Raw genomic sequence first — 113,225 nt, 5'->3', positions numbered from 1 at the left:
AAGTTTCACATTTTTTTTTGCAACAATAGATACTTATTTGTCTTTGTAACCAATCAACCAAGTATACCTTCTTCAACATTCTCGTTTTGTAAAACAAATATCAAATTAGTTTTAGAAACAGCCTAATTTCCATACACATTACGCACTCTTTTGTAAAATAGTTAGTAATACCTCGAAAAGTTTACATCTTTTTTTGAAACGCCAAAACTTGTATTGATATAAGTATGGTTTCACTATATGATTACTTGAGATTGAATCACACAATATCCTTTGTTTGATTTAGTATTCTTTTATGTTTTGATACTCCATAAAAGTTCTATTACATGTCCTTCCGTTTGTGTCGCTTCATATTAGCTAAACCCTAGAAAGGCTACCTTATCACCTTATGGGAAAGAATATATCCTAGTAAGAAACAAGCGGGAGCACAAAACAAGAGAAACCTTAACGCTCCATGCTGGCTAAAACAAGCTACCAAACATATTTCATTGGGACCCAAATTCACAATTTAGTCTATAAGTATTTGAATAAAATCCTAATAGTCACAAATGAAGAAAATTAAAGATAATCATAATTAAAATTTAACTTATGAAGTTATATGTTAACATGATTCATGAGGGACAAAGGATACAAAACACTCTAAACTTTGAAGTTGAATCACCCATATTATGCGCGCATTTTTTTTGAGGAAGAGATAAAATGATGCGCATATGATTTGCATGGGTTAGAAGATCATTAGATAACAACTCAACGACAATCTTTCATGATAGACAAACCTCGAATAGATATCGAAATGTTATATTCTTTGGTAGAATTCCCCTTTATAGAGCTAAATGGTAAGCTTCAAAAGCGATGTATTTATATACCAAGAAAACGAATTAAAACATATACCTACCACACAAAATATGATTCCATTCAAAAGATATCCTTATGAAACACAAGTTCATGCAATAGACAACATGAAATATATAGTAAAGTTTTATTACGATAAGAGTTCCTCCAAATTAAGATATAACTCTTAATTTTCTACATATATATAATCAAACATAATAACCATTTAATCAAACAGGAGGTGGGAAATTCAAATCAAATGGCAAAGGAACTTTCTTCTTTTCCTCACTCATATTTTCCATTTTTTTTTCCTTCACAATATTACTACCACTTTCAATTTCAGTTTCACTAGAAACATATTTGAAAGTGTTGTTTAAGGCTTCCTCAACAGTGTCAAAATATCCCAGCAATTTCATTTTTTTTTAATGGGTTTTTGGTAATAGCTGAGTATCTGTCCCATGGTCGCCTCGTAACGCCTTCAGAAACCCCGACAGGTTCTTTTCCTCCACCACCACCACCATTGTTGTTGCCGCCTTCAGAAATTCCTTTCATAAGTGAATTTCTCTTTGGAGGTGCCATGAGATGAATTGGAGTATTATGGTACTTGATAGCCATAATACTCAAGTTACATGTATAAATAGACTTGTTTTTTTAATATCTTCCTTGTGGTTAACAATCTTTGGGATTTAGGTTATTTATTAGATTACAAAAAGTTAATTATATCTACGTTGTTATCTTTATATAAGATTATGGTGCTTTTTTTTGCCTCTGAGTCTGAATTTTTGAATAATTTTACAAGTGTTTTTCAATCTGAATTATTAGATCTGAAATTGATTTTTTGACTGTTATACCCTTATTACATGTATTTGAAATAAAAAACCAAATCCTAATTCTTCTCTCTCAACGCCCTAATTTTTCTCACCCTTCTGGTTATAAAAACAAAGACAACCCTAAAACAGTTATATCCTATCTTTGTCGTCTCTCTCTAACAGATCCTATTTCTCTCTCTAAAACCACCACCACCAAAGAAGGCCCAAAAAAAACAACCGGCGGCAATGGAGGTCCGACAAAGACGACAAGACTCAGACTCTCTCTCTAACATACCCTCTTTCTCTCTCTAACGGACCCGAGATGTTAAACTCTCGCCATATCCGGCGAAGGTTCGTCTGAAATCAAACATCAAGTCGGTTCTTCCACTACTTGGCTGGTTATTTCTCGCACTAAACCGATCTCAACACCCAATCAAAATCCAAAATTTTTATTTTTCATAGTCGTAACGAGGATTTGGATTCAATCTTCTTCATAGTTCTATTTTCTTTGAGATATTCAACTAGTATAGTCGAATAAGAGAAGATTCTTGCAAGTTTTCATCACTATTTCTTGAAGTTCCTTATTATTTGGTTCACAAATTGAAAGCCATGCTTGTTTATTGAAGAGAAATATGACTATTATGTGATATGTCCTACCTAAATTAACATGGTATAGTCGGATATGTATCCACTAAAAAAATGACTATTATGTCCTACCTAACATTTGTTTTTTCGAGAATTCGATCTACAAAAGTCTTTACAAGGCATTGATACATCGATACGATGTGATAAACACAATAACTGCTGAAATACTATTTGGCCAAAAGCCCGACGAATTAAATGGCATATAGCCTGACGAATTAAATGGCCAAAAGCCTACATAAACTACTTTATTTATACTCAAGTTCAATATTTCCTGGATTTGCACTTCCATGGAGATCGAATCTGAGACCTCTACATTGCAGAGTATATGCACTGATCAACTGGGCTACCAATTGTTGGCATGTCCTACCTAACATTGTCCTTATTTTTATAACAAAATAAGAAGAAATATAAGGGTTAATTTGGTAATAAAATCTCGACACTGTCCCAAGAAAAAGAAAAAAATAAAGAGAAAACCTAACTATTTTATTCCATAACCACCAAACATGTTCCTCGACTGGCAGCACCTCATAAATGGAATTATCTCCTTCCATATTAGTATATAATTATATATACACATGTATATATTTCTTACACTCGACTTCCACTATGTCTGCTCTCATAGACTTGCATGACTCATTCGAATGAATGCAACATTAGTCTCAAGTCGCTTAATCAGTCGAAGTCTTTCAGCAAACCAGTCAAAATTTCCTGCATCTACGTGTCTTTCTCTTGACTTACTTGAAATCAAAGAAAGCAAGAGGGTTTTGAGAGACTAGTTGAAAAATTCCAAGACAAGTAGACAATAGTTTATTTTTTCGTAAATATGTGGAGAGAGGAGATGTCTACGTTTGAGAAGATGTCTTTTTCAAATACTGAGACGCTATTTTCCAAAGACTATTTCCATTTTCTTTACCCTATGAACTTCAGTACTTTCATAACTATAAGAAGTATTTATTCCATTCTAGCCGTTATTCTGTTATAACAATTATTTTTGTTGTTACTATTTATGAAAAAGGCATTATCACATATTAGCTAGTTTGAAGATTGTCGAAGTCTCCAATAAATAATGCTAGTTATTAGGTTTCGAGTTGCAGAGCAAAATTACGTAAACACTGATTTTTCCATTTTGGCTATAAATGGATTGAAAAATTTATTATTCTTGATTCATTTATTTGATAGAAGCCATATATTCGGTGGGTTCTAAGTTGCTGGTGCACACATAATCACACTTTGAGCAAAATACAGAATATCGTTGGATGAATCTCATTCGTTTCTAATACCTTTGGCGGATACACATTATATATATTTGCTGCTATAGCTACTTATATATCATTGTAAACAATCAACCCCTCATATCTCAGCCTTCTAGTTTTGTAAGTGAAATCTCAAAGTAGGCTTTAAACAAATATTTTTAATTTATTAAGCATTACCCACTATTTTTTGCTAAAATTGTAAGCAATATCTCCAAAGGAGTTCAATGTTGAGATCGATAAAATTTTGCAAATATATTCTTTTGATACCAAACATCAAGGAGCATTTGGATAATTGATTAGTTCTAACGATATTTGCTTGAGAGTCCATTAGGCACGACTCTCTCCAAAAACTAGCCAAACAAATGATTGTCCAAGATTCACCTACTTTGCGGTTAAGTTCTTAATAATGCTCATGCGATGTGGGTTAATATTGATGCATCCTCTGAATGTATACGGTTGGAGTCACTCAACGCTCCACCACAGTGTAGAACTAAGGTTACGAAATTATGATACATTGTTCCTACACTAGCTCTGATACCATGTTAGTCTTCAGGCCTAACTCTCTTGGGAAACCACCAACTTGGAAGATATTAAAAATTGCTCGACTTATCTAACTCACAAATTCTAATGTCTGGGTGATGCGGAACAATGCTAATAGTGGTATATCATGTTTGAAATATATAGTTGGGGCGAGCTTACAATACATGTCATGGAATACCAAGAGAGGCAGAGAGCCATTTTCCTTATTAAACACATTTCATTATTGAAAGGAAGAAACAAGAATTTGGATGGAGAGGCAACCAAGTTGGTCGCGAGCTTCTTCATTAAAACATCTATATATATCTATCTATTTATGAAAAAGAGTACGATATCACGATTAAAACATCTATGTACGTATTTACTAAGAAAACGAATTAAAACATCTACATATCCATCTATCTATCAAACAAAACATGATTTCATTCAAAACATCTCCTTATCCAACACAAGTTCATGCAAATTAAGTTTTATTAAACTTTTATTAAATTAAGATGTTCCTCTAAACTAAGAAACATCTCTTTATTGTCCATATACAATCAAAACAACCATATATCTAATATCAAAGGAGGATTAAGAAGGAGGTGGTGGTAAATTCAAATCAAATGGCAAGGGAACTTTTTCCTTTTCCTTGCCCACAATTTCCACTTTCCTTTTCTTTGTAACGAGACTTTGAATTTGATCATCTTCCCTACTAAGGTTGATGGTTTCCTCATGGAATGCTCTAGAAGCTTCCACATCAGAATCATAGTAACCCAACCATTTCATTTCATTTGTACATGGATTCTTGATAACAGCTGAGTATTTTCCCCAAGGTAGTTTCTTTATTCCTTCGCAAGTCTTACCAGACTCCTTTCCACCACCGCCATTACTGCTTCCACCACCGAAGACTCCTTCAAATGGAAAATTTGTCTTTTGGGCCGCCATGACATGAATTGACAAAGTAAAATTGGGGTATTTCGATCTTAAGGTATTTGATAGATAAAACTAACAAATAATATAACAATATGAGAAGTGCTACATGTATAAATAAACTTTTTTGGTTAGTCTCTTCATGTATGTTAAAAATCTTTGGGATTGAGTTTGTTTAGATTACAATTAATGACATTTATGTTGATATCTTCATGTAAGAATTAAGATCATGTAAAATCTTTAGTAATAAAGCAACAAAGCTATTAGATGGCACACCACTTTCACTTAGTTGCATAATATAGTTCGATAAACCAACAAATAAAAATCAGTACTACATGTTTTAAATTGTTTATTAACGGCCAATGTGTTAAATGTCAATAAGAACTAAAGGCCATTTTTTATCTTTTCTTTCTATTTCTTGTAATATCATTTTTTTTTTCCGAAATTTTATTCTTGAAAAAATCTGCGCACTTTTGTTATACTAAGCATTTCTTGTGTTATAACTCTTTGTCATTCACAAATGATAGTTTAGTAATTTATAAAGAAACGTAGTATCATACTTTAAGGATTGTCAGGGACGGCCCAGGCCCAAAGCAGCTGCTTTGGGCCTCATTTGGAGAAGGGCCCAGAATCAAGTACTTTTATAAGCACCCACTGAAAAAATGAATTAAAAAACCAATTGTTGCTTTGAATTGACCCGGGAATTCTAATAAGAGTCCCGCGTAGCTACCTAAGAGATCCCGCATGACTACCTAAGACTAAAACAGATTGGAAAGGAAACCTAGTGCCGTAGTGCCTAGGCCTAATGATTTAATTGCAATTGGAAAAGGGCACCTACTGAACTAGAGGTTACCTAGTAACCTAATTGTAATTTTTTGTTGTTCTAAAGATAACCAAATGGCTAATTGTAATCATGTACATAAGCACATAATTTCTTATTTTTGTCATCCTAAAATCTAAAACTAAAAGGCTAAACCTCATCATATTTGAGAGGTCTCTCTCTCCTTCCGTCTTTCACTCTAATTTCTCCATCTTCTTTCTATGTTGAATCCTTTTTATGTTAATTTTCTCTCTCAGCCCCTCTCCCTTTTACTTACACTTTTTTCTCTTTTGAACTTTTTTTGTGAGAGTTAATTTTAAAATTGAATTTTATTGTTCAAACAGATTTCTACAATGTATCAAGTGAGTTTATTGAGGGACATAAGGAATTTTATTTTATTAGTTTTAATTTAAAGAATTAAGATTTTATTAACTATATCAGTTACAGTAGCTTCTGTCGAGAAAAGTTTTTCTAAGATAAAATTGATCAAGTGTCACCTTTGCTCCACCGTGTCACATGAAAGATTGAATAGATTAGCTATTAATCAATTAAACAAAGTACGAAGGAAGAATTGGACTATGAACAAATCATTAGTAATTTTGCATCTCAAAGAGCGAGAAAAATGTTTACGAAACATATTTTAGTTCATTTCTATATGTAGATTGGATATTCTTAGAAAGTATATAGTTCACGTTTATGTTTTTAAATTATACGTTTTGCATGAATTTAAAATTATTACGGCTGACAATTTTTTTAATGTAATCAGTGTATAGAATTAAGGCCCCAAATTTTACTTCGCTTTAGGCCCCCAAACTACTTGGGCCGGCCCTGAAGATTGTCGAACTAGTTATTAGGGTTATTAGGGTTTGTGTTGCAGAATGAAATTTATGCAATCACTTATATTATGCCATAAATGGATAAAATTTACCATGTGCATGACCGCGATTCATTGTTTTTTCTTCTTTTGGTATTAATGGTATATAGTTGGTGCTTACTTACAACACACGTACGGAACGGTACGTGGGAATATTCATTTTTAACTTTCTAGCACTTTTGACTAATACGTCTGCTAACAAGTTTCACATTATTTTGGCAACAATAGATAATTATTTGTCATTGTAACCAATCAACCCAGTATACCTTCAACATTCTCGTTTTGTAAAACAAATATCAAATTAGTTTTAGAAACAGCCCAATTTCCATACACATTACGCACTTTTTTGTAAAATAGTTAGTAATACCTCGAAAAGTTTACATCGTTTTTTGAAACGGCAAAACTTGTATTGATATAAGTATGGTTTCACTATATGATTACTTGAGATTGAATCACACAATATCCTTTGTTTGATTTAGTATTCTTTTATGTTTTGATACTCCATAAAAGTTCTATTACATGTCCTTCAGTTTGTTTTGCTTCATGTTAGCTAAACCCTAGAAAGGCTACCTTATCACCTTATGGGAAAGAATATATCCTAGTAAGAAACAAGCGGGAGCACAAAAAAAGAGAAACCTTAACGCTCGATGCTGGCTGAAACAAGCTACCAAACATATTTCATTGGGACCCAAATTCACAATTTAGTCTATAAGTATTTGAATAAAATCCTAATAGTCACAAATGAAGAAAATTAAAGATAATCATAATTAAAATTTAACTTATGAAGTTATATGTTAACATGATTCATGAGGGACAAAGGATACAAAAACACTCTAAACTTTGAAGTTGAATCACCCATATTATGCGCGCATTTTTTTGAGGAAGAGATAAAATGATGCGCATATGATTTGCATGGGTTAGAAGATCATTAGATAACAACTCAACGACAATCTTTCATGATAGACAAACCTCGAATAGATATCGAAATGTTATATTCTTGGGTAGAATTCCCCTTTATAGAGCTAAATGGTAAGCTTCAAAAGCGATGTATTTGTATACCAAGAAAACGAATTAAAACATATGCCTACCACACAAAATATGATTTCATTCAAAAGATATCCTTATGAAACACAAGTTCATGCAATAGACAACATGAAATATATAAAGTTTTATTACGATAAGAGTTCCTCCAAATTAAGATATAACTCTTAATTTTCTACATATAATCAAACATAATAACCATTTAATCAAACAGGAGGTGGGAAATTCAAATCAAATGGCAAAGGAACTTTCTTCTTTTCCTCACTCATATTTTCCAATTTTTTTTCCTTCACAATATTACTACCACTTTCAATTTCAGTTTCACTAGAAACATATTTGAAAGTGTTGTTTGAGGCTTCCTCAACAGTGTCAAAATATCCCAGCAATTTCATTTTTTTTGTGAATGGGTTTTTGGTAATAGCTGAGTATATGTCCCATGGTCGCCTCGTAACACCTTCAGAAACCACGACAGGTTCTTTTCCTCCACCACCACCACCATTTTTGTTGCCGCCTTCAGAAATTCCTTTCATAAGTGAATTTCTCTTTGGAGGTGCCATGAGATGAATTTGAGTATTATGGTACTTGATAGCCATAATACTCAAATTACATGTATAAATAGACTTGTTTTTTAATATCTTCCTTGTGGTTAACAATCTTTGGGATTTAGGTTATTTATTAGATTACAAAAAGTTAACTATATCTACGTTGATATCTTTATATAAGATTATGGTGCTTTTTTTTTTTGCGTCTGAGTCTGAATTTCTGAATAATTTTACAAGTTAACATGTTTGTTTTTCAATCTGAATTATTAGATCTGAAATTGATTTTTTGACTGTTATACCCTTATTACATGTATTTGAAATAAAAAACCAAATCCTAATTTTTCTCTCTCAACGCCCTAATTTTTCTCACCCTTCTGGTTGTAAAAACAAAGACAGCCCTAAAACAGTTATATCCTATCTTTGTCGTCTCTCTCTAACAGACCCTATTTCTCTCTCTAAAACCACCACCACCACCACCAAAGACGGCCCAAAAAAACAACCGGCGGCAATGGAGGTCCGACAAAGACGACAAGACTCAGACTCTCTCTCTCTAACATACCCTCTTTCTCTCTCTAACAGACCCGAGATGTTAAACTCTCGCCATATCCGGCGAAGGTTCGTCTGAAATCAAACATCAAGTCGGTTCTTCCACTACTTGGCTGGTTATTTCTCGCACTAAATCGATCTCAACACCCAATCAAAATCCAAAATTTTTATTTTTCATAGTCGTAACGAGGATTTGGATTCAATCTTCTTCATAGTTCTATTTTCTTTGAGATATTCAACTAGTATAGTCGAATAAGAGAAGATTCTTGCAAGTTTTCATCACTATTTCTTGAAGTTCCTTATTATTTGGTTCACAAATTGAAAGCCATGCTTGTTTATTGAAGAGAAATATGACTATTATGTGATATGTCCTACCTAAATTAACATGGTATAGTCGGATATGTATCCACTAAAAAAATGACTATTATGTCCTACCTAACATTTGTTTTTTCGAGAATTCGATCTACAAAAGTCTTTACAAGGCATTGATACATCGATACGATGTGATAAACACAATAACTGCTGAAATACTATTTGGCCAAAAGCCCGACGAATTAAATGGCATATAGCCTGACGAATTAAATGGCCAAAAGCCTACATAAACTACTTTATTTATACTCAAGTTCAATATTTCCTGGATTTGCACTTCCATGGAGATCGAATCTGAGACCTCTACATTGCAGAGTATATGCACTGATCAACTGGGCTACCAATTGTGGGCATGTCCTACCTAACATTGTCCTTATTTTTATAACAAAATAAGAAGAAATATAAGGGTTAATTTGGTAATAAAATCTCGGACACTGTCCCAAGAAAAAGAAAAAAATAAAGAGAAAACCTAACTATTTTATTCCATAACCACCAAACATGTTCCTCGACTGGCAGCACCTCATAAATGGAATTATCTCCTTCCATATTAGTATATTATATATACACATGTATATATTTCTTACACTCGACTTCCACTATGTCTGCTCTCATAGACTTGCATGACTCATTCGAATGAATGCAACATTAGTCTCAAGTCGCTTAATCAGTCGAAGTCTTTCAGCAAACCAGTCAAAATTTCCTGCATCTACGTGTCTTTCTCTTGAATTACTTGAAATCAAAGAAAGCAAGAGGGCTTTGAGAGACTAGTTAAAAAATTCCAAGACAAGTAGACAATAGTTTATTTTTTCGTAAATATGTGGAGAGAGGAGATGTCTAAGTTTGAGAAGATGTCTTTTTCAAATACTGAGACGCTATTTTCCAAAGACTATTTCCATTTTCTTTACCCTATGAACTTCAGTACTTTCATAACTATAAGAAGTATTTATTCCATTCTAACCGTTATTCTGTTATAACAATTATTTTTGTTGTAACTATTTATGAAAAAGACATTATCACATATTAGCTAGTTTGAAGATTGTCGAAGTCTCCAATAAATAATGCTAGTTATTAGGTTTCGAGTTGCAGAGCAAAATTACGTAAACACTGATTTTTCCATTTTGGGCTATAAATGGATTGAAAAATTTATTATTCTTGATTCATTTATTTGATAGAAGCCATATATTCGGTGGGTTCTAAGTTGCTGGTGCACACATAATCATACTTTGAGCAAAATACAGAATATCGTTGGACGAATCTCATTCGTTTCTAATACCTTTGGCGGATACACATTATATATATTTGCTGCTATAGCTACTTATGTATCAGTGTAAACAATCAACCCCTCATATCTCAGCCTTCTAGTTTTGTAAGTGAAATCTCAAAGTAGGCTTTAAACAAATATTTTTAATTTATTAAGCATTACCCACTATTTTTTGCTAAACTTGTAAGCAATATCTCCAAATGAGTTCAATGTTGAGATCGATAAAATTTTGCAAATATATTCTTTTGATACCAAACATCAAGGAGCATTTGGATAATTGATTATTTCTAACGATATTTGCTTGAGAGTCCATTAGGCACGACTCTCTCCAAAAACTAGCCAAACAAATGATTGTCCAAGATTCACCTACTTTGCGGTTAAGTTCTTAATAATGCTCATGCGATGTGGGTTAATATTGATGCATCCTCTGAATGTAAACGGTTGGAGTCACTCAATGCTCCACCTCAGTGTAGAACTAAGGTTACGAAATTATGATACATTATTCCTACACTAGCTCTGACACCATGTTAGTCTTCATGCCTAACTCTCTTGGGAAACCACCAACTTGGAAGATATTAAGAATTGCTACGACTTGTCTAATTCACAAATTCTAATGTCTGGGTGATGTGGAACAATGCTAATAGTGGTATATCATGTTTGAAATATATAATTGGGGCGAGCTTACAATACATGTCATGGAATACCAAGAGAGGCAGAGAGCCAAGTTGGTTGCGAGCTTCTTCATTAAAACATCTATATATCTATATATATATATATATATATATATATATATATTTATGAAAAAGAGTACGATATCACGATTAAAACATCTATGTACGTGTTTACTAAGAAAACGAATTAAAACATCTACATATCCATCTATCTATCAAACAAAACATGATTTCATTCAAAACATCTCCTTATCCAACACAAGTTCATGCAAATTAAGTTTTATTAAACTTTTATTAAATTAAGATGTTCCTCTAAACTAAGAAACATCTCTTTATTGTCTATATACAATCAAAACAACCATATATCTAATATCAAAGGAGGATTAAGAAGGAGGTGGTGGTAAATTCAAATCAAATGGCAAGGGAACTTTTTCCTTTTCCTTGCCCACAATTTCCACTTTCCTTTTCTTTGTAACGAGACTTTGAATTTGATCATCTTCCCTAATAAGGTTGATGGTTTCCTCATGGAATGCTCTAGAAGCTTCCACATCAGAATCATAGTAACCCAACCATTTCATTTTATTTGTATATGGATTCTTGATAACAGCTGAGTATTTTCCCCAAGGTAGTTTCCTTATTCCTTCGCAAGTCTTACCAGACTCCTTTCCACCACCACCATTACTGCTTCCACCACCGAAGACTCCTTCAAATGGAAAATTAGTCTTTTGGGCCGCCATGACATGAATTGACAAAGTAAAATTGGGGTATTTCGATCTTAAGGTATTTGATAGATAAAACTAACAAATAATATAACAATATGAGAAGTGCTACATGTATAAATAAACTTTTTTGGTTAGTCTCTTCATGTATGTTAAAAATCTTTGGGATTGAGTTTGTTTAGATTACAATTAATGACATTTATGTTGATATCTTCATGTAAGAATTAAGATCATGTAAAATCTTTAGTAATAAAACAACAAAGCTATTAGATGGCACACCACTTTCACTTAGTTGCATAATATAGTTCGATAAACCAACAAATAAAAATCAGTACTACATGTTTTAAATTGTTTATTAACGGCCAATGTGTTAAATGTCAATAAGAACTAAAGGCCATTTTTTATTTTTTCTTTCTATTTCTTGTAATATCATTTTTTTTTCCGAAATTTTATTCTTGAAAAAATCTGCGCACTTTTGTTATACTAAGCATTTCTTGTGTTATAACTCTTTGTCATTCACAAATGATAGTTTAGTAATTTATAAAGAAACGTAGTATCATACTTTAAGGATTGACAGATTGTCGAACTAGTTATTAGGGTTATTAGGGTTTGTGTTGCAGAATGAAATTTATGCAATCACTTATATTATGCCATAAATGGATAAAATTTACCGTGTGCATGACCGCGATTCATTGTTTTTTCTTCTTTTGGTATTAATGGTATATAGTTGGTGCTTACTTACAACACACGTACGGAACGGTATGTGGGAATATTCATTTTTAACTTTCTAGCACTTTTGACTAATACGTTTGCTAACAAGTTTCACATTATTTTGGCAACAATAGATAATTATTTGTCATTGTAACCAGTCAACCTTGTATACCTTCAACATTCTTGTTTGGTAAAACAAATATCAAATTAGTTTTAGAAACAGCCTAATTTCCATACACATTACGCACTCTTTTGTAAAATAGTTAGTAATACCTCGAAAAGTTTACATCTTTTTTTGAAACGGCAAAACTTGTATTGATATATGTATGGTTTCACTATATGATTAGTTGAGATTGAATCACACAATATCCTTTGTTTGATTTAGTATTCTTTTATGTTTTGATACTCCATAAAAGTTCTATTACATGTCCTTCAGTTTGTTTCGCTTCATGTTAGCTAAACCCTAGAAAGGCTACCTTATCACCTTATGGGAAAGAATATATCCTAGTAAGAAACAAGCCGGAGCACGAAAAAATAGAAACCTTAACGCTCGATGCTGGCTAAAACAAGCTACAAAACATATTTTATTGGGAGCCAAATTCACAATTTAGTCTACAAGTATTTGAATAAAATCCTAATAGTCACAAATGAAGAAAATTAAAGATAATTACAATTAAAATTATTTTATGAAGTTATATGTTAACATAATTCATGAGGGACAAAGGATACAAAAACTCCCTAAACTTTGAAGTTGAATCACCCATATTATGCGCGCATTTTTTTTTTGAGGAAGAGATAAAATGATGCGCATATAATTTGCATGGGTTAGAAGATCATTAGATAACAAGGGTTAGAAGATCATTAGATAACAACTCAACGAAAATCTTTCATGATAGACAAACCTCAAATAGATATCTGAATGTTATATTCTTGGGTAGAGACTAGAATTCCCCTTTATAGAGCAAAATGGTAAGCTTCAAGAGCAATGTATTTGTCTACCAAGAAAACGAATTATAACATATACCTACCGCACAAAATATGATTCCACTCAAAACATATCCTTATGAAACACAAGTTCATGCAATACAGCAATAGACAACATGAAATATATAAAGTTTTATTACGATAAGAGTTCCTCCAAATTAAGATATAACTCTTAATTTTCTACATATTATCAAACTTAATAGCCATTTTAATCAAACAGGAGGTGGGAAATTCAAATCAAATGGCAAAGGAACTTTCTTCTTTTCCTCACTCACATTTTCCAAATTTTTTTCCTTCACAATATTACTACCACTTTCAATTTCAGGTTCACTAGAAACATATTTGAATGTGTTGTTTTTTCTTGGGGCACCAGAGTTAGTCAACCCGACCTTGGCCTTGTCGTAAGCTGTAGAGGCTTCCTCGGCAGTGTCAAAATATCCCAGCCATTTCATTTTTTTTTGTGAATGGGCTTTTGATAAGAACTGAGTATTTGCCCCATGGTCGTCTCGTAACGCCTTCAGAAACCACGACAGGTTCTTTTCCACCACCACTACCACCACCACCATTGTTGTTGCCGCCTTCAGAAATTCCTTTCATAAGTGAATTTCTCTTTGGAGGTGCCATGAGATGAATTGGAGTATTATGGTACTTGATAGCCATAATACTCAAATTACATGTATAAATAGACTTTTTTTTTAGAGTTAATTCCTATTTGGCCCCCTACTTTATGACTAGCTTCCTTTATGGCCCTTTTTTTTCGTAAATTCAAATATGACCCCCTTTTGTTAACACCGTCAGTTAACTTTAGTGGTTAACTCTTTTGTTTCCATTATTGCCCTTGTTATAAAAGAGATTTGAAAATTCAAATTTGGCCCCCTTTTGATATGGGCCAATTCCAAAAAAAAATCAATTATTTTGGACAAAGTTAAGGGGCCAAAATGAAATTCAAAATAAAAAACACTTTAGATACCATATCTTTCCCTCTCTCTCATCCACCTCATCAAAACCAGACACCTCATCATCTTCTCCGTTGAAGGTCGCCGGCCGGACAAATTTTCCGGCGACCTTCAAAGTTAAAAAAAAATGTCTTCGCCGGAGGTCTGGAGAGAGAAAAAGGGAGAATGGAGGGAAAGAGAGAGAGAGAAAGAAAGAGAGAGAGGGAAAGAAGAAGAGAGAGAGAAATATGAAGGAGAGAGAGAGATGGAAGAACAAGAGAGATAAAGTTCAATTTTTTTTTTTTTTTAACTTTGAAGGTTGCCGGAAAATTTGGCCGGCCGGCGACCTTCAACGGAGAAGATGATGAGGTGTCTGATTTTGATGAGGTGGATGAGAGAGAGCGAAAGATATGGTATAAAGTGTTTTTTATTTTGAATTTCATTTTGGCCCCTTAATTTTGTCCAAAATAATTGATTTTTTTTTTGGAATTGGCCCATATCAAAAGGGGGCCAAATTTGAATTTTCAAATCTCTTTTATAACAAGGGCAATAATGGAAACAAAAGAGTTAACCACTAAAGTTAACTGACGGTGTTAACAAAAGGGGGGCATATTTGAATTTACGAAAAAAAAGGGGCCATAAAGGAAGTTGGTCACAAAGTAGGGGGCCAAATAGGAATTAACTCTTTTTTTTAAATATCTTTCTTGTGGTTAACAATCTTTGGGATTGAGGTTATTTATTAGAATACAAAAAGATAATTATATCTACCTTGATATCTTTATATAAGATTATGGTGTTTGTTTTTCTTTTTCTTTTTTATTTTTTTTATTATTATTTTTTTGCTTCTGAGTCTGAATTTGCTAAATAATTTTTCAAGTTAGCATGTTTGTTATTCCATCTGGATTATTAGATCTGAAATTGATTTTTTGACAGTTATACCCTTGTTACATGTATTTGAAAAACAAAACCCAAATCTTAATTTTTCTCTCTCAAGCCTCAACAAAAAAAACCCTAATTATTCTCACCCTTGTGGTTATAAAAACAAAGACAACCCTCAAACAGTTATACCCTATCTACCCTATCTTTGTCGTCTCGCTCTAACATACCTTATTTCTCTCTCTAAAACCACCACCACCACCGCCAAAGACGACCCTAAAAAACAATCGGCGGTAATGGAGGTCCGACAAAGACGACAAGACTCAGACTCTCCCTCTCTAACAGACCATCTTTCTCTCTCTAACATACCTGAGATGTTAAACTCTCGCCAGATCTGGGGTTCGTCTGAAATCAAGCATCAAATCGGTTATTCCACTACTTGGTTGGTTATATCTCGCACTAAACCGATCTCATCACCCAATCAAAATCCAATTTTTTTAGTTTTCATAGCCGTAACCAGGATTTGGATTCAATCTTCTTCATATTTCTAATTTCTTTGAGATATTCAACTGGTATAGTCGAATAAGAGAAGATTCTTGCAAGTTTTCATCACTATTTCTTGAATTTCCTTATTATTTGGTTCAGAAATTGAAAGCCATGCTTGTTTATTGAAGAGAAAGATGACTATTATGTGATTATGTCCTACCTAAATTAACTTGGTATAGTGGAATATGTATCTACTATCAAGAAAAAGATGACTATTTCAACAACAAAAAAATGACTTTTATGTCCTACCTAACATTATCCTATATTTTTTTGAGAATTCGACCACGATCTACGTTAGTCGTTACAAGACATTGATACATCATAAAGATGGAATAAGCACGATAACTGCCTAATTTAAACCAAGAATGAAAGAGGCCTAAAGTCCAACAACAAAGAGGCCTAAAGCCCGACAAATTATTACATTATTTATAGCCTTAATTATATTTTATGAGATGAATATTGATGGCAAACTGCTTCCACTGACACTCGATCCCACGACCTCAAAGACTTAGGAGGGGTGTCAAACCCTGCACCAAAGGCTGGTAAACCCTATGTTGTTATAACAAAATAAGAAGAAATATACGGGTTAATTTGGTAATAAAATCTTGACACTGTCCGAAGAGAAAGAAAAAACCTAACTATTTTATTACATAACCACCAAACATGTTCCTCGACTGGACTGGCAGCACCTCATAAATGGAATTATCTCCTTCCGTATTAGTGTATATATATATATATATATATATATATATATATATATATATATATACACATGTATATATTTCTCACACTCTACTTCCACTATGACTGCTCTCATAGACTTGCATGACTCATTCCAATGAATGCAACATTAGTCTCAAGTCGCTTAATCAGTCAAAGTCTTTCAGCAAACCAGTCAAAATTTCTTGCATCTACGTCCCTTTCTCTTGAATTACTTGAAATAAAATAAAAAAGAGGATTTTGAGAGACTAGTTGAAAAATTCCAAGACAAATAGACAATAGTTTACTTTTTCGTAAATATGTGGAGAGAGGAGATGTCTACGTTTGAGAAGATGTCTTTTTCAAATACTGAGACGATATTTTCCAAAGACTATTGCCATTTTCTTTACCCTATGTACTTCAGTACTTTCATAGTTATAAGAAGTATTTATTCCATTCTAACTGTTATTCTATTATAACAATTATTTTTGTTGTAACTATTTATGAAAAAGACATTATCACATATTAGCTAGTTTGAAGATTGTCGAAGTCTCCAATAAATAATGGTAGTCTTTAGGTTTCGAGTTGCAGAGCAAAATTATGTAAACACTGATTTTGCCATTTTGGGCTATAAATGGATCGAAAAATTTATGATTCTTGATTCATTTATTTGATAGAAGCCATATATTCTATGGGTTCTAAGTTGTCGGTGCACACGTAATCGTACTTTGAGCAAAATACAGAATATCGTTGGACGAATCTCATTCGTTTCTAATACCTTGGGCCGATACACATTATATATATTTGCTGCAATAGCTACTTATATATCATTGTAAACAATCAACCTCATATCTCAGCCTTCTAGTTTTGTATGTGAAATCTCAAAGTAGGCTTTAAACAAATATTTTTAATTTATTAGGCATTACCCACTATTTTTTGCTAAAATGGTAAGCAATACCTCCAAATGAGTTCAATGTTGAGATCGATAAAACTTTGCAAATATATTCTTTTGATATCAAACATAAAGGAGCATTTGGATATCTGATTAGTTCTAACGAGATTTGTTTGAGAGTCCATTAGGCACAACTCTCTCCGAAAACTAGCCAAACAAATGATTGTCCAAGATTCACCTACTTTGCGGTTAAGTTCTTACTAATGCTCATGCGATGTGGGTTCATATTGATGCATCCTCTGAACGTAAACGGTTGGAGTCACTCAACGCTCCACCTTAGTGTAGAACTAAGGTTACGAAATTATGATACATTGTTCCTACACTAGCTCTGATACCATGTTAGAGTCTTCAGGCCTAACTCTCTTCGGAAACCACCAACTTGGAAGATGTTAAAAATTGCTACGACTTATCTAATTCACAAATTCTAATGTCTGGGTGATGTGGAACAATGCTAATAGTGGTATATCATGTTTGAAATATATAATTGGGGCGAGCTTACAATACATGTCATGGACTTCCAAAAAAAAAGGAAAAAGGAAAAACTTCCAAAAAAAATACATGTCATGGAATACCAAGAGAGGCAGAGAGCCATTTTCCTTAATAAAGACACATTTCATTATTGAAAGGAAGAAACAAGAGATTGGATGGAGAGCCAACCAAGGTGGTTGCGAGCTTCTTTATTAAAACATCTATATATATCTATCTATCTATTGTGTTATAACAATAGAAAACGAATCACGATTAAAACATCTATGTACGTATTTAGTAAGAAAACGAATTAAACATCTACATATCCATCTATCTATCAAACAAAACATGATTTCATTCAAAACATCTCCTTATCCAACACAAGTTCATGCAAATTAAGTTTTATTAAGCTTTTATTAAATTAAGATGTTCCTCTAAATTAAGAAACATCTCTTTATTGTCTATATACAATCAAAACTACCATATATCTAATATCAAAGGGGGATTAAGAAGGAGGTGGTGGTAAATTCAAATCAAATGGCAAGGGAATTTTTTCATTTTCCTTGCCCACATTTTCCACTTTCCTTTTCTTTATTGTAACAGGACTTTGAATTTCATCTTGGGTAAAAAAATATTTAGATTTGGGTTTTTGTCTTGGAGCATTAGATCTAAGAAGGTTGATAGTTGCCTCATGGAATGCTCTAGAAGCTTCCACATCAGAATCAAAGTAACCCAACCATTTCATTTTATTTGTATATGGATTCTTTATAACAGCTGAGTATCTTCCCCAAGGTAGTTTCCTTACTCCTTCACAAGTCTTATCGGACTCGTTTTCACCACCGCTACTACTGCTTCCGCCACCAGAGACTCCTTTAACCGGTGAATTTGTCTTTCGGGCCGCCATGACTTGAGTTGACAAAGTAAAATTGGAGTATATCGATCTTAAGGTATTTGGTAGATAAAACTCAAAAAATAATATAACAATATGAGAAGTGCTACATGTATAAATAGACTTTTTTTAGGTTAAAAATCTCTGGGATTGAGTTTGTTTAGATTACAAAACATTAATGACATTTATGTTGATATCTATATGTAAGATCATGTCAAATCTCAAGTAATAAAACAACAAATTAAGCTATTAGATGTCACACCACTTTTACTTAGTTGCATAATATAGTTCGATAAACCAACAAATAAAAATCAGTACTACATATTTGAAATTGTTTATTGACGGCCAATGTGTTAAATGTCAATAAGAACAAACGACCATTTTTCATCTTTTATTTTTAGTTCGTTAAATATCATATTTTCGGAAATTTTATTCTTGAAAAAATCTGTGTACTTTTGTTATAATAAGCATTTCTTGTGTTATAAATCTTTATCGTTCACAAGTGATTAGTTTAGTAATTTATTAAGAAACGTTATAACATGAAATTTATGCAATCCCTTATATTATGCCATAAATGGATAAAAATAACGGTGTGCATGACCCCGATTGATTGAGTTTCTTCTTTTGGTATTGATGGTAGATAGTTGGTGCATACGTACGTACGGAATGTGGGAATATTACTTTTTGCACTTTTGGCTAATACGTTTGCTAACAAGTTTCACATTATTTTTTGCAACAATAGATACTTGTCATTGTAACCAATCAATAACCTAGTATACCTTCAGCATTCTGGTTTTGTAAAACAAAAATATCTTTGTTTTAGAAACAGCCTAATTTCCATACACATTACGCACTCTTTTATGCTAAAATAGTTAGTAATACCTCGAAAAGTGTACATTTTTTTTTTTGAAACGACAAAACTTGTATTGATATAAGTATGGTGTCACAACGACAAGTTATTACATATCTGCATCAGAAAAAATAAATGCCATCCAAGAATTTGAAGCTTCAAATTTCTTCTGTACCCCATCCAAAAATTAATAAGTTTCATCACTATATGATTAGTTGAGATTGAATCACACAATATCCTTTTGTTTGATCTAGCATTCTTTTATGTTTTGATACTCCATAAAAGTTCCATTACATGTCCTTCAATTGGTTTCACTTCCTGTTAGCTAAACCCTAAAAAGGCTACCTTATGAGAAGGAATGTATCCTAGTAAGAAAGAAGGCGGTGCGGCAAAAGACAGAAACCTTAACGCTGGATGCTGACTAAAACAAGCTACAAAACATATTGCATTCTGAGCCAAATTCACAATTTAGTCGTGAAGTAAATGAATAAAATCGTAATAGTCACAAATGAAGAAAATCATCAGAGATAACCGCAATTAAAATTTAACTCATTAAGTTATATGTTATCACTTTCAACAAAAAAAAAGTTATATGTTAACATGATTCATGAGGATAAAGGATAAAAAAACACCCTAAACTTGAATCACTCGTATTATATATGCGCGCATTTTTTTTTTTGAGGAAGAGATAAAATGATGCGCATATGATTTGCATGGGTTAGAAGATCATTAGATAACAACTCAACGACAATCTTTCACGATAGACAAACCTTGAATTGATATCGAAATGTTATATACTTGGGTAGAGTTCCCCTTTATAGAGAAAAATGTCTTTGTATACCAAGAAACTGATTTAAAACATCTATCTATCATACAAAATATGATTCCATTCAAAACATGTCCTTATGAAACACAAAGTCATGGAAAAGACATGGTAGACAACATGAAAAATATAAACTTTTATTACGATAAGACTTCATCCAAACTAAGACATAACTCTTGATTGTCTACATACAATCAAAATTAACAACCATTTAATCAAACAGGAGGTGGGAAATTCAAATCAAATGGCAAAGGAACTTTCTTCTTTTCCTCACTCACATTTTTTTCCTTCACAATATTACTACCACTTGCAATTTCAGATTCACTAGAAGCATACTTAAATGTGTTTTTTTTTCTTGGGGCACCAGAGTTACTGAACCCGACCTTGGCCTTATCGTAAGCTGTAGAAGCTTCCTCAGCAGTGTCAAAATATCCCAACCATTTCATCTTTTTTGTGAATGGGTTTTTTATAACAGCTGAGTATCTGCCCCATGGTCGTAATGTGACGCCTTCAGAAACCACCACAGGTTCATTTCCTCCTCCACCACCACCACCACTGTTACTGTTGCCGCCTTCAGAAGTTCCTTTCATAAGTGAATTTCTCTTTGGTGGTGCCATGAGCTGAATTTACAAAATAAAAATGAGGTCTATAAGAAGGTACTTGATAGCCATAATACTCAAATTACATATATATAGACTTTTTTTTAAATATCTCCTTGTGGTTAGCAATCTTCGGGATTGGGGTTATTTAGATTACAAGAAGTTAACTATATCTGTGTTGATATCTTTATGTAAGATTATGTCAAATATTATGATTTGGTTTTCAATAAAGGACAATGATACTAAGAGAGTGTTTGATTTTTGCACTTATTAAGTGATTTTCACTTAATAAGTGCGGGCCGGTAATTTTAGGCCGTTTGTTTTTTCACTTAATAAGTGAATATCACTTGTAAGTGGGGTCAAAGTAAGTGCAAAAAAGTAAGCTCTAACTTGGAGCTTATTTTTTTGCACTTACTTTCTAAGTGTTAAAAAAGACATTTATATCCCTACCGAATATAATAATTACCAATATAATTATAACTAAAAAGAAAATCTTAAACAATTGATAAGTAAAAAATCTTTTTATGACTTTATCAATGACCCCTTTTCCTTCTTCACCCATCCTTCACCTAAGCTTTTCTCTTACATTTTTTTCACATCTCTTCCCTCATTAATCACGGAACCACCCAAACTCCATGATGCGACGTAAGTTCTTTCTCCTTCATAATTTTTAATTACGGGAGGTTAATATTTTCAACATAAAGTATTCATAAACCGTAATTCTCTTGTGTCCGAACTCGCGAGCATAATGAATTACAAGTGATAGAAAACAAACGTCATATCACTTACAAGTGATATCACTTAGTATATCACTTAGTAAGTGGTAGCACTTATAAGTGCTAAAAAATCAAACACCCTCTAAGTGGCACTACCATTTTACTTGGTTACACTATATGGTTCAATCAACTTACAAATCAATCATTACATGTTTTAAATTGTTTATTTGGAGCTTGTTTAAAACAAGTCGATTATAATAACTTTTATAATTTTTGTTTCTTTACAAGGTCATCTGATTCCATAGTTAATTTTTAAAAGGTCCATAATTTTATGAAAGTTTTCACGTTTATGATTGTTGTTTCTTTCTTTTTTTGTGATAAATAACCAATTTAAACTATTTACGAAGAAAATGTCATATCGTTACTTAAATTAATTGGATTACGGCTAGTGATGAGTTGTTATGTTAGAGTACCGAAATGTCATATCATTTATTACGCAAAACCCCAATTTTGAGGCCTAAATAGATAGAAGATTTATGACTGTTGATTCATATATTTGATCTTACAAGGAGGCTTCTCTGATTTTTCTAAATAGCGGCAGCGGTGTCCAGGTGTCCAGTGGGTGGAATTAATGACCTCTTCTAATAAAAAAAAATGATAGTGTTCAGTGTTAGAAAAATAGTACTACCCATGCATATAGACAAATACTAATTCTCCATACAATATGTCGTGTATAACCTAAACTAGACATGTTCTCTAAAAGATTTAAAGAGATGAATATAACCACGGAAGCGTACCGAGATCCACAGTTTGAAGTTGATTGATTGATTGGGTTAATCTTCCACTTGGTTCTTCTTCTCTTTGGAATCTCTCTTGTGATGAAAGGGAGTCACACTAGCAAAAATTGGAGAGATTGAGAAAAAAGCCCAAATAGGGACATACCCCTATTCATAAGTTTTTATTTCTAATTTGGTCCCTCATCAAACCAAAAATCACTTAATGATCTCGACACGTTTATTCCATGACATTTTGGTAACTACTGGTCAAGTCAATCCTTGTTGGACCACGTTACGACTTAACTATGTAGCAAGGTAACCATACACATGTCTTTGCAAATGTGAGCTCACATACGTTGAAATTTCTTCCAACATCCAGTGCAATCTCCTTCCAACAACATTTTGTTCTGAAGATGATAAAATAGATTTCATTAATTGCTAACGTTGCAACATCAAAGATAACATAAATAAAAATAAAACGTAAATTACGTACGAATTAGTGCATCCCAACTGAACACCAAGTCCGAAAAGGTGGTGGATATCTTCCGACAATAATTTTGTTACTCTATAATTCTTAGCCCACAAAATGGCATGATTTTTTGCAATTATGAAGTGATTTTCGTTTATTAAGTGTGAGTCAAGCCGACAATTTTAGGTCGTCTATTTTTTCACTTAATTAATAAAAATCATGTCTAAGTTGTGGCAAAGTCAGTGCAAGATAATAAGCTCCAACTTGGAGTTTATTCTTTTGGAGCTTACTGTTTTGCACTTACTTCACACGTGTTAAAAATGACATTTTCATCCCTCACCTGATATAACGATGACCAATATAATCATAACAAAAAGCAAAACGTTAAATAATTGATAAATACAAATTTTTTTATAGCTTTAACAAAGACTCTTCATCAACCCTCCTTCACTTCAACCTTTCCCCGATGTTCTTCTCCTCCCGCCTTCTTCACTAATCATGTAACCACGAACTCCATGATGCAACGTGGTCCATATCTCTTCATGATTCGTGGTTGTTTGCAGTTTATGTTTTCGACAAAAAATATTCATGAATCTTAGTTTTTTCTAACTAAATCCCGACCTCAGTGGGTTAGTATAAAATGCTAACATTTAAATACTTTAAGGTCAAACTAGACAGTTACTCATTTTTATAGTACTCAAAATTAATATAGAAAACAAAATGATGCACTTAAATTTGATGAAAGACAAATGATGTAGCACTTAGAATTGATAACACTTTTTATCACTTAGTGAGTAATTATCACTCAATGAGTGGTATCACTTCTAAGTGCTAAAATATCAGATACCCTCAGAGTGTTGTTAGCCGTTCTCTTTCGTCTATTGAATGGACGAAGAAAAATTTAGATTTTATTTTAATTTTGCTTCTTGCATCAGGGGCGTAGGGAGTACAACAAATGTCATTGCAAACAATCTGTTTTAATTTGGCGAAGTAAGAGTAGGGGATTATCCTGGTAAAGGATAATCTAATATGGTATAATGGACAAAAGGAGGAACGAGGGATGAAGTGAGCTCAAGTATTCCTCACATGCATGTTGTTATGAGCCCATTTAATTAGAAAGAGAGATTTGTTGTTTAGACCCCCCCTTTCGTATAATTGACTTGTTGTTTGGACTCTCTTTTTCCAATGTTGCACTTTAGATTCCCTTTTGACGGAATCTCATGAGAATATTCCGTCTCTGAAGTTATGCCTAAAAAAATTCCCACTTTACCCGTATTTGACTAATCTTTCCTTATTAGACGTGTTAATCAACTCTTACCGATCTCTATCTAAAACTCTCTCTTGCTCTGAAATTCTCTCTCTAGTTGATTGAAGGGGATAAGTATCTTTTTTTTTTGTAATCTTAGCGTAGGATATGATCTTCGAGTTGCTGCTCACGGCAATTGAATCTGTGCATGCTTTCCCTTTTATCTGGTTCCATGAAATTAACGTGCCAGGCATGCTAGGAGATGGATATATAAATAGAAAATCTACCTTCTGTTCATCAAAACTGCATCGTGGTGCTTGCTGCCTCATTTCCAAATCTTTATCCCCTTCAATCAACTAAAGAGAGAGAAAGAATTTTAGAGAGAGAGAGAGTTAGAAGGTAAGAGGTGATTAACATCTATTATATTAAAACAGCTCAGTTGGTTATCCAGGGGATAAGTCTGACCGTCAATTTTATTTTAGAGATTTGGATGGGAACACATCCAACGGATGATATAAAATTTTTTTATGTAAATAGACTAAAAAAAAGAAGGGTATCTATGTAAATCAGTCATTGGTTAGAAACTACCAATTTTCTCCACTTTACAGTAGAAAATCGTGAGAGAAAATAACTAACCCCCTCTCCCATATCTCCCTCCCACTGAAATTCTCTCATTTCCTCTCCAAATTCTCTCTCTACACCATGCTTTCTCTCTCTCAACAACATAAATTTTATTAAAAAAAAAAACAAGAAAAGACATCTCCCTAAACAAATCGATCTCCAAATTCTTTTTATCAAATCTTTCATGTTGGTGATTTTTTATGTGTTCTTCCTTCACATAAAATTGGATTTACCGGCGAAGCCAAGAGTGATCTGTTGCGTCCGTAGGACGCGACGGAAACCTAATGTCTAATAAGGTAACATCAGTGTATGAGAGATCTTAGAGTGCGAGGAAATTTTTTTAAGTACAACTTTAGGTATTTGGATATGAGGAGTGTCTAATAAGGGCAAAGTGGGACATTTTTTAAGCATAACTTCAAAGACGGAATATTCTCATGAGATTCCGTCAAAAGGGAGTCCAAGGTGCAACGTTGGAAAAAAAGAGTCCAAACAACAAGTCAATCATGCGAAAGGGGTCCAAATAACAAATCTTCCAATTAGAAATACCTTAGATTCTAGGAGTTTCTTTCAGTTTCTACGAAAAAATAATACACCTTTTAATATACAACTTAAAATACATAATGTCTTACGATTGTTGTTCTTTATTTTATTTAGTTCTCAGTTGTGCTCATTTCGCCTTGAACATTCTCGGGTTATTCTGTTCGTTTGTGTGTTTTAGAGAAGTGGACCATACGACCTTCTCAAATATACGACCCAGTTCACACACATACAGGTTATTCTTGTAAAGGCATAATGTTATACCTTATTTTAGGACCAAAACTAAATTTAAGAATTAATAAAAGTCCAATTTTTATATGTTCGATCCGTAGGCAACACAAATTCATCATGGTAATGGTAACAAATAATTCCCTTCCAATGTTACTATCAAGTCAATATATAACTCCAGATTCTCCTTGAACCTATATCTTAGGATCTTCAATCAGCTAGAGTGGGTTTTTGTTATGACTTATCTTATTTTTATTAGGTAGTAGCCCAATTTCCCTCGATGATGCGACTACAAACCCTCTAGATTACTTTTTGTAAATGGACCCACTAGGTTATCTTCGGACTTGATACAATCTACAGTTATAACTTGATACAATCAGCTAGAGTGGGTTTTTGTTATGACTTAATTGTTTTACGATATTACGTTGACATTGTACATGTTGAGACTTACCATAATACATTTTACTATACGTCTTTACAAATGTTGTTTGATTATCGCAATTGCAAGCACAGACTTAAGCCACATCAGAATATTTTCCGCAAAGTGCCATAACCATTTTGTATCTTACCTTTCTTTATCCAGAGAAATGAACTCAAGTTCCAGTGCATATCGAGCTATGCATCTCTCTTTTGAAGATTTCCATGACATGACAGTTCCACTCAGTTTGGATATATCCACTAGTTGACTTAGTATCATCTATATCTGAGACTCAATTTGCATCGAAGTACCCTCCTATTACGTTAGGATATTTGGTGTAATTCAGTCGATATTCATTAGTTCAATACACTTCGGTGTATATTTATTGAACGCCACTCTTTGTAAGATGCCCTTTCTTGCCACAAGTATAGTAGTCACCTTCAAATTTTCGCTTAATAGCCTTACATGTGGTTGAATAAAACTTAGAAAGGGAAACCCAAACTAAGTAATTAACGAACTAGAAATCGTTTGGTAGTTGGCAGTTTCGAGTGGTTGTAAGGAAAGGACCCTCGATAGAGAGAAGAAAATACATGAAAATTTTAAGTTTTTTAACTGTATTGGTTGATATGAACCCTAATTTTGAAAATTGCAGAAGCTAATTAGATAGGGCAAATTTTCGTTTTGGGCCTTCCGTCAAGTAAAGATCATCCATGGATGGAAGACCCATTTACACAAGGGATGAATATTTCTCTAGTTTGATATATAAATGTTTGTTCAGTTTGACAAAATTTTCTGATACGATGAAATAATAACAAAGACCCAAATGATTAAGTAAGAACTCTCAATCAAATCAATCAACTTCATCAAAAAAAAAAAGAACTCTCAATCAAATAACGTGCATATACAAGAACACTAACATTAGAACAATTTCATCAAATACTTATAAGTTGTGACATGTTTCCTTGTAGCGGAAGCTAATAGGATGGTACTTATGTTAAACGACGAAATCAATTAGTTGCACTTCGTGTTGAAGGAAGTGTCAGTTATAGAGTTCATAGGTATCACCGCAAAATAGTGAACTATGGTGTAATGGTTTTGGTAATCATCCTTAAGAAAGCACATGCAAATCCTAGTTGAGAAAGGATAATTTAGGTTAAAGGAAGTAACTAAGTAGAATAATCATTGTGATGTCATCAATGTGAAGAAGAAGACCAGTGGTCGTAGTATTACAAGACTTGACATATATGAAATTGAGAACTCAAAATGTTCACAGAGGCGAAGTAAAATAAAAAAGAATATTGGGTTTGCGATGAGTTGAATATAACATCGCACATACGAAAGATCACATTCTAACAGGATTTGTTCATCTTCTGTCGTGTTCTAGCTAAGAGTTTCATATTCATTTCTCATCGGATTTTCGTGATTCTTGAACTATTAGGTTCCTTTACTAGTGCACAATCGAATAAGATCAAGAAACTCGAAATCCGATAGAAATATTATAGAAAAAATCGATTAATCATCAACACACATTCGTAAAACCCTAGTTTTGACAACTTCATCTTTAGGAGAGGATTTCTCCTAGATGCCTAATAATTAAGAAACGAGTAAATACTCATTGGAAAGCTTAGGTCCTAAGCTTCCAAACCATCCAAATTTCACATTAATCCATCAAGTAAAACTCGAGTAAAGCCCTAAGAAAGTAAGATGAAAAGCACACTCTCAACCCACCAAATTCTCCCATTTTTGAGAACCTCATCCAAACCCCTTCAAAATGACCTTATAAATGCCGTTGATAACCGTTAATCCGAAGGTCCCCATTTAAAATTACAAACTTTAATAATCCGCGTGACTCATAAATCAACCAATCAGCGTTCAGCTTTTCCTCTATTCTTTTCGCCGGTTCATATTTAAATGATTTTAATTCTCTCATCGTTTCTCAAACTATACCCACAAGAATCATCTAAAGATCTCTTAACCCCATCGTCTTTCTTACCCTAACCCTAACCCTAATTTCTCAAAATGTCAACTGTCGATGAAGCAAACACTGCTACTGCTGAACCAGTGATCGATACAACACCTGCTGAACCATCAACTGAGGAGAAACCAGATCCAGCACCAAAGGCCAAAGCTACTAAAGAACCAAAAGCTAAGAAACCAGCAGCACCAAGAAAACCTAGAGCTCCTGCTCTTCATCCTACTTACTCTGAGGTATACTTTAATTTCGATTCTTATTCTACTTTAAGATTATCATTGTCATTTGTTTATATCAATTTAGGGTTTCTTTATAGTTCATTTTGAATCTTAAATGTTGGTAAAGTATTGATCTGGAAATGTTTGATTGAATTGTTTTGTTAGATGGTGAAAGAGGCGATTGTTTCACTGAAAGAGAGAAATGGTTCAAGTCAGTACGCCATTACTAAGTTCATTGAAGAGAAGTACAGTCAACATCTTCCTCCCAATTTCAAGAAGCTTGTTCTTAATCAAATCAAGAAGTTAGTTACTGAAGGTTCTGTTGTCAAATTGAAAGGATCTTACAAAATACCTAGTGCTCGATCGGCGGCACCGAAATCGGCATCTTCACCTTCCGCCGCCGCAGCTGCACCAGCGAAGAAGGCTGCTCCGGCGAAAGCAAAGGTTGCTCCTGCTAAAGCTAAGGCTGTTCCGGCTAAGGCTAAGGCTGCTCCAGCTAAGGCTAAGGCAGCGCCGGCTAAAGGAAAGGCTGCTCCTACTAAATCGAAGCCGGCTGCTAAGCCTAAAGCTGCTCCAGCTAAGGCTAAACCAGCTGCTAAGCCAAAGGCTGCTCCACCGGCTAAGGCTAAGCCAGCTGCTAAGCCGAAAGCAGCTCCTGCTACTAAATCTAAAGCAGCGGCTCCTTCCAAGGCGAAAGCACCAGCTGCTGCTCCAGCTGCCAAGGCAAAGCCAGCTACAAAAGCAAAGCCAGCTGCAAAGCCAAAGGCAAGACCAGCTAAGGCAGCAAGAACATCAACAAGAACTTCTCCGGCGAGGAAGGCAGCGGCTCCAAAACCGGCACCGGCAGCAACGAAGAAAGTGGCGGCGAAACCAGTGAAGAAGACAAAGACAGTGAAGTCACCGGTAAAGAAAGGTCCAGCAAGGAAAGCAAAGAAGTAGAGAGAGAGAGAGAAGGGTAGTATCTGTAAATTTTCTTAATACTTGGGGTTATAATTTACCGTGACTTTCCCTGGAAAACAAACGAATGTATTAGACGTGTGGATCCTGAAAACCTTTTATTGTTTTCTCTTTTTTTTTGTTATATCTTTTATTCTTCTTGTTAATTTTGTTTCTCTTTAGGGGGGGAATTTTAGAGTGAGAGAAAGAGACAGATAGAGGATGATGGTTACTTGATTCATCCTTCTTTTGCCCTAGTTTGTAACTGATGAAGTCTGAGTAAAGATGGAATTTGCTCTTACAATTTGTTTCTAAATCCTTTTCTTTGTGTGTGTTTCAAGTAATTTTGTTTTCTTCTAAAGAATGTCAATGCATTTATGAACACGTGCCCATTAGGTTGATATTTTGATAGTATTGTTGCTTGCTTTGGTACCTTAGGGTTTTATAAGTCTTCACAAATGTGCAGCCTAGCTGCCATTAGATGATAGTTGTACATAGATATTAGAATTTGGACCTCATTATAGACAAGGAAAATGAGAATATGCCCTAACATTTGGAAGCCCATTCTTAACCCTATGATTTCCTTCTACTTCTTCAACTATGTTGCCTTCTAGGCCACTCTCTCTCTCTCTAAATGGGGAATGCTAGTTCATAAGGAAGGTATACATCATATCTCCATCCTTTTTTTAGGGTTTTATTTGCTTGTAAATTTGTCTCCTATGATGTTATACTACGAAAGAACATCCAATATTACTTGTAATCCGAAGCTTATAGTGAAATTTTACTTATCATTTCAACAATTAGATCACATAGATATTGAATTTAAGTAATAATTCCTGCTGCTTGATTGTTATTCTTTCTTTAAATTTTGAATTGGTCAAGTGATCTTTGTCAATATGATAGTCTTTGGTCAGTTTTGATCTTAGAGTTTTGGGTGAACCTTCTGTGAGTGAGAAATCCCTAGTTAATATAAGAAATTTTGGTGAACTTTTATGGTATTCACTCACTGCAAGTCTTCATTTAGGCTTCATCACTAAAACCAACACTTACCAGTCCTTTGTGTACATACCGATTATCATGTTAGAACACAATAAAATCGTTCGACTAGATGTTTTCTGTGTATTGCGAAGCAAGGTTTGATACACAAACAGATAAAGTACATGATAGGTGTGATCATGATATGTATGTCTTCAAATGTGTTGTCGGTGTTTCTACCCTTTTCAGCTCATCACGACCCACACTTTGTAGCAATGTCGTCCGTCGACAAAAATACCTAAACATGTTACCGAATTGCATCGTCTATCTTGTGAATTCTGAATTTTGAAATCTTTCTTTTGTTGTTGATAAGTTACCCAATTGCATCGTCTTTCATGCTTCAATTATAACGTAGAGGCACTATATAAATAAAGCACTAAGCCAGTTGTTTCTTTTATCGAAACCGAAGTTATGCTAGTTAACGGTATTTGAGTTTCTTTCTTGGGAGGTAAACATTAATGATCGAGTATATCTGGTCCTCCAATTAAATTGATCAAACTGTTAACTCTTATTAAAACATACCTATTTTCTTCCCTGTCGAAAATCTCTAGGCATGTACAAAGAATCTAGACAGTTGCTCGATGTTTTAAGTAGTAACCGACAATCAAACTAACACTAGGATATTTTTGGATGCTGTCACATTTACGTTACCGAAGCTTGTTCATAATACATCCATATTTTTTGAAACTATAATACATGCCTTTTAAACGTGTAACTGCGCTACTCCTGGCAAATGTATGAGATATAAAGCAGCAGAGTTGCAGCCTTTAAGTACTGAGAGTGGGTTAGATATAGATTTTCTAATCCCACAATCGACAAGGTCTAAAAGAACATTAACGATCACCGAAAGGGTTCCTGTTATATTTCCATAGCTTGTGTATACTATCAATCATGTGTGTCTTTCGATAATAGTATTGCTTGTTAAGGTGCTAAAAAAAAGAAGCATTGGATTCTACTCTACCCGAATCCCGATACTTATGGGATGTCAGATACATAATTAGGAATTTTGATAAACTTATGAGAACAAGTAAGAGGAAGTGCAATTATTATGCCATGGATTTAAATGAGTTTGAAATGGCATTAGTCCTCCCATACTAACTTGCTAATATCTTCTTTTCGATATTTTCAATGACAGCCTTTAAGTCTTGTTGGAGGAATTTCCTTGATGAAGATATCAACTACATCCTGCCAAACAGATCCAGGTTGGCGGGTAGGGTAGGGTTGCTGGTACATTTCATGTATGCTGTTTGCTTCTTCACTCAACTTGCTTACATTCCTTAAACATTTAATTTCTTATTCATCTACCAGCAATTTATTGGTTCCATCTTTCCATCCTATCAGCTTTAGACACAATTATCACATAGCGATACCATATCATCACACACGAAAGTTAAAAATGCATAACTAAAATCTTTAGCTATTCCTATAATGAAGTGTCTATTGATTTAACTCATAATCTAGCCGATGGAGATGATAGATGGTTTACCTTAGGTGGAGTTCCCATTAAATTTGTGCAATATAGCCTGGCAATATCAACTAGTGGGCAGTATTTGGGAAATGCATTTGCGAACTTTTTGTTTGATCTCAACTGTGACTTTACCCTCACAGCTCTTTTCTTTATGATAGCTCTCCTGTCTAGACTCTTCAGAATAGCTCATGAGTATCGTATAAATTCAATTAGGTTATATTCGAAGATTAATTTGAGATACATTTGTTCCAAGAAAACCAAATACCAAACTGGAAAAATGTCGACTTTGGTGTTTTCTTTGAAATTGAACCCCTAACTGTCATCTTAATACCGAATGCAGTTTTGGATGTTAAAAGTACAAAATAGACGGAAGAGTTCAAAGTGCGTCTTGCTTTTGTAGTTCAATTTCCTAGTTCACATGGAATGATGGGTCGAGTAGTCAATGAGAGCCTTTTGAAAGAACTTAATCCTCATATGGTAATCTCTAGAGTCTAGAGTAATTATCTTCATTGCATTTTTCTATAACAATTCCCCCTAATCAATCCTGGTCCCATAACAAGTTTATTGAAGATTACTGGCTTATAAGTTGTAACATACCTGATGGCTCTAGCAACTGCTAGATGTGGGTCATGTACGATTCCAACCAACTCTATTCGGTATGGTTTCTTATTAGTGAATTCTTTCTCTGTTTTCTCCCAATAGTTCTGCAATTGTCCCATCCTCCCCAACTTTTTATCCTACGCCCATTCCATACTTAGATAGATGAACTTTCCTCGCCATGGCAATGGTTTGCTCAACAAAGGGCTCCATGATAGTGTACCATCCATTATTAGCAAGCAAGAAAGTATCTACAAAGACATGCACGGTAAAGTTTTACTTGTTTCTTGTCGTAATTTATGCAGGTGCATCAGTCGTGACGTGATACTTATAGACTCTAGCTTAAGAGCTGGCAACTGTAATTAGAGAAATAAAGATAGTTATATAGAGAGTGGGCCCTGTAAATGACATCAGTTTCTTTGAAAGCATCTGCCTCTACTACCACTGCTTTCTCTGCTGCTTCTGACCAAAATGATCTGCATAACCTCAACGTTTAAGGAACATGCATAGTGTATGTGTATGTGGAGTGGACGCGCAAGTGTATGTATTCTGCACATAAGTGGGTTATTAACTGCTTTTCCTAAGCGCCACACGTCGATTTTCCTTTTATGACATTGCTTGTTGGTTTTTATTGAAACGTTCATGCGTGAGCACATTATCAAAAGGCAGAAGCAAGTACGAATTCATCATTTTGATAGGACTAGTTTATGTAAACAGTGAACCATGTGTAACCCTCACCCCTTCTTACCAAACATTACTGCTAACTCTATGTCTCAATTTCTCATTCCTCTTTCCTGCCACAGTTCAGCCCTTCCAAGGTTTCTCCACCTAGCTCGAATATGTTGCCTTAAAGGGCAAGCTAACAATGCCCTCTCTAATTGGGTTGTGGAGAATGCTTCTTTAGTAAGACAATGTACTTTTACCTCCTTATGTTTGAGAAGTTTTTGTACAATTACCTTCAAAAACTGCAAAAGCATCGAAGTTTCAGTTCTTCCTAGCTTTGAGTTAATCTGACATATTAGACCATTTCATTTTACATGCTTCAATAAGAGTCTGTACTCTATGGACGTTACAAATGAAGCACTATACCGACAGTGGTTTCTCTGAGTCTCTTACCAAAGAAGATATAAAGTTGGCCGAGGCATCTGGTTTCTTGTCTTGGGTGCTGAAGTTCTTATATTTCATGGTCCTGAACCTACTCACAGACTGATGAATTCAGAACAGATTCTGGGCTGTCGAAGTAGCGGAATGAGCTCTATATGTTAGCATCTTCCTTGTGCCTCCAGTCAGTTGTAAATTTTTCTGAGGGAACTAATAGGAGTAGCAATTGTAACAAATAACTAGAAATTGTTTTTTTTTTCTTGGAAGACTTGATATCACCAATCTCAACCATTTAACCAACTACAGACAATCAGACTAATTTTTAAGATCACTTGTTTGACATGATCTTGGTCCAGCTAGTTGAGCCTTTTTGTACTCAACAAAAATTGACATTGTCAATGGTTGGATTAAGTTTAGTTTTCTGAGTGTGAAATAGATTTTCTTTTTTTTTTTTTGTTGAAAGTGAAATAGATTTTCTTACTTCATGTGGTATGGTGATAGGTTTCTTAAACATATTTCCAAAGAACTTTTTGAGCTAAGTCAAGGAATCAAAGATTTGTAGCTTAACAGGATTACAATTGTTTCTTATGGGTTTGTGATTCTCATTTACAAGAATGACTTGTTTTAATATTTATAGACACAGTTATTCTTAATAAAATATTGGAGTGACTAACATTAAAATATTTCTTCACATAATATCACAACTAAAAAAAATTAAGAACCCTAGGTTTCATCCACCACCCAAACAGCTCTTGCTCAAATTTAACCCTCTCTCTATTTTTTTTTTTTTTCTTATCTCTCGTTCTTTATTCATTTCAATCTATTTTACTATGTTAAAAAAAATGTACAAAGATTTTTTTTAATTGAGACCTTTATTTATTTTAATTACAACTTAATCACGTTACTATTTCCACTACCATTAACTCCGACGACCATAATTCCGACCGACATCCCTCCCTCTTTCTGTCTCCCCTTCTTTCTACCGTTGTATGTTCTGAACTTCTGATGAAGGGGAGACCTATTCACCGGAACCCTCATCTGATTCTGGACTCCAGATCTTGGCAAAACTCGTCTGGAAAATCAGACGATGGAATCTCGGCGAAGGAACCATTTCCTTTGTCTGAACTTACAAAGAGAAGGGGGAGAAAGGGACACAAAAAGAAGAGAGTAAGAAGAGGAGAGAAAGAAGAGAGAGAAGGTGAAGTCGCCGACCAATTAGGACCGACGACTTTAAGGGTGTGTTTTGAGAATGTCTTTTTGACATTTCCACCTTTTTTTTCCTGATTTTTTTTTAATTTCTTCAAAATAACGACCAATAATAATATTTTCATATTCATAGAGAGAGAGTTTTTGTAAAAGGGCAATTTGGTCAATAAGGAAACTTCTATTTTCTTTTTGTTCCCCAGGAAACTTCTATTTTCTTTTTGTTCCCCAGGAAACTTCTATATTATCTGTGTCAAAAAAAGAACTGCTATATTACAACTTGGTGCAGTTAGTTCTTTTCTCTATTCTCAGACGGAGATCAAACTTTTCCATCTTTACCATATTCTTCTGATTCATCTTCATTCCGAAATCAACGACAACATCGTGGACTCGTGGAGTATTAGGGTTTCCATCGTCTAGGTATGCTAATCTCTCTCTCTTCTCCGCTGAATGAAATTTTACTTCACTAGAACTCTATCTATGAATTCACGAAACAGAAATCTTTTAGGATTAGATTGATGCTCGTCTTTTGTGGAACCGGGGAAACAGAAATCTTTTAGGGTTTTATTTTAGACACTTGGTTGGCTTTAATAGTTTCTGACTTGGTCCTATTATTGATTGGATCTTCTTCTTCTTAAACTTGAGCTTAAGAGTAGTTGCATTCAAACTGTTTGAAGATATGCCTGACTCAATCTTATTGTAGTCTCGTTCTTAAAATGTCGTTACTATTAGTTTTGGTAGGGAAATTTGTACTTGAAAATTAATGAATTGTAAAACACAATGATTTTATTGTATTTTTATCATATACCAGTGATGTTATTAATCGTGCTAACAATATTAAAGACCTTAGGTTTGTAAATAAAAGTTGGTAATTGAGCAGTTTATAGCTTTGTTATGGCTTATCTTGTTCAAAGTGTTATATTATGAACATAAATGTAGAAGATCCAGATTGTTCTAATGTTTATTATAGTTACCTGTCCAATTAAATTCTGGAATACATCATATGTTTTAACATATCAATTTAAGGGCTCTGTAATTCATTAACTACTTCGTATTTGTTGGCTTCCTTAATGGGTCTAACCATGATATGGCATCATGGCATAAAATTAAACAAATTATGGGTAGATATGTTTTATGAATTCCTAAAAAGTTGGATTAAGTTTGGAAGCAATGATACTTGAAAATTATAATATGATACCTTGTGGCTCGACATCATTTGAAACCAATGGATCTCCATGAGCCCCATCAGGGTTATTATAGGTAGATATACTTTAACCAAGATAACTGCTGTAATGTTTTATGAGCCCCATCAAGGTTACTACCCCAACAAGGACTCAACCCATAACCCCCACTCATCTTAACTTTCATGGCACGATACGACCACATTCACCGTTCCGATTATCTCCTATCTATTCATTCTTTGTAGGAATTCTTGAATCATGAGAAAACTAGATATTAATGTCACTAGGAAATTTCTTCTCACTCGAAAAGTGATCTTTTTATTTTCCTAAAAGATTCAAGATCTATTTTTTTATTTTCTATTTAGCTATTTTTATTTTAAGTTTCTCATGTTGTTCACTGAATACGTTCCCAAAGATAGTTCTTTTATTTTGTTACTTGTAATTCAGTCGCAATTTGTCATTTTGACCCAATTTGGGAACCTTACCTTTTGATACTTTTTATCGTTGATTTTGCAGATATAGTTGCCTTGGTATACCTGAAATTTTGTTAGTCCTAACAGTTCTTCTCCTATGGAGACTGTACCAATGAAATTGAGCGCGAATCAATTAGCAGCCAGGGCAATGCAACTCCAAATGAAAGGGAAGCAAGAAGAAGCAGAAAAACTTATGGTGAGAAAATGGAATGCCGTTGCTTTCCCTAGCGTACAGTTCAACCAAGAAGCCATGTGTGAAATATTAGTTAGTAGCTCCATATATAGTATAATATAAGACGAGTTAAATAGGTATTAGAGAGCTTATGCATATTTGAAGGTAGAAGCTTTTGTGGGGGCTTACGTAAGTCACTCGCGAAATAACCTTCTAGTTATTTTGCAAATCTAAAGTATCTAAACAAACAATAAAAGAGATTGGAAAATAAACAATAACTAGAATAGCAAAAAGATGGGAGTATCGAGAATATAACAATAATAAATAGAAAGTCGGTTGGCATGAGTTTTAATCTTCTGTAAGTTTTGTTTCCTGGTCATTAGGTTAAATGTACTGGGTAAAATATTATGTTCTGTTACTATTGAAAACTAATCACTCTGTTTGAGTGACACATGTGAATTATGCTTGTAAAGTAATCTTTTGCTGTAGTTTAATGTTTAAGTCCCAAACGAAATTTAAAATGTTTGTATTTTGCCAGAAAGAAATAGAGATCATTAAGCAGAAGCAGGACAGCGACTCAAAAATCAGCACCCATGAAGCTAGGAGAAGTGCTAGAAGGTTAGCTTTTTTCTGCGCATTATCTATCATATACGCAGTTGCTAGTAGTTAAGATACTCAGTCTTGGTGGATGTGGTGACAAATGTTATTTCTTTTCTAGTTTGTCCTTTAACCTTCTCGGTTGAATTGTTTAGCATTTGGTTTTTTGCATGCAGGCACGTAAGGGATGAGTTATCTCTTCGAGAAAAGGGAAAAGAGGAGGATGCGGATATGAATCTGGCTCGAAATATAATGCAGAATCAGAATTATAGCATGTCCACACGGGCGGACAATGAATATGATTATGATGATGGTCCAAGTAGAAAGAGAAACAAGAAGAACACTGTGGTTCCTGAGCAGTCAACCAAGAATTACAGTATTGCAGGTCGCATCTTGACTCAGCAAGAACGCTGCCAGTTTTGTTTAGAGAACCCGACGAGGCCAAGACATCTTGTTGTTTCAATTGCTAATTTTACGTATTTGATGCTACCACAATGGCAGCCTGTTGTGCAGGGTCATTGCTGTATTTTACCGATGCAGGTAAGTTTCATGAGACTCCCTTGTTTGTTGTTTTTGTTTGGCTTCCTTTCTAGATGTTTATGTAGAACCTTGTCCATTTACAGCATGAACCATCCACGAGAAATGCTGACAACCATGTGTTGGATGAAATTCGCAACTTCAAGAAATGCCTTATTAAGATGTTCGCTCAGCAAAATAGAGATGTTGTATTTCTTGAAACCGTGACGGGCCTCGCAAAGCAACAGCGACATTGCTTGATCGAGTGCATCCCTTTGCCACACGAAATTGCTAGGCAGGCACCTTTATATTTTAAGAAGGTTAGTCTTAAATCTACATCATTTCATATTTTCTGAACTTTTTTCACTCTTTTGCATTGGTCATCTTTCTAGCATGGAGATCTTTACAGTAAAGTTCTTTAGTACGGTTTAATATGATATTACCTTATGTAAATATGTTGAATGGAAATCTTCTGGTGTTCTTTTGAAATTATTAGGTTAATTTTTATCTATTGAACCCATATAACTTTAAGTGGAAGAATTGATGTAGATAGAAATCATGAAAATTTAGAAAGTTGCCTAAATAAATTTAGCGAAGTAGGAGTTTGGAATAATTGTTGAATGGAGGAAGTTGCATCTCTGCATGCTAGTGTTGTTTTAGTTATCATTTGTTAAGTTAAAAAATGGAAGAGATTGATCTGTTAGAACTAAACTAGGTTACCGAATCAGATGGGAAAACTAATTTCCTAGATTCTCTTATGCATGAAGTTTTCCTCTTGTGCGGGGAGCTAATCCTTCACATTGGTTGGTTCTGTTTTCAGATCTTCTTATCATATTAAACACCAGGATCCAAAATGACAAATTTACTCTTGCATAATGACGACATTGTTATGTTACTCCAACTCAAAACTCTCTTTCTACTTTCATTTGAGCATAATTTGTATTTTGTTGTCAGATTGTTAGTTATTTTCTTTAGTCACAGCATATTAAAATCTCTGTGCTTGTTGTGCTTGGAGTTCCTGAAAAAGCCGTGCTCTTGGTTCTCCGAGTCTAAAAGATGGTAATGTTTTGCAGGCTATTGATGAAGCTGAAGACGAATGGAGCCAGCACAACGCAAAGAAGCTAATAGACACAAGCGAAAAGGGCCTACTTGGCTCAATTCCTAAGGACTTCCCGTACTTCCACGTAGAATTTGGTCTAAATAAGGGCTTTGTTCATGTAATAGACGATGAAAGTCAGTTCAAGACCAACTTTGGTCTGAATGTCATCAGAGGGATGCTTCTTTTGCCCGACGAAGATATGTATAGACGAAGACAAAAGCAAGAGACGATGGAAACTCAAAAGCAAGCTGTGTCTGTCTTCGCCAAAGAATGGGAGCCTTTTGATTGGACAAAGGAGCTTCCTTGAGCCTGTTCTTTTCTTCTTTTCATGTGTACAGATGCAGTTTGTATATGATATTTAGAGTCTGAAAAAGAATTCCAGAAATTTTTTGCTGGCGACATCAGAAGAAGAGTATGTTTGGGAAAAAATCCGATTTTTTCTTTCCTATGAAATTTTGTACCTCAGAAACTTTTTAGTTTCTGTGAAACATTAACCTGTACAGTCTACATGTGACTCATTTTGACGCCAAGTTAATTTCAGAATATGTTCTTTTTTTCCCTACTCCATTTGAATTAGTCTCATATCAACTTTGAGTCCACATGAGTATTTGTGATCAGAACAAATATGAATTGTTGGGAGTCCGATCATGGCTTTAGTCATATTGAGACAACTAGACAAGGAAGCTCTAGAGTGAGAAACAAAAAAACCAACTCCATCTAAGAGTTGAGGATTCCACTCAAAACAACTTGAAGAATGTTGGAATTCCTATGGAAGAAGATGATGATGAGGCAATGAGCCTTTACAAAAATGTAGTAGCACTTTTTTTTTGTTGAAGAAATGTAGTAGCACTTTGCCCCTATTTCAATCCTTAAGCAAGTAAACTCTCAATCCTAAAGCAAGTAAACTCACCTTAGTTCAACAACAAAAAAAAAAAAAAGTAAACTCACCTTAGTTCAACAAAAAAAAAAAAAAAAAAGTAAACTCACCTCGAAACTATATTATTTCAATCATTCATACTCTGGTTCAACAGTTTAACAATAGAATTGGGCCACTTAAGCAAGCAAACTTACTGAGAAACTATTTTATTTCAGCCATTCGTACTCGGTTTAAAAGTCGCAAGATAGAATTTGACCACTTAAGGAAGCAAACTAAGAAAGTATTTTATTTCAACCATTCATACTCGGTTTAAAAGTCGAACGATAGAATTTGTCCACTTAAGCAAGCAAACTTACTAGAGACTATTTTATTTCAAATTCATACTCGGTTCAAAAGTCGAACAATAGAATTTGACCACTTAAGCAAACTTAGTGAGAACCTATTTTATTTCAACCATTCATACTCGGTTCAAATGTCGAACAATAGAATTTGACCACTTCAAGCAAACTAAGAAAGTATTTTATTTCAACCATTCATACTCGGTTTAAAAGTCGAAAGATAGAATTTGACCACTTAAGCAAGCAAACTTACTGAGAAACTATTTTATTTCAACCATTCATACTCGGTACAAAAGTCGAACGATAGAATTTGACCCACTTAAGCAAGCAAACTTACTGAGAAACTATTTTATTTCAACCATTCATACTCGGTTTAAAAGTCGAAAGATAGAATTTGACCACTTAAGCAAGCAAACTTACTGAGAAACTATTTTATTTCAACCATTCATATTCGGTTAAAAAATCGAACGATAGAAAAAATTGTTAATATTGGTCAAGTTAGATTTAAAAATGCCTAAAATCTTATGCGGCTCCCAAAATCTACGAATTCGCCCATTAAAAACTCACTTCCCCACTGCTTAAAATTTTGTTGTCAATGAAAACATTATTTTTTTTGAACAATTTGGATTAACATTGAAAGATTAAAAGTAATTACAAATATCAAGCAAAAAAAGGGGGACGGATCGGTCGCCCCCCCGAAAAGGACCCAAGCCAGAAGGCATCCCGCCCATACACAACCAACCTCTACCGTCCGAGGATGACGACATCAGGCAAACCTGCACTGGTACCAACCGCAGCTCACAAAAGGAAAGACGACTACTAACTACTACCTACAGGCTACATCCGCCTCCCTCTGACTCGAGGGAAAAGATGTAGGGGGTAGATGCCTCCCCCCACTCCCTCCGCCCCACTTTAAGAGCCCCCCACAGAAAATACTCCCAAAAAACAAAGGTACAGACTCCTAGAAACACCTAAAAAATCCCAATAAACTTCCTGAGAAAACAACCCCTCCCGCAACTCTCCCCACGAGCCCACCACCACCCACAACTCCTCCCTGATTAAGTCTGGGGCACTTGTTTTTGTTTTCCATCCTGTCATTTGCAGCTATCAAACTACATCCCAAAGTACCACATCATAACTATTCATTGCTGACTCAAACACAAGTACCAGGCCGACCCTACCACTGTCCCCCTTTATTGCTGACGCGTACTTTGCTGCCTTTATGTCAACATCCATCTTGACTTTACTCTTAGACTTTTGGTAGATACTCAAACCATCAATGCTAGACAGGCTATCATCACCTGCTACTTCCACCGCTATAATGGCTGACTACCAAACCGTGTTGTAGCCAACTTTATTGAAAAAAAGAATAAAAGAATCCGGCGAAGGGAAGATCCTTCGCTGGAGAAGCACAAACTCCCTGTAAGAGGGTCTAGGAGAAAGTTTTTTTTTTTAGGAGAATGAAAACATTGTGAAATCAAATAATTATATTCTTCTAAAATTATATTCAAATTACAGAAAATTTTTAGTGGCGATTAAATGGTGAAAATCGTAAAAGGAGAGAAACTTCATTTTCTTATTTTTGTCCAAATAAAACTACAAAAACCAAAGAGTCACTTACTAAAAAGGCACAAAGGCACAAAAACATCCCATAAATCTGCGTTTTAAGTTATCTTTCAATGAAAGTGGTGTTATTCTTGAAAATAAAAAAAACTTCATAAAGGTAACCCATTAGAGGTATCAGTCCTATAGATTGCATTATAGGTGGACATGAAACTACCGATATGCAATCACACGTATCAATTTTTTCTTATCGATGGAAAAACTTATCAAAATTCTTTTCAAATGTTGCTCTTTGTTATCTATCGGTAGGACTGCACCGACGACTTATGTTACACATTGATTTCATCTTTCTGACAATTCGAGCGTGGTTGCATCTTACAGATAGAAACTTATCACAATTCTCTTCGAATATTCCTCTCTATCTCTAGGTAGGGGTGGGAATCGGTCCGGATGGCCGGGAAACAGAAACTAACTTAACCGATCCGGGCACAAGTCCTAAGTGTCCACTCGGGCATCCAGACAAAACGAACGGACATTTCAGCTTTTTCTTCAACAAAGTGCCCGCCCGTGACCGTTTTGATAGTCGGGCAAACCGGGTATAGGTCGGTCGAACGCCGGTCACTAATGAACAAATAAAGAAAATTTTATTCGAAATTAAAAATGTTTAATAGCTAAATATGACTTTCTAAACCCCCACTTTACGATTCCAAAAAGTAAATGAATTTGAAATCACAAGATAAACATTGAGATTTCTCATGAATAATGATCGGTTTTATGCTTCTTCACATGGATTACGATCGGTTTATTGTGGATTCTAGGATTACGGAAGATATATTGAGATTTTGGAGGAGAGAGAGATTAGAGAAGTAGAATGGCGAAGACAAGATTAAGAAAAGTGATTTTTAGGGTTATTTATTTTCACTCTTGAAATCTAATGGTTGTAGCAAAATCTACAAATCTAAAGGCTTAAAATCAATCATATAGGGAGGGCAGGTGTAAGATAAACAAATGGGTTCGGTCGGGCGGACTATATAAGAGGCGGACTCGGTCGGACCATCGGGTAAGGACCTATGCCCGCGTCCGTCCGCTTAAACTATTTCGGTCGGGCGGGTACAGTCCGATTCAGGCATCGGACGATCACGAACTTTTTGGTCTCGTACGGTCGTGGGCGGGTTTCGGATTTTCGGACCAAAATCCCACCCCTATCTCTAGGTATAATTGTCCCGACACCATATGTTACACATTGGGGTGTCATCTTTTGGAGAGTTCAAAGTACAGAATCAACTTCATCTGGGGAAACTAGTCAAAATATTAGACCAACAAATGTGAGTACAGGAAAAGTGATAGGGTGAAATATGTTTTAAGTGAGGGTGAATTCATCAAAATAACCGAATCTATGTGATTTTTTCAGCCAATTCCACTCCATCAGGTAAAGGCCCACTAAACGACTTAAGATAATTTTGGTAGGAAGTGGCTAAACGAGACAAATTTGGTGAACAGTTTCTGATTCAAGAAGAAAATGGAAGTCGTCTACCAAAGACCAGTTGTAGTTTCTTCCTTCAATCGTTCTCTCACTTCCATTCTCAGAAGTTATTATCATTCCTCTTCAGCTAAAAAGACTTCTACTCAATTCACAAGTTTTGTTATAGATCAATGTAAGTATGGGAATATTAAGAATCTTGATAATGCTCTTGTTTACTTTGATAAATTGGTTTCCATCAAACCATTTCCATCTACCTCTACCTTTAATCAACTATTGAGTTCACTTGCCAAAACTAGATCCTACTCAGATGTGTTTACCCTCTATGGAAAGATGATTTTGGTTGGAATCCAAATGGATTTGTTCACATTTAATATTTTGATTAACTGTTGCTGTCAATTAGGTCAGGTAAACTATGCATTTTGTGTAATGGGAAAATGTCTAAAGAGTGGGTATGAGCCTGATTTGATCACTTGTAATACACTTATTAAAGGACTGTGTCTGCAGAAAAATATTACTGCTGCCCTTGAAGTGTTTGATAAAATGACTGACTCTGGGATTCAACCCGATATTGTTACATGTGGAACACTTATAACTGGCCTATGTAGAGTTGGTGAAGTGGGTCTTGCTATTGAGTTCCAAACCAAGATGGTAAAAGTATGGAATTTGTCTCCTGATGTTGTTACATACGGTGTGATAATAGATGCTCTTTGCAAATTAAGCCAAATCAGCAAGGCAGTTAAACTTTTTGATGAGATGTCTAGTCGAGGAATTAAAGCGGATGTGGTGTCTTATAATTCTCTAATCAATGGTATTTGCAAATGCGGACAGTTAGGTGAAGCAGTTAGTCTCTTTGACCAGATGTATAGTCAAGGAATTATGGCGAATGTGGTGACTTATACTTCACTAATCCATGGTCTTTGCCAATGTGGACAGTTAAGTGAAGCAGTTAAACTCTTTGAAAAAATGTCTACTCAGGGCATTACAGCGGATGTGGTGACTTATAGTTCTCTACTCCATGGTCTTTGCCAATGTGGAGAGTGGAAGAAAACAAGAATATATTTCGATCAAATGGTGGAACATGGCATTTTACCTGACGTAGTGACGTTCAATATCTTAGTAGATTCCATCTGCAAGGAAGGGATGATGAAAGATGCTTGGGAGTTGTTTAACTTAATGGCTAAATTGGGAGTAGAACCTAATTTAGTTACATACAACGCGATGATTTACGGGTTGTGTTTGACAGGTCAACTGGAGGAGGCAGTGAAATTGTTCGACTCAATGGTAGATAAAGGATTGGAGCCCGATGAGATCACCTACAGTACTTTGATAGATGGACATTGTAAAAGTTTCAAGTTGGATGAAGCTATGCAACTTTTAGAGAAAATGAAACAGAAGGGATGTAAACCCAATGAATACACATACAATATACTAATATCTGGACATGGCCAGGGTGGAAGATTTGGAACTGCAAAAAAGTTGTTTATTGAGATGCAAACATGCGGGCTAACTCCAGATCTAGTTACAATTGGCTCATTGCTTAATGGCCTCTGTAAGACTAAAGATTTAGACACGGCAATAGAAATCTTTCAGGTAATGGAGGGTAGTGGCTCTAAAGTTAGTATTGAAATTTATACTATGCTAATTGATGGGTTGGTCAAGGCGAGACAATACGAAAATGCAGAGAAATTATTTGATAAAATCTCAAACAAAGGATTAGTGCCTGACATTGTAACATATAATACAATGGTTAATTGCCATTGCAAGAACGGGATGTTGTCCGAGGCTTACAAATTGATCAGTGAAATGGAAAGCAAGGGTTGCTTACCCGATTGCATCACGTATGATACCATGATTCTGTGTTTGCTAAAGAAACATAAGGTTGATGAGGCAATGCAATTGCTTTCGAAGATGCGTGAGAGAGAATTTTCCCCAAACGATGCCGTTATTTCCTTGATTGTAAATTTGCTTTCTGTGGAGCAGCTCAAAAACCTAAAATTGTCTGCTACTCCGAATTGATGGAGTCAAGGAATGATCATAAGTCGAGGTCCTCCGTGTACTTTTTAAGTGAAAGTTGTTCACATTTAGTATTTTGATTAACTGTTGCTGTCAATTAGGTCAGGCAAACTATAATAGATGCGCTTTGCAAATTAAGCCAATTCAATGAGGCAGTTAAACTCTTTGACGAGATGTCTGTCGAGGAATTATCGTAAATGTGGTGAGTTATAGTTCTCTAATCTATGCTCTTTGATAAATGGTTACTGTAAAAGTTGCAGGTTGAATGAAGTTATGCAACTTATTAGAGAAAATGAAACAGAAGGGATGTAAACTTAATGAATACACATATAATATACTAATAGCTGGAAATAGCAAGGGTGGAATATTTGGAACTGCAAAAAAGCTGTTTATTGAGATGCAAACATGTGGGCTAACACCAAATCTTAAATGTCATTTGTGGATATCAGTTTAGGGTTTCTTTTTGTAGTGCATTTTGATCTTAAATGTTGGTATAGTATTAATCTGGAAATGTTCGATTGAACTGTTTTTAGATTGTGAAAGAGGCGATTGTTTCATTGAAAGAGAGAAATGGTTGAAGTTAGTACGCCATTACCGAGTTCATTGAAGAGAAGGACAGTCAGCATCTTCCTCCCAATTTCAAGAAACTTGTTCTTAATCAACTCAAGAAATTAGTGTCAGAAGGTTTGCTTGTCAAGTTCAAAGGATCCTACAAAATTCCTAATGCTCTATCGGCGGCACCTAATCGCCATCTTCACCTTCCGCCGCGGCTGCACCAGCAAAGAAGGCTGCTCCAGCTAAAACAACTGCTCTTGCTAAGGCTAAGGCAAGCTCCGGCCATAGCGAATGCTGCTCCAGCTAAGGCTAAGGCAGCACTGGCCAAAGGAAAGACTGCTCCCACTAAATCAAAGCCGGTTGCTAAGCCTAAAGCTGCTCCGGCTAAACCAGCTGCTAAGCCTAAGGCTGCTCCACCGGCTAAGGCTAAGCCAGCTGCTAAGCCAAAAGCAGCTCCTGCTTTTTTCGACATTTTACTCCTTGGTTTTAATTGCGTGGTACCAATTTAATTCTGGATTAGTGAAGTCCTTACCTTAAGGTGTTAAGGTCAATTTAATCAGGAAGTACATCACATGGCGAAGAAACCGCTTGGGAAAGCAAGGATGTTATGGTGCCAGTAGCCCACAGCAAGAGGAGTCCTGTTCTCCTCTTCATGGGTGGGGGAATGGGAGCTGGCAAGAGTACCGTGCTCAAGGACATACTCAAGGAGTACGTAACATCTTTTATAGTTCATAGTTTTCTTATTTAGATTCACACATCTGTTTGGTGAAGGCAACTGAACTCTTTATGGGTTTCACTCACTTCAAGTCTATCACTAAAACCAACACTAACGAGTCTTTTGTGTACATACGAATATTCATGTTAGAACACAGTAAATCATTTGACTAGATGTTTTTTGTGTATTGTGGAGATACACAAATAGATAAAGTACATCATAGGTGTGAGCATTATATGTATGTCCTCAAATGTGTCGTAGATGTTTCTTCCCTTTTCAGCTAAGCATGACTTGCACTTCGTATCAATGTCGTCCATGGACAAAATACCCAAGTTTAGTTAAATCAGTGTTTTTTTTAAGTATCTTCACGTCATTTTGTTTCTATCTTCTGAATTTAGAAATCTTTCTTTTGTTCTTGACAGGTTACCGAATTGCATTGTCTTTCGCTTCAATTATAATATAGAGGTGCTATATAAATAAAGCACTTAGTCAGTTGAAATCAAAATTATGCTGGTTAAGGGTATTTGAGTTTCTTTCTTGGGGGGTAACATTAATGATCGAGCATATCTGGTCCTCCAACTAAGATGATCAAACTGTTAACTGTTATTAAAACACACCTATTTTGTTCCCTGTCGAAAATCTGTAGGAGAGTCAAGAATCTAGACGGTTGCTGGATCATTTAAGGAGTCACCAACAATCAGACTAACATTTAGGATATTTTTGGATACTGTCACATTTACGTCACCAAAGCGTGTTCATAATAGTCCTGGCAAATGTATGGGATATAAAACAGCAGAGTTGCAGCCTTTAAGTAGTGAGAGTGAGTTAGATATAGATGTTCTAGTCCTACAATCAACAAGGTCTAAAAGAACTTCAACGATCACCATAAGGGTTACTCTTATAAATCCATAGTTTGTGTATACTGATAACAAAAGAAGCATCGGATTTCTATTCTACCCGAATCCCGATACTTATGGGATGTCAGATACATAATTAAGAATTTTGATAAACTTATGGGAACAGTTGTCAACAGAGTAGCGCGATAAGCAAGTTCATTCAGTTCATTCTGTAAACAATGTTTTATAGAGATGAAATATAGAACAAGAGGTAGTGCAATTGATTATTATGCCATGGATTAACTGAGTTTAAAATGGCATTAGTCCTCCCATACTAATTTGCTAATATATTCTTTTCGATATTTTCAATGACAGCCTTTAAGTCATGTTGGAGAAGTTTCCTTGATGAAGATATCACTACATCCTGCCAAACAGATCCAGGTTGGCTGGTAGGGTCGGGTTGCTGGTACATTTCATGTATGCTGTTTGCTTCTTCATTCAACTTGCTTACATTCCTTAAACATTTAATTTCTTCTTCATCTACCAGCAAATTATTTGTTCCATCTTTCCATCCTATCAGCTTTAGACACAATTATCATGTCAATCACATATCAATACCATATCTCCAAACTTGAAAGTTATAGTAAGAGTATATATTAGCGAGATTCAGAATAAAATGCTTTACTAAAATCCTTAGCTTTTCCTGTAACGAAGTATTATTGATTTAACTCATAATCTAGCCAATTGAGATGATAGATGGTTTACCTTAGGTGGAGTTCCCATTGAATTTGTGCAATATAGCCTGGCATTATCAACTAGCGGGCAGTATTTGGGAAATGCATTTGCAAACTTTTTGTGTGATCTCAACTGTGACTTTACCCTCACAGCTCTTCCCATTATTATAGCTCTCCTGTTTCAACTCTCCAGAATAGCTCATCAGTATCATATTCATTCAATTAGGTTCAAAGATTAATTTGAGATACAATTATTCCAAAAAAAACCTAACACCCAAACTGGAAAAATGTTGACTTTGGTGTTTTCATTGAGATTGAGTTCCTAACTGTCATCTTCATACCAAATGCAGTTTTGGATGCTAAAAGTACAAAATTTTCAACCGAAGATTTCAAGTGCATCTTGTTTTTGTAATCCGATTTCCTAGTTTACATGATGAATTGATGGGTCGAGTAGTCAATGAGAGCCTTTTTTGAAAGAACTTTATCCCTATATGGTAATCTCTAGAGTCTAGACTAATTATGGTCATTGTATTTTTCTATAACGATTCCCCCTTAATCAATTCTGGCCCCATAGCTAGTTAATTGAAGATTACTCGCTTATAAGTTGTAAGTTGTAACATACCTGATGCCTCTAACAACAGCTAGATACGGATCACAAACGACTCCAACCAACTCTATTCGGTATGGTTTCTTGTTAGTGAATTCTTGCTCTGTTTTTTCCCAATAGTTTTCTGTAATTGTCCCATCCTCCCCAACTCTGTATCCTACTCCCATTCGATACTTAGATAGATGGACGTTCCTCGCCATGGCAATGGTTTGCTCAACAAAGGGCTCCCATGAGAGTGTACCATCCATTATCACGTCACGACCTTCGTTTAATGCTGTTACAAGTAAGGATGATGCTGCATCTGTGGACGACTGATGCACCTGCATGTATTACGACAAGAAACCAGTAAAAACCTTATCGTGCATGTCTTTGTAGATAGTTTCTTGCTTGTTAGTAAAAAGTTAAGCTGAAATATTTGTTTTCCCCTATAATAATGCTTATAGACGTTAGCTTAAGAGCTGGCAACTGTAACCAGAAAAAATAAATGATAACTATATAGAGAGTGGGCAAACCAATTCTGCAGTCTGGAGCATATCGTGGTGGTGACCTGTAGAGCTAAGGGCCCTGTAAATAACATCAGTTTCTTTGAAAGCATCTGCCTCTACTACCACTGCTTTCTCTGCTGCTTCTGACCAAAATGATCTGCATAACCTCAACGTTTCAGGAACGTGCATAGTGTATGTCTACGAGGAGTGAACATGTAAGTGTATGTATTGTGCACATAAGTGGGCTATTAACTGCTTTTGCTAAACGCCACACATATCGATTTTCCTTTTATGCCATTGTTTGTTAGTTTTACTCAAATGTGCATGCGTGACCACATTATCAAAAGGCGGAAACAAGTACCAATTCATCATTTTGATAGGATCGGTTTATGTACATAGTGTACCATGTGTAACCCTTACCCCCTTCTTACCAAACATGACTGCTGACTATTTCTCATCTCCTCTTTCCTGCCCCAGTTCAGCCCGTCTATGATTTCTTCACCTAGCTCGAATATATTGCCTTAAAGGGCAAGCTAACATGTCCTCTCTAATTGGGTTGTGGTAATGCTTCTTTAGCAAGACACCGTAGTTTTATCTACTTATGTTTGAGAAGTTTTTGTACTGCAAAAGCACCCAAATTTCTGTTCTTCCTAGTTTTGAGTTAATCAGACATATTAGACAGTTTCATCTTACATGCTTCAATAAGAGTCTGTACTCTATCGGCGTTACAAATGAAGCACAATACAGACAGTGGTTTCTCCGAGTCTCTGACCAAAGAAGATATAAAGTTGGCCGAGGCATCTGGTTTCTTGTCTTGGGTGCTGAAGTTCTTACGTTTCATGGTCCTGAACCTACTCACAGACTGATGAATTGAGAACTGATTCTGGACTGTGAAAGTAGTAGAATGAGCTCTATATGTTAGCACCTACCTTGTGCCTCCAGTCACTTGTAAATTGTAGGGAATTAATAGGAGTAGCAATTGTAACTACTAACTAGAAAATGTAACCGTTAAGTGTTGTTAAGCCTCCATTTGCTTCTCATTAGATGATTTTTTTTTCTTGGAAAACTTGATATCACCAATCTCTTAACACACAATCAGACTAATTTTTGATATCACTTGTTTGACATTATCATGGTCCAGCTAGTTGAACCTTATTTATCACTCAACAAATTTCAATCGTGGATTAGTTTTAGTTTTCTCAGTGTGTAATAGATTTTTTTTTACTTAATGTGGTCTGGTGATAGGTTTCATGGACATATTTCTTATACTAGAAATAGCTTTTCGAGCCAAGTCAAGGAATCAATAGATTTGTTTCTTACAAGATTATAATTGTTTCTTAAAATGGTTTTTTATGCTTCTTCATCAGGTTATCATAAATGTGATCACTCCAAATAGAAAGGAAGGCAGGTACGTTGCTTTATATATCTATATCTATATAATCATTAGTTTGCATATTAAAAGTCTAAAATAGAAAAATGGAGGTCTAAAAATCCAGTAACTAGGCATTCTTTACTAAGATAAAAAAAGCTAACTTATATTTTACGAACTTCTAGTAATTAAACTTAAAGCGTGCTTGAAAGATATATAAAAGATTTCATCGAAAATTACTTTATCACGTTGTTTAAGAAATAGCGAAAGATTAGGAGTAAGTAAATCATAAATTACATGATTTATACAGAAGAAAAGGCGTATATGTAAATCTAAATAAGAAAACTATGAACTGTAATAAAATGAGATTGTAAATAAAATATAAAAGATGTTACGTACTCCTTGAGTATGTCCTTGAGCACGGTACTCTTGCCAGCTCCCATTCCCCCACCCATGAAGAGGAGGACAGGACTCCTCTTGCTGTGGGCTACTGGCACCATAACATCCTTGTTTTCTGCAGCTGTTTCTTCGGCGGATGTACTTCCAATGGCCTTGATTTCCACCAGCAAAGTGTTGAATACTCGGGTCACTTTCAAATCCTTTGTCACCTTATCGAATCTCTGTTTCCTAGAAGATCCAAAACACAATTGATCAACATAGAAGTTGTTAATTACCCAACTTATGTATATATGTTTCATTATAAACAAAATGAGAATAAAAACTAATCACGTCAATTTAAAACTAGGTACAGGCTGCCAAGGTATTAAGTTTTGGGTTTGTTATAAGTTTCAATCGTGGCTAGAAGAAAATAATTCCTGGAAATATAGGTTAGTGCAGGGAAAGAAAAGGTTAGAATATGAGGAGTAGAAGTATTCTCACTTTTACTGTTTAGAATTTGTCGAAATGTGATATAAATGATGAAAGAAAGTAATCCTCTTAAAATATCCAACTCTGTTTTAGTCCAAGTTGATAGACATGCCAGTCCGCCAGTGTAAACAAAGTCCTATATTATGGCAAAGCCATGGTTCTGTTTGGAGGGTAGCTAGGGTTGTTAAATGTAATATGCAAGTTGCAACAAGACGTTATTAGTGTATTATTAGTAATATGCCAAAAATATAAAAGTTGCATCATTTCTATTGCGTCGGCGGAGGAATTTTGATGTGCTGTGCATCTCCCTCTTGGTCGTGCCTACAAATCTGAAGGTTTATGGGAACCAAAGTTGGAGAGCATTAACAGGAAACTATCTTCGTGCAAGGAAAAATATTTGTCACTAGGAGAGAAGTTGGTTCTAGTTACAGCTACAGTAGCGGCTCTTCCAATTCATATTTTGACGCTGTTTCCTTTCCCCGTGTAAAGCATATAGAGACAAAGATAAAAGATTTCTTGTAGTACAATAAGGTGGGAGGTTCACAAAATTCATCAGGTGGTGGAGAAATTGACAAAGCTTATCCATGATGGAGGACTCGGATTGAAGGATATTAAGCTTATGAATGCTGCGCTACTTTCCAAGTAGTTATGGAGGTTTCAGAGCAAGGGGGTGTCTTTGTGAAGGGCGATTATCAGTTATCATACAAAAATATGGTAGATAATGGGGTAATATGTAATTAAAGAAACCGATTGGCCCCTATAGTTGTCCGGCTTGGCGTGGCATTTTGAATCGATAAATATCAATCTGATTAGAGTATCGTTTATGGTGCACAATGGGAAGAGGATTAAGCGTGATCCTTGGTGGGACATCTCTAAAGCAGTTATTTCTTAGGTTGTTTGAGTTCATTAAGATTGTTATTCTAGTGGGGAGGATGGATACATGGGACTTGGGCTTCAGAAGAACTTTGATGATTGGGAATCAGAGAACATGGCTCATCTGGTGGGGATTTTGGACGGTGTTACCTTATCATTGGATGAAGATTGTAGAATTTGTAAATGTCATCCATTGGCAGGTTTTTGGATTAAGTCTTGTTATGCTGGTTACATTGCTACAGAAGAAGGGAGCTCCGTCAAAGATATGCTTCTTTCCGTAGGGCAAAACGGGATTGAAGTGATGGATAATTGCCGTGAGAGGGGGTTATTCAGTATCCACATTGCATTACAATTTTTCATTGAGGATCCGAAGAAGGCTTTTAAGGACACAAGCGTTTCTTTTAAGAAAACTAAATTAGCAACTCTTTCTACTCCTTTGCAATAGTGTAAGATAAAATATTGGATGTAGGCGTGCCAATAGAGATTCAAAAGTCTGAAACTCAATTCGAATTTGTATTGAATTAGTAGAAAATGGTCCGAAGTTCTTGGATATCGGTTCGGCTTAGGGTATTGTTATCTCCACTTATCAGATATCGTTGTCATCATCCCCAGTTCTGGATATGATAACATTCAATCAATAGTATTCCGATTTCTCTTTTCTATGTAAGTTAATATATTAAATATTTATTATTAAAGGCTTAGGTTAATTCCATTAAACCGGTGATAGGAATAACATAGTTTTAAGAAAACAGTATCTATTACGATGAGCATTTTAAATTAGATTTCGCGTATAGGATATCATCCGATATCTGGTAAGCTTATTGGGTTCAGTTATGGATAAAAGAATTCGATCCTTATCATATTCAGGTATCAGATAGCTTATCGGATTCGAATATGGATATTAATCCTATTTGATCCGGTAGTCGACTTGTTTACACGCTGGTTAAGTTATCATGTATCCCGAAGGAAATTTACTTTAAGTTGGGATACATTGATCATGACATTGTAAGTCATATCATGCCAGTGAGTTGTGCTGTTTTATTCTTTTAGGTTTAGCTTGTTGTTTTTACTATTCTTTCTTGATTTTTAATATTCTTTACTTCCGCTATTTATTAACTTTCTCTTTTAATTTGTTTATTTCCTTCTTTCATCTTGTTGACATTTTAGGTGCTGCTTCAGGACTTGGGTTTTATGATAACTGATTCACTGTTGGTTTCACACCAAAGGTACTCTATATTTGTTTAGTGTAAATGGTTGAATTATACTTGTATGAGTGGAGGGGCTCGAGTTTTCTTTCCGAGTAAAACTATAGCAAACTGCATCATGAGAAACACTCTGATTCAAGTAGAATGTGTTAACGAATCTTATGAACAATATTTCCTATTTATATGGGAATTGGGAAGTAATACCCCATATCCAAATAGTTGGTTACCTTAGCCTCAAATTTCATAAAGTAGTGAAATTGAATAGTTAGTCTTGAGTGCTGCATTCCCGTAAGCTAATGTAGGAGACGTGAATTAAAGCAAACTACAAAGGTTAATTCATTGATTCAAAAGGTGAATTATACCAAGAAATAGTACTTTGTATAGCCTTCGATGTTTACAAGTTGGATCAGCATCTATGATCCTTAACTTGACTTAGTCTCTATTTCTAAGACTCCTAATTTAACTGCACTTGATCCTAATAACCTTACCTATGTAGAGAGAACTAGATAGACACTCTATGAGTCTATGTTAAGATACGATAAACATAAGCTTACTAATTAGCAAATAAAATCTGTGGTCTCCCCTCTACTAAACTGAGGGAGCCCCGCTCGGCTAGAAATGGGATCCATGTAGCCGTCTACTATTATCATAGCTGCATAAGGTTCTCTCACTTTTTCTGTTAAATATATGTAAGTAGAGTGACTTTCTACAATTTCAATTTGTACTGGGTTCCAAACCAGGTTTGAAATGGATCGAAAAATTATCAGAACAGATTCGCATCTGTTTGGGATGCCAATTAATAATTAATTTGGATATGAATGAATGACCTAGTTTGCAAGTACTGATCTGTCTAATGTTCGGTTATCATTCTTACTTGTAAGGTATGCTGTATTAAAGTTCATCACGAAGTCATTAATGGAGCTTTGGGATGCATGAAGTAACACAGAACCTAGCCGTACGTACTGACATGCGACATGTTTCCATCTTTTGTTGAATCTTTTTCAGCGGATAAATCTGATCAGGATTTGTTGTGTGCAGTCGGTGAAGGAGTTACAAACAGTTATTGGTAGTTCGCTTAGTAATATCTCAATACTAAGAATGATTTCGAGCGGTGTTATACTTGCATTGTACATACGACATTTACTAGGTCTATACGACATTTTGTTTTTTTTTCTCACCGTGGTTCACAACATGCCGAGTTGGTTCAGTATTGGCACGGTCTAGTCGAGGGACTGCAGATGGTTTAGTAGAGGTACAATATCATCCCCTTATTTCCATTTTATAATCGACTCCCACTGGTCAACCCCACTAGAAGTCGTGTTGTATTTCACGCATAGTTTTTCCTCGAGTATGCCTTTGTTCTCCAGGCAGATCACACCAAGAAGCATTGACTTACAACTAGTCATCCTTGGTTACGGAATAAATTCCTTTTTTATATGTTAATACGAGTATAAACATAAACGTAATGGTCGTCCTAATGATATTCAATTATCTAGTTAAACCTAAAGAAAATAGTTCGTACGTTTAAGAATTGTTAAATAATCACCATTAAGAAACTATCGTAAATTATAAATGAAAAAAGAATGGAAAACTCACCTAGTTGCTGCCAATACGAAGTTTTTTAGCTTGGCTTTTGCCTTGTTTGAATCGACACTCAATGCCTAAAATTCAAAAACAAATCTTTGAAGTTAAAATCAAATTAATATGTTTATTTATATAAAATTCGTAATGGAATTATTTTATATAGTTACTCGGTACCTGACTTATTATACTGGTTGAATGATCCCAATGGAAGGCAAGATAAGAGAGTATACATTTGTCGAATTCTTCGACGATCTTGACATAAAGTGAATCAGATTCTTCTTCCTTACCGACAAAATCGTAGATATCATTTTCGCACCCTTCAGATTTTCTTAAGTAGTCCGACGCCAATTTGCATAGATGAGGGCATTCATTTGCATCTTCGAAACCTATCTGTCTAGCTACACCCACCCCCATTCAAAACAAATCACATATAAGTGTACCCATTTGAAATTATGAAACCCAACTTAATAGCTAAATTCTCAACAAAAAAAAAACTTAATAGCTAATCAAATTGCTATAATTCTCTCTCCATTTATCAATCGAAAAGTGGATCTTTTCCTAGAGAAACTTAATGAGAACCAAGTGAAGAAATAAATAAAATGATTGAAAGTTCAAAAAAATATAGAAAGTTAAAAAGAAAATGGGTTCGATTTTGATGTGGACCGACTAGATTTCGGCTCATGTTTCTCGACCTCATTCATTGTTGGGTGATTGGGACATTTGTCATATCTCTGTGAAGTAAGAATATATTAAAGGAAAGAAAAATAAAAGGAAAAGGGAGTTGTTTGGTTTGAATTATTACCAACATAGTGAGGAAAACTTTCCAGCTTATCACCATGAATTGAATCAGTTACATTTAACAGAGGAATGATCTCCATGTCTCTTATGGTCACTGTCGGAGTACTCTTCCGACATAGACCATAATGCCCTGCAACTGCTGCTGCGATGGCAGCTCCGATCGAAGAGGCGGCGAAGATATGTAAGAGGAGTGCTTTGGTATTTCCATCTAAAAAAGAGAGTTTGATGATAAATGTAAGAGAGAATTGATCATGTCTTAGAGGAAAGACAAACAATAAGAGTATTAGCTAGCTAGCTAGAATTGTATATGGAGATGGAAGTTTCTTGGTTTAACTAGACTTACCTTTCTGCATAGCTTAGCAAGCCAAAGTTGGAAAACTCACAGGTGCAAGTGGTGGTTCTGTTAGCTCCCAAGGAGCAACTTTTTGTAGGAGAGAGAGGGAGAGAGGGAGGGAGGGAGGTAGGGAGGGAGAGAGAGCTACTATTGTAGAATACTTGTGAGGTTGTTTCAACAAAAAAAAAAAAAGAATACTTGTGAGGTTGGAGCATCATTTACTTTTATAAAATACTAAAAAGTCCACCCAAATCCAAATTAATAATAATAATAAAGATTATGTTTCAATTATTATAAAGCAAAACTTGTAGGATCTAACCACTTAATAGAAATAAGTGGTTGCCCCCATTTATTGAAGGTCAAGATTTTCTTTTTCTCATTTAAATGAGGTAGACTAAATAGGTAGTTGGTGCATTATTATCATTCTAAAATATGATTTACTCAAACCATTTTTAGAATAACCATGACCAAATAGTAGGCTAAACTTGGCTTATTCTAAGTGTTTATTGAAATTTTTGTGCTGTCAAAGATCGATGTTTTGGGAAACAAGAAAAGTTTATAGAGAAGATGGTGAAAAATCCAAAAACATTTTACCGAACGCACCCTACAAGACGCTGGTCGGATGTGGCCGACGACAGCTGCGACTTCATCATCTTTTGTTTCTCTCTCTTCTCTCCCTATTTTCTTTCTTCTCCATCTTCTTTCTCTCGTCTCTTCCTCTCCCATTCTCTTTAAGTTTTGGTGAAGGGAATGGTCTCTCTGCCGAAACCCTTTGCCTGGACTCTAGTTTTCCAGACGAGTTTTGCCTGGATCTGAAGTCCAGATTCGGGGGAAGCTGTCTAGTTCTACCAGATGATGTTTCGTCTGGCAGAACCAAGTCATCTCGTTTGAAAAACCAAACGAGGGTTCCAACATCCCCGGAACCATAAAAGAGAGTAGAAAGAAAGGGAAAGAAAGAGAAGTGAGAGAGAAAAGAGAGAGACATGATAAGAGTTAATGGCGTCCGAAGTTAGTTTTGGTGGTGTCATCGGAATTAATGGTCGTCGGAGTTGATGGTGGTGGGAGGGGTAGATGGAGGATGAAGAAAAAAAGCTTTAAAAGTAGGTAGTGTTTGGAGGGAACAAAAAAAAATTGTTCCCACTCAAAATTACCTAGAAAATTCTCTTGTTTTCCCAAAACACCGCTAATAGGCACAGAATAATTATCACTCTTAAAATTAGATCATTATTTTTGTTAGGATTATCTCCCAAATGGGCCCTACTTTATGACTAGCTTCCCGCATTTTCCCGTACTTTATCGAAATCACCCAGATGGTATCTTTTTTCCGTTATCGTCAAAACTCCGTTAAATTTATTTTCCCTCTCCCAAAAGTCGGTATTATGGGGAAATAAAGAAATTTTCTAGGATGCAAAGTTTTGGGTGGATATTTGAAACTTTTTGTTTCCTCCAAACACTCAAACCCTTCTACTTTTCAGCTTCTTCCCTCTTCTTCCTTTCCCACTACCACTTTCAACTCTGGCGACCTCCTCCACAAATTCCCGCGACACCTCCACCATCTCTGGCAACACTTCTTCCTCTCTCATCTTCTCTTTTGTTTTTTCTCCTCTCATTCTCTCTTATCTCTCAGACGAATTTGAAAACTAGATGAGATTCGACGAAGGGGAGGAGACCCTTCGTCGTAGATAGAGACGACAAAGAGTAGAGAGAGCATATGGAGAAGAGAGAGAAAAGGAAGAGAAAAGAGAAGGAGAAGAGATAAAGTATGAAATTTCGACGAGTTTTGCCTACCGATGATTATACCGGCGACATAAAATAGAAGGTGTGTTTGATGGAACATTTTTAGTTTTCCACCCTTTGATATTTATCCCAGAAAATTTTTCTTATTTTTCCAAAACATCAACCTTTCATAATCCTAGCAAGAAATTGGGTCGAAGATCGAATTTAATTTTTTTTTTGAAGAAATCAACTACGATCTACGTGAGTCGTTACAAGGCATTGACACATCATAAAGATGAGATAAGCACGGATAACCGCCTAAGTTAGACAAATAATTAAATAGGCCTAAAGGCTGACAACAAATAACCTAAAGCCCGACAACATTTACTTTATTTAGTGTCTAAATTGCATGAGATAAATTTTGGTGATAAACCGCTTCCACCGAGACTCGATCCTAAGACCTCACGGTCTTAAGAGGGATGCCCTACCACTACACCAAAGGAGGGGTGGACTTATTTTTTTTTTTGTTAAAAATCCAAATTTTGCAATTATTTGTAAAGATGTTGCAAGGCGTTGGAAGGTGTTGAGAAGTTGTTGTAAGGTGTCGCAAGACGCTCCAAAGTTGTCGTAAGGCGTTGTAAAACTGTCGCAACGCGTTGCAAGACTTTGCAAAGCTGTCGCCAGACGTTGCAAAGTGGTCACCAGACGTTGTGAAGCTGTCGCAAGGTGTTACAAATTAAAAAATACTCAGGGAATGAAGACTAAAAGAAATTTTTTTTTGTTGAACTAGATATTCATATATTAAATAACAAAGTTATTACAATACTTATTGAATAACATACAAGGGACATTCCTCCATATTTTACTAGCTTCCTTCTTTCTCGCCCATTTCACTAATTTATCTGCGCTGGAGTTGCATTCTCTTTTTGTGTACTCAAATTTCACCGCTTCAAATTCGTGTTTACTATCTCGAATTTTCCATATATGCATCAGGGATTGCCAGTGAAGAGAGTGATATTTATTGTGAAGATGTTTGATGAAATTGATATTGTCGCTTTCTATAATGATATTCTTGTGATGGTTCTCTTTTGCCCATTCATTTCCGAATAAAATCGCCATAGCCTCTCCTTCTTCACTATTTTTGGCTCTGGTAGATTTTGCTTGAGCTGCTATAAATTTAGATTCTGCATTATGAACAATGAAGCTAATTCCAATATTGGATGTTAGGTTAATAAAAGATGCATCAACGTTAATTTTTATGAAATTTTGAGCCGGAGGTTGCCATTTCTCGTTAGTTTTTTGTTTGATTTTCTCTTGTTTTTTCATGATTTTAGGGAAGTTTTCAATCATTCTGATAATTTTATTGAGATCGTTGATTTCGTGTTGAAAGCAATGATCGCATCTCACTTTCCAAAGAATCCATAATATGTGCGCAAAGTGTATGTTCTCTTTGGTATAGCACACGTTATCATCTGCTTCCCAAGAGAATATTCATTCAGAGATAGAAGTGATGTTTTCAGAGATGATATTGTAGTGAAACCATATGTTTTTAGCTAAAGCACAATGTAATAGAGCATGCTCAATAGATTCTGTATTTGTGCAATTAGGACAAGAAATGTTGTTGTCAATGTATTTTCCTATTCTTTCTCTAACAGGCAGAGCTTTGGTACAACTTTTCCATATAAACATTTTTATACACGGTATAGTTTGGTTAGACCAGATGAAGTTCCAGTTCTGATTGCTCGTATTAGTGTTAAGATGGTTGGAGGCTTGGAGCTAAGATGCTGGTACATAGAAGTTACTGTGAATTTGCCCGACTTGGTAAGCTTCCATCTGAGCTTGTCTTTTCCTCCTGTGTTAAGTGGTATTGCTCTTATGAGATTCTGAGTAGTAGCATCAAAATTCTCTATGAGAATATTCATATTCCAGTTGTTGTTTGAGATAAGCTGAGAGACTTTGGTAAGATCGGATTGGTTGTTGTTCGAAATAGTACTAAAAGAAATTGACTAATCTTTTTTAACCAAAACCCAAAATTTTGTGAGAATTTTAGCCAAATTTCCTAATTTTGAGAGCTTTTTACAACGGTAGATTTGCCCAATTGACCTCAATATGGGCATATGGGCGGAGGGTCGGAGCCATTACAGCCTAGGTCGGTCTTAGTAATTTTTTCAGAAGAATAGAAGTAATTTTTTGTTTAATTACTTTGGGGACGGGGAAAGAAAAAGGAGAGTGCCTAACTTCTGAAATTCGTCACCAGTTAATCTCCACTTTCTCTCTCTCGAAGGATTGGATTGATTTGATTCTAACCATATTAAGGAACCGAGCATCCGAGCAACTAGGGTTTTATCCTAAATCTTCACTGTCTCTCTTAAGGATTCGGTTGGTTGATCATACTCAGATTTCTGGTGAGTACTTGATACATGATGTGATTCCAACCACCTTGATGTGTAATTTGTTAAAGTTTCTAAAATTTGAATGTTCTGACTAATAGAGATTATTTATCCTTACTCCTTGGGGTTTAGATGAAATTTGCTTTCCCTTTTAATAAATTCATCAAGCAATTGATGAGTGTCTTTGAGAATTGTAGAGATTGTTTAGGTTGTAGGTTTGTACTCCAACTGTTTGATGAAATCCCCCCTTCAAGAATTGTATAGATTCTTTCTTTCTTATAAGTTTTAAATCTTAGATAAGTTCAAATTTTGTTAATTAGTCTGATTTTTTATTGTAGATTGATGGTTATGATTTTAGAATTGTAATTCTTACTTCAGAATTTATTCTTACCACTAGACAAATTGATAACCCTTAAAAGTAAATTGCTTCTCGGTTTTATTCTTAGCTAGTGCGTTCCTTGGAGTTACTTTTAGTTTCTCATGTTCTTCACTGAATATGATCCCAAACATGGTTCTTTTATTTTGTTACTTGTAAATCAGTTGCAATTTGTCAATTTGACCCAATTTGGGAACCTTAGCTTTTGATACTTTTTATGTTGATTTTGCAGATTTAGTTGCGTAAGCTTACCTGAAATTTTAGTGTTAGCAGACTAATAGCAGAACAATGCTCTCTGGAGTGAAGTTTATACCCCGAGATCAACTTAAAACTGTATGTTCCATTACATTGATTGGGGTTAGACTTTTACCTGTTTTTTCTCTTTATAATGTTGTCTTTTAATTTTTTTCTTATAGGACTTAAATTCCCCTCTAAGAGATAGGAAGGACAAAGAAGAGAGGAAAAAGAAGAAATCAAGTAATAACAGCTCAGATGATGAAGGAACTGAGAAAATAAAAAGAAGTTCAAGGAAGAGTAAGAAATGGTACTCGTCTGATGAGTATTCAGCCTCTTCTTTGTCTGATAGTGAGGATGCTAGTTCTGATTCAGAAGTCAAGACTCGTAGGAAGGGAAAGAAAAAGGCTCACAAGAAGAACAAATCATATGAAACGTCGGGTCAATCGAAGAAAGCTAGAAAAGGAAAAAACAAACGTTATTCATCGGGGAGTTCTTCTAATGGTTCTGAAAATGAAGATGAGGGTCAACAGAAAAGAAAAGAAGCGGGTCTGGAATGGATGCTTAAGCCAGCAAGTAAACAGGAAAGACAGTCTACTCAAACAAATGATCTACCAGATGAACCACAAGTTGACGAGGTAAGCCCTTATTCTGGATAAACTGCGTGAGCGTACATTAGCATTTCAAACCTTGAATTGTACATTAAATTTAGATATGCAAATTTTCATTTGCCTCTACTTGTAGGTATCTTTCCATTATTATGTATCCTTCACTCCGTCCATCGTTAGGCTTATCTTGTTCGGCCTAAACACATTTACACCTATTTTTAGGTGTCTTTCTGTTATTAAGCTTACCTTTTTTTGTAGCTCCAATAGAAATGATTTAATCACAATCGCGATTACTGGTTCTCTTATTCATAATATTAGGACTCGTTAAATTATTGGGACTCGTTAAATTATTAGAATGGCTAAGTTAGAGAGCAACTTTCAAGGACACGTTGCATTAGTTAATATTAACATTTCCACGATCTACAAATGCAGTTTTACATGGAATATATTATTTTTCTAAATTACTTATGTTCAGTTATCTTAGTCATCGATATGGGAATAGGAGAGAAGAGTCGTAGTCTAGTGCTTCGTGTAAAGTAGCAATTATTCCATGTTTTGCAGACATTGAGGTTTGTGGATTATGTTTACAGGATAGTTGGAGCCTCTAGTTTGTTACTTAATATTCCTGATGTACACTTTGGGAACGTCCTTTCAGTATGTTGTCAACACCTCTCAGGCCACCATGTCTTTCGAAGTCTCTGATGTATTACTTAGAATTTGTCTAGATTGACCAATTTATTGCTTGTTAAAGATTAGTAGGTGGTCTTACTGAGTTCCTTTTTTTATACTTCAAATAAATTTATGTTGCTAATATCCTGATTCCTGCATGTATTTTTTTTTGTGATTTTTTAGGTAAAGAAGCCAAATCCTAGAGAGCTGAACCCATATTATAAAGATGATGGTAGCGGTTTTCCCGAAGATGAAGTCCAAACCAAGGTTAACACAAATCAGCTTATGTCTTCTTCGGTAGTCGGAGATGGTGGTGCAAGTTGGCGACTGAAAGCCTTGAAACGTTCTCAGGAACAAGCTGCTCGTGAGGGACGGAAGTTTGAGGAGGTAAATCAATTTAATATTTAAGCAATCTGAGTCTCTTGTCACGGAAAAACAACATTAGCTGGAGATTTGCTTGTAAGAATTACCACTTTTCTGGTCATTTAATAGCTACATCTTTATAGGTTGTTGAAGAACGCTGGGGTTCTCCAGGTCAACTTGCTGTATCTGCAGCATCCCGTGCTGCCCCTGTTCGCGCTCATTTACATGCCATAAGAGATAGAAAGAAGAAGCATGAGAGTGTTTCAGATGATCAATCTAACCACGATATTGTCAATGTAAATAGTAAAAAGAGAGAATACCTAAAAGACGTATCTATTAGACGCCCAGAAATGAGAACACCTAAACATGATTCACTGTCCTGGAGAAAAGGGAAGGGGAATGTTCTGTCGTCCGAGAATGCTCAGCTTATATCTGCTGCAACATCCCACCTAAACAAGTTCGCAAATGATGGGAGCTTCTTGCGAGAAGTTGTTTCTAAGGATAAAGATGGTTACAGTCCTAACAGTTCTTCTCCTGTGGAAACTGTACCGATGACATTAGATTTAGAATCTTCAACAGCTGCCACACCTAAGGAAAAGACTGAACATGTTAAGGAAGAATTGAGCGCGAATCAGTTAGCAGCTAAGGCCATGCAACTAAGAATGAAAGGGAAGCACGATGAGGCAGAAATTCTTATGGTGAGAAAATTATTTTATTCTAGCTATAATTTTTCAGACTCTAGTACATATCTACGACCTCTTGTCCCATCTTCAGGAATTGCTTCTAGTTTATTTAGTTATTTTAATTTTTATGTTCTTATTGCATGGAGTCTAATTGAATCCCATTGCTTTCTCTAGCTTACGGCTCAACCAAGAAGCCATGTGTCAAATATTAATCAGTAGCTCCAAATATAGTAGAATATAAGGCGAGTTAAATAGTATCGGAGAGCTTATGCATATTTGTAGGTAGAACCGTAGAAGCTTTTGTGGGGGCTTACATAAGTCACTCGCTGAATAACCTTCTAGTTATTTTGCAAACCTGAAGTATTTAATTAAACAAAAACAAGGGATTGGAAAATAAACAATAAGTAGATACCAAAAAGTTAGGGTATCGAGAGTATAGCAATAATAAATATGGAAAGTCGGGTGGTATGTTTTAAATCTCTTTTACGTTCTGCTTCCATTCCATTAGGTTAAATTTACTGGGGAACATGTTATTCTCTGTTACTATTGAAAACTAATCACTCTGTTTGGGTCTGATAATGTGTGCTTATAAAGTAATCTTTTGTTGTAGTTTTATGTCTAAATCCCAATCGAAATTTAAAATGTTTGTAATTTGCCAGAAAGAAATAGAGATCATTAAGCAGAAGCAGGACAGTGGTGCAAAAGTTAGCACCTATGAAGCTAGGAGAAGTGCTAGCAGGTTAGCTTTTCTCTGCGCATTATCTCATCTACATAGTTGCTAGAAGTCAAGGTAGTCAGTCTTGGTGGATGTGGTTACAAATGTTATTGCTTTTCTAGTTTCTTCTTTAGCCTCTTGGTTGAATTGTTTAGCATTTGTATGTTTGCATGCAGGCACGTAAGGGATGAGTTATCTCTTCGAGTAAAGGGAAAAGAGGGGGATGCTGATATGAATCTGGCTCGAAATATAATGCAGAATCAGAAGTATAGCATGTCAACGCGGGCGGACGATGAATATGACTATGATGATGGTCCAAGTAGAAAGAGAAACAAGAAGAACACTGTGGTTCCCGAGCAGTCAACCAAGAATTACAGTATTGCAGGTCGCATCTTGACTCAGCAAGAACGCTGCCAGTTTTGTTTTGAGAACCCAACGAGGCCAAGACATCTTGTTGTTTCAATTGCTAATTTTACGTATATGATGCTACCACAATGGCAACCTGTTGTGCAGGGTCATTGCTGTATTTTACCAATGCAGGTAAGCTTCATGAGACCTCCCTTGTTTGCTATTTTCGTTTGACTTCCTTCGTAGATGTTTATGTAGAACCTTGTCCATTTACAGCATGAACCGTCCACGAGAAATGCTGACAACCATGTGTGGGATGAAATTCGCAATTTCAAGAAATGCCTAATTAAGATGTTCGCTCAGCAAGAGAGAGATGTTGTATTTCTTGAAACTGTGATGGGGCTGGCAAAGCAACGGCGACATTGTTTGATCGAGTGCATCCCTTTGCCACGCGAAATTGCTAGGCAGGCACCTTTATATTTTAAGAAGGTTAGTCTTAAATCTACATCATTTCAAATTTTCTTAACTTTTTATACTTCCTTGCATTGATCATTTTTTTAGCATGGAGATCTTTACAGTAAAGTTCTGTTGTGTGGTTTAATATGATTTTAGCTAATGTATATATGTTGGACGGAAATCTTCTGGTGTTCCATTTGAAATGATTAGGTTACTTCTTACCTATTGAACCCATATAACTTCAACTGGAATAATAGCTGAATGGAGGAAGCTGCATGTTTGTGTTGTTTTAGTTAAAAAATGGAAGAGATTGATCTGTTAGAACTTAGAACTAAATCTAGGTTGTTAAATCAGGTGGGAAAACTAATTTCCATCATTCTCTTGTGAATGAAGTTTTCCTCTTGTGTTGGAGGCTTCATTTCTTTTAAAGTTACAGCAACAACTTGGTTTGGTTCCATTTTCAGATCTCCTTATCATATTAAACACCAGGATCCAAAATTTACGAACTTAGTCTCATGTAATGACGACATTGTTACGATATTCCAACTAAAAACTGTCTTTCAACTTTCATTTGAGCATAATTTGTATTTCGTTATCAGATTGTTGGTTATTTTCTTTAGTCACAGCATTTCTACGTTAGTATCACAGAATCTCTGAAAAGGCCGTGTTCTTGGCTCTCTGAGTTTCTAATAGATGGTTATGTTTTGCAGGCCATTGATGAGGCTGAAGACGAATGGAGCCAGCACAATGCGAAGAGGCTAATAGACACAAGCGAAAAGGGCCTACGTGGCTCAATTCCTAAGGACTTCCCGTACTTCCACGTAGAATTTGGTCTAAATAAGGGCTTTGTTCATGTAATAGATGATGAAAGTCAGTTCAAGACCAACCTTGGTCTGAATGTCATCAGAGGGATGCTTCGTTTGCCCGAGGAGGATATGTATAGGCGAAGACAAAAGCATGAGACAACAGAAACTCAAAAGCAAGCTGTGTCTGTCTTCGCCAAAGAATGGGAGCCTTTTGATTGGACAAAGGAGCTTCCTTGAGCCTGTCTTTTTCTTCTTTTCATGTGTACTGTTTAAAGAATTTGGGCGACCCTTTGCCGTCGACGTCAGAAGAAATGTATGTTTGGGGGATAAATCTGAATCTTTCCTTATGAAATTTTATACCCCAAAAACTTTTCTTGCTTTCCGAAACATCGACCTATCGATTTACTCTTAAATTTACAACTGACTCATTTTGATTCAAAGTTAATTTCAAAATGTGTTTATTCTGACTCTGTTTAAGTTATAGTCTCAGATAAACTGTGCCCACTCATATATGTCTAGTATTTAAAATATTATAATAACAATTATTGTATTCGTGATCAAAACAAATAAACGAGTGAGAAACAATTCAAGATCTAGACGAGTGAGAAACAAATAAACGAACCAACACCCTCTAACAATGATGGATTCCATCAAAGACTAACCCCTACTCTTACCTGAACTGGAGCAGGACGGACTGATAAAGATGGCAGACTCATCTCTCAAAAGATGAGTCTTCACATCAAAGGATTCAAAAGTGAAACCCTAGCTTCGTCACTTTAAAGGGGCAAGGGCAGTATGTTTTATTCTTTGGTTAAGGTCTATATGATTTACAAGGTTCTGGTCTGGTCTATACGAGGTACAAGGTTCTGTCTTCATCCGAGGATGCAGGTAAGGAATATACTATTGAACTTCGTTAAATAGGATGATTTTTTATTTATTCTTATCTATCTCCGATTGTGAACATGATCGTGATTTCACAATCAAAGTTCAAAATGTCCCTAATTGAGAATAGTGTTATGAAAGAGGTATATGCCTAGCTATGACATACGGAATACTCACATGGAAGCATACCAGAGCCATCCCGTTTCTAAATAATACAACACTTGATGATGGGCCAAAACTCTCTTGCCGTGATACCAGTATAGTAGTGGTAGTACTTTGTCAAGTTACAACCACTCCTAACTTCGATTTTTGGCCTTTTTCAATCATACTCAGATCTTCTTGCTTGCCAAAACTCCGACCCCCAAACCCGACAAACTATAGACCTATTAGTCGTCTCCTGTACTCAACCTATAAAATCATAACAAAAAATTTAACTGATAGGCTTGGCTCCTTCATTTCCCCATTCCAAACAGCTTTTGTCCCTAATCGTCATATTACTGACAATATTATCATTTGTCAAGAGATCATTAACTCTTACAGGAATCTCAAAGGTGCCAAAGGCTTCTTCGGACTTAAACTTGACATGTCCAAGACATTAGATCGCATTGAATGGTCTTTTCTATTTGATATCATGAAGAAATTGAGTTTCGCGAATCACTGGATCAAAATGATCTAGACTTGCATCTCCACGTCGTCTATGGCCGTACTTATCAATGGTAAACCATGTCTTACTGTCTACCATAGCAGAGGTATACGACAAGATAACCCACTACCCCCCCGCCCCCTTTCACTATCGCCACGGAAGGCGTGAGCAGACTCCTTGATTCTAACCAGGGTGACATATCGTGTCAATTTTCCCTCCCGACATGATGATCTAGTCATCAAACATTTGCTCTTGGCGGATGATTATATCTCTTCGACAAGAATTCTCTTTATAATATTCACAATCTTTAGCAAATTTTAGAGATCTTCTGTAGATCCTCTGGACAAATGATCAATTACACCAAGTCCAATATTTTCTTCTCCAAGAACCCTCATCCAAAATTTAAAAGGATGATTATACATGGTCTCAAATTCAAACAAGTCTCCCTTTCTTAGAAATACCTTGGGGCACAACTATTTATTGGTGCTCGCAAAATGAAGGTGCTCCACTATATCCTCGATCAAATCCAGGGTAAACTCTCAAAATGGCTGAACAACTTTCTCTTTCAAGCTGCCTTCACGGTGGTAATTTTAGTGATCGCAACTGTCGTTCCGCAATACCAGATTTAACGTTTTGCCTTACCTAAAGGCATCTGGAACAACATAGCAACTACCCAAGATCCTTTCTGGTGGGGGAAATCTAAAGGTATATGTGCCAAGGCGTGGTCGTATATCTGCCTCCCTAAGAAAAATGGAGGCATGGGCATAAAAAACCTATACATAGATAATCAGGCTTTTCTAACTAAGTTGGCTTGACGCCTTTAGGCTGAACCCAATTCCATCTAGGTGAAGTTTCTTAAAGACAACTACTTTTACAGATCCTCATACCCAAAATCAATGAGACAGGCTCTTTACCAGATCTGAAAATCTATCCGCAAACAAATAGGTAATATTGCAACTCTTACCATCTCAGAGGTTCACACTGACAATAATATCAACATTTGGACTGACTACTAGAGACCTAATAAACATCTAATATTAAAGCCAGAACAAGCGAAGCAAAAGCAATCTTATCCGGAGTCCGTTGGGCGGCTAAAAGAAATACCAATTTATATGCATTGAGAGTGACAACATCAATAATATTCATTATGTCAACGACAAAAAGAAAATCTTTCAATGTTAGACATCTTTTTAAGTTAAGCAAATTGAAAAGCTCGTCCTTACATTCAACAGTATTAGATTTGTTCACACTTACAGAGCCATCAGTCTTCACACCAGACAAACTAGCTAAATGGACAAGAAGCACAATCACAATCATGAGAAGATTTAAGATGAAATTTTAATAGAAAAGGGCCAAACGAGACAAATTTGGTGAACAGTTTCTTATTCCAACAGAAAGAGAGAAAATGGAAGTCCTCCTCAAAAGACCAGTTGTAGTTTCTTCCTTTAATCGTTCTCTCACTTCCATTCTCACAAGTTATTATCATTCTCCTTCAGCTAAAGCAATTCCTACCCAATTTCAAAGTTTCGTAATAGATCAATGTAATAAGCCTGGGAATTTTAAGAATCTTGATGATGCTCTTGTTTACTTTGATAAATTGGTTTCCATCAAACCTATTCCTTCTACCTCTACCTTTAATCAACTACTGAATTCAGTTTCCAAAACTACTAGATCCTACTCGGATGTGTTTACCCTCTATAAAAAGATGATTTTGGTTGGAATCCAAATTGATTTGTTCACATTTAATATTTTGATTAACTGTTGCTGTCAATTAGGGCAATTAAACTATGCATTCTGTGTTATGGGAAAATGTTTGAAGAGTGGGTATGAGCCTGATCTGATCGCTTATAATGCACTTATTAAAGGGTTGTGTCTGCAGAAAAAGATTGGTGATGCCCTTGAAGTGTTTGATAAAATGACTGACTCTGGGATTCAACCAGATATTGTTACGTGTGGAACACTTATAACTGGCCTATGTAGAGTTGGTGAAGTGGGTCTTGCTATTGAATTCCAAACCAAGATGGTAAAGATATGGAATTTATCTCCTACTGTTGTTACATACAGTGTGATAATAGATGCTCTTTGCAAATCAACCCAACTCAGCGAGGCAGTTAAACTTTTTGATGAGATGTCTAGTCGAGGAATTAAAGCGGATGTGGTGTCTTATAATTCTCTAATCAATGGTCTTTGCAAATGCGGACAGTTAGGTGAAGCAGTTAGTCTCTTTGACCAGATGTATAGTCAAGGAATTAAAGCGAATGTAGTGACTTACAGTTCTCTAATCAATGGTCTTTGCAAATGTGGACAGTTAACTGAAGCAGTTAGTCTCTTCGAAGAATTGTCTAATCGAGGAATTATAGCGAATGTGGTGACTTATAATTCTCTAATCCATGGTCTTTGCCAATCTGGACAGTTAAGTGAAGCAGTTAGTCTCTTCGAAGAATTGTCTAGTCGAGGAATTATAGCGAATGTGGTAACTTATAATTCTCTAATCCATGGTCTTTGCCAATGTGGGCACTTAAGTGAAGCAGTTAGTCTATTTGAAGAAATGTCTAGTCGAGGGATTATAGCAAATGTGGTAACTTATAATTCACTAATCTGTGGTCTTTGCCAATGTGGACAGTTAAGTGAAGCAGTTAGTCTCTTTGAAGAAATGTCCAGTCGAGGAATTATCCCGGATGTGGTGACTTATAATTCACTAATCCATGGTCTTCACCAATGTGGACAGTTAAGTGAAGCAGTTAGTCTCTTGGAAGAAATGTCTAGTCGAGGAATTATAGCGGATGTGGTGACTTATAATTCACTAATCCATGGTCTTTGCCAATGTGGACAGTTAGTTGAAGCAGTTTGTCTCTTTGAAGAAATGTCTAATCAAGGAATTATGGCGAATGTGGTGACTTATAGTTCTCTAATCCATGGTCTTTGCCAATGTGGAGAGTGGAAGAAAACAAGAATATATTTCGATCAAATGGTGGAACATGGCATTTTACCCGACGTAGTGACGTTCAATATCTTAGTAGATTCCATCTGCAAGGAAGGGATGATGAAAGATGCTTGGGAGTTGTTTAACTTAATGGCTAAATTGGGAGTAGAACCTAATTTAGTTACATACAACGCGATGATTTACGGGTTGTGTTTGACAGGTCAACTGGAGGAGGCAGTGAAATTGTTCGACTCAATGGTAGATAAAGGATTGGAGCCCGATGAGATCACGTACAGTACTTTGATAGATGGACATTGTAAAAGTTGCAGGTTGGATGAAGCTATGCAACTTTTAGAGAAAATGAAACAGAAGGGATGTAAACCCGATGAATACACATACACTATACTTATCGCTGGTCATGGCAAGGGTGGAAGATTTGGAACTGCAAAAGAGTTGTTTATTGAGATGCAAACATGCGGGCTAACTCCAGATCTAGTTACAATTGGGTCATTGCTTAATGGCCTCTGTAAGAATAGAGAGTTAGACACGGCAATAGAAATCTTGCAGGTAATGGAGGGTAGTGGCTCTAAAGTTAGTATTGAAATGTATAATACACTAATTGATGGGTTGGTCAAGGCTGAAAGATATGAAGATGCAGAAAAATTATTTGATAAAATCTCAAACAATGGATTAGTGCCTGACATTGTAACATATAGTACAATGGTTAATTGCCATTGCAAGAACGGGATGTTGTGCGAGGCTTACAATTTGATCAGTGAAATGGAAGGGAAGGGTTGCTTACCAAATCGCATCACTTATAATACTATCATTCTGTGTTTGCTTAAAAAGCGTAAGGTTGATGAGGCAATGCAATTGCTTCTTAAGATGCGTGAAAGAGAACTTTCTCCTAACGATGCCGTTATTTTATTGCTTGTAAATTTGCTTTCTGTGGAGCAGCTCAAAAACCTAAAATTGTCCGCTACTCCAAGAATTGATGGGGTCAAGGAATGATTGTAAGTTTGAGGTCCTCTATATACTTTTGAAGTGAAACTTATTGTATTGCTTATAGACTAGTATCTGGTTTTCTTGTTCTTATAAAGTTGAAGTTAATATACCAATTAGTCTGGACTGTTTAGCTACGGGAACACTGACATCAAATATCTGAATGTAAACATGCCAGCACCAAGCTAGCAGCGTGGACTGAAGATGGTTACGATCCAACAAATTCAATCATCAATGCTGCCCCATTGGCTATGGACAAAGACAATAGAGGCCAAATTGCTAAGCAATTAACGAATGTTCTTATATAGTTATATCATTTTGTAATACTTCCAGCTTATGTTCATGATTACGGTTTTGCAACTATAGGTTTATTAATCAGAACACAAGGCTTAAGGAATCAACCTCATTCCAAGCAAATGAATCGGTGCAGGTTGTTCAATTGAAATAATGTGTCAAGAGGTTCTCCCAAAACCTATTTCCTGATGTTGTCCAAACACTTCATGTCTAAATCCATCTGCAACTTCATGTGTCATTTCATCACATACTATCGAATTGATCTTCATATTTCTCATACAATGCAAGATGTATGAAAACAATAAGAAGGCATTTGCTAAAAAAAACGGAAAAAGAAAACACTGTAACTAGATTAATATCGATTTCCTTAATCAGTAGTTCTTCAAGGATAAAACATCACCATTATGTTATTAACATTCATGTAAAGTTACTCAATTACACTTTCCCATCATTCCTTGGTTTGGGAAAAAACTCTAGGTTTTTAAGTTGATCCACCGATAGAATCTTTATTAACAAACAAATTATAGAATCATTGGGTACAAATTTTCTTTTCCGCATTTCATAAAGAAGTCGCATTGCCTTATCAACCTCTTGTTGTTGAAGAAAGCAATGAATAATTGTATTGTAAGTGATGCTATTTGGCAAGCAACCATTATCGTCCATGTCGGTCATCAATTTTTTAGCCTCTAGCGACATCCCCTTCTTGCAAAGGCCATCTATCATTATGGTGTACGTTACCATGTTAGGCGTTAATCCTTCACTCGAGATTTCGTGAAATAACTTACTTGCATCTTCCAATCTTCCAGCCTTGTAATACCCATCAATGAGGATATTACAGATATAAAGATCAACTTCAAGACCACTAACCTCCATGAACCGAAGTAGTTCAATCGCCTCGTCAACATGTTGGTTCTTGCATAGCCCATTCAACAATGAGCTATATGTAACTACTAACTAGGCCAGGAGTCTGGCCGCTAGACTGCATCTCAATAAACAACTCTTGTGCAGTTCTCTACAAGCTAACTTAATTCTGTGAGTTTTAGTTGCTGAACTGTGTTTTAGGACCTTTAGGTTAACTTGATAAACCAGATGTCTTTTTCGGGTTACTTGATTAACTATGAGATATGGATTCTTGAAAATTTTGCTTAATTAGTTGTGTTTTTGAGTTATTGAACACTACTGCTTCATCAGACAAAGTTAGTTAATTTGGATCATTAGATCATTCTGTGAATTGTGGGTTCCTTGAGATTTACTAGTCAACTATGTTTGTTATTATACTAGTGTTCTTTATAAAGAAGAAAAAAGAAAGAGCTACCGAACATTGATTTTTGGATTACTTATCCATGATTGCCTTTTGTTTCTTCGGAGTTTTGCTTAATTGGTTTTTTTGCGGAAGTTCTGTATCCTTTTCGCTTTCTCTACGTTTTGTGTCAGAAAGGAGCTCAAAATTTTCTTGTTTATAAAGAACTTCCAAATAGCTGTGGCGATCTTGCATTGAAGGAACAAGTGATCTATGCTTTCCTCGTCTTCCTTGCAGAGGGTAAATCTGTTGGGGAGACAGAAACCTCTTCTCTTGAGAGCATCCACTGTTGGAACTTTCATTAGTAACAGAGATCACAGAAAGGAGCCAACTCTAGGGGGTATTGCCTTGTGCCGGGTGACACTAGATGAGTCAGGGTCCAAAACTTGATTATCCTGATCTAATCTTTTGTAACAATTGGAGACTGAGAGGGCTTCCTTCTCCTCTGGAGTCCACACCTTTACGTCAGGAGAGTCTGAAATTCTTAGATCTTGGAGAGTCTCGAGACGAGTTACATACTGTTGCACTTCCCAATCATTTAGGTTCCTTGTGAGATTTATCTCCCAAGTTTGAATATCAGTGTTGTAGGCGTTGGAAACCAACATGTCTTTATTAAGTTAAAAATTGGAATAAATTGATCTGTTAGAACTAAATCAAGTTATGTCTGTTTTCCACTATTTTCCACCATTCTCTTAAGCATAATTTGTATTTTGTTGGTTGTTTTCTTTAGTTAAAGCATATCTACGTTATTATGACAGAAAATCTCTGTACTTGTTGTGCTTGGAGTTGGCCCAAGAAAGCCATGTTCTTGGTTTGTTGAGTTTCTAAAAGATGGTAATGTTTTGCAGGCTATAGATGAAGCTGAAGACAAATGGAGGCAGCACAATGCAAAGAAGCTAATAGAGACAACCGAAAAGGGTTTAATTGGCTCAATTCCTAAGGATTTCCCGTACTTCCATGTAGAATTTGGTCTAAACAAGGGATTTGTTCATGTAATAGAGTAATAGACGATGAAAGTCAGTTCATGGCCAACCTTGTTCTAATGTCATGAGAGGGATGCTTCTTTTGCCCGAGGAAGATGTGTATAGGCAAAGACATAAGCATGAGACAATGGAAACTCAAAAGCAAGTTGTGTCTATTTTTGCCAAAACTTCGGAGCCTTTTGATCGGACAAAGGAGCTTCCTTGAGCCAGTTCTTTTCTTCTTTTCATGTGTACTGATGCAGTTTCTCTCAGATACTTAGAGTTTCAAATTAGTTATTTAATGAATTCCAAAGACCCTTGGCCAACGACATTAGAAGAAGGGTGTTTGGAGGCAAAATCTGATATTTTTCCTTTTAAAATTTCGTATCCCAGAAACTTTTCTTGTTTCCCCAAAACATCGACCTATTGATTAATTTTAAATTTAGATCTGACTGATTATGATTCAATGTTAATTTCAAAATATACTTTTTTCTGACCCGTTTAAATTAGTCTCAGATCAACTTTTGAATCCACTTGAGTATGTCCATTATGTTGAATATTTTAAAAATGATTATTGTATTCTTGATCAAAACAAATATATTGTGGCTGAGTCTGATTATGGCTAGTCGCATTGAGACAGGTTGGATATAGACGAGTGAGAAACTAAACTAACAAACCAACACCATCTAAGAATGAAGGATTTCATAAAAAACTAACTTAGAGAAAGGTGAATTTAAATTTAGTCAAAAGTAGAAAAATACTAGCAGAGTGGTCTAAATCCTGGGAAACAAGAAAAAGACGACCCTATACAAAAATGTGGTAGCAGTTAGCTCCTACTGTCAACATTGTAACATATAATACAATGGTTAGTTGCCATTGCAAGAACTGGAAGGTTGTCAGAGGCTTACAAATTGATTAGTGAAATGGAAGGGAAGGGTTGCTTACCTGATTGCATCACTTATAATACCATCATTATGTGTTTACTTAAAAAGTGCAAGGTTGGTGAGGCAATGCAATTGCTTCTGAAGATGCGTGAAAGGGAATTTTCCCCTAGTGATACCGTTATATCCTTTCTTGTAAATTTGCTTTCTGTGGAGCAGCTCAAAAACCTAAAATTGTCCGCTACTCCAAGAATTAACGGGGTCAAGGAATGAGTGTAAGTTGAGGTCCTCTGTATACTTTTTAAGTGAAACTTATTGTATTGCTCATAAATGAGTATCTGGTTTTCTTGTTCTTGTGAAGTTAAGTTAATGTACCAATTAGTCTGGATTGAAGATGCTTACTATCCACCAAATTCAATCATCAATGCTACCTCATTGGTTATGCACAAAGACAATAGAGGCCAAATTGCTCGTCCTAAGCAATTAACGGCTGTCCTTATATCATTTTGGCATTTTGTAATACTTCCGGCTTATGTTTGTTGTTATGGTTTTGCATCTATCATTATGGTGTACGTTACCATGTTAGGCATTAATCCTTTACTCGAGATTTCGTTAAATAGCTTATTTGCATCCTCCAATCTTCCAGCCTTGCAATACCCATCAATGAGGATATTATAGATATAAATATCAGCTTCAAGACCACTAACCTCCATGAACCGAAGTAGTTCTATCGCCTCGTCAAGATGTTGGTTCTTGCATAGCCCATTCAACAATGAGCTATATGTAACTAGGTCAGGAGTCTGGCCGCAAGATTTTATCTCAAGAAACAACTCTTGTGCAGTTCTCAATCTTCTGTTCTTGCCTAGTCCAGCAATTAGTATATTGTACGGGACTTCGTTGGGTTTCAACCCCTTCTATCTCATATTTCTAAAGAGTTAAATGGCTTCATCTAACTTGCTGCTCTTGCAGTAACCATTAATCAAACTACTGTAACTGTAAACATTATGCTTGATTCCCTTATCTTCCATTAAACCAAACAGCTTTACGGCTTCTTCTAGTTGACATGTTAAGCAAAACCCATAAATCATCACATTATAAGTTACGATATTAGGTTTTATACTCAATTTAGTCATCATTTCGAATAACTTGAAAGCTTCTTTCATCATCCCTTCTTTGCAGATTGAATCTATTAATATACTAAATGTAAATACATCGGGTGAAATCTCTTGTTCCACCATCTGATCGAAATATCTTCTAGTTTTCTTCCACTGACCACATTAGCATAGGCCATGTATCAAAGTATTATAATTGATCACATTAGTCATGCCCCGACTAGACATCTGGTCAAACAATCTAACCGCTTCATTTAACTGATCCGCATCTCAAAATCCACGAATTAGAGAAGTACAAGTGACGATATCAGCCGTAATGCCTCGAGTAGACATCTCTTTAAAGAGTTCAACTGCTTCACCCAACCGGCCTGAGGTTCAAAGAGTATCTACGATCACGCTATAAGAGACAACGTTAGGAGCGCAGTTCCATCTTTTCACCATATTCTTTTGAAACTCAAGAGCAAGTCCTACTTCACCAATTTTACAAAGACCTGTTATAAGAGTTCCACATGACACTGTGTTCGGCTGAATCCCGTAGCCAGCCATTTTGTCGAACATTTGAATGGCCGTATCAATCATTTCTAGATTACAGAGTCCCTTGATCAAAGTAGTGAAAGTGATTACATCAGGATTATAACCTCTCTTGAAAATTTCTCCAAACAAACAGAACCCATAATCAACATGACCCAATTGACAACAACAATTAATCAGGATGTTGAATGTATGGGTACTTGGTTAGATACCCATCAAACTCATCTTCTTGTACAACGTCAACACATTCAAGTAGCATCTAATCTTAACAATTGAACTCAGTAGAGCATCGAATCTTTAGATCGATGGAGTTGGTTTCACTGTAACCAATTTATGGAAGTAATCCGGAGCATCATCAAGCTTTTTAACATTCCTAGATTGGGGTGTACTAGAATGGTAACTTCTCACAGTCTGTTCTGATTTTAGAATCAAAGGAGAAGGAAAACAGAGTGGAAGAGGAAGATGACATGATAATAAGAAGGAAAAGTTATGGTAAAATGATGGGATCAAAATTACTGTTTTCAAGAGGTTCATGAGCAACCAATGCTTACCCAACTCTCCTTTCAACAATTAAATCAAGGGTCTAAGTAAGATCAAGACTCAAGTTTTAGACAAAGAAATGAAGCGAAAAAGGTATAAACTTCACCCAACCCAGAACGCATTATTATATATGTATCCTATGTTAAGTTTGTGGCCATCCAACTCAAAACCAATTGGCAATGAGTGGAGAGGACCTATTCTTTATATTCTTGGTTGCTACTTACCCATTCTCCCATGTGGGACTATTCTCACACGCCCCCTCACGTGTGGCGTTCTTTGAGCCTAACACGTGTGTTTTTTTTCTTTACGGGTGACGTGGAGCACGTGTGGCTTTTAAGCCTATCACGTGTGGGCCTAGCTCTGATACCATGTTAAGTTTGTGGCCATCCAACTCAAAACCAATTGGCAATGAGTGGAGAGGACCTATTCTTTATATTCTTGGTTGCTAGTTACCCATTCTCCCATGTGGGACTATTCTCACATCCTAAAACTCAAATTTACAGCAACCTAAGCAAGTAAAACTGTCCGTACATGTTGCAAAACAGTTGGAAGCTGTTACAAAGCAGTTGCAAAGTTTGTCAAAACTGTGCAAAATATTGCAAATTGGAAAAGTAATTATAGAGCTCAAAATCAAAAAATATTGACTGATTTTTTCACCAAAACAAAAGATCTATATAGAATTTTAACCAAATTTTCCTATAGGCCTGTAAACGGTAGATTATCGAATCGGATATAAGCATATCCGTATCTGAATCAGATAATATTAACGGATATCGGGTAATATTCGATATCCGAAACTTTAACAAAAATTTAAATTTTTAACCGTTAGATCTATATAATAAATCTCAACCCTACATTTTATATGTTATTATTATGAATAAATTTAAATTTTTATTATTATTTTAGGCCACTGTTTTGGGGAAAACATTAAAGTTTCCGGGGAAGACGGTGGAAAACAAAAAAAAATTAAACCAAACACTCCTTTAATGTCGCCGGAAAAAGTCGCCGGCCGGATGTTGCCGGCGACTTCACCATCTTCTCTTCTCTTTCTCTCATCTCTCTCTTCTCCCTCTCTTCTCTCTTTCTTCTCTTTCTCTCCGGCGAAGGGGAGGAGCCCCTTCGCCGGAGCTCGTCTGGTTTGAACAACCAGACGAGATCTGGTTTGTTCTTCAAACCAGACTCGTCTGGAAACCAGACCTCCGGCGAAGGGGCTCCTCCCCTTCGCCGGAGATGGAGAGGAGAAAAAAAAAACTTTGTCGCCGGAGATGATGGAGTCGTCAGAGATGGTGGAGTCGCCGGAGAAAAGAAGAAGAAGCTAAAAAGGATTTGGTTGTTCGGGGGAAATAAAAAAAAAAAAAAAATTTTGTTTCCACCCAAAACTTCACACCCCGGAAACTATATTGCTTTCCCCAAAGCGTTGGCCTTATTTTATAGTACTACTTACTAGATAAGGATATTTATCGGATCGAATATTAGTTTACTTGTATCCGATATCCGGTAAGTAGATTTCCGATAAGGAATATCCGAATCTGTATCCGAAGGTCTCCCTTCGCCGGAGTAGTGTTAGAGAGAGAGAGGATGAGAGAAAAAACGTTGCAGAGGCCGGCCGGCGACCTCTGCAACGTTTCTTTCGGGATTTATATTGCAGTTCACATAAGTTAGAGATGTCATATATTGTGTTCTGCAACGTTCACAATAAACTTGCTGATGTACATGGACTTTGTGAAGGTTGTCTCTTTTCATTGGCCACAGAGAAGAAGTCGAACTCCGAAACTTTCAGACTTTTAGTTGGTAAATTGGGTACCGATCTTATTCAGGATACAAATATGCTTCATTCTTCTGTGGAGAAACATTGTACTTGTTGTGTTGAGCAATTCAGGTACAAGTTGGACACAAATAGATTGTTCCGCTCCGTTTCAATTGAGCCCGAGATTACTGGACTGGAAGATCCTTTAATGGGTTCGGTGGAACGTACCCATTTTCAAAGTGGCTTGACGAAAAAGTGAGGGTTTTAGTAATTATAAATAAAATGTGGGGGTTTCAGTAATGTGCATTGTGAAAAGGTGAGGGTTTTAGTAATTGTCCCAATGATTTAAGATGAAATTTTGATAGAAAAAGGCCAAACGAGACAAATTTGGTGGAAAGTTTCTTATTCTAACGGAAAGAGAGAAAATGGAAGTCCTCCTCAAAAGACCAGTTGTAGTTTCTTCCTTTAATCGTTCTCTCACTTCCATTCTCACAAGTTATTATCATTCTCCTTCAGCTAAAGCAATTCCTACCCAATTTCAAAGTTTCGTAATCGATCAATGTAATACGCCTGGGAATTTTAAGAATCTTGATGATGCTCTTGTTTACTTTGATAAATTATTGAGTAGGATCAATTTCAAAGTTTCCATCAAACCTATTCCTTCTACCTCTTCCTTTAATAAACGATTGAGTTCAGTTGCCAAAACTAGATCCTACTCAGATGTGTTTACCCTCTATAAAAAGATGATTTTGGTTGGAATCCAAATGGATTTGTTCACATTTAATATCTTGATTAACTGTTGCTGTCAATTAGGGCAAGTAAACTATGCATTCTGTGTTATGGGAAAATGTTTAAAGAGTGGGTATGAGCCTGATCTGATCGCTTATAATACACTTATTAAAGGGCTGTGTCTGCAGAAAAAGATAGGTGATGCCCTTGAAGTGTTTGATAAAATGACTGACTCTGGGATTCAACCAGACATTGTTACGTGTGGAACTCTTATAACTGGCCTATGTAGAGTTGGTGAAGTGGGTCTTGCTTTAGAATTCCAAACCAAGATGGTAAATATATGGAATTTATCTCCTACTGTTGTTACATACAGTGTGATAATAGATGCTCTTTGCAAATCAACCCAACTCAGCGAGGCAGTTAAACTTTTTGATGAGATGTCTAGTCGAGGAATTAAAGCGGATGTGGTATCTTATAATTCTCTAATCAATGGTCTTTGCAAATGCGGACAGTTAGGTGAAGCAGTTAGTCTCTTTGACCAGATGTATAGTCAAGGAATTAAAGCGAATGTAGTGACTTACAGTTCTCTAATCAATGGTCTTTGCAAATGTGGACAGTTAACTGAAGCAGTTAGTCTCTTCGAAGAATTATCTAATCGAGGAATTATAACGAATGTGGTGACTTATAATTCTCTAATCCATGGTCTTTGCCAATCTGGACAGTTAAGTGAAGCAGTTAGTCTCTTCGAAGAATTGTCTAGTCGAGGAATTATAGCGAATGTGGTAACTTATAATTCTCTAATCCATGGTCTTTGCCAATGTGGGCACTTAAGTGAAGCAGTTAGTCTATTTGAAGAAATGTCTAGTCGAGGGATTATAGCAAATGTGGTAACTTATAATTCACTAATCTGCGGTCTTTGCCAATGTGGACAGTTAAGTGAAGCAGTTAGTCTCTTTGAAGAAATGTCCAGTCGAGGAATTATCCCGGATGTGGTGACTTATAATTCACTAATCCATGGTCTTCACCAATGTGGACAGTTAAGTGAAGCAATTAGTCTCTTGGAAGAAATGTCTAGTCGAGGAATTATAGCGGATGTGGTGACTTATAATTCACTAATCCATGGTCTTTGCCAATGTGGACAGTTAGTTGAAGCGGTTTGTCTCTTTGAAGAAATGTCTAATCAAGGAATTATGGCGAATGTGGTGACTTATAGTTCTATAATCCATGGTCTTAGCCAATGTGGAGAGTGGAAGAAAACAAGAATATATTTCGATCAAATGATGGAACATGGCATTTTACCCGACGTAGTGACGTTCAATATCTTAGTAGATTCCATCTGCAAGGAAGGGATGATGAAAGATGCTTGGGAGTTGTTTAACTTAATGGCTAAATTGGGAGTAGAACCTAATTTAGTTACATACAACGCGATGATTTACGGGTTGTGTTTGACAGGTCAACTGGAGGAGGCAGTGAAATTGTTCGACTCAATGGTAGATAAAGGATTGGAGCCCGATGAGATCACGTACAGTACTTTGATAGATGGACATTGTAAAAGTTGCAGGTTGGATGAAGCTATGCAACTTTTAGAGAAAATGAAACAGAAGGGATGTAAACCCGATGAATACACATACACTATACTTATCGCTGGTCATGGCAAGGGTGGAAGATTTGGAACTGCAAAAAAGTTGTTTATTGAGATGCAAACATGCGGGCTAACTCCAGATCTAGTTACAATTGGCTCATTGCTTAATGGCCTCTGTAAGAATAAAGATTTAGACACGGCAATAGAAATCTTTCAGGTAATGGAGGGTAGTGGCTCTAAAGTTAGTATTGAAATGTATAATACACTAATTGATGGGTTGGTCAAGGCTGAAAGATATGAAGATGCAGAAAAATTATTTGATAAAATCTCAAACATTGGATTAGTGCCTGACATTGTAACATATAGTACAATGGTTAATTGCCATTGCAAGAACGGGATGTTGTGCGAGGCTTACAATTTGATCAGTGAAATGGAAGGGAAGGGTTGCTTACCAAATCGCATCACTTATAATACTATCATTCTGTGTTTGCTTAAAAAGCGTAAGGTTGATGAGGCAATGCAATTGCTTCTTAAGATGCGTGAAAGAGAACTTTCTCCTAACGATGCCGTTATTTTATTGCTTGTAAATTTGCTTTCTGTGGAGCAGCTCAAAAACCTAAAATTGTCCGCTACTCCAAGAATTGATGGGGTCAAGGAATGATTGTAAGTTTTAGGTCCTCTATATTAGTCTGGACTGTTTAGCTACGGGAACACTGACATCAAATATCTGAATGTAAACATGCCAGCACCAAGCTAGCAGCGTGGACTGAAGATGGTTACGATCCAACAAATTCAATCATCAATGCTGCCCCATTGGTTATGGACAAAGACAATAGAGGCCAAATTGCTAAGCAATTAACGCATGTTCTTATATAGTTATATCATTTTGTAATACTTCCAGCTTATGTTCATGATTACGGTTTTGCAACTATAGGTTTATTAATCAGACAGACACAAGGCTTAAGGAATCAACCTCTTCCAAGCAAATGAATCGGTGCAGGTTGTTCAATTGAAATGAAGTGTCAAGAGGTTCTCCCAAAACCTATTTCCCGATGTTGTGGAAACACTTCACGTCTAAATCCATCTGCAACTTCATGTGTCCATTTCATCACATACCTATTGAATCGATCTTCATATTTCTCATACAAGCAAGAAGTATGAAAACAATAAGAAGGCATTTGCTAAAAAAACGGAAAAAAGACACCGCAATTAGATTAATATCGGTTTTCTTAATCAATAGCTCTTCAAGGATAAAACATCACCATTATGTTATATCATTCTTATATCTTAGTTGAAAACACAATACATGAACACTGGAAAATATGGATACTGTCAACTATAACACGTCATTATTCAACTCAAGTTTGAGCTAGTTCAACAATCAGACAGAGTTGAAGGGGGATTAAATTTCAATTCTGTATGAAATTATTTAACAGAGTATCACATTCAACTACATAGTGAAAGAGGAGATCATGAACGCTTAGCAGAGAGGAAGTAAGTTCAACAGGAATCAATTGATTAAACCATAAAAAAATGAGAAGAATTTTAGGGCTAATGGGGTTACCTTTCTTTGTGGGATAATTCATGGTCAACTTTGAACTGAGTATTAAGAATATAATGTAATAACTTACCCTGCTGCCTGCCGGCGCCTGACTCAAACAATTCTGTTCTTTGCAGTATTTGGCGAAGATGAGGACTGTATGGATTGGACAAAAGAGCGCCTTAGCATCCGAGGAACATTCATGTAAAATTACTCAATTACACTTTCCCATCATTCCTTGCTTTGGGACAAAACTCCAGGTTTTTAAGTTGATCCATCGATTGAATCTTTATTAACAAACAAATTATAGAATCATAGGGTACAAGTTTTCTTTTCCGCATTTCACAAAGAAGTTGCATTGCCTTATCAACCTCTCTTGTTGTTGAAGAAAGCAATGAATAAGTATATTGTAAGTGATGCTATCGGCAAGCAACCATTATCCTCCATGTCGGTCATCAATTTTTTAGCCTCAAGCGACATCCCTTTCTTGCAAAGGCCATCTATCATTATGGTGTACGTTACCATGTTAGGCATTAATCCTGTACTCGAGATTTCGTGAAATAGCTTACTTGCATCTTCCAATCTTCCAGCCTTGTAATACCCATCAATGAGGATATTACAGATATAAAGATCAGCTTCAAGACCACTAACCTCCATGAACCAAAGTAGTTTTATCGCCTCGTCAAGAGGTTCTTGCATAGCCCATTCAACAATGAGCTATATGTAACTAGGTCAGGAGTCTGGCCGCAAGATTGCGTCTCAAGAAACAACTCTTGTGCAGTTCTTAATCTCCCGTTCTTGCCTAGTCCAGTACTTAGTATATTGTACGTAACTTCATTGGGTTTCAACCCCTTCTGTCTCATATTTTTAAAGAGTTGAATGGCTTCATCTAACTTGCTACTCTTGCAGTAACCATTAATCAAACTACTGTAACTGTAAACATTATGCTTGATTCCCTTGTCTTCCATTAAACCAAACAGCTTTACGGCTTCTTCTAGTTGACCTGTTAAGCAAAACCCATAAATCATCGCATTATAAGTTACCATATTAGGTTTTATACTCAATTTAGTCATCATTTCGAATAACTCGAAAGCTTCTTTCATCATCCCTTCTTTGCAGTTCGAATCTATTAATATACTAAATGTAACTACATCAGGTGAAATCCCTTGTTCCACCATCTGATCGTAATATCTTCTAGTTTTCTTCCACTGACCACATTGGCATAGGCCATGTAGCAAAGTATTATAACTGATCAAATTAGTCATGCCTCAACTAGACATCTGGTCGAACAATCTAACCGCTTCATTTAATTGACCCGAATCACAAAATCCACGAAGTAGAGAAGTATAAGTGAAGATATCAGCCGTAATGCCTCGAGTAGACATCTCTTTAAAGAGTTCAACTGCTTCACCCAACCGGCCTGAGTTGAAAAGAGTATCTACGATCACGCTATAAGAGACAACATTAGGGGCGCAGTTCCATCTTTTCACCATATTCTTTTGAAACTCAAGAGCAAGTCCTACTTCACCAATTTTACAAAGACCTGTTATAAGAGTTCCACATGACACTGTGTTCGGCTGAATCCCATAGCCAGCCATTTTGTCGAACATTTGAATGGCCGTATCAATCATTTCTAGATTGCAGAGTCCCTTGATCAAAGTAGTGAAAGTGATTACATCAGGATTATAACCTCTCTTGAAAATTTCTCCAAACAAACAGAACCCATAATCAACATGACCCAATTGACAACAACAATTAATCAGGATGTTGAATGTCTGGGTACTTGGTTGGATACCCATCAAACTCAGTTTCTTGTACAACTTCAACACACTCCAGTAGCATCTAATCTTAACAATTGAACTCAGTAGAACATCGAATCTTTCGATCGACGGAGTTGGCTTCACTGTAACCAATTTATGGAAGTAATCCAGAGCATCATCAAGCTTTTTAACATTCCTAGATTGGGGTGTACTAGAATGGTAACTTCTCACAGTCTGTTCTGATTTTAGAATCAAAGGAGAAGGAAAACAGAGTGGAAGAGGAAGATGACATGATAATAAGAAGGAAAAGTTATGGTAAAATGATGGGATCAAAATTACTGTTTTCAAGAGGTTCATGAGCAACCAATGCTTACCCAACTCTCCTTTCAACAATTAAATCAAGGGTCTAAGTAAGATCAAGACTCAAGTTTTAGACAAAGAAATGAAGCGAAAAAGGTATAAACTTCACCCAACCCAGAACGCATTATTATATATGTCTCCTAAAACTCAAATTTGGAGCAACCTAAGCAAGTAAAACTGTCCGTAGATGTTGCAAAACAGTTGGAAGCTGTTACAAAGCAGTTGCAAAGTTTGTCAAAACTGTGCAAAATATTGCAAATTGGAAAAGTAATTATAGAGCTCAAAATCAAAAAATATTGACTGATTTTTTTCACCAAAACAAAAGATCTATATAGAATTTTAACCAAATTTTCCTATAGGCCTGTAAACGGTAGATTATCGAATCGGATATAAGCATATCCGTATCTGAATCAGATAATATTAACGGATATTGAGTAATATTCGATATCCGAAACTTTAACAAAAATTTAAATTTTTTCTTTAAATTTTTAACCGTTAGATCTAAATAATAAATCTCAACCCTACATTTTATATGTTATTATTATGAATAAATTTAAATTTTTATTATTATTTTAGGCCACTGTTTTGGGGAAAACATTAAAGTTTCCGGGGAAGACGGTGGAAAACAAAAAAAATTAAACCAAACACTCCTTTAATGTCGCCGGAAAAAGTCGCGGGCCGGATGTTGCCGGCGACTTCACCATCTTCTCTTCTCTTTCTCTCTCTCTCTCTCTTCTCCCTCTCTTCTCTCTTTCTTCTCTTTCTCTCTCTTTCTTCTCTCTTTCTTCTCTTTCTTCTCTTTCTCTCCGGCGAAGGGGAGGAGCCCCTTCGCCGGAGCTCGTCTGGTTTGAACAACCAGACGAGATCTGGTTTGTTCTTCAAACCAGACTCGTCTGGAAACCAGACCTCCGGCGAAGGGGCTCCTCCCCTTCGCCGGAGATGGAGAAGAGAAAAAAAAAAAAAAAACTTTGTCGCCGGAGATGATGGAGTCGTCGGAGATGGTGGAGTCGCCGGAGAAAAGAAGAAGCTGAAAAGGATTTGGTTGTTTGGGGGAAATAAAAAAATCAATTTTTTTTTGTTTCCACCCAAAACTTCACACCCCGAAAACTATATAGCTTTCCCCAAAGCGTTGGCCTTATTTTATAGTACTACTTACTAGATAAGGATATTTATCGGATCGAATATTAGTTTACTTGTATCCGATATCCGGTAAGCAGATTTCCGATAAGGAATATCCGAATCTGTATCCGAAGTCTCCCTTCGCCGGAGTAGTGTTAGAGAAAGAGAGGATGAGAGAAAAAAAAAATTAGTTTGAAGGTCGTTGGTCGGAAATTTGGCCGGCCGGCGACCTCTGCCGGAGAAAGTGATGAGGTGGCGTAACAGATGATGTGGCGTGACTTGGCAGAGAGAGAAAAAGAGATGGAGGAGAGAGAGTAACGGTGTTATAACGGAAGGGAGCCATATGGGTATTCTCGTAAAGTGGGGGGCCGGACGGGAAGCTGGTCTCAAAGTAGGGGGCATCAGGGACATATCCCAAAAAATAACATATTCACCAAAAAGTGTTTAAATGATTGGTTACACCTAACTTCTAACTAGACATGTTTAGACCAATCAAATTTTGAGGTTACTCCAAAAATTTAGAGGTTAGTTAATGGATAGGTAGATCTCGAGAAAAATATCATAATCGAAAGGTTCTCTTTGAGTTGTAAAACATAAATAATATTTTGACGGCAAGGCACATATAAGTTGAAGAATTTTGTCTGAAATTCTTTTACTTGGACTTTCGGTCTTGTAGTTGGCATATATGTAGTTGTCACCGACCTTTTCTCTAATGGGTCGGTTTATTTTTCTGATTCAGAATTACATAATTAGGCATAAAAATTCAAGCTTTCGGCTGGGTTTCTTGTCTTTTTGTTGTTGGAAAATTATTACTAGTTGAATCTCTCTCTATACATATATGTGGAATTCCATTTAGTAACCAATTGATGAATCAAATTTGTTTCTAACTGGGTAATCAAAGATTCAATTATTTTCTCAGAGTTCACTGATGATCTGGGTAAGTGTTTAAGTTCAATAGTTCATCAATTCCAATTGCTTTAACTAAGATTAGCTTATTAGAATGTTATCTTTTTGGGTTAATTTGATCTTCCTGGAGAAATGAAGAAATGGGTTTCTTCTTTTTCTTGAGAATTGACTTGATATTGTGACAGTTTGGGGTTCTGATCATGTTCCTTTCAATTAGTAGAACCATATAACTGTGATACTTAGTTGATTTGAGTTCATCTGTTAGATTTGGGTCTCTTTTGTTTCTCCACAAGCTAAATTAATTCTGTGATTTTTAGTTGTTGAACTGTGTTTTAGGACCTTTAGGTTAACTTGATATAACCTGTGAGAATTGGGTATCTTCTTTTCCTTTCATATTTGACTTAATCAGATGTCTTTTTGGATTATTTGATTAACTATGAGATTTGGGTTCTTGAGAATTTACATAGTCAACTGTGTTTGTTATTATACTTGTTTTCTTTATAAAGAAGAAACAAGAAAGAGTCATCGAACATTGATTTTTGGAAGTTTTACTTAATTGGTTTTGTTTCTTCAGAGTTTTACTTAATTGGTTTTGTTTGCGGAAGTTTTGTTTCCTTTTCGCTTTTTCTGCGTTTTGTGTCAGAAAAGAGCTCAAAACTTTCTTGTTTGTGTTCTCTTTATTCCAATTTGACAGGTAAACTCGTCTTTAGAAGTTCAAATTTTATGAGTTATTTCGACGTTTCTGGTTCTTGGGGAAATGTGTTCATTTTTGATTCTCAAGAACTTAATCAATGTGGCTGTCTAGTAGGTATTTTGTTTAGTTTCACTGTCATCTGCATTGATTGACTCTTTTGCTATTTTGATGCTGCAGTTTTGGCTTCTACTTCAATTTACACTTTCATATTGGGAAAATCGCGATTTGTCTCCGTCTAAAGGTCCACTAGTATTTGTAAATCTAGTTTATCTTGCAAACTCGGGTTTTTGTTCATTTTGATTCGTTATCACAGATGACACATTCATCTTATAAGACGAAGATGAGATCTCCGGGAATAAAAGCTGTTTTGACTTCTGCAATTCTTGAATGGATCTTGATCTTTCTCTTATTCATTAATGCTCTATTTTCATACTTGATAACCAAATTTGCACGTTCCTTCAAGTTGCAAACCCCGTGTTTAATATGTTCAAGGCTGGATCATGTAATTGGTGATGAAAAACCTGGTTTCTTTCGGGATTTATATTGCAGTTCACATAAGTTAGAGATGTCATCTATTGTGTTCTGCAACGTTCACAATAAACTTGCTGATGTACATGGACTTTGTGAAGGTTGTCTCTTTTCATTTGCCACAGAGGAGAAGTCGAACTCCGAAACTTTCAGACTTTTGGTTGGTAAATTGGGTACTGATCTTATTCAGGATACAAATATGCTTCCTTCTTCCATGGAGAAACATTGTACTTGTTGTGCTGAGCAATTCAGGTACAAGTTGTATACAGATACATTGCTCCGCTCCGTTTCAATTGAGCCCGAGATTACTGGACTGGAAGATCCTTTAATGAGTTCGGTGGAACGTACCCATTTTCAAAGTGGCTTGACGAAAAAGGTTGTGGAAGTTTCAAAACCTAAAATGTCTATTGAAAGTAAGGGTCTTGATCATTTGTCTCATGTAGGATATACCGAGGTAGAGATAACATCTGATGTTGAATCTGATGTCTCATATCCTGAAGACGATAATGTCAATAATGGGTGTGATCAGGATGCTAAAAAATGTGGCCTCAATGATGAGCTCACATCTGAATGTATTGAAACATTGGAGTCTCGGACAAGTCGTCCTGAAGATTTATCAACAAATGATTTGGCTGTAGAGAAACTGATTCATCAGGACTCTATGCCTGAGCCATCTTTCTTATTTCTAGACGTGCAGCTACATAATGGCAAACCTCGAAATAGGAAGTCCTTAACATCTGCTGTCGATATTGGACATGGACTAGAGGAACTTAACTGGCACCAAGAACAAAATTCTAATCCTTCTGTGTTATCCGAACTTATTTCACTACGCGAAGCTCCGCCATCAACTGATTTCAAGGGATCTCTTGACGAAGTTCCAGCGAAGATCTGTAAGTTCAAATGTTCAACTACAATCACTTCTAGGTGGTGCTGGACCTGCTGGTCTTCTTAGTGTCTGGAACTAACTCACTCGAGTTTGACTTATCTGAGTCTGAGTTGTTTGAGACTGACTTGTTCCGGTGAGGGACACAATAGTTGTTTTAGATTATTCTGACTTATTATAGGCTGACGCAAATGAACCCAAAATCAACCCGAGTCAGCCATTCAGATGAGTCAGATGCAGATAAATACATATTCTGAAATCTTACTCGAGTCAACTCAATTCTCGAGTCAGATTTCAGATATGAAGTTTAAAAGAGAAACAGTATATCCAGTTGTTGGTGTCACTTGCAGTCTAGGTCTGAATCTCGTAACCTGAATTAGTTATTCTCTCATATGGAGGGAAGATTTGAAAGACTGCACTTTTCATAGACTTAAGTCTAAATATAGAACCAACAAAGTTTACCTTTATATTCTTACTTGTTTATGACATGGATTTTTGCAGTAGCGGTTGAAGAAACTGTTGAGAGAGAGGAAGCGAGTAAGTCGGAAACTAGCCTTATAACAGAAACTGAACCAACAATTCCTAAATTGATGGATCTAAGTGAGGCTTACAAGCTAGCTGTTAGTAACAAGGGAACCCAATTATCCAGCTCTTTAGCAGAACAACTTATTAAGAAGAATTCTACAAGAGTTAGCGATGATCTAAAACTCTTGATCTCACAATCATCTCCGCCTCGAGGACTTGATTTTCCGCTTAACGAAATCAGTCCTAGAGTTCATGGTAATGTTAATGATGATCTAAAGCTACTGTTGTCACAACTATCAGCAGCCCGCGGGCTTGATTTATCGTTAAGCGATATGAGTCCGAGAGTTCATGGAGGTAGAGACGAATTAAAGATTTCTTCAGATCCTTCTGGTTCGATCGGAATGCAAATTCTTCAAAAAAGGATCTCACTTGAGAGAAATGAGTCCAACTTGTCTTTAGATGGAAGCATTGTTACTGAAATTGAGGGTGAATGTGTTGTTGACCGATTAAAGAGGCAAGTTGAGTTTGATAGGAAATCGATGAGTGCCTTATACAAGGAACTTGAAGAAGAAAGAAATGCTTCTGCAATTGCTGCAAATCAAGCAATGGCCATGATCACAAGGTTGCAAGAGGAGAAAGCATCATTACATATGGAGGCTTTGCAGTACTTAAGATTGATGGAAGAACAATCAGAGTATGATGTTGAAGCACTTCAAAGAGCGAATGATCTTCTTGCTCAAAGGGAGAAAGAGATACAAGATTTGGAAGCAGAGCTTGGAATTTATAAGAAAAATTTAGAACCTACGGAAGAAATACAGAAGGCTTCGCGCCGTAAAAATTCCGAAGGCAGTGATACAATTGAGAAAGCAGATACGAAAATTCCCAAGGATTCTTTGGTAGATTTTGAAAAGGAACGGTTATATATATTAGAAAGTTTGAAGAAGTTAGAGAGGAAGCTTTATTTGTTCTCTAACTACGGGGTTCAAGAGAACACGCCTAATGGTACATATTCTTCGAAGGAGACTCATGAAGTAAATGATTTAGAACATATCGATAGCGAGGAAAACCATCAATTTAAACAATCTCCCGAGAGTAAAGAAACCAATTTAGTTGCTCTTCTAAATGAAGTGTCAGATCTTAATGAGAGATTAAAGGCACTCGAGGCTGATCGAAACTTTCTTGAACACACTATAAATTCACTTCGAAATGCTGACGAAGGAGTACAATTCATTAAGGAGATATCACACCACCTCGAACAACTACGTGAGATGGGTATAAGAAGAGAGGAAAAATCTTCTTTGAGCAATCTCCATGTTGTGTCATCTCAATAGGTAAAACGTTAATCTTAGGTTTGTTTATCCTCGTTAATGTAATGGACTCTCGTTATGTAATAGTTTATATCAAGTAACATGGACACCGATACAGGGATCAGTATCCAACACAATACAAGGGGTCGGATACAACATCCTGTAATACCCGGTACAGGTACACAGCTACACATATTTTATCTTATCTAGATTATCTTGTCGTGCAACTTTACTGTCATATTGTTTTAGTATTGTGGAATAGCAGAAAATATATAAACCTAAAGTCTGATTGATTGATGCTTATTCTCCTCAGGTACTGACTAGTGTACGACATGGCTACAGCTAACGAGTTGGTTATTAATAAGTTCAGTTTGACTGTCGAAACAAGACTTCTGTACAGTATAACCATCTTTGTATCCGCAAAAATTGAATAAATGTTTGTGATCATATTGGGTATAGTAGAGTTGATGAGGCTTGTTTTTGTGTTGTTTAAATTGAGAAGTTAACGAATTGTTATCGAAGATATGTTATTATCGTTAACTCAATTCTTCCCTTTTAATTCAGACTTATAAATCTATAAACTTGAAGTTTCATATTAACAAACTTTTTTCATAATCAGTATATGAGATATACAATTTGATCATTTTCGCATTCATGATATGCTCATATTTCGAAGGGGAGTGACAAAAATTTTAGTTGGGAATGACACAAATTTCACGACAGTGAACACGAGTATTTAAAATAGTTCTGCTGATCGCTCAGGCTGAATATTTGGTTTGGCAAACTTGAACTGCAACTTGGGCAGATGTCACAGCTTCAGCGACTGAAGCATCGACTCGAATGGATTTTGGCTATCATGAAGGGCCTTATACATTGGATAGCGACGGACCAAAGGCCCACTTGGCATGCAGGTTTCTCTCTTAATATACATCTTGGAAATCACAAAAAATAGAATTTTCAACCTTTTTTTTTCAATGAAAAGGAAAACTAAATGGGTTGTTTAGTATGTGACCCACATTTATTTAGCTATATTAAGACTACATCCCTAAAAATATTTTCGTTGAGGCGTTAACCCCTAAAGCCTATTTTCTTTCAAATAGCCGTTATGTGAGGGGCGTGCGAGTCACATGCTCGATCTCAGACCAAAATACCCCCGTCCTAATTAATCCCACGGTTAGAAACATTTTTAGTATGTGACTCCCATTTATTTAGCTATATTAGGACTACACCCCGACCAAAATACCACTTCTAAGGCAACATCGAATTCAAGGATGTTATGGTTGGGGTGAGGTAAGTCATTGGAAGAAAGATTGTCCCATTGGTATGCGAGTCAAAGACAAAAATAATAGCTCGTCTCAAACTCAAATTGTAATCACTACTACTCTTGAAGAGTTCTGTAACAAATTTAACAAGAAATTTCAAATGTAACGAAGTAATCCTATTGTAATAAGACATACAACTTGTTTGATTTATGTTATGTGCCTAAAGTGTCCCTGCCATGACATAATAAATCCATGTATAAAACCCATCATGTTTACAAACCCGTCTTTTTCTTGGATGACCTAAACACCCGACCAATAGGTCTAGTTGGTTTCCTCCCAAAGTAGGTTATACAACCTTCCCTATATACTGTAGGTTGTGAAGTTAATGGCTGAGAGGAAGAAGATACTTGATAAATAGGTGGTTATGAAGCTCCAAGTGATATTTTTGTCGGGGGTGTAATCCTAACATAGCTAAATAAATGGGGCATATACTAAAAATATTTCTAACCGTGGGATTAGGACGGAGGTATTTTAGTCCGAGACTGAGCATGCGACCCACACGCCCTTCACATAACGGTTATTTAATGAGAAAATGAATTTTGGGAGTTAACGCTTAAACGAAAATGTTTTTAGGGGTGTAGTCCTAATATGACTAAGTAAATAGAGGTCGTATACTAAAAAAAAGAAAAAAAAACCAAACTAAATCAATCAAAGAGAATAGCTAAGATGCAAGATCGAGTTCTTGAGGAAAATAGAGAGCATGTGGAACATCATTCCAAATGATTTGTGGGTTTATTTTCATCACCATCTTAACTGTAACAGTGCTACATAAAGCATGAATTTCTTCCTCTTCATAACTAAGGTGTGTCAGTGGTATTAATTGCACTGAGAAGGATACATTGATGCTACAATCACAAAAGATTTTGACAAAAAAAAAAGTTCCCAACTGATATGACGGTTGTGATTTTCATCTCCTAATGGCCTAGATTTGGTCAAAGTTTGAAACCACACCCGTCACATCAGCTGGAAACCTTTTTTTTTGTCAAAATCTTTTGTAACTTTATCATTTACCTTTTTCAAATTGCCTCCCCTAAAAGCTTTCTTCATAAATGAAGTTAAGAGTTATAATCATAAATGACCAAACCAACACCTAAGTCTTGTGTTGAAATATAAGTGACATCCAATCCAAGTTTTTTGAAGTCAGAAAGAGAAGGATTCCATCTGGGTGGTGTTAACAACTAAATTTTAGTGAAATTTTGGTAGAAAGAGAGAAAATGAAAGTCTTTTTCAAAAGACTATCTCTAGTTTCTTCCTTTCTTTCATTCTGAAAAGTTACTACCGTTGTTCTTCAGCTAAACCAATTCCTACCCAATTAGAAATCTTCATAAAGGATCAATGTAAGTCCGGGAATATTAAGAATCTTGATAATGCTCTTGTTTACTTTGATAAATTGGTTTCCATCAAATCATTTCCATCTACCTTTACCTTTAATCAAAATGGCTTGACGAAAAAGGTGGTAGAAGTTTCAAAACCTAAAATGTCTATGGAAAGTCAAGGTCTTGATCATTTGTCTCGTGTAGGATATACTGAGGTAGAGATAACTGTTGGATTAATTAGTTTTAATTGTCCTTCTCGAATACACAATTCGATAATGATTCCGCTCGACAAATTATATAATCAAGTAAGTAGAATAACAAGTAATAGTTTTATGACCGAGTCGAGTATTGGATACTCTCTCCTTAAGACGTTATTCGTCCCGCAATGGTGCTAAGTCGGGTTGTATATACGAATCGTCTCCCAGGATAAAACAGTCTTACCTTCTTGAAGCGCAACACTTCGTTCTTCAAGAAACTTCGAACCAAATAAGTAGAGAACTCTCTTAACTTCTTAGACTTTTAATGCAAACTCTAAACTCAGAAAACTAATTGATTTTTCTATTTAAGATGAAATCTGGATTATGTATATATAGAGATGATTGTGACTATATGGAGAGACATCTATATGGAGAAACATCTATATGGAGAGACATGATCGTAGGGATGTGTCTCTTTTAATTTTAATTCAACCAAGGCAATTGTTCAACCAAGACAATGGTTCAAATTGCCAACAATCCCCCACATGAATTAAAATTTATTCTATATGAAGACTATGCAAACTGACAATGCATACAGACTAAGAGAGTTCATATGGAAGTTGTTGCATCAGGAGAGGTGGCTTTTGGCTTTGAACCTTCCTTAGTGTATGACTACCGGACTTACTAATTGATTAGTGAACATAATGTCTTGAACTATTCAATTTTCGCAGTAAGTCGATACAATAGCCAACACACAACTTCTTCCGTACATATTTGATTCTTTGGTTGTGTCCTTTTCGGCCCTGGACAGCTCCTGGATTCATGAGTGCTTTAGAGAATTCCGCCTTAAGACATTCTCATAGAACCGGCATCAGTTCTACACTCACATAGGTGATGTCCTATGAAGAGTACCCTGACGTACCCCACTTGTTTACACAAGAATATAAGCATCATTAAAAGCATCACTTATCCTATCACCTGACAGGCAACACTGATACTTAGGAATGGGTAAGAGAATGACTCTTTCAGTGTTACTAGCGAGCATTTCACATTTATGTTGTCCCTTTTGAATCTAGATCTTGGGATCTCCAGTCAACTAGGTTGGGTTTCTATTGTGATCTACTCATTTACTTTAGGCTTTAAGCCCATTCCCCTTGATAACTTGTACATTTGCTCTTTCGATAACCCCTTTGTAAACGGATCCGCTAGGTTATCCTTTGACTTTATATAATCAATTGTTATAATTCCACTCGAGAGCAAATGTTTAACGGTATTATGTCTTCGACGTATGTGTCGAGATTTTCCGTTATACATTTTATTATGTGCCTTGCCTATTGCCGATTTACTATCGCAATGTATTTTAATAGCGGACACCGGTTTTGGCCAAATTGGAATATCCTCTAGAAAATTACGAAGCCATTCAGCTTCTCCTCCAGCTTTGTCTAAAGCAATAAACTCTGACTCCATGGTTGATCTTGCTATGCAAGTTTGTTTTGAGGACTTCCATGAAACTAATGCACCACCTATAGTAAAAACATAACCGCATGTGGATTTAGAATCGTTTGTATCTGAAATCCAATTTGCATCAGTATACCCTTCAAAAACTGCAGGGTATTTGGTAAAATGTAACCCATACTCCTTAGTATGTCTTAAATATCTAAGAACTCTTATCAGAGCACTCCAATGACTTGTACTTGGATTACTCGTAAGCCTACTCAATTTACTTACTGAATACGCAATATCAGGTCGTGTACAATTCATTAAATACATCAAACTACCAATTATGCAAGAGTATTCTAATTGGTTAGACCTATGTCCCGTATTTTTAGTTAGATGTAGACTAAGGTCTACAGGAGTTTTAACAACCTGATTATCATTTTTGTTAAACTTCTCTAAAATTTTCTCAATATTATGTGATTGAGATAAAACTATTCCGCTGGAAGTTCTACAAATCTTGATTCCAAGAATTAAGTCTGCTTGACCCAGATCTTTCATATCAAATACTTTTGATAGCATCTTCTTCGTAGATTTGATCGTATCTAAATTGCTACCCATTATTAACATGTCGTCTACATATAAACATAGAATTATAACTCCGTTGGTAGTAGATTTAGTGTAGACACATTTATCACACTCGTTAATACTAAAATCATTTGACAGCATGGCTTTGTCGAATTTTTCGTGCCACTGTTTTGGTGCTTGTTTTAGCCCATACAATTACCTTACTAATTTACAAACTTTCTTTTCTTGACCAGATACTATAAACCCTCAAATTGCCAACAATAACATCTGATGTTGAATCTGATGCATCATATCCTGAAAACGATAATGTCGATAATGGGTGTGATCAGGATGCTAAAAAATGTGGTCTTGATGATGAGCTCGCATCTGAATGTATTGAAACACTGGAGTCTCAGACAAGTTGTCCTGAAGATTTATCAACAAATGATTTGGCTGTGGAGAAATTGATTCATCAAGATTCTATGCCCGAGCCATCTATCTTATTTCTAGACGTGCAGCTACATAATGGCAAGCCTCGAAATAGGAAGTCCTTAACATCTGCTGTCGATATTGGACATGGACTAGAGGAACTTAACTGGCACCAAGAACAAAATTTTAATCCTTCTGTATTATCCGAACTTATTTCACTACGCGAAGCTCCGCCATCAACTGATTTCAGGGGATCTCTTGACGAAGTTCCAGCGAAGATCTGTAAGTTCAAATGTTCAACTACAATCACTTCTAGGTGGTGCTGGACCTGCTGGTCTTCTTAGTGTCTGGAACTAACTTACTCGAGTTTGACTTATCTGAGTCTGAGTTGTTTGAGACTAACTTGTTCTGGTAGAGACACAATAGTTGTTTTAGGTTATTCTGACTTATTATATGTCTAATGCAAATGGACCCAAAATCAGCCCGAGTCAGCCATTCAGATGAGTCAGATGCAAATAAAAATTTATATTTTCTAAAATCTTACTCGAGTCCATTCAAATCTCGAGTCAGATTTCAGATATAAAGTTGAAAAGAGAAACACTATATCAGTTGTTGGTTGCAGTCTGTAGGTCTGAATCTCTTAACCTGAATTATTTATTCTCTCATATAGGCGGAGGTTCGAAAGACTGCAGTTTTCATAGACTTGAATCTAAATATGAACGCCACGAAGTTTACCTTTATATTCTTACTTGTTTATGACATGGATATTGCTCTAGCGGTTAAAGAAACTGTTGAGAGAGGGGAATCAAGTAAGTCGGAAACTAGCCTTGTAACAGAAACTGAACCAAACTTGAAGAAAGATCATTTTGTGACCGAGACTGAACCAACTATTTCTAAATTGATGGATCTAAGTGAGGCTTACAAGCTAGCTGTTAGTAACAAGGGAACCCAATTATCCAGCTCTTTAGCAGAACAACTTATTAAGAAGAGTTCTACAAGAGTTAGCGATCATCTAAAACTCTTGATCTCACAATCATCTCCGCCTCGAGGACTTGATTTTCCGCTTAATGAAATCAGTCCTAGAGGTCATGGTAATGTTAATGATGATCTAAAGCTACTGTTGTCACAACTATCAGCAGCCCGCGGGTTTGATTTATCGTTAAGCGATATCAGTCCGAGAGTTCATGGAGGTAGAGACGAATTAAAGATTTCTTCAGATCCTTCTGGTTCGATCGAAATGCAAATTCTTCAAAAAAGGATCTCACTTGAGAGAAATGAGTCCAACTTGTCTTTAGATGGAAGCATTGTTACTGAAATTGAGGGTGAATGTGTTGTTGACTGATTAAAGAGGCAAGTTGAGTTTGATAGGAAATCGATGAGTGCCTTATACAAGGAACTTGAAGAAGAAAGAAATGCTTCTGCAATTGCTGCAAATCAAGCAATGGCCATGATCACAAGGTTGCAAGAAGAGAAAGCATCATTACATATGGAGGCTTTGCAGTACTTAAGAATGATGGAAGAACAGTCAGAGTATGATGTTGAAGCACTTCAAAGAGCGAATGATCTTCTTGCTCAAAGAGAGAAAGAGATACAAGATTTGGAAGCAGAGCTTGGAATTTATAAGAAAAATTTAGAACCTATGGAAGAAATACAGAAGCCTTCGCGCCGTAAAAATTCCAAAGGCAGTGATACAATTGAGAAAGCAGATACGAAAATTCCCAAGGATTCTTTGGTAGATTTTGAAAAGGAACGGTTATATATATTAGAAAGTTTGAAGAAGTTAGAGAGGAAGCTTCATTTGTTCTCTAACTACGGGGTTCAAGAGAACACGCCTAATGGAACATATTCTTCGAAGGAGACTCATGAAGTAAATGATTTAGAACATCAATTTAAACAATCTCCCGAGAGTAAAGAAACCGATTTAGTTGCTCTTCTAAATGAAGTGTCAGATCTTAATGAGAGATTAAAGGCACTGGAAGCTGACCAAAACTTTCTCGAACACACTATAAATTCACTTCGAAATGGTGACGAAGGAGTACATTTCATTAAGGAGAAATCACACCACGTACCTCGAACAACTACGTGAGATGGGTATAAGAAGAGAGGAAAAATCTTCTTTGAGCAATCTCCATGTCGTGTCATCTCAATAGGTAAAACGCTTACCTTAGGTTTGCTTATCCTCGTTAATGTAATGGATTCTCGTTATGTAATAGTTTATATCAAGTAACATAGTCACTGATATAGGGATCCATATCCAACACAATACAAGGAGTCGGATACAACATCCTGTAATTCCCGATACAGGTACACATTATTTTTTCTTGTCTAGATTATCTTGTTGAATAGCAGAAAGTATATAAACCTCAAGTCTGATTGATTGATGCTTATTCTCCTCAGGTATTAACTAGTATACAACAAGGCTACCGCTAACGACTTGGTTTTTACGACGATAAGTTCAGTTTAACTGTCGCCACAAGACTTCTGTACAGTATTACCATCTTTGTATCCAAAAATGGAATAAATTTTTGTGATCATATTGGTATTATAGAGTTGATGAGGCTTGTTTTCGTGTTGTTTAAATTGAGAAGTTATGGAATTGTTATGGAAGATATGTTATTATGGTTTTCTTTTTTGACAAGAGTTATGTTATAATGGTTAATCAAAAACTTGAGAATGGAAACGCCTTCCATGGAAAAATGACCAAAAATGAGATAAATGAAGGAAAAAAGAAATGATAATGAAATTATGAGAGGGAATCTATGTTCTTTAGCACCTTCACCGCAACAACTTCTCACCACCACCATTCCAACCACTACTACCACATCTTCTCTTCTCCTCTCTAACTCATTGACACCCTCTCTCTTTCTTGTTGTTTTCGTTTTTTCCCTCTCACTCGCTCTCACTGACCATCTCTTTGTCAATCTCACTCTTGTAGACATTTCTCCCTCTCTCTCTCTCACTATCTATATCTCTCCCGCAGTCTTTATCTCTCTCTCCCGCAGTCTTATCTCTGTTTCTACAAGTCTTTATCACTCCCACCAGAAACCCTCCTCGACGTTATGTTCCAACGAAGGGAACACTTCCCTTTGCCGAAGCGGTGTCTGTGTGAGAGAAGGAGAACAACAATGAAAGACCGATTGAGAAACATTGAGAGATTGAGAGAAAAACAGTGAGAGATCGAGAGGCATAGATAGCGAAAGCTATAGAGAAAGATTGTAAGAGAGACAATGAGGAATCGAGAGAGAGACTAAGAGAAGAAGAGAGATATGTTGCGAGACAGTAGGAAAGAGAGCAATAGGAGAGAGAGATAGGGAGAGAGAATCTGAAGATTAGGGAACAGTGTTTGATCAAGTCAAATTTTTGGACTAAAAAAAAAATATGTCCCCGAGTTAATATATATTGACTAAAATCTTTATTCTCCGGAGAACTTGTTTTATTCCCCAAAGCCACGGCCTAAATGAATGGTCATTGAAGTGTACATGGACACATTCATATTTAATGTGGGAAAGAAAATGGATGGTACGATTTGAATGAGAAGTAGTTGTCCTAGTCATATGTCTGCGTGACTGTCAAGTCAGAATTTAGGAGTATTTATTTTGTCTTAGTCACATTAATTTATTTTGAATAATATATGTATGTATATATAAATATTATTGAATCCCTACAGTATGATTTGTTTTCTCGATGTTATTTCATTTTATATAATATATATCCTCTTCTTTAGGTATATTTTCCTCAATGTTATTTTATTTTATACAACAACATTAAATAGTAATTACTACAGTTATTTTGTTCACCACCACTTGTTGTACTGCACGGGCATCCACTCGGCGACTTAGACACCACATAATCGATTTCCAGAAAGAAGAAATTTGGTTAATCTCGGTACAAATAAATTAGAAGTAGATTAAACGGACTTTAGGCCTCTTATGATAGACTTGTAAGATTAATATTAGTTCTTTAAGGAAAACGACTCAGTTTAGAATATCTATAAAAGACTCTTGTTGTCCGTATAAAAAAAAAAAACTAAAGTTCCCTTTAGATATTTTTATTCACAAATATTTTATATTGGCATATCTTGAATTCATACAATTGCACTATTTATTAATAATGTGAACTAGATTTGATTTTTCAATTTTTTTTTTGTTGAAGAGAAAAAACAACAAACAAAAACAACCGAAAAGGCTAATCTGCATCCCAAGAAAGATCGTGGACCGAGAACCAAAGACGTTTGCTACCATTTCTTCGTCCCCATTTAGCTAACTTGTCCACCTTAGAATTATTTTGCCTCGGAGTGAAAGTGAAAATGACGTCATCAGACTTTTCCTTCAGGAGATGGATTCGATTTATATGGGTTCCTGATTGCCAATGTATAGTTGGATCGCCATCATTGATATGTCTTATAAGATTTTGGTTGTCGCTCTCTATATGCAGCTGGTGTATTTGATATTCTTCGGCCCATTGCATTGCACGAATAATAGCTCTACATTCACACTCTTCAACATTCTGACCTCTAGTATAATCTGCCATTGCTGCCAAGAATTGTGCTCGATCATCATGCATAATAGCACCTATGCCTGCTGGTTCTGAAAGGGATATGAATGAGGCATCCACATTGAATTTCACATAAGGAGGGGTTGGTGGAGTCCATTGAGATTGTTTCTCTTTACTTTTAGTACCTTTTTTTTTACCATACATAGTAGTTGGAGTGCTTAAAATTTTGGTAATGGTTTGCTTTGGGTCTTGAGCCTGTGAAGAAAAACATTTGTCACATCTGGCTTTCCATATATTCCATCAAATCGTTGCTAACAGACCTTGTTCTTCATCCAGTTCCTTCCAAACTAGTATCCAATCCTGTAAACTGGTTATGTCATCTGTAATAATATTAAAGTGAAACCAAATAGATCGAGCAAAACAACAGTGTAGAAGCACATGAGTCATAGTTTCATTCTCCCCACAAAGGGGCAATCATATTGGTTACCAATATATTTTCCTATTTTGTTTCTGACTGGGAGGCTAGTCGTAAAACATTTCCAAAGAAATAGTTTTATTCTCGGTGTAGTGGTGATGTCCCAGATGAAGTTCCATTCAATCATATCGTAATGGTGTCTGGAGGTTCGCAAATTGTAGTACATAGATTTGACTGAAAATTTACCTGATTTCGTAAGAGTCCATCTAGCTTCATCGTCCTGTTGAGAATGTAATGTTATGCTTAAGATTGCATTGCATATATCATTGTTAAAACATTGAGTTATAATATTCATATTCCACTCGTTATCATTAATAAGTTGAGCCACCATGGTTAACGAACTATTATTAATGTTCAACAATGGGGGAGGATGTTTCAGAATCCAATAATCGTGTCAAATTTTTATGTTTCAGAATCCAATAATCGCAATACGAGATTTTTCCTTTCAAATACTTTCTTGTTGGTAGTAAGCTTCCTCGAGCTTATTATTCAGAGAGTGGAGGGTATCTACATCATTGGTTTCCTGAATAGCATATAAACAAAATTTTTTTTGTTAATATCCATAAGAACAAATTTAGGCATGCTATAAAAATATAACAATAAATGGGTTAATTTATCGTCTCGTTTGATGGAGTATTGTTCTAATAACTTTTTTTTACTAGTGTTCCTTTTTTCTATGTCACTTTAAGCCTCCTAAAAATTTGTGGGTTATATATGGACAAAAAATTTGATGAGGGGTCAAATAAGAAATAAAATAAATAATTCAACTATTTTATTTCTTGCACGTTATGTCGCGAGTTTGAAAGCCACCATATTATTTTCCCGTGCTCTAGTTTTTTTAGGTAATTTGTTTTGAGAAGATTTAAAGGCACCTCATTTTAGTGTTAGATGCCCCTATCTCATTCACAATCTTTCTCTCAAGTTTGCCTTTGAGGGAGGCGCCATTGACATTCATAAGGGCTTGTGTAAAATTTCTCATTTGCGTTCGTCCCTACTGTCTTCTTTTTTTATGAGATTCGTCCCTACTATCTTTGTAGGTAAATAATTGGTACCTCAAAGTTTTTTTTTAACTCCTACTTTTTTTTATTAAATTTTCGTTTGTTCCTATTTCTTTGTAAATCCATCCAACCCCGATAGAATTATTTGCATCGCCAAACTTTATGTCTTATTCATTCTTAATATTTATGTTAGTTTCCTAACATTATTTAATTTTACTGTGAATATTGAATATTTATATTTAGATTTTAGTCAAAATAATTAACGTTTAGTTGTAGCCTAATTAGCTGATACTGTTGGTATGACATATAAAAGTCATTGGTCTGAACAAAACATATATTTTTTTGAGTTAATTCCTATATGGCCCCCTACTTTGTGACCAGCTTCCTTTATGGCCCCCTTTTCTTCGTAAATTCAAATATGGCTCCCTATTTTCAGGTAAATGTCATTACTACCCTTCTTAATTCTAAATTTAAAACATTAAAAAAAATTATTTCCACCTCACCCCTCTCTCTCTCTCTCTCTCTCTCCAATTCACCTCTTTCTCTCTCCAACTCACCTCTCTCTCTCTCTCTCCAATTCACCTCTCTCTCTCTCTCCAACTCACCTCCCTCTCTCCAACTCACCCCTTTCTTTTCCGGCAAGGTGGCCTGCCGGAAAATTTTCCGGCAAGGTGGCCTGCCGGAAAATTTTCCGGCCAGCCACCTTCAAACCTTAAAAAAAAAAAAATTTCACTCTCCTCTCTCTCTCTAAAATTTTTTTAAAAAAAAAAAATTTAGAGAGAGAGAGGAGAGAAATTTTTTTTTTTTTTTTAGCTTTGAAGGTGGCCGGCCGGAAAATTTTCCGGCCGGCCACCTTGCCGGAGAAGAAAGGGGTGAGTTGGAGAGAGAGAGAGAGGGTGAGGTGTAGGGAGAGGTGAGTTGGAGAGAGAGAGAGGTGAATTGGAGAGAGAGAGAGGGGTGAGGTGTAGGGAGAGATGAGGTGGAGAGAGAGAGGGGTGAGGTGTAGGGAGAGATGAGGTGGAGAGAGAGAGGGGTGAGGTGGAAATAATTTTTTTTAGTGTTTTAAATTTAGAATTAAGAAGGGTAATAATGACATTTACCTGAAAATAGGGGGCCATATTTGAATTTACGAAAAAAAGGGGGCCATAAAGGAAGCTAGTCACAAAGTAGGGGGCCATGTAGGAATTAACTCTATTTTTTTTAGCAATTTAGACTTACAGCTAATTTCGGTAGAGGTTAGTAATGAAGCTTCGTAATTCGTCGTTATTCACGGTATTCGTTTTTTACTGCTCAGCTGTGCCCCCACAAAAAAATAATTCCTGGGTCCGCCACTGGTTGGGTGAACTGCGGCCTGGGGAGATGTCATGAAGATTGAAGGGCCTTGAAACTTTTTTTTTGTTGTTGAAAGGCATTGCATTAAAATAAGAGTATATTACAATAACCAAAGTAGAAAAACAAAATTACAATAAGTAAAGTAGAAAAACAAAATAACAGAACTGAGGAATTGCAAAAGATAATTTCGATTTGCGTAGCATTCTTCATTTTGTAGCTTGCAAGTCCGTCAACTCTTTTTGAGAATGATATGAAATCTGATCTTTATAGTCCTTCTGGATGGTTGAAAGATGAAACTAGTTCCTAACTTCCTGTAACATTGAAGATGGAATAAACATACACCCAAAGTTTCAAGAAGAAACGAGGGTGTCTGCAAGATGAAATCAAAATATGATTCCGGGTTATCCCGCCAGTATTCTCTATATAAAGAGACCATATCCGCTCGAGTTTTACATAGTAGAATCAGGTCACACCTGGTAAATGGGATCGCCGTCATAGCCCGAGTATAAACACCCAGCTAATCCGACAAACGATCGCAAATGAATTGCGACAAGGGGTGGAAGTAAAATTTTTACGGAACTTGGATTAAGAGTTAAATCTATCTTTGTCGTGTAGTTTTTGTTGCTTATCTTCCAGCTCACTTTTTGTTGCTTACCCTACCTTTTACTTCAAATATTGTCATGTAATTAGACATTGATTCCATCTGGTTGGTGTTACAAAACATAAGCTGAAATGGGGAAAGGCCGAACAAGACAAAGTTAGTGCACAACGGAATGAGAGAGAGAGAAAATGAAAGTGCTCCTTAGAAGACCAGTTGTACTTTCTTTCTTCAATCATTCTCTCACTTCCATTCTCACAAGTTATTATTCTTCAGCCAGAAATACTCCTACCCAATTCCTAAGTTATGTAAACGATCAATGTAAGTCTGGAAATATTAAGAATCTTGATGATGCTCTTGTTTACTTTGATAAATTGGTTTCCATCAAACCAATTCCTTCTACCTCTACCTTTAATCAACTATTGAGTTCAGTTTCCAAAACTAGATCCTACTCAAATGTGTTTACTTTGTACCAAAAGATGATTTCAGTCGGAATTAAACTTCAGATGTCCACATTCAATATTTTGATTAACTGTTGCTGTCAATTAGGCCAAGTAAACCATGCATTCTGTGTTATGGGAAACTGTTTAAAGACTGGTTATGAGCCCAATTTGATCACTTACAGTACACTTATTAAAGGGCTGTGTCTGCAAAAAAACATTAGTGCTGCCCTTGAAGTGTTCGATAAAATGACTGACTCCGGGATTCAACCCAATACTCTTACATGTGGAACTCTTATAACTGGCCTATGTAGAGTTGGTGAAGTGGGTCTTGCTATTGAGTTCCAAACCAAGATGGTAAAAATATGGAATTTGTCTCCTGATGTTGTTACATACAGTGTGATAATACATGCTCTTTGCAAATCAAGCCAACTCAGGGAAGCAGTTAAACTTTTTGATGAGATGTCTAGTCGAGGAATTAAAGCGGATGTAGTGTCTTATAGTTCACTAATCCATGGTCATTGCCAATGCGGACAGTTAGGTGAAGCCGTTAGTCTCTTTGACCAGATGCATAGTCGAGGAATAATGGCAAATGTAGTGACTTATAATTCACTAATCCGCGGTCTTTGCCAGTGCGGACAGTTAAGTAAAGCAGTGTGTCTCTTTGAAGAATTATCTAATCGAGGTATTATAGCGGATGTGGTGACTTATAATTCTCTAATCCATGGTCTTTGCCTATGTGGACAGTTAAATGAAGCAGTTAGATTCTTTGAAGAAATGGCTGGTCGGGGAATTATGGCGGATGTGGTAACTTATAATTCACTAATCCATGGTCTTTGCAAATGTGGAGAATTAAGTGAAGCAGTTAAACTCTTTGAAAAAATGTCTATTCAAGGAATTATTGCAGATGTTCGGACTTATAGCTCACTAATTCATGGTCTTTGTCAATGCGGACAGTTAAGTGAAGCTGTTAATTGCTTTGAAGAAATGTCTGGTCGAGGAATTAAAGCGGATGTGGTCACTTATAGTTCTCTCATCCACGGATTTTGCCAGAGTGGGCAATGGAAGAAAACAAAAATATATTTCGATCAAATGGTGGAACATGGGATTTCACCCAACAAAGTGACATTCAATATCTTAGTAGATTCTATCTGCAAAGAAGGGATGATGAAAGATGCTTGGGAGTTATTTCAATTAATGGCTAAATTGAGAGTAGAACCTGATTTAGTTACATATAGCACGATGATTAATGGGTATTGTTTGACTGGTCAACTGGAGGAAGCAGTGAAATTGTTTGGTTCAATGGTAGATACAGGATTGGAGCCTGATGAGGTCACGTACAGTACTTTGATAGATGGTTATTGTAAAAGTTGCATGTTGGACGAAGCTATGCAACTTTTAGAGAAAATGAAACAGAAGGGATGTAAACCCAATGAATACACATACACTATACTGATAGCTGGACATGGCAAGGGTGGAAGATTTGGAACTGCAAAAAAGTTGTTCGTTGAGATGCAAACATGCGGGTTAACTCCAGATCTAGTTACAATTGGCTCATTGTTTAATGGTCTTTGTAAGAACCAAGATATTCACAGGGCAATAGAAATGTTTCATGTAATGGAGGGTAATGGCTCTAAAGTTAGTATTGGAATGTATAATATGCTAATTGATGGGTTGGTCAAGGCAGAAAAATATGAAAAAGCAAAAGAATTATATGATAAAATCTCAAACGAAGGATTAGTGCCTAACATTGTAACATATAATACAATGGTTAACGGCCATTGCAAGAACGGGATGTTGTGTGAGGCTTACAAATTGATCAGTGAAATGGAAAGGAAGGGTTGCTTACCTGATTGCGTCACTTATAATACCATCATTTTGTGTTTGCTTAAAAAGCGTAAGGTTGATGAGGCAATGCAGTTGCTTCTGAAGATGCGTGAAAGTGAACTTTCCCCTAACGATGCCGTTATTTCTTTGCTTGTAAATTTGCTTTCTGTGGAGCAGCTCAAAAACCTAAAATTGCCCGCTACTCCAAGAATTGATGGAGTCATGTAATGATTGTAAGTCAAGGTCCTCCATATACTTTTTTAGTGAAACTTATTGTATTGCTCATAAATTAGTATTAGGTTTTGTTGTTCTCATGAATTTGAAGTTCGTATAGCAATAAATCTACATTGTTTGGCTTCCATGGGAACACTGACATCAAATATCCGAATGTAAACATGCCAGCACTAAGCTAGTAGCATGAATTGAAAATGGTTAGGATCCACCAAATCCAATAATCAATGGTACCCTTATGGTTATAAAACAAAAACAATAGAGGCCAAATTGCTCGTCCTAAGCAATCCACGAATGTCCTTGTATCATTTTGTTGTACTTCCAATTTTTGTTTGTGTTTACGGTTTTGCAACTATGCGTTTATTTGCCGAAAGACCTCATTTGTAGTACTAGTTGGTGCAATTTGTTCTTTGCTTTGGGTTCTGATGTAGTTCTAGCAACATCCAAGTTTCTTCTTTTCCTTTTCATTCTTCTCTGTTGATCGACATAGTTAATACAATCTTGATAGGACCATTTTGTTTGTCACTCTATAATGGATACCACAATGTGGTTTATTCGGAAAATTTGCTCTGATTGCTATTAGAACATGCGCCTACTGTTCTCACTCAACCGGTTTTCAAAAGTCTCTTGTCCATCTGCTCAAGTAAATTCTGAATGGAACATGCCCAATTGGTATATTCTCATCACACATTATATTTTTTTCTGTCCTGGTTATCAGGTCTTGTATCTTTACTTACAGTTGCCTTCTTTAAATATTCTTTCCTTTCCAGAAATACAAAATCTATTCAGTTTTTAGAAGTTATTACAACTTTAGGTAATTTCATCTTTTCTCTAAGCCAGATTTAAAATCTAATTCAAAGTCTGAATTGATTTAAGTTGGATTTGAAGTAGGCTTAGATACCAAAAATGCGACCACAAACTTCATCCAGTTCATTGTTTCAACCATGAAGAAATTCGAAAACTCTATCATTTTCAAGCATCATTTTATATTTCAAACTGTCTTCCACACAATTCCACTCTATGTTTCAAAACATATCCATCTCTTGCCATAATTTTATAATATCATTGAAGCAGTCTGTAATGGAAGAAGTACCTGCAGATCTGATTTCAAAACATTGAGATGTATTTTCAAGGTCAGAGTACATTTCATGAACCATATTCCAAATCTCCTTTGTTTTTTTTTTGTTGAGGGTCCAAATCTCCTTTGTTGTCTTGTAAATGAGGTAGGTGCGGCCTATTTGTTGATACATGGAGTTGATCAACCACGCCATTACCATGGAATTTTTTGCTTCCCATGTTGAATATGCTTTCTCATTTTCTTCTTTAGGAGCCTTTATACTTCCTGTAAGATATCTTAATTTTCCCTTTCCACGAATTGAGACCATTCAAGAGAATTACTTCCTCTGAGTTTGAGCTGTGTAATTTGAAGTGAAAGTGAGTCATTTTAAGAAGAGGGGTTAGATAAAACTAGTTTTGAGAAACTTCAAAAGTTGCATCTGAAGAATATGCATGGGTTGCCCCAGTCTTAGCCGTTTTAGCCATTAAAGTTGTTTATCAAGGAAACGTGCTCTTGATACCATATAAACATACACAAATGGTGTAGAGATAGAGAAGCTTAAAAGAAGAAAACTTTTAATCTGATTTTTATTCATGTTTTAGACACATTTATATGCATATAAAGGTAAAAATAACTACCCAACTAATTGACAAGATAAATAACTACTAGGTAATCGCTAATGGATAATAACAAAAAAGTAATTATGTAGCCAACTGCTTTTCCGCAGATTTAGACCTCAACTGTGCTGGGTTCATGTTTGTTTTCTCAAGCATCTGCTAACTAGTATATGACAAGGCTAATCTAATAACTAAAAAGTACCATGATAAGTTTAGCTTAACTATCGAGATAAGACTTTTTATGCACGATAAGAATGATTATATCCGACAAATGGAATAAATGTTTGTGATCACCAATAGTATGAATAGTGCAAATGTTCAACCCAAGGCCTTTATCTTGGCTAGGAGCACCACATTCTAGACCAAGGTTTCTGACCGGAATACCCAATAATGTTCAGAGATCATACTAAAAGTAAAGGTAGTGCATTGATGTATGGACTATTGAGAGATCCAGATTGCAAACATCGAAAATATCTGGTTTATTTGTATAGAATTCAATACATGAGCTAAATACCTGTCAGAAAAGTGTTGGAATAGTTTTTATGCGGATTATGACAACGATTAGTTTCAGTCAGATAATGTGGTACTTGATTGTTTTCACATGGATTTATATTTATGGAACTCCCTTTTTATGAGAGGATCTAGCTCTGTATTGGGCTTCATTTTCGTTTTACACTTTCGGTTTTTATTAACATTCTTTACTGTTTATTTCAATGCACTGTTCACTATTATATCTAATCAATGCAGGTCTCCTGGTGAGTCGTGTTGACATTCTTACTTAGTGTATAAATGGAATTTTTCGGTTCTCTTATAAAAATTAGTGGCGGATGCAGCATATCTAAGCATGCAACAGTAGGGTTCCACTTCCATTTCTGTTATCTTATCCTGTTTTCAAATGTTTGTAGTTTAATCTCTGCTCGTGCTATGCGGGTAATAGTTGTACTATGAGTAACATAGACACACTGTTATCACCATCTTACTATATTTGTGTTGTATGTTTCAATTATACTATGAGTAACATAGACACTCTGATACACTTCTTAAACAAACAAAATAACCTCTACGCCTACAATAGGGACGTCTCGGTCACCGTCTCCAGCGTAGCCTTCTTTTCCATTGTAGTGCTTAGGGTTGATAATAACAACCATACCCGTGTTCAATGTCACATAAGTTACCGTTGTAAGTGATATGGACTGGGATTCATATTAAGAATATGGATTATAAGTCATCTTAGAAATATGAACTCGAAATTATCTTATTAGGGTAGAACAACTTCTTTTTTTGGGCTATGTAACTCACTAGACGGTTTTGACTCATGTTTCATTTGAGTACTCTTGAAGCCTCTCAAATCATATAGTGCAGTTTAGGAATTTGCAGTAAGAACAACTTCAAAGTCGTCAAAAGCTTTGGATTTTGAAATACCTGATTGACCCAAATATGTATTGGATTGTGGTTCCAAATAATGGTTCAGTACTCAAGGGAATCTCTCAGGTAACCTTTGCTTTTCGACACGGTAAAAAATTTTATGCTTACAGTGTTTGCAGTGAAATAACAAATATTTCAGATGAGCATGAATGTGACAGAAAATGTTGGAACTTGCTGCTACATTTTTTCTTTTGTAACTTAAAACTGATTCTCGACCTTGACTACATTAATGTATATCAGTTAATTAATGGTAGTGGCTAAATTTTATATAACCCAAACAACCGCTAAGTGCCTAACGCCATTACGTATAGCGGCCCAAGGATCAATGACCATTGCAAGAACTATATGTTGTCCGAGGCATACAAATTGATCATATTGTATATTACTCTCTGGTTTATGAGTCATATAATTGAAGTTGGAAAGTTGATTTGTCTTGATCGTTTGATTTGGTCTTGTATTTGTAACTGGTCTAGCTTCAGATACTCTATTTTCGAAAACTTTATACAAACAGCTCTTCCACTTGTTCATATTAGATTGGTTGTTTGTATACAACTTGAATAAATGTTTCAAAGCTGATTTTCAATGCTAACGACTTTGTTGCGATGCAAGAACTTAAAAAGCTTTTTGTTAGACCGAGTAATATGCTTGCTGAACTGTGACGGATAACAGGATAAAGATGGTGGAAGGACCTCTAATGTTTTTCGCCCCTCAGAGAAGGTAAATCTTCTTTGGATGTGACACCCTTTCTTGCTAGATAATCTTCCGGATAAAGTCATCATTATCCTAACTGACAAATTGAACGCATTGCCACCTTGGTCGAAGGACATCTCCTTCAGACCCAAGGATATATCCTTCATTTAGGTCCTTCTGTGATGTTCTTACCTTTATTTGAGTTGGAATAACTCGATTTGACCTGATCTTGATAAAGATCATGTGTGGTCTTATTATGATTTGAATGATTTTGATAGATTTTACCTTGAGGTATCTGCCTATGATCATTCTTCTGTCTATACTGTGATTGTCGAACAAAAAAGGCATTTTCAGGTTCCTCTTGTGATTCATTGAGTAACCTTTGCTCATGATGTAGTAATTTTGACCTAAGTTCAGGAAATGTAATTCGTCCTTCTCTAGTGTTCATAGAAATAACAAATTGACGATATTCTTTCCCTAAATCTAGAAGAGTAATTCTACGAAGTTCTTTATCTGTTACCTTATCATTGACTGCAATTAGAGCATCGACAAGAGATTTGATCTTCCTGATATACTAACCAATAGTTGAATTGCCTTTCTTCATAGATTGAATCTGTGAATGAAGCAGTTCCTTCATTGCTTCGAACTCTTCTGTGTATATAAGATCAAGATAAGACCAGATTTCATAGGCCGATGTTAGACCTAGAACATCTAATTTGATCTCTGGTGAAAACGTTGCATTTAGGCAAGATTTGACAAAGCTATCTTGCTTCTTCCATTTCTTATACTTAGGATTCAGAATTTCTCTATCATCTTCAACAATCTTCATTGTTGGGATTTCAATAGAGCCATCAACATAATTAGATCTGCACCATATAGAATCGATTCAACTTGATCCCTCCAAACTAGATAATTCGATCCATTCAGTTTATCAGATACGAAATTAGCTATATTGGAGATCGACTGATGATGATTAGAAGAGGAAGAAGAAGCATAAGCAGCGGAATTGGTTGTGGGATTCATTAGTTAGAAATCTGATACCATGAAAAATTTCTTAACTCTATGATAAACTCTATAATTTTATTACTTGTATTCCAATCAATTATTACAGAGAAGATGATCTCAATTTATATATCATCTAGAGAGAAAGAGATTGTTTGTTATAGAGAGAGAGAGAGAAAAAAAGATTAACAAACATTTAACTAACTTTCTTAATAGTTAGTTAAGTTGTTAATCATAACAACTTTTTCTAACTACTTATTTATTCAACTAACTATTAAGTTAGTCATTTCAGTCGTCTTATTGAGTCAGCTGAGTCTAGTCAGCTTAGTCAGACAGTGATTCTCTTATAGTAATCATATTGATATTGTAGAGTAGGTGAGGCTTGTTTTTGTATTGTTTAGATTGAGGGGTTAATGAATTACTTTAGAAATCTAACAGGATGGTTAACTAAATTCATCCACTTGAAGGTTGGTTTCAATTAACCAACCGTTGCAAAGAAAACTCAAACAAGATTTACTTAGGGCTATATTGATTTAATTATTTGAGACATGTGTACTTTAGCATTTTCAAAGTCAAACTTTTAAAGCTAGAAATTGGCATTTTAGATTCACAAACTTTTTTCCTACATGAGTTCCTCAAAATGATTGTTTGTCCATTGATGCTCACTGGGTATTTCCTCTTTTTGCTTGGTATTCTTCAAAGTAATTGAGTTGTTTTTTTATTTGCTTTATAGTTGGACGGTGTCTACTGTTTTTGGAGTATTCCAACATCTTAGTAGTTTTGTTTGTTCAAAGACTATATATCTGATAGTACTTTACTAGGGTTAAAGGATTTCTTATGCAAGCAATGACATGATTTGACCCTATCTCTGTTTTGAATTGAGTTGTGAAAACACAAAGGTACTCATTTACAATCACTATGTTACTATTATTTGGCGAAACATATTCGTTTTGTTGAGTTACAAGTTATTGTCACTCATAGTGCAAGTTGTTATTCATCTATCACTACTTTAGCATAAATGTCTAATGATAGCACGAGTACAAGCAATATGTCTTTCCTTTCTAGTCCTTGGACATTCATCTTAAAACATGTAGGTCAAAATTTTCTAGCTAGTTGATGGGGCGGAAGAATTATGTTCGGAATTGATAAAATACTCACTTTAATCGGAGTATGGGTTTCTCTTTGCAAAAATGATCCTTCTAAAGTGACAGTGGAATGTGGTAGAAAATTACATAGTGGTTGGATCATTTATTGCACCAAGTTCTCGAAAGAGGTTATCATTTTTGTCATTAAAACTATCAGCAGTCCTCTTATATGCGACTTTGTACTAAAAGATATTAAAAACATCATTTTACAAGTGCATTGATCAAGACAGTCGTGATGGATAGTATTCAAAGTTGCTGGGCCAATTTTTGAATCAAGAACTCAACATATTGACTGAAACTACACATATGAGTCCTGCATGCACATGAGCAAACCCTCGTCAAAATCATCAAAGGAAGTGGACAAAAAAAACTCCACCACTTGAACCCTAACATGAGAGGTCGAAATGACTCTCTCGGGAACCTTGAACCCTTTATTGGTCCAAAGGCAAGCGAAGAGGTGGATCTAAGCCAACACTAGTAAGAGCTCTCCTTTAGTCTCGGAACGATGAAGGGGGTCAATTCGACACCTCGAGGCCAACTCTGTCTCGAGGCAATAATGAAGATGGACAAGCGCCAACTCCTTGACATGAACCTTGCTCTGCTCAGAGATACAAAGTACGAAGGGTGGGTAGAGTGAGCTCTGTACCTTGAGCTGAGATCTGCCTAAAGAGAACTATAATGAAACAGAAGGTCAGATAGAGCCAAAGATCCACTTTTCATACACGAACTGTTATGTGTCAGATGATTTATCAGTGTTTGAAGATATGCAGTCTCGTCAGGTATTATCTCTCTAACGCCCACACACACATGCCTACCATCAGAGCTAGTACCTTATCACCGCAGCATCTCAGTTGTGCATCCCCGTAACGCCCCAAACCTATGTAAGCATATTAGTTTTGCCCTAACGGAGTCGGAATGTCATATTCTGTACTCTCAATCATCATTTAGTTTCTTATGTTGATGCTTTGTGAAGAAAAAATCCAAATAGGGTTGTAAAACTTAAGGTTAACCCTTTTTTAAGAAAATTTGTTCATCTATTTGTAACATTATTGAAAACATATTATAATAATGAAAACATCATCAATAATTAAAACAATGAACAATGACCTATATATTTCAACTTTTCACCCATAATCGAAACAAACCCTTTCTTCATCCATAAAAAAAAAGATCAAGGAAAACTAATCAAAGAAGGAACTTCAAAACTCTCAATATCTTTGTTAAAAATTGGAATCCCTAATTCACCATCTTTGTCCAAACCCTGTATCGGGTCGTTTGATTTCTTTAAAATATAAAGAAAGAAAATAAGATGATGAGTCAGTTGTGAAGAGAGAAGAAGAAGTTGAGAGAAACATGAATCTATGATGAGATAAATCGAACAAGGCTGATAATCTAAAGAGAGAAAGTAAAGAAAATGTGGAGAAAAGAGAAGTTTCTGCTCGGGCAACTTTTTGAAAAATGTTTTCACCAAATGATTAAAAAGAATTATTTATATTATTTTACACATAACTGACAATTACACATATTATTTTGACACCTTA

The 113,225-nt window shown here is 35.8% G+C and overlaps 10 protein-coding genes, 1 long non-coding RNA gene and 3 pseudogenes across 30 annotated transcripts; 10 read left to right on the top strand and 4 right to left on the bottom strand.

Moving 5' to 3' along the window:
- The first annotated feature begins 27,888 nt into the window (after positions 1-27,888).
- On the top strand, positions 27,889-29,597 carry LOC147559085 (uncharacterized). The gene is made up of 2 exons (XM_086660875.1): positions 27,889-28,378; positions 28,526-29,597. The coding sequence occupies exons 1-2, from the start codon at positions 28,190-28,192 to the stop codon at positions 29,297-29,299; spliced, it is 963 nt and encodes a 320-aa protein (XP_086517001.1). The 5' UTR covers positions 27,889-28,189; the 3' UTR covers positions 29,300-29,597.
- A 599-nt stretch (positions 29,598-30,196) lies between these two features.
- Positions 30,197-33,839, top strand: LOC147559084 (uncharacterized). Its single transcript, XR_015234487.1, has 2 exons — positions 30,197-31,569; positions 32,702-33,839. It is a non-coding gene; the product is annotated as an uncharacterized LOC147559084 (long non-coding RNA).
- Positions 33,840-34,913: 1,074 nt separating this feature from the next.
- LOC147559083 (uncharacterized) lies at positions 34,914-39,294 on the top strand. 2 transcript variants are annotated; one of them, XM_086660874.1, is made up of 6 exons: positions 34,914-35,120; positions 36,398-36,550; positions 37,065-37,144; positions 37,300-37,663; positions 37,747-37,959; positions 38,713-39,294. In XM_086660874.1, the coding sequence occupies exons 2-6, from the start codon at positions 36,452-36,454 to the stop codon at positions 39,043-39,045; spliced, it is 1,089 nt and encodes a 362-aa protein (XP_086517000.1). In that variant the 5' UTR covers positions 34,914-35,120; positions 36,398-36,451; the 3' UTR covers positions 39,046-39,294. The 2 variants fall into 2 exon arrangements, with proteins under 2 accessions (XP_086517000.1, XP_086516999.1); XM_086660873.1 differs by having other exon boundaries at positions 34,933-35,120; positions 36,404-36,550.
- Positions 39,295-42,762: 3,468 nt separating this feature from the next.
- Positions 42,763-54,468, top strand: LOC147559082 (uncharacterized). 9 transcript variants are annotated; one of them, XM_086660866.1, is made up of 8 exons: positions 42,818-45,214; positions 45,546-46,275; positions 46,705-47,389; positions 47,494-47,595; positions 49,124-49,159; positions 50,312-50,352; positions 53,221-53,279; positions 54,140-54,468. In XM_086660866.1, exon 1 carries the CDS (start codon positions 43,036-43,038, stop codon positions 45,013-45,015), a length of 1,980 nt encoding a protein of 659 aa, XP_086516992.1. In that variant the 5' UTR covers positions 42,818-43,035; the 3' UTR covers positions 45,016-45,214; positions 45,546-46,275; positions 46,705-47,389; positions 47,494-47,595; positions 49,124-49,159; positions 50,312-50,352; positions 53,221-53,279; positions 54,140-54,468. The 9 variants fall into 9 exon arrangements, with proteins under 9 accessions (XP_086516997.1, XP_086516992.1, XP_086516989.1 ...); XM_086660863.1 differs by lacking the exon at positions 46,705-47,389; XM_086660870.1 differs by lacking the exons at positions 46,705-47,389; positions 49,124-49,159 and having other exon boundaries at positions 54,140-54,213; positions 54,297-54,435.
- LOC147559081 (calmodulin calcium-dependent NAD kinase-like) lies at positions 47,318-56,145 on the bottom strand. The gene is made up of 9 exons (XM_086660872.1): positions 55,984-56,145; positions 55,645-55,848; positions 55,017-55,240; positions 54,855-54,919; positions 50,713-50,940; positions 48,972-49,101; positions 48,475-48,779; positions 47,884-48,028; positions 47,318-47,698 (listed from the first exon to the last, which is right to left on the bottom strand). The coding sequence occupies exons 1-9, from the start codon at positions 55,991-55,993 to the stop codon at positions 47,453-47,455; spliced, it is 1,557 nt and encodes a 518-aa protein (XP_086516998.1). The 5' UTR covers positions 55,994-56,145; the 3' UTR covers positions 47,318-47,452.
- A 3,162-nt stretch (positions 56,146-59,307) lies between these two features.
- Positions 59,308-73,837, top strand: LOC147559080 (uncharacterized). 5 transcript variants are annotated; one of them, XM_086660857.1, is made up of 10 exons: positions 59,728-60,095; positions 60,689-60,789; positions 60,873-61,328; positions 62,151-62,354; positions 62,474-63,028; positions 63,673-63,752; positions 63,905-64,268; positions 64,353-64,565; positions 65,243-65,579; positions 73,576-73,837. In XM_086660857.1, the coding sequence occupies exons 2-9, from the start codon at positions 60,745-60,747 to the stop codon at positions 65,573-65,575; spliced, it is 2,250 nt and encodes a 749-aa protein (XP_086516983.1). In that variant the 5' UTR covers positions 59,728-60,095; positions 60,689-60,744; the 3' UTR covers positions 65,576-65,579; positions 73,576-73,837. The 5 variants fall into 5 exon arrangements, with proteins under 5 accessions (XP_086516980.1, XP_086516983.1, XP_086516984.1 ...); XM_086660859.1 differs by lacking the exon at positions 73,576-73,837 and having other exon boundaries at positions 59,837-59,946; positions 60,007-60,095; positions 60,730-60,789; positions 65,243-65,802; XM_086660856.1 differs by lacking the exon at positions 73,576-73,837 and having other exon boundaries at positions 59,837-59,946; positions 60,007-60,095; positions 65,243-65,802.
- Positions 67,886-73,837, top strand: LOC147559079 (uncharacterized). 3 transcript variants are annotated; one of them, XR_015234485.1, is made up of 4 exons: positions 67,886-70,799; positions 70,967-71,247; positions 73,231-73,309; positions 73,382-73,837. XR_015234485.1 is itself a non-coding variant. In XM_086660851.1 (2 exons), the coding sequence occupies exon 1, from the start codon at positions 68,269-68,271 to the stop codon at positions 70,795-70,797; it is 2,529 nt and encodes an 842-aa protein (XP_086516977.1). In that variant the 5' UTR covers positions 68,002-68,268; the 3' UTR covers positions 70,798-70,799; positions 73,231-73,837. The 3 variants fall into 3 exon arrangements, 1 of the variants encoding a protein (XP_086516977.1); XR_015234486.1 differs by lacking the exon at positions 70,967-71,247 and having other exon boundaries at positions 68,085-70,799; XM_086660851.1 differs by lacking the exon at positions 70,967-71,247 and having other exon boundaries at positions 68,002-70,799; positions 73,231-73,837.
- An 879-nt stretch (positions 73,838-74,716) lies between these two features.
- Positions 74,717-75,463, bottom strand: LOC147559078 (uncharacterized). The gene is given in 1 exon segment (XM_086660861.1): positions 74,717-75,463. A coding segment is annotated over 1 exon segment (696 nt). The 3' UTR covers positions 74,717-74,767.
- Positions 75,464-75,502: 39 nt separating this feature from the next.
- LOC147559077 (uncharacterized) lies at positions 75,503-76,402 on the bottom strand (annotated as a pseudogene).
- A 2,096-nt stretch (positions 76,403-78,498) lies between these two features.
- Positions 78,499-105,876, top strand: LOC147559072 (uncharacterized). Of its 3 annotated transcripts, none has more exons than XM_086660848.1 (2): positions 78,499-81,129; positions 81,213-81,438. In XM_086660848.1, exon 1 carries the CDS (start codon positions 78,581-78,583, stop codon positions 81,125-81,127), a length of 2,547 nt encoding a protein of 848 aa, XP_086516974.1. In that variant the 5' UTR covers positions 78,499-78,580; the 3' UTR covers positions 81,128-81,129; positions 81,213-81,438. The 3 variants fall into 3 exon arrangements, with proteins under 3 accessions (XP_086516974.1, XP_086516975.1, XP_086516976.1); XM_086660849.1 differs by lacking the exon at positions 81,213-81,438 and adding an exon at positions 105,761-105,876 and having other exon boundaries at positions 78,536-81,140; XM_086660850.1 differs by lacking the exon at positions 81,213-81,438 and adding an exon at positions 82,144-82,439 and having other exon boundaries at positions 78,536-81,129.
- Positions 82,373-84,123, bottom strand: LOC147559076 (uncharacterized; annotated as a pseudogene).
- On the top strand, positions 85,663-90,691 carry LOC147559075 (myosin-binding protein 1-like). 2 transcript variants are annotated; one of them, XM_086660852.1, is made up of 6 exons: positions 85,663-85,785; positions 85,862-86,182; positions 87,023-88,263; positions 88,758-90,112; positions 90,207-90,266; positions 90,402-90,691. In XM_086660852.1, the coding sequence occupies exons 3-4, from the start codon at positions 87,159-87,161 to the stop codon at positions 90,110-90,112; spliced, it is 2,460 nt and encodes an 819-aa protein (XP_086516978.1). In that variant the 5' UTR covers positions 85,663-85,785; positions 85,862-86,182; positions 87,023-87,158; the 3' UTR covers positions 90,207-90,266; positions 90,402-90,691. The 2 variants fall into 2 exon arrangements, with proteins under 2 accessions (XP_086516978.1, XP_086516979.1); XM_086660853.1 differs by having other exon boundaries at positions 85,692-85,785; positions 88,758-90,273.
- Positions 94,389-97,660, top strand: LOC147559074 (myosin-binding protein 1-like; annotated as a pseudogene). The gene is made up of 5 exons (XR_015235371.1): positions 94,389-94,451; positions 95,275-95,635; positions 95,836-95,918; positions 96,024-97,503; positions 97,598-97,660. The product of XR_015235371.1 is annotated as a myosin-binding protein 1-like (transcript).
- On the top strand, positions 103,190-105,876 carry LOC147559073 (uncharacterized). The gene is made up of 2 exons (XM_086660860.1): positions 103,190-103,409; positions 103,467-105,876. The coding sequence occupies exons 1-2, from the start codon at positions 103,385-103,387 to the stop codon at positions 105,743-105,745; spliced, it is 2,304 nt and encodes a 767-aa protein (XP_086516986.1). The 5' UTR covers positions 103,190-103,384; the 3' UTR covers positions 105,746-105,876.
- Positions 105,877-113,225: the final 7,349 nt, after the last annotated feature.

This window comes from Eschscholzia californica, unplaced genomic scaffold (genome assembly GCF_041429995.1).
Source record: "Eschscholzia californica isolate CP2 unplaced genomic scaffold, dmEscCali1.0.p SCAF_2, whole genome shotgun sequence".
Classification (NCBI taxonomy): Eukaryota; Viridiplantae; Streptophyta; class Magnoliopsida; order Ranunculales; family Papaveraceae; genus Eschscholzia; species Eschscholzia californica.
Note: the sequence above shows the minus strand (reverse complement) of the source record. Positions and strands in the feature narration are given on the sequence as shown.

Coding starts and splice junctions, on each gene's coding strand:
- LOC147559085 (XM_086660875.1), top strand. CDS start 28,190: ATGTCAACTGTCGATGAAGCAAACACTGCTACTGCTGAACCAGTGATC. Junction 28,379..28,525: donor TTCATCCTACTTACTCTGAG/GTATACTTTAAT, acceptor TTGTTTTGTTAG/ATGGTGAAAGAGGCGATTGT.
- LOC147559083 (XM_086660874.1), top strand. CDS start 36,452: ATGGAGACTGTACCAATGAAATTGAGCGCGAATCAATTAGCAGCCAGG. Junction 37,145..37,299: donor GCTAGGAGAAGTGCTAGAAG/GTTAGCTTTTTT, acceptor TTTTGCATGCAG/GCACGTAAGGGATGAGTTAT. Junction 37,664..37,746: donor GCTGTATTTTACCGATGCAG/GTAAGTTTCATG, acceptor GTCCATTTACAG/CATGAACCATCCACGAGAAA.
- LOC147559082 (XM_086660863.1), top strand. CDS start 43,036: ATGGAAGTCGTCTACCAAAGACCAGTTGTAGTTTCTTCCTTCAATCGT.
- LOC147559081 (XM_086660872.1), bottom strand. Junction 50,941..54,854: donor TTCGTATTGGCAGCAACTAG/GTGAGTTTTCCA, acceptor TGGATCTTCTAG/GAAACAGAGATTCGATAAGG. Junction 48,780..48,971: donor TGCTCCAGACTGCAGAATTG/GTTTGCCCACTC, acceptor TAATACATGCAG/GTGCATCAGTCGTCCACAGA.
- LOC147559080 (XM_086660857.1), top strand. CDS start 60,745: ATGCTCTCTGGAGTGAAGTTTATACCCCGAGATCAACTTAAAACT. Junction 62,355..62,473: donor AGGGACGGAAGTTTGAGGAG/GTAAATCAATTT, acceptor ACATCTTTATAG/GTTGTTGAAGAACGCTGGGG. Junction 64,566..65,242: donor CACCTTTATATTTTAAGAAG/GTTAGTCTTAAA, acceptor TATGTTTTGCAG/GCCATTGATGAGGCTGAAGA.
- LOC147559079 (XM_086660851.1), top strand. CDS start 68,269: ATGGAAGTCCTCCTCAAAAGACCAGTTGTAGTTTCTTCCTTTAATCGT.
- LOC147559072 (XM_086660849.1), top strand. CDS start 78,581: ATGGAAGTCCTCCTCAAAAGACCAGTTGTAGTTTCTTCCTTTAATCGT.
- LOC147559075 (XM_086660852.1), top strand. CDS start 87,159: ATGACACATTCATCTTATAAGACGAAGATGAGATCTCCGGGAATAAAA. Junction 88,264..88,757: donor CGAAGTTCCAGCGAAGATCT/GTAAGTTCAAAT, acceptor GGATTTTTGCAG/TAGCGGTTGAAGAAACTGTT.
- LOC147559073 (XM_086660860.1), top strand. CDS start 103,385: ATGGGGAAAGGCCGAACAAGACAAA. Junction 103,410..103,466: donor GAAAGGCCGAACAAGACAAA/GTTAGTGCACAA, acceptor TTAGAAGACCAG/TTGTACTTTCTTTCTTCAAT.